Source organism: Malus domestica, chromosome 06 (genome assembly GCF_042453785.1).
Source record: "Malus domestica chromosome 06, GDT2T_hap1".
NCBI classification, from domain to species: Eukaryota; Viridiplantae; Streptophyta; class Magnoliopsida; order Rosales; family Rosaceae; genus Malus; species Malus domestica.
Window position 1 is genome coordinate 14277914 of NC_091666.1, and position 144179 is coordinate 14422092.

A 144179-nucleotide genomic window follows, 5' to 3' on the forward strand; every position below is an offset into this window, starting at 1 on the left:
TAAGTATAGAAGCCAGGCTATAGCCATAACCCAACCAGGCAAAGTGTCTTGATTGAATGTAAGCTTGTAAATCTTGAAATGAGTTTGAAGTAAGCCAGCAAGAGCAGGACCACATGCCATTCCAAGGGCACTAGCACTAACAAAAGCTGCTGACGCCTGCATGCGGATTTTCAGAGGTACACAATCACTAATATAACGCCTGTTAACAGCTCTTGCAGAACCCAGCCTGAAACAAAATAGCACAAATTTATCAATTGATTTGATGAAAGACATCAATATTCGTCCAAGTTTCCAAGAAGCCAGAGGAGAAAAGTTAAAGAACCAAAGCCTGTGTGTCAAGAGCAGACCTACAGTACTCAAATGTTATAAAGCACAGTATAGTACAATTGTCATTTGTTACTGAGGCAGCTAGTGTTCATTTCTACATTTGGAAACCAGTAGAGTTGCAAGTATAGCTCTATAGGTTTTAATCAAAGCCAAGAAATTCCAAAACTCCCTAAACCACTACTTTCAACAAAATATTATTGCAATATCCAAAAGAAGAATCAGAGGAACAAGTACAAGAATTATTTACCCACAGAAAAGACGACCAATCAACAGTACCCATATCGAATTAAGATCATAAGCCAGAGCATACAGGGTGTTTCCCACAAAAAGAACAATACTGCTAAATACAAGAGGCTTGAAGTATGACCGATTTGACCATGCACTAAAATACACTGAAGAAAACACCTGTGCAACAGCCATTGCTCCAATCACAACACCACAAACTGTCGCTGCAGCACCAAGGCTCATGGAGTAGTCATCTGCTGTAGGAACAATAATATATGTATTGACCATGTAAAGGAACGTGTTCACTAAGTTCAAGACAAGTGACATAAAGTGGTATCTCTGATCATCAACTTGTTCAGGCAGCATATCTTCTTGCAGAATAAGTGCATGTTGCCCCAAAAAGTTCAGAAAGTTTGTTGAATTGGTTAACCTGTCCACAGCTGCTTTTACTGAATCAATAACAGGATCCTGCACATGAACCCTAGTAAGCATTATTATATACAACCAACATTTTTGAATGCTTCCAGCTTGAAGAGTAACATCACAGTTTATGGAAGAAAATACAGAAACAATGAAAATTAAGGCATCAAATTACGAAAGAAACCTGGAGGGGAAGAGCAGGCTGATCATATATTGATAAGTAGCTTCCTTGTCGGTCCTGAAGTTCATGAAGATTGCGAGATACAGCTCCTACAACAGCCCCTATGCCCTGGAAGATTATTTGTCCAAGATAGGTCATTTACATTGAAATTATGAGTTTGCAGTTTCTAATAATATGCCAAGTTATGTAACGGCTACTTTATGTTTTCTGTCATGCTTGCCCCAATATTTTAGAACAGCACCTAATAATATACAACAATGGAAATGTTCTAAATGTTTGAAGGGACAAAGGGTGGAAGGGCCTCTGATCAAACATATTACCACATGCTTAAACACTTGCTGGAGCTGTGAGTAAGGATGATTCGCACGAGTTTTGACATAGTAGTCGGTGAATCTATATCCAAAGCGTTTATCGAACTTCTTCAATATCTTACGCAGACCAATGGCATTCACCTCAACAAAAAAGAGAAGCTTCAGAAGATCACGGCCCACTTGTCTATAAGCTTCTCGTAGTTCAAATATTTTGGATATATCAGGTTGCTGCAGAAGAGCATCATGTTGTTCTCCAAGTTTGGCTATCCTGCTTGCAAGTAGTCCTTGTTGTTCCAACAGGAAAAGGACAATAGTCTCAATCTGATATTGAAATAAAAAACAAGAAGGGAAATACATGCATTATCCACCTCTCATGAGTCATGAATAACAGCAAAAGTCAGATAAACCAGAATAAAGACTCAACAGAACCATAATATGCTACGATCTTCCTGGTGATACATACTACTTACACTTATGTAGGTATATATATGTATACACACACCCAAATGAAGGGGCATCGGTATATGTGAAAGCATATAGAATATGCAGGTGGACGATACACACAAATATTACTATACAAAAGAAAAGTGATGCAGACATTTAATATAAGTGGGAATTTGAGTTCTTGAGTGCATAAATATATAGGTTGAAAAGTATATACGCACAAGCCACAGCAACTTTATCTCAATTCACTTATGATATGCCTCCAGGAGGCTAAAAATAGATTTTCCCACACCTTCCCCAAAGAGAATACTAAAGGGAAAAGTGAAAGAACTAAACATATTTATCTTTAATAAATGAATTAATCAGACTTTCCTACAAACTGCCCAAAAGTTAACAGTTCCTTGACATCTTGGAAAATGCATCTATGCCAAGGTTCACAAGTTTCTCATAAAAATTCTCCTATGGTATTCGTGAACGAGCGTGGATGAACTGCATACCTGATTATCCAGCATCCTTGAAAAGTCCTTTAGGACATGCCTCCGGTCTATTGCTCCAACTTTAATTTGTTGAGAATAGTGTCTTACTTTTTTCTTCATAAGTTTATAATTGATGTAATACCTGAATGAAAACAAGGTGTGAGCATGCAAACATTGCAATAAAAATATTGAAGTAGATTAGTAGAACTAAGGAAATTTTATCAACGGCATTGACATGATATGTATAGTTACCAACTGCACAGATGCATGTTTAATATCATGCATAGATTGCAGGCATATCATGTATCAACAATAATTTAACACCACCACATAATTTCCCAATAAGATTCAGGGTTAAACACAACATGTTTGTCATCAAAGAATGTCATCTTCAGACCCGTTCTTTTATTCTATTACCCTTCTACAAGAGAAAAGGTTCAAAATCTCAGCCACAATGTACCAACTATTGATGATGCATAGTTGAATAAGTGAGATCAATCAAGCATACCCCTTCCATTCTTGAACTTGTCTTTCCTTTAGCTTTTTCCCAAAGGCAACCATTTCTCACTACAAATTAAAAGACACTTGCATTAGCAAAAGAAGAAGATGAAGTGAAAACTACCACAAAGTAGATTCCATTGTGAAAAAAACAAGAAATGCAAAACCACTAACAATTATAGTTGTTATTGTCTGCCAGAGAAGCTGCTGATATAGCCAGCATTCTTTCCGAGCCTGAGTAATGTTGATTGAGATTGCACATTTTCAGGCCAATCGATTATATACATAATTTAAAAACAAGATTCACCAATATTTTATTGTACATTTTCAGTTCATATCAATATTTACACACACACAGATGAGTCAAGAAAAGGTTTTTTTATGTGCAACTAAAGATCGACCGTGCAACATTTGCCACATGATTTCACCTCTTTCAACCACAAATCACTGAAACCAATAGTTGGCGTACGCCTTTGAACAACGTAATTAGAGATTTTTAAGAAAATTGCATTGATTCCACATTTCGCCATCCTAATGCTCACTGAATTATCATAAACCGCCCAATTTGACCGAGTCTACAGTCCACACAAACAAAGGCTGTCAACTTGCAGTACACAAAGACAAGCTTATACGTCTATCACATAATAAAATCATCATATCACAATTAATTAATAAATTTAAAACATAATTAATTCTCACAAACATTTATGATTAATATTTAATCATTTATAACAACACTCCTAGCAGAAAAGAAAAAATAAGCTGATGAGGAAGAACACAAAGAAAAAGTATTCCACCAATCAACTGAACAGAAAGATAAAAAGTTCAAAAAGCTTCCAATAATCCTCTGTTTGGTTGATCAGAAAAAATAAACTCAGAAAAGAAAATTCAAGCTCAACTCCAACAATCTCAGGCTCCGAATAAAATTCGAGCGAATCTACATCATCAAGCAACGTGCAACGCATGATTTCGAAACTCATTTTCTCGGCAACACAAATCGATCAGTGAAATAATCCATAGAGATTCACGGCTGCATATACATATAAATATATATATATATATATACGCATCCACGCATTCAAGCAAAACAAATGGCGAGAAAATTGAGTTACATTGGCGAATTCGGAACGCTGGAGCTTTATGAAGAAACTTATTAGATGACCATCAACGAACACCGCACTCGAGCACAGCAATTCTATCACTGCATGCTTTCTTCACGCGCAAATCGAAAATTTTCGACTTTTCAAATCGAGGAAAACGTTTCAAATCAGAAACGTATATGCGCGAATAACGAAGGCCGAAGAAGATGGTGAAAGCTCGGAACAAGAAGCTCAGAGACAGAGGGAGGAGAGAGAAAGAGAGAGAGAGAGAGTCGTATGTATGGTGTACACAGAAAGATCGGATTTTGATGACACTCGGGGAACGGAATGGGAATTTATTGAGTAAGCGATATATTTTACACTATTGAGAGAGAGTTCTGCTAAAAACTTAATTTAGTATCTGTTCGTCGCAGGAATCTCCTGGCGGACGAGCACATAGCTCCTCTGAGAGAATGGCGTCGGTTGAGGGTATCTGTCGTACTTCTGCTTTCTTCTCGGACTCACTCGGGCAACCCTTTGTCGGGCAGATCTTGGTCGGGCAAGACACACTTCGGGCAAGGCTCGTCGGGCAGTTCTGAAAGAGAAGGACAGAGTTAATTTGAAAGGGTGCCTTTGTGGGGCCTTAGGTGTAGGCCTTAAGGCTCACAATCAAGATTAACTTTGTCGTGCTCAGGCGTGCCACTGCCATCTTTAGTATGGCAGATGTTGAATGGGTGTTAAGCTTTGATTGAATATGTATACGCCCGAGAAACCAAGTTAGATATAACAGGTGCCTTTGTGGGGCCTTAGGTATAGGCCTTGAGGCTTCCTGTCAACCTAAACCAACGCTTGGATGTATCATATTTGGTCTTTTATGGTTGCCAGAGTCTTATCACTATTATACCTTTGATTATCTGAATCCAAGAGGTAGGACGAACCCAAATGAGTGCCTTTGTAGGGCCTTAGGTATAGGCCTTGAGGCTTCCCATCAGAGTTAATCCTTATACTCGGACCAACTAGACCGCAACATGAAATGAAGCTAAATAGATGCCTTCGTGGGGCCTTAGGTGTAGGCCTTGAGGCTTTCTATCAGAATTCACTCCGTGCTTAAGCCTTTTCTACGAATCAAGATATAATAGCAACAAAACGGAGAAATAGATTGATTACTTGCGCCCCAAGTAACTTCGGACTTCTCGCTTATCAAGGATTGTCGTGGATGGGTTGAGTCCACATAGAGTTCTTTTTTATGCCTTGAGGCCAAGGACTTTACTGATCTTTAAATTACATGCCCGCGGGCTTAAGACTTAGATCTGATTTGAACTCTGACGCGATTCAGATCGGATTCAAGCGCTGAAGACTCATTTTCATTATGACTTTGCTAGAAATAACTTGTATATAACTGGGAATATATAACATGTTATTGTGCTTTTAAAAGAAAGAAAAGACAAAGACAGAGCAAAGATAGTCGGGTAAGTTTGAACCTTATCGGCCAAGGCTGAACTTCTTACAAAATCTATCTTTGTGGCTCTGTCAGAGGTCTGAAAGCTTTTAGAGGGGTTGACGGGGGAGAAGAGGATACAAAATGAATCGATACCACCATGAACAAGGTAGCAGAGCTATTACAGGGGTTTGGGAAGGTTTATCCCGAATGGGATGAAGGCTTGTGCTGACTACAGCTTTGTTGAAGGCAAATCTGGCTTAAGCAGAGTTTTGGCTTTTGTTTGTTTGTTTGAGTGTCCTTAATTCTGTCTTCTCTTCCTCCTTTTATAGACGACTTCAGCTTGGGTTCCTGTAGCAATAGCGGTGCCCGAATGCGGTTTGGTGATGACTCACTAGCTTTTTTACATGAATGCCACCAATAAAGTACTTTATTGGGCTGTGTAGTGACTGAATAGCCTACCCCCTGTGGTCTTTGAGCAGGTAAGCAGGTGGCCTTTGTAACTTGTGCCCAGCCGAAAGCCTCTTTCCTGCCTCCTAAGTTTTCCTCTGGGCCTTGGGTTTGGGCCGACTTTCTCTCTGGCCCAAAGTTCAGATTTTATCCCAAACAGTGCCCCCTTCAATTGATGTTAAGGTTGGGATCCCAGGCGCCAATATTAATTGAAAGAGACCCCTGCTTTAAACCCTTAGAACTCTTAGAACCCTTGTGAGTGAACTTCTCTGTTCTCTGTGTTTCGTAAAAAGAAAACCTTCTCTGATACAACAAAACTTCCCAATTCTTCCATCATTTCTTTCTCGTTGTCCGACGAGGTTGCATCTTTACCGTTCTCCTTGTTTTTCTTCCCCACGGCCTTCATTAAATGGCCTCAGGATCCGGCCAAACCCTACCATCCTACGAGTCTGGTGAAGGAATTGCCACTCTACGCCGTCTGCTCAACGGGCTGCATCGTCCGCGGGCAGGTCTGCATTATGAACTCTTCTTTGAGATGCATGGGGTTCAATCTTTGGGTCCTGCCTGGATTTCTCGGGTTCCCTCAGTAGTAGAAAGTAATATGCCTAGGGGAAACTGGTTTACCCCAAATCCTTATTTGGCCGACTCGGGCATTTCTTCTTCTAAGTGGTCTTTTCATCGTCGAGGCTTTCCCTTGATGAATGATCTTGCCTGGGCCCAGTGGATTGACGAATTGGAACCTTCCTTCAAGCAGAAATGGATGAGTAACGGCATCTACGAACTGATTATGCTTTCGAAGATTTCAATTACCCCTAAGCCCGAATTGCTTGCTTCTGCCCTCCTCTTTTGGAATACGGGCACAAACACCTTCGATTTCCGTATGGGTCCCATGTCTCCCACCATTCTTGATATGGCCCAAGTCTTCGGGTTGAGGCCATCAGGCAGGGTGATAGATGTTACTCAAGATTGGATTCCATCCTCTACCACCGGGGGCTCAAGTTCTTCCACCTACTTCCTTCCTCTTAGCTATAACTCAGTTACTTTCAAAAGTTATGGGACCTCCTTTAAAGGATTCATCCCTTTTGTCAAGAAGAACTTCGGGGCAGGTTCTCCTCAAGCCGACAAAGATCAAGAGCATATGTACTTTCTTCTTTACTGGCTTAACAAGCACGTCTTCCCCAACAAATCCAAGGGGGTACGGGTAGAATGGATCCCCTTGGTAGAGGTTCTTCACAATTTTGATGACGTTGCCACAGGTCCATTCCTTTTCTCCCATCTCTATCACCTTCTTTTTGACATGACCCGGGATGAGCCCTTTGAGACCAATTTGAACGGCCCCATCTAGATGATACAGATTTGGCTACAATGGTATTTTCTAGAATTTCGGGCTATCAGTCTAGAGTTTCCAGAGGGTGTGGCTCCTGCCCGAATCCTGGCTGAAGCTCCTCCTGTAGATCATTCCACCTTTGCATGCTTCTACTTTTTCCGAGTCTGCAGGACTCGGTCAGACTTGGAATGGGGTGCATCGGTCTTGAGGAGATATCCTTGGTTTTCTGACCAAGCCTTCCAAGATGCCCCTGGTGAGGATGCTGCTCCCTTCTGCAGGGAAAAGTTTATCAGCTGTATTCAGCCAAGAGACTTGGCCTGGGGGGTCCGGGGAAATCGGTATGATCGAGGCTTGGAGGTGTATCATCCTAACTTCTGCAGCAGGCAGTTAGGATTTAGGCAATCCATACCTGTCCCATTCTTCGACTCCATCCATTGTGGCACTTCATTTCGGTTACAGACTCCTTCTGAAGCAATATTTCGAGCTGTCCGCCGTAGTTTGGACGTGATGAGCCAAACAGCCCGACATTCCGTTGTTCTTAATTTCGAATGTACCTCGCTGTTTTCTTCTTAGTGGGAGGAAAGGTGGACTAGAAAATACGGAAGAGATTTGAAAGTGAACCACGATCGTATTTTCAGCCAGCTTTCTCTTAAATCATATCCTAGCTCGGGCGAGCTTGCAAATTGGAAAGATATGATCCAAGAGAAAAACCGATTACTCCTAATAGGTGACTTTCTTCCCATCCGATTTTGCTTTCCTTGTTGTTTACTTTCCTCACTCTTACCTGTTTCTGCAGCTTCAGTTGATACTGAATCCGAAGCCATCGAATCAGAGAATGATTCTGCTGATGCCGCAGTTCTTCATGGTGCTGTAGCAGAAGCTGAAAGGCGGGAAGCCGGGGAAGGGACAGACGTCTCAGAATCTCTTGGGGATTCAGGAGCTGAAGAAACAATTAAAGGAATAGCCAAAGATACGACCAAAGCATCTAAACAAAAGAGGGTGGCCATAACTAAAACCACAATCTCTGATCCGGCACTTCCTTCAGCAACCACACGACCAATTCTTACCCGAAAGAGTAAGCGGGCAAGAGTCACCGTGCCTCCTAAACTAGCAGCCCCATCTGCTCCCGTTTCTGAAGCGGGTAAAGACACAGAACAATCTTTCAGTGAGTCTCTCCTCTTCTGGATCAAATGGCTACCTTTCTCCCTTATCTGATTATCCCTTTATCACTCAACAGGACCTCAAGCTTCTAAAAGGTTAACCCTTGCTTCTAAGAAGGAATCACGAAGGGCTGCTACGCTTAAAGAGGTATGATTTCTATCTTTATCCTTTCTTATTTTCAAACCTTTCTGAATTTTGAATAATTTGGCTTTAGGCTACAAGGAAAGAAAGTCTTTCTCCGCAACCTGCCCTAGATGCAACCCCTTCTTCTCAATTTGATCCTTCCACAGGAATCATGTTGCATTTTGTGGATGAGGATGATACTTTGGTGAGTTACTCTTTCTTTTCATTTCAACTTTGCACATTGCTACCCAAGTAACTCCTATCCATGTTCTTTGCAGCCATCTTCGGGATATGAACCCCTTTCCCCGTCAGTGGCCTTGGATAAAGAACCCATAGTTCCTGAGATCCCTGTAGCTTTAGACACAACTATTTCGCAAGCGCTTACTCGCCAGACGGTCGATGAACCTCCTTCTCCTCAAGATCAACCTCAGGTGCTGGAATATTTTCTTCTTGTTTCTTCCTCTGGTGACCTTTTGCTGATCATCACTACTTTCTTTGGATACAACTAGGATGTAGGCACAGGTTCAGGCACAACTTTCCCATCTGTCGCTGGTGGTGAAAAATCTTCACCTCGACAAGGAGTTAGTGCATTCTCTGGTGAAACCCCGGGGTTAAGTCAGGTAACTTTCTTCTCTCCAAAGCCTCTTTTGTTTTGACTTGTGTATAGTTCATCTTGTCCTGATCCTGAAGTTTTGTAGCGAGCTTCCCCAAAAGAAACTTCCCCTCCTCCAATGGCCCGTAACCCAAGGTGCTTTCAACCTCATTCTTCCTCTGGAGATGTTGACACCTCCCTGTCTAGAGATGAACCGATTGAACAAACAGAAATTGCCCCTTCCATAGGCATTATCTCACCAGAAGAAACTGTTATGCCGGACCCTTCTCCTTCCTCCTCTGATCCTGCCAAGTTGCCCAAACTCTTCGAAGCACTCGGGCGACTTGAGACGCGGTTGAAGTCTTCAAAGCAGGCTTCAACAAAATCTATGTCTTCGGAGCAGCAACAAATCTTTCAAACATGGGCAAAGAAAGAATTCACTGCATCATTTAGCCTCAAGCCTCTCTGTGACCTCGAGAGAGTCATTACTGAGTTCTTTAAAAACGATCGCTTATCTAAGCCTCAGTATGATTCTTTCCTTTCTTTCTTTGAAAACTTGAGGGCCCTCAGGGAGCAACATCAGAGAGCAGACCGGCTGGCTAACCGGGCAAAATGCTTCATAGAGAGAGAATCGAGCTCCTCTACCCAAGTTAGTCGGCTGATGGAAGAGAGTATGCAGACCAAAGAACGGATTGAAGTTGTTTCTTCTGAAATTCAGAAGTTGGAGAGACAACTGATGATCCTTAAGGCGGAGCAAACAACTCTTCTGGATAACCTTGAGCAACAGATCGAAGGGGTGGAAAAAGCGACTTCAGAGTTAGAGCAAACCAAGTCTGAACTTGTAAACAGCCATACTGTCTTGGCTGAACCAAATAGAATTTTTACCATCATGCGAACATACCATTCTAGAATAATCACCTTATGTGAAGATGTAAAGTTTTTGGAATAGAATTACTTTGTAATCTCTTTTTGTTTTAGAATGGATATGTAACATTCCTCCTGTTCTGCTCCATTTGGATAGGCCTCAGGCAACTCTATGCCCCCTTGCCTACCTGCTTTTCTCCTCCATCTTTATTGTTGGCAATCTTAGCCCCTGCTCCCGGGTCCTTTCAATGGCATTTTACTCTGTTGATAACCCCGACTCCTTGAAAACGAGGTCGATCATGCTAATAGGAGCTTCGGGGAAAGGGTTAGTATCCACCAACATACTAGCCTGAGGTGAATCGAGTAGTAACTTCCCCTTCACTATAAGATCCTGTACCTAGTCCCTAAACTGGACACAATTGACTATAGAGTGGTTGAAGGTATAATGCAACTTACAATACTTCTTCCCCCTGAGTTCCTCGGGCTTGGGCATCTTTTTGGTGTTGTCGGGCAAAATGACTCTTGCCCGCACAAGTTCTTCATAGATTTCTGGCGCCTTGGTTAGATCGAAAGAATAACTTTGATACTTTGGGGGTTTCATGGGTACGAACCCACCATCATTCATCACGATCTTCTGGTCCTTGACTGGTTGGACTAACCCTTTGATCGTCAATGGCTTGAAGGGTGTGGTCATCTCAGCAGCACACACATCTATACTCTTCTCCTCATGATCATCTTTGCATTCGGGTCCGGCTTCCCCTACCTCTACATGGTGAATAGTAGCTTTATTTTTGTAGAACGGAGGAGTTTTGGAAGTATGTTTTACCTGCTGTTCCTCCTGTAACAGCCTCTCATACTTAGTAGCAGCAATCACCAACTCTTGTAGCTCATTAAACTGTGCATCATAGAACCTCTTTCTCAAAGGTAATTTTAAAGCCCTTTGAGCAATGGATATGAGCTGTGCCTGGTTGACAGGGAACTGACATCTCATCCTTGTCCTCCTGAACCTCATCATAAAATCTTCGGTGGACTCATGATCATATTGTTTCACTTCTACCAGATCATTAATGGTAAGCTCTGGCTCTATCCTGTAGAACTGTTCATGGAAAGCCATCTCCATTTGCCCCCAGTTAGCAATGGAATTGGGGGGTAATAGAGAATACCATTGAGATGCCAATCCTGCTAGTGAATTTCCAAACAACCTCAATTTGTAGTTTGGATTGTCCTCATACGCCACACAGTGATTAGAAAATTTGAAAATATGATCTCTGGAGGACACACTGCTATCTTCCCCTGTGAAAGTCGGGAATGCAGGCATCTTGAAATTAAGAGGGAATGGATTTAACTCATCGATATATTCAGGATATGGCTTCTGGTAGGTAACCCTGAATACTGGACGAACTCGAGGCTGGGCGTTTTGAATCACCGTTCTTCTTAACTCAGCCAATTCTTCTCTTAGTTGCTGAGTAGCTAAATTATCATTCTGGCCATGGATAGCTGACTCAATCTTCGGACTTCGGTCATTGCCCGCGTTTGCTTCCTTCCTGGTTTCAGATTTTCTCCAGTTAGATCCTCCACCTTTGTTGACCATCGGGGGTGGCCTATAAGGTAGAGGTTTATCTGACGTAGTAGTGGTTGTTTCTTTCCCGCTAGTTTCTCCAGCCGTGGCTGGCAGTCCAAACTTCATTCTTTCTTGTTCGCTCTGCCTCCTATTATTAAATGATAATAATGGGAAGCTGGGAAACTCCTTTTCTGAAGCTGACTCCATCACTGCTTGACTTCCTTCAGGTATCACCTTCTTCTTTCCCCTATCCTTTTCTTCTTCTAGTAGTGGAAACAAAGAAATGATTGGCTCACTTCTTATAACAACTGGACTCATTCCACTTCCTTGAGCACCCTTTGGAGTAGAGAACTCCAAATCCAGCCTCCTTTGTAGATTTCCTGTAAGCATGCAGAGTCTGCTTACTTCTCCCTTAGTCTCCAAGGAAATTCTTTCCATGCTTTTCAACACTTGGATCATTGTAGCTTGCAGTTCTTCATTAATCCCTTCCCCCTGTGATTTCTCAGATGCAGTCGAACTACCTGAGACCACCTGTCCAGATGGGGATAAAGGATTTTCTGATTGTTCTGTCATCTGGAAAAGATCCTTCTTGGCTTCTTTTTTGGCAAGTTTATAGCTTCTCTTTTTTGGACATGTAAGATCTTAGAAGTGTAGCTGTTTCTTGTCCCACTGGGCGTGCCAAAACTATGTTCGTCGCAGGAATCTCCTGGCGGACGAGCACACAGCTCCCCTGGGAGAATGGCGTCGGTTGAGGGTATCTGTCGTACTTCTGCTTTCTTCTCGGACTCGCTCGGGCAAGCCTTTGTCGGGCAGATCTTGGTCGGGCAAGACACACTTCGGGCAAGGCTCGTCGGGCAGTTCTGAAAGAGAAGGACAGAGTTAATTTGAAAGGGTGCCTTTGTGGGGCCTTAGGTGTAGGCCTTAAGGCTCACAATCAAGATTAACTTTGTCGTGCTCAGGCGTGCCACTGCCATCTTTAGTATGGCAGATGTTGAATGGGTGTTAAGCTTTGATTGAATATGTATACGCCCGAGAAACCAAGTTAGATATAACAGGTGCCTTTGTGGGGCCTTAGGTATAGGCCTTGAGGCTTCCTGTCAACCTAAACCAGCGCTTGGATGTATCATATTTGGTCTTTTATGGTTGCCAGAGTCTTATCACTATTATACCTTTGATTATCTGAATCCAAGAGGTAGGACGAACCCAAATGAGTGCCTTTGTAGGGCCTTAGGTATAGGCCTTGAGGCTTCCCATCAGAGTTAATCCTTATACTCGGACCAACTAGACCGCAACATGAAATGAAGCTAAATAGATGCCTTCGTGGGGCCTTAGGTGTAGGCCTTGAGGCTTTCTATCAGAATTCACTCCGTGCTTAAGCCTTTTCTACGAACCAAGATATAATAGCAACAAAACGGAGAAATAGATTGATTACTTGCGCCCCAAGTAACTTCGGACTTCTCGCTTATCAAGGATTGTCGTGGATGGGTTGAGTCCACATAGAGTTCTTTTTTATGCCTTGAGGCCAAGGACTTTACTGATCTTTAAATTACATGCCCGCGGGCTTAAGACTTAGATCTGATTTGAACTCTGACGCGATTCAGATCGGATTCAAGCGCTGAAGACTCATTTTCATTATGACTTTGCTAGAAATAACTTGTATATAACTGGGAATATATAACATGTTATTGTGCTTTTAAAAGAAAGAAAAGACAAAGACAGAGTAAAGATAGTCGGGTAAGTTTGAACCTTATCGGCCAAGGCTGAACTTCTTACAAAATCTATCTTTGTGGCTCTGTCAGAGGTCTGAAAGCTTTTAGAGGGGTTGACGGGGGAGAAGAGGATACAAAATGAATCGATACCACCATGAACAAGGTAGCAGAGCTATTACAGGGGTTTGGGAAGGTTTATCCCGAATGGGATGAAGGCTTGTGCTGACTACAGCTTCGTTGAAGGCAAATCTGGCTTGAGCAGAGTTTTGGCTTTTGTTTGTTTGTTTGAGTGTCCTTAATTCTGTCTTCTCTTCCTCCTTTTATAGACGACTTCAGCTTGGGTTCCTGTAGCAATAGCGGTGCCCGAATGCGGTTTGGTGATGACTCACTAGCTTTTTTACATGAATGCCACCAATAAAGTACTTTATTGGGCTGTGTAGTGACTGAATAGCCTACCCCCTGTGGTCTTTGAGCAGGTAAGCAGGTGGCCTTTGTAACTTGTGCCCAGCCGAAAGCCTCTTTCCTGCCTCCTAAGTTTTCCTCTGGGCCTTGGGTTTGGGCCGACTTTCTCTCTGGCCCAAAGTTCAGATTTTATCCCAAACAGTATCGAAATTCGAAAGATTTCTTACTTCTAACTAAAGGGAAATACCATTACACTATAGTACTGAGTAGTAAAGTATCAAATTTACCATATACGAGATTCAAACCTAAAACTTCTTATTTACAAGTAAAAAAAATATCATCAAACTATAACATTGGGTTGTGGGGACGAAATGGGAATTGAGAGAAGATAAATGCATAGTGGCAAATGCGGAAGAAGGGAAGTGATTTAAGTGGCTGCACAGTGCCGCAGGGTGGTATTGGTTGGGAATGGGTGTACGTTTTGGAATCCGGATCCAAAAAACCTAAGCCTAAAGATTAAATAATCGTTGAAATTTGATCCAACGGCTACAATTATTATAATTTTTAGAGAGATTTCCTATTTGTAATCATTAGATCAAATTTCAACAGTCCGATTCATTTAATCATTGGACTCAGTTTTTTAAGATCTAGAAAAGATCTGGAATACTTTTTGTATACTTTTTTGGGGTGAAGTAATTTAGAAGAGGGCAAATCATTTGCTAGTAACTTTTTCCTATTTTATTCCAATTATTGGAGAGAGAGTCGTCCGGATTTGTTTTATAGTTTTAAATTAGCCTTTTCGTCTCCAACAAAAAAATAAATAAAATCTGTTTTGTTTTAATAAAATTAAAACCATGTTCTAAACTAATGACATGTTTAAAAAGGAAAATTTTATTTAAACTCATATAACTTATTTCTACACCTAATTTATTTTTTGCACCCATTTGATTTTTAACTAAACTATTAATATCTCTTTAAACCCAAATTTAATACCTAATATATTCCCATAAACCCAATTCAATATGTGGATTTATTTTTACACGCATTTCTTCAACAATTGCTTCATAAGTTAATATCTAAATAAGCTTGATCCTAAAGATGGGTATTCAGTGGACCCATCATTCATGTGATTCTGTGGTGATGAGTAGTGAAATTAACTTATCGATCACAAAGCATACAACTGATTCTGCCATTTTTGTATCCTGACTTTTTTGGCAGGCGTATTACATGCACAAAATATCTGCTTTACATGAAATTATGAACATTTTAGAATTATGTGTGCAATATTTCTGGTTAGGTTGCAGACGACTTTCTGGATTGCAAGGAGATCGAAAATATGAAAGTGATTTGATAAGGCAGCGGTTGGCTCATCCATTGACTTTGGTAATCCATCATATCATATTGCAATTGCAGCCTTGTTCTGATTCAAATTTCAATAATTTAAGGAGTGTTGCTATATTATAGACCATAGACTTGGGGTGATATATGAGCGGATTAATTCGCTCTTATCAGTACGGTGAGAAAGGAAAACTCGAATTAGAGAGGTGGGTAACAATGCGATCGGAGAGAAAAAAAAATCATAAATTGAGTTATACCTTGGTTGGAGGATTCAAAATTTCAAAATCACAATCCATCAATAGAAAAACTTATTTTTCTCTATGAGAGTTATTAGGGTTTTAGCCAGAATGAACGTAGGATAAACAAAGAGTGACTGTATGGTTTAATTATAGTGTTTGGGTTTATTGATAAATTTGAGTTTTATTATTAATTTCATTTTGTACTCAATAGTAATTATGCAATAGGGTAAAATAGATAATTAACATTTAAAATTTAAGTTGGGTGTAAAAAGAGTTTAAATGGGTTTAAATAAAATTTCCCTTTACAAAATCAGAATGGATGTTTACAAAAATTAAACGAAGGTAGAAGAAAGGGAATCAAATTCTTTTCTAAGTGACTTCAGTGTTTACTAAATTTTTAATAATGAAAATATTATTGGGCTCTACCCAATTTCAATAATCAAATTCTTAATATTTTCGGAATCCAAATATTAACTTGGAGGAGGGATTTGAATTCCGAAAGAAAGCCAACATCTAGGATCAAACTTCTCTACCAAGGTTGCGGCAACAGAGTGGAGAGAAATAAGGCGTATGAAAATTAGAGGATGTTATTTCTCTTATGCCAGTGCATTCACCCTAGAGTTACATTCAAATGCCACCTCAAGTCAACAAACCCATTCAACCTTCTCCTAAATTCTTCCACGTCAATTTATATAGCTAACAATAAGCAACACTTTATGGTGTAAAAAATTATTAAACTAAACAAGAAAGAAGTTTTCTTACTCCAAGTGGCTTAAACATAGTTTCTATAGGGTGAATTCACTGCCAAGATAAAAACGTTTCTACAAACTAATTTATGCAAAAACGAAATTAATAAAAGTAAAAGTAAGAGAAGTCTAAAAATATATTCATATAAGCATGTCTCATGTATATATATTATATAATAAAATTTAGGAATCATAAGACTTCAGAGAGAGAGAGAGGGTGGGGAAAGAAATAATGCAGTGGAGAATTGTAGGATATTATTCCCCTTCTGTCAGTGTTTTTATTTATAGTAAATTATGGGGAGAGAAAAATTTGTTCTTCAGGTAATACACAGCATAATAGGAAAGAATCACTAGAATAATGAGTAATCATAAACCCAATTTACTTATGACACACCCCCGACCCAAACTGTCAACTAGGACTTCGAATCGAGCCGTGTAGGCCGACCAGGAAGGTGACGAACAAATAAAGTGTACTGATGTGAAAAATATGAATAAATTTAAACCTAAAAGTGCCTAAATACAAGAGTGCACTGTGAGAGGAAATGAACCCAATTCACTGTGAGAATTATACCATCTGACACACCCTAACCCGAAGACTAGGACATGCTGGCCGTCACGTGAGCGTGACGTAACCATAACGCAAGCGGAAACGATTTAATAATAAAATACGAGTCAACGAAAACCACTAATTGCAGTTATTTACAACCTAGCATTCTATGTGCATAAGAGTGTACTAAACACACATAAACAGAGCATAAGCGTCTAGGTGCAGTCAAGTAGGACCATAACTATTTTACAACACCCTCGGGTGAATCCTACATTTATTTAGTCTGTCAGAACGCCGAAGCAGTCCTCGTAGGCCACCAACGCCTCAACTATCAACTAGAACCTGGAGGGGCGAAAAACAGAAAACGTGAGTGGGCGAAAATAAAGCTTTTCCAAAACATTTCATAAATCCACATTTATAACCCCTTTTTGGAAAACCTGTATACTTTCCCAGAAAAATAGTATATAGCATATATATCTCAACTGTCTCGATCAACAATCTTATAACAGATTCAATAAAGAATGTACCATGCCAAATTCAGCAGTTTAGTATGAATGCATTGACATAATATAAATCAGGTAAAAGAAATAATCAATCGGAGGCCCTCTAATAGCCCTGAACGATTGAACCTAGAGCTCAACATCTATCAATCTCACTCTCTGCCGGAGTCACTCCGCGTGACCTGTCCGGCCTTCTGCACATAAGTCGGAACCACCTAATGTAGTCTGAACGACTCATGGTAATATTCGCTCTAGTGCTTCTCTCATCAATCATCTGTATACAATAACCTAAGGTCACCCACCAGTCATAATCTCACTAACACTCTACGACTGGCCCGTCGTACCCACTCCGCGTGGACTGTACGACCAGCATCTACTTGGATCCAAGGCGAGCGTGCGATGCGGTGAATACTATAAGCACTAAACCATGGTGCAGGATATGAGCTCAATATATCATCATCCTCAACATAACAGTAATTAAATACTTACCTGTGCGTCCACAGCACCATCATACATATATGCATCATACGACAGTTCATAATATCCATAACATTCTATGCATGGCAATCACATCATATTTCATTTCATTTCAATATATTTTTCATTTAAATTTGATTTCTGGGGAAATCGAGTATATAGGTATATATATAGAAAGCAATGCCCACTCACTGGTATGTCGCCGGGTCGTAACCCCCTTGACGCCCCTGGATGTGCTCGTCCTCGTTATAAGTTCCACCTAGAAGTGAAATAACTTAAAACAATCATTTAACGCACATTTAACGCACCTAAACCAACTAGGTAATAAATTCTTCATACGATGCTCAAATTGGGTATATGAATATACCACAGTGACCTACACAACCTCAGGATCATCCCCATATTTTTAAAATAATTTTTTGGATGCTCCACGCGCCCCCACGCGCCTGACGTGGCACGGACCTACGCGCGGCCCACGCGCAGCCACGTGCCAGGCACACTGACGGTACAGTGAACGGCGTTAGGAATATTCTCGGAATATTCCGTTAAAAACTAACGGTTTCCGTTAAAGTTAACTAACGGCGTCGGAATATTCCGTCAAACTTGACGGAAGATTCCCTGTCTTCTCCGGCGAGTCGCCGGTCGCCGGCGGCTGTTCGCCGGTTTCTGGAAAATTTTCAAATCCACTATTCTCCTTCGTTTTTCGTCCAATTTCTTCGAATTTTACACCAAAATGAAGCATTTAACATGTACTATCACGTTGGAAGGGTTTTAGGGCCTAAAAACAACTAGATCATACCTTCCAAAATTCCTCAAATTCGGCCAAACTCGAACCCAACGATCCCAACGTCCAAACTTTCCAAACTTCACACCCCGAGCTTCGTGGGAACCTCCTAGAGCTCCCTATGATCTTAGTTTGGCCTAAAAATCAACAAACACAAAGTTCATGAATAGTGTCATTTCACGGGCTTGAGTTTTCTACGTGAAATCGTGGGAAATCTTACCTGAAAACAATACCAATGTGTTCGTATGGTCCTCACAAACATGATGGTACTTTCCTCATCCTGAAACTGTGAAGTTTTCAAGGTCTTGGGTGTTTGTCCGAGAGTTTGAGAGAGAATGAGAGTAAGAGAGAGAGTGACTGAGGGAAAGATGAGGAAGAGAGAGAGAATGAGACATGGATCCAGAATTGAGGGAATGATTTAGGGGGTAGGGTCCCACCTAAAGTCCAACACAGATAATTTAACACATACTAATAACAATTCTAACCCTAGTTTAGGATCTTAGTGTAAAACAAACACCAAAATTACGTACCTTAATCCCGTTTAAGGGCGTTTTCGTAATTTCACGTCGTCGGAAATTGAAATTCCGGGACGGGCTGTGACAATCTCCCCTCCTTATAGAATTTCGTCCCCGAAATTCCAGTCACCAACCAGAACATCAAAACTCATAGAATAATCTCGGATACATATCTCTCATCCGTTCTTCTGTCTCCCAAGTAGCTTCTTCCGCTGAATGGTTCCTCCACAATACTTTTACCAAGCTCACGGTCTTATTCCTCAAGGTCTTATCTTTCCAATCCAGTATAGTCACTGGTTCCTCATCGTACGTCAAGTCCGGATTAATTTCCAATGGTTGAGGAGGAATCACATGTGAAGGATCTGAAACATAATGTCGAAGCATCGAAACATGGAACACATTATGTACCTTAGACAACTCTGGAGGTAGCTCCAATCTGTAAGCAACTTCACCAATCCTCTCAGTGATCTCATAAGGTCCAATGTACCTGGGGCTTAGCTTTCCTTTCTTCCCAAAGCGAACCACACCTCTCCAAGGTGATAATTTCAGAAAAACATAGTCGCCCACATTATACATTCTGTCCGTGGTATGTCGATCTGCTAGGCTCTTTTGTCTATCCTGGGCCGTTTTCAGGTTAGATTTAATTACCTGAATATTCTGAGTAGTCTCATCCACAATCTCTGGCCCTTCAAGTATTCTTTCACCAACCTCTGACCAACATAATGGCGTACGGCAAGCTTTACCATAAAGTGCTTCAAATGGAGACATTCCAATACTCGAATGAAAACTATTATTATAGGCAAACTCCATCAAATCCAAACGATCATGCCAAGAATCACCAAATTGCATCACAGAGGATCTCAACATATCCTCGAGTGTCTGAATAGTTCTCTCCGACTGACCATCTGTCTGTGGATGATAAGCTGTACTGTAAAGCAATCTAGTACCCAAAGCTTCTTGAAAAGCTATCCAAAACTTAGAAGTAAATCTTGGATCTCGATCAGAAATAATATTCACTGGGACACCATGATACTTTACAATCTTCGATATGAATAACTGAGCCAACTTATTTAAAGGATACTTCTCCCTTACTGGAATAAAATGTGCTGATTTGGTAAGTCGATCTACAACCACCCAAATGCCATCAAAACCATTTTGTGTACGTGGCAGCTTATACACAAAATCCATTGTTATATTCTCCCATTTCCACTGGGGAACAGGAAGTGGTTGCAATCTCCCAAACGGCTTCTTTCTTTCAGCCTTAACCTGCTGGCAGACAATACACCTACTAACATACTCCGCAATCTCCCTCTTCATACCCGGCCAATAGTAGAATGGTCGAATGGTATGATACATTTTAGTTCCTCCTGGGTGCATAGCATAAGCCGAACAATGTGCTTCATCCAAGATTTCTTTCTTCAGTTCCTCATTATTAGGCACATACATCCTGTTCTCTTGCATAAGCATACCATCTGATCCTCGGATCTTGAGATCTTTCTTCTTCCCTTCCTTTCTTAAACTGATCAATTCTTGAATTTCTTCATCCAACGATTGAGCTGTAAGCACCCGATCAATTAAAATTGGCTTGACTTGAAAATTGGCAAGAAAAGCTTCACTTTGCTCTTCCCATTCTAATTCTACTCCAGTAGATCTCAACTCTGCCAGAAGAGGAACACGACTGGCATACAAAGCATTAAGTCGCCCTTGAGGTTTTCTACTCAGAGCATCAGCTACCACATTTGCACGACCCGGATGGTACTCAATCGTGCAATCATAATCACTTAACAATTCCAACCATCTTCTCTGACGAAGATTAAGATCATGCTGAGTGAAAAGGTACTTAAGGCTTTTATGATCTGTAAAGATCTTACATTTCTCGCCATAGAGATAATGTCTCCAGATCTTCAAAGCAAACACAATAGCTGCTAACTCAAGATCGTGAGTCGGATAGTTTCTTTCATGAGTCTTCAACTGCCTAGAAGCATAGGCAATCACTCTACTATGCTGCATCAAAACACAACCCAAACCATTCAAAGAAGCATCACTATAGATCTCGAAGTTACCATCATCATCAGGAAGTACTAACACAGGTGCATGAGTAAGGCAATACTTCAACTGCTGGAAACTTTGCTCACAACTTTCATCCCATTCAAACTTAACATCCTTCCTGGTTAACTTCGTTAATGGCAAGGCAATCATAGAAAAGTCTTGAACAAACCGTCTATAATAACCCATAATCAAGTCTGGATGGTTCTGAGCATCTTGTAGCGATATGTGGTTAACACGTCCCTGAGCTGACTGTCGTCCTCCACGACCTCTGCCACTCTGGTTACCTCGTCCCTGATGAGTACGTCCTTGACCTGTCTGGGTAGGCGGCCTAAACGACCCTGTACTACTAACAGCAACTCCGCTCTGTTGGGGCTGACCCCCCTGATACCACTGAGATCCGCTAGCTGGCATAGACGGATATGAAGTATAACCTCCTTGATCCTGAGAATATCCACTCTGAAAATAAGGATCCTGGGAATAGTGATACTGTCCCGGAGCATAAGGAGCAGCATCACCCTGATAGTGATAAGCACCACCACGACCACCCTGGCCATAACTGCCTGAATTAAAGTTCTGTTGAGTCGGTGCTGGTGTTGGCCTAACAGGCTGCTGGGGCCTCTGCTGATTCTGGGGACAATACATAGCTCTATGTCCTGTCTGACCACATGTAAAGCATGCACCACTGCTTCTCCTACATTCCCCATGATGTCGGAAATTACAACGGCGACATAACGGAGAACCCGAACTACCAGTACCACCAAAACCTCTCTGACCAGAAAATCTAGGTCCATTACCAAACCTACCACCTCCTCTCCTCGGACCTGTGGCACTAAATCCACCACTGGAAGAACTAGAACTCATTCCACTCTTCTTAAAATTCTGCATCTGACGAGGTCCTGGAATGGAAACACCTTTACCTTTCTCATTTTTCTTCTGACCATTACCCTTATCCTCTTCATCCTCACTGTCCGGAAGATTATCAGAGTCTTCCATCCGGACCAGAATCTCAAAATACTCATGATAATCGGCACAGGGAAGTGCATTGGCAAACGTTCTGTACTTCTTCTTAGATCCTAACTTGAAACGACGAAGCATTTCTGCTTGATTACCCGCTAAATCAGAATCATAACGGGATAAATCAGTAAACTTCCTGTAGTACTCATGTGCAGACATATTTCTCTGCTTCAGACTGGTGAATTCCTGTTTCTTGCGATCTATATATTCCGGAGGAACAAATCTCTTCATAAAATTTTCCTTAAATACCTCCCATTCGGCTGCCCTTTCAGGTGCCATGTGCCTCGACTGATTTATCCACCACGCCGCTGGCTCACGGCCCAAAAACCAGGTGGTGGTCTCCACCCATCTATTAGCTGGCAGGTTTCCTTGACTTTGCAACACTTGAAAGGTCTGCTCAATCCGATCCAACCACTTTTCTGCCCCTTCATAACCTTCATTTCCCTCAAAAGTTTCCAGTTTCAGATTATACATCGTCTCTACAGGTGTTCTCTGAGGAGGACGGATATTAGCCTGAAAAGCTTGAGCCATTGCTGCCCCTAGCTGAGTTATATCGGGGAAATTAGGCTCAGCAGCACGGCGAGGATCTCTACGAGGCGGCATAATTCTGACAGAAAACATAACAAAATCAATAGAAGAACTCATTAGTTATACAGGACTGCAACCTATGCTCTGATACCAAACTGACACACCCTAACCCGAAGACTAGGACATGCTGGCCGTCACGTGAGCGTGACGTAACCATAACGCAAGCGGAAACGATTTAATAATAAAATACGAGTCAACGAAAACCACTAATTGCAGTTATTTACAACCTAGCATTCTATGTGCATAAGAGTGTACTAAACACACATAAACAGAGCATAAGCGTCTAGGTGCAGTCAAGTAGGACCATAACTATTTTACAACACCCTCGGGTGAATCCTACATTTATTTAGTCTGTCAGAACGCCGAAGCAGTCCTCGTAGGCCACCAACGCCTCAACTATCAACTAGAACCTGGAGGGGCGAAAAACAGAAAACGTGAGTGGGCGAAAATAAAGCTTTTCCAAAACATTTCATAAATCCACATTTATAACCCCTTTTTGGAAAACCTGTATACTTTCCCAGAAAAATAGTATATAGCATATATATCTCAACTGTCTCGATCAACAATCTTATAACAGATTCAATAAAGAATGTACCATGCCAAATTCAGCAGTTTAGTATGAATGCATTGACATAATATAAATCAGGTAAAAGAAATAATCAATCGGAGGCCCTCTAATAGCCCTGAACGATTGAACCTAGAGCTCAACATCTATCAATCTCACTCTCTGCCGGAGTCACTCCGCGTGACCTGTCCGGCCTTCTGCACATAAGTCGGAACCACCTAATGTAGTCTGAACGACTCATGGTAATATTCGCTCTAGTGCTTCTCTCATCAATCATCTGTATACAATAACCTAAGGTCACCCACCAGTCATAATCTCACTAACACTCTACGACTGGCCCGTCGTACCCACTCCGCGTGGACTGTACGACCAGCATCTACTTGGATCCAAGGCGAGCGTGCGATGCGGTGAATACTATAAGCACTAAACCATGGTGCAGGATATGAGCTCAATATATCATCATCCTCAACATAACAGTAATTAAATACTTACCTGTGCGTCCACAGCACCATCATACATATATGCATCATACGACAGTTCATAATATCCATAACATTCTATGCATGGCAATCACATCATATTTCATTTCATTTCAATATATTTTTCATTTAAATTTGATTTCTGGGGAAATCGAGTATATAGGTATATATATAGAAAGCAATGCCCACTCACTGGTATGTCGCCGGGTCGTAACCCCCTTGACGCCCCTGGATGTGCTCGTCCTCGTTATAAGTTCCACCTAGAAGTGAAATAACTTAAAACAATCATTTAACGCACATTTAACGCACCTAAACCAACTAGGTAATAAATTCTTCATACGATGCTCAAATTGGGTATATGAATATACCACAGTGACCTACACAACCTCAGGATCATCCCCATATTTTTAAAATAATTTTTTGGATGCTCCACGCGCCCCCACGCGCCTGACGTGGCACGGACCTACGCGCGGCCCACGCGCAGCCACGTGCCAGGCACACTGACGGTACAGTGAACGGCGTTAGGAATATTCTCGGAATATTCCGTTAAAAACTAACGGTTTCCGTTAAAGTTAACTAACGGCGTCGGAATATTCCGTCAAACTTGACGGAAGATTCCCTGTCTTCTCCGGCGAGTCGCCGGTCGCCGGCGGCTGTTCGCCGGTTTCTGGAAAATTTTCAAATCCACTATTCTCCTTCGTTTTTCGTCCAATTTCTTCGAATTTTACACCAAAATGAAGCATTTAACATGTACTATCACGTTGGAAGGGTTTTAGGGCCTAAAAACAACTAGATCATACCTTCCAAAATTCCTCAAATTCGGCCAAACTCGAACCCAACGATCCCAACGTCCAAACTTTCCAAACTTCACACCCCGAGCTTCGTGGGAACCTCCTAGAGCTCCCTATGATCTTAGTTTGGCCTAAAAATCAACAAACACAAAGTTCATGAATAGTGTCATTTCACGGGCTTGAGTTTTCTACGTGAAATCGTGGGAAATCTTACCTGAAAACAATACCAATGTGTTCGTATGGTCCTCACAAACATGATGGTACTTTCCTCATCCTGAAACTGTGAAGTTTTCAAGGTCTTGGGTGTTTGTCCGAGAGTTTGAGAGAGAATGAGAGTAAGAGAGAGAGTGACTGAGGGAAAGATGAGGAAGAGAGAGAGAATGAGACATGGATCCAGAATTGAGGGAATGATTTAGGGGGTAGGGTCCCACCTAAAGTCCAACACAGATAATTTAACACATACTAATAACAATTCTAACCCTAGTTTAGGATCTTAGTGTAAAACAAACACCAAAATTACGTACCTTAATCCCGTTTAAGGGCGTTTTAGTAATTTCACGTCGTCGGAAATTGAAATTCCGGGACGGGCTGTGACACCATCGATGATAATCGCCTACACCAAGATTTGCCAATAATCCTCATCGGTACAAAAACTCTACTACTAACACCTGGATGGGCGAAAAATAAGGGTGAGTGGGCCAAAAACTAAAGTTTTAAATAAAAACCTTATGAAAGCGTTATAACCCCTCGCCGTAAAACCCGTATAGTTTCCAAAAAATAATACTACTATGTAGGTATAAAAACCAATGCCCAAGAACAGCAAAAACTGAAGTATGCCATGTCATAATATCTTAGCAATAATAAATGTAAACCAGGTGTGAAACCAATATAAAATAGTATGTCAATCAGAGTCACCTAACTTGACCTGTACGACTGGACATATAGCTCATCAATCTAGGCTAGCTCACGAGTCGAAGTCACCTAGTGTGACCTGTACGACAAGCTGGGTATAAATATGTATGCTCAAGTGCTACAATCACGTGAAGGCTGTGTGATAATTCGCAGGTCACCTACGAGTCAAAACCACCTATTGTGGTATGTACGACATGCTAGCACCAGACTTGGATCTAAGGTGAGCGTGCGGTGCGGAAGGTGAACTATCACGTGAAGGTTGGCCCTAGCCCAGGGCGAAAGCACTAATACCGGGGTGCATCCATGATGAGCTCTAAATAAATGTGTGCATACCAATGCAATACAACCCATTCAATCACATTATACTCACCTGAAGCTTACCTAAGTCTCCGCAGCACCACACAATACAATTCACAAGTGTAACAATGCAATATTTAAAATGTAACTTATTTACGACATGGCAAGCAAAGCATAATTCCATATAGAAAAACGGTTCCGAACACCGTAAAGTTTACACACACACACACACAATAAAAAGGAAAAAGACCCACTCACCTGAGGTCCGCGCTACAACTCCCTAGCACAAATATCGAGGCGTCATGAATGATCGGCGCCTAGAACAATTATCAAATCACGTCTCAGAATTCTTATCAATAGAACACGTAACTTACATATCCTATTTGGGAAGATCCATATGTCAGATTCCCGATCCATAAGTTTCTATATCCTCAAATATTACATACTATAATGTATCAAAGTTTGGTGACGATCCAACGGTCGGATCGTCGATTGCTATAATAATCAAGTGGCGGACCTTAATGGAATTAGGTTCAAACGATGGAAATTCGTCAATCGGACTTCACGTACGGAATTAGAGAATCAAATTTAGCCTAGAAAGGTCAAGGATGCCTTGACCCACGCGCCGCCGTACACGACAGTCAACCGCCCCGACTTGCCAGAAAAATCAACTATTTCTAAAAATTCTCAAACTTCACAGAAATGAAGATCTCAGTGGGAGGAATAACTTTCTTACCTATGACTAAGGCCAATTTGGCTGGGAAAAGCCTCAATGTCATCCAAACCCTATAAAGGGTGTTTCTTGATTCGTCCTCAAATAAACTCCGACCCTCCAACCATTGATTAGGCATTGTTCCTGAGCTCAAGGTAAGGCTAACGATGGTAGTGGTCGAAAGGTCTACCTTAGAAATGTCAGATTTCAGCCGATCTTCCCCCACGGTGCCGCCGGCGCCATCCCCATGAAAACAAGATAAAAAACCATCGGGTTTGGGGTGGAACTTGAAGAAGAAGGGTCGTGGAGTCATGCGTAAGTGGTGGCGACGGTTAATTCACCAGGAAAACACCAGAATTGGCGTCGGGGTGTGTAGAAATCAGGTCGGGTCGGCGGGGAGGAACCGGGTCAAAGGTGATCCGATGCTCCTTTACTCTCTCATTTCCCCTCCTTTCTTCTCTCCCCCATTGGTCACTTTCTTCTCTCTCCTATTTCTGATTGGGCGTCCCGCCCCTCCTTTCTCTCCTTTATCTCTTCTCCTAACCGCCCGTTTCTTCTTTCATTCAATCTGGGCCATACACGTGGCTTTCTAGATTTTTCTCCAAAAATCTGGAGCATTCCATAAAATAATAAATTGACAATTTTACCCTCGATTTCATCATTAATAACTTCTTTGTTATAACTCCAAATTGCATTCTGTTTGCGCCCATGCGTTCATTGCAACGAGTACTACGATAATACGCCAAGAAAACAAACCTTACATGACAAGACAAGACAGTAAAAAAAAGTCAACGTCTTTGCCTCGAAGGTCATTTTCGTAAATTCACATTTAAAAATTATAAAGATTGTAATTTTTTGGGACGGGTCCTTACAACTTAGGATTTACATAATCACACGTGTGCTAAATATATATTACATTAAAATCATAATTATTTGCATTCTTAAGTTCTTTGCATTTACTAAAATACGGGTATAAGAATCCCTTCACTCCTTAACATCCTTCTATGTTTACTTACACGTAGGAATCGAAAAAATGTAAGTTTTCTCCTGAAATACGTAATCAAACATCTAAATCAAGATTTAAATGGACAAGGGAGGACTAGTTAATGTGATTTTTTTTTTTCCTTATTTCTCCTACTTTTAAGCTTTCCAATTCCTTTATTTACACTATGTTAAGAAACATTCATTGAGCAGGAAAAATTATGGTTTAAATGTGGCATGCAATGGATTGAGGAGAAATGCTCTAACCATGACAATCCACCACTTGTAAAAAATAATTTCTTGTTAATTAACTTTAAAATCGTTAAAATATTGAATAATACTTGTATTCTCATGGTGGAGTGCACAATCGTACGAATAACGATAATTTTATAATAGAAATTGTTCAATTTATTAGTCTTAATTTGAAGATCTTCTCAATAAAATATTGTTTGAATTGAAAATCGTTTATACTTCTAAAGGAACAAATTGACTATGTGAGTACAAAATAACATAAATCTTCATGATAAACCGTTCATTTATTTGATACATTTAGATGATTATACCACCTCTAATTCAAATGATTTTTTTTTGTGGAGTGATCTGCAAATAAAAATTAAGATATTAAACAGTTTTGATTATAAAATTCATAAGGTAAATATGCGTTATTCGCAATGGATGAAATATGTGCATGTGAGTATCATGCTCAATCAAACTTATAGTGCAATATTCAAGACCATATAAAGAAAGAAGAGAATTCAAACTCAAATAGAATGAGATAAACCCAGTACCATGTTGGCATACCCCACATCTTATACATCATAAACCAAGGAGAAGAGATCCCCTCCGGATCTCTTCCACCAAAGCCATCGGATCAAGTGATCCGGGCCTTTCAAATTTCATCCAATGGCCCAAAATTATTATAACTTTTAAAGGGTCAAAACAGGTGGGCCGTTGGACGAAATTTGAAAAGCCCAGATTACTTGATCTGGTGGCCTTGGTGGAAGAGATCCGGAGTCTAAACCAAGAACCAGGAACCAAGGTTTGGAATTCCTTGTTATATGTATGATATACCAGTGGTCATCTATCTTCTTTTGATGAAATTCAGTAACTCCTCAAAAAAGATAAAAAAATAAAAGTAAAAGCGGTGACAATTTTTCTGTCAATGTCAACATTTTTGGATTGAAAAACACAAGCTAAGCTAGTATCACAAAAGGAATAATAAACATGTGACATGTCCAAGATGTGAACCAAACTCATTCCTCTACCCCCCGACGCAGATCCTCTCTGGAGCAATTATTTTTAGAGCCATCCGAGCAAAAGAAACATGTCGCTGCAAATCACTCCCTCTATTGCTTTCTCCTTCTCCTCTCACAACAATCCTAAATGCGCCGCTACAAATCTGTCGCTGCAAACGTTGCCTCCTTTTTGCCACTGCAATCATCGATTTTCTAGCAATTTTAAGACATATCTAAGCCAAACTCCAGCACTTCCAGGTGATTCCAATCACTCATGCTCTGGCTTTTGCTCCCTGAATGCAAATTGGCACCAAATTGAAGCTCCCGTGCTTCATTGATGAGTGCAGTGGAGGATGAAAGGAAAAGACGAATTGAAGAGAGTGGACCCGTTGATCTTTCCCAACAACTTCCACCTAAGAGTAATTCGTTATTAACGATACAAGTCGAAACAGGATCTGCTCGACTCAAAACGATCGACTTGGAAAAAAGAGAAGGATCAAGCAGTAAATTAGATGGATCCGACCAGATAGCAGAAATAGCATCCGTAGATATGATCGAGGTCCAAAGAATGATCGATTCGGCCTTGAAAAATGGGCCGAAGTTCCCAAAATTCATCCATCCATCCATACCCAGCTTATGTAGAAAAGTTTGAATATCCTAAAGGCTTTAAGATCCCAGATTTCAACATTTTTGTGGGAGAATCATCCCTATCCTTGTTAGAACATGTAGCTCGGTTCACTGCGCAATGCGGAGATGTTAATAGTGACTTCCATAAACTGCAACTATTTAACTTCTCATTGATAGGCTCGACATTCGTGTGGTACATCAACCTCTCACCTAACTCCATCCAAAGTTGGGAGGAACTGGTCGAAAATTTCCATAAGCAATTCTATCTGCTGGGGATGGAAATGTCAGTTTCTTCATTGGCCAGGATGGCTTAGGCATCTGATGAGTCACCAATGGATTATCTTACAAGGTTTAAATTGGCCATAAATTGGTGTCGAGTACCTCTTATTAGGCTCTCTTTGAATGGTCTGGACGTGGAGTACAAAAAGAAATTCTTGGGGGAAAACTTCCATGACATGTACAAACTAGTTCAACATCTCGAGCAATACGACTATTTACTCTGAGAAAAGAAGGCTTCGAAGTCCCCGTCCAGAGGAACAATTTACAAAAACACCGTGGTTAGTTATGCATCGCCGAAGCTAAAGAGTATGCCAGTATAGACGCGGCCGATAATCGACAAACCATATATATGCAAGGCGTTGGCTCATGGCAATCCCAAATATGCCAAGACTCGCTCGGCCCTTGAAGAGCCTCCCATCAAAACAACGAACGTTTATACTTTTGACATTACTAAGGCCGACGCCATCTTTGATCAACTGTTACTTGCCAAAATTATCAATCTTCGGCCTGGGCATAATATCCCCAAGGCCGAATAATTGAAAGGAAAAACGTATTGCAAGTACCATAACTTGAACAAGTACACGACAAACAACTGCGTCGCATTTCAAGACGTCATCTAAAGATGGATTGACAATGGTAAACTCAAGTTTCCAGAAAAGAAAATGGGCGTCAATACCGACCTATTTCCTACAGCGACAAGAAACATGGTAAATGCTGAGTTCGGTCCAATGCAACACGTCTCAAAGCAGAACTCTCGACCATAGCTCAAAATTGATTTATTTTCAAACGAGCCGCCTAAAGATTTTTCAAGACCAGCTGTCGTCGAGCCCATGTTAGACTCCAGCGCAGAGGAAGTAGATGGGCCGGTGATTTTATGTAGTCAATGTACGGCAAATGTCATCTTCACCGAGCCAAAGGAGAAACCACCTCAGGCCATAATGTCACATCCTACGGCTGCAACGACACCTCAAAAGGTGCTTGACATAGGCCAAAGTTAAAGAGTTTTCAATAGGCTCGGTCCTCAAACACAGATTGATGAGCCACCTCCAGCCAGACGACACCTTGATTTCGGCACATTGTTCTATAACGAAGACTATTATGCCCGCAACTCTAACAGCTCGAGTTTTTCCGTGAGCCAAAAGAGCTTCAAGCCACCTGAGTGACGAGACCAACTGTGGTATAGTTATAATTCTCCAACCGGCATGTATACCACACTCTCTAAATCGTAGAAACGCCGACTCCAACGAATAAACTGCATGGCTCATCAATAAGCGGCTCAGGTTACCTTGGCTACTAAATGGCAGTAGAAAGAAATACTAGATAACAAAGATGACCGATAGCCCCCAGCAATCATGGATGAATTACTTCAGGGAAAGAAAGCGATCAATCACGATTTTGAGACCATAATAGAAGAGTCTGAGAAGCGCATCAAACTTCTTCTTCGGCTTGGAAAGATAAAGGCTTGTTTCGAACACTTCTGGAATGAAGCAGAAAGCAAACTTCCTTCATTGCCTTAACAACAGCCATTAATAAAAGTCCGACGAAATCTACACCCCCCATTTCTCGGCAAAGCCTTAGAGTACATGCCAGAGTTTCACAAGAAATATTCCGCTAATGACCTGTATGGCCTACCAAAGGCAAGTCAAGAGGCTCTCGACCTGGCACTAACTTGCCCTGATGCCGAGTAGATTATTCAAAAGACCATTGATCTGGGGATAAAGGGCAGGTTCCAGCATATACGTGAAGCTTGAGTTCTCGGCTTCAAAGTTGATCCATATACTGATATAGATACCACCGAGCTTCCTTTCTCCGTCGATGACTTCTAATATTTACAATACCATTTTGAAGTCTTTTCAACCGTGTCTCTTTTCAGCTTGACGACTGATGAGAAAGAATGCGTGGCACAGTTAGATGCTTACCTAGACACGAGGGATGCCCGAATTGCCTATCAGGAGCGTGTCTATAAGGCGTTGCAAGAACAGGACCAGGCTCCAATGTCGAGCGAGCTCGGGAATAGTAATCAGAATGAAATAGATTTGGTGGATGCGTCACAAGAACAATTACTTGAAAAGAAAAATGATCAGGTCGAGGACATGCCAAAACAGGATATTCAGCTCGATAATCTGGAAAACGACAACCATGACCCAATAGGCCCGTCGGTTCTCGACAACATAGAAAATTGGCATGGTCCACGTTTTACCGACTGAATTTCATCTAACCACGACCTAACCAAACTTCTTAGATGGTGATGTGGTTTCCGAAGAAGTAACGCAAATTGACTTCGTCATCATGGACGAAGACGAGCAAGTAAACAAAGAAGACAAACTCAAAGCGGGTCTTGCCGAGCTATTTCCTCGCTCTTCCTCAGCCAATCTCCATCATTTAAAGCCGTTATATGTTACAGCTCACATCAAAGGATATCCAGTCTCCAAAATCTTCGTCAACTGTGGAGCAACAGTCAATATCATGCATGTCTCCATCATGAAAGCAGTACGTCACTCTAACGACGAAATTATTCCATCAAGGGTCACTATGAGTAGCTTCGTCGAAGAAAAATCCCAAACGAAAGAGGTACTTCCATTAGAAGTGAATATTGCAGGTCCCAATCACATGACCACATTCTTCATAGTCGACTCAAAAACCAAATATAACGCATTGCTCGGTCGAGATTGGATCCATTAAACAGGTTGTATCCCTTCATCGTTATATAAAGTCCTCATATTCTGGGATGACAAATCAGTCGTGGTTCATTCGGTCGACAATCAGACGTTCGAAGCTAACATGATCCAAGCGCGTTACTACGACGACCACGTCCGTTACAATGCTTTGCAAGGTTTCAACGACGAAAGACGGCCGACTCGAATTTCTATTAAAAAAGCCAACGAGGTTAGCGCTGAGACTGTTCACCAGGATTCGGCGAGACTCGAGTTGGCTGACCACATTACCGATCCAGATGTCTGACACTAAACACGCCGAACGCCAGGCCGTGGTTTCATCTACTATGGAACGATTGCTGGCCCACTGGTATACTATTGCCAAACAACTGAATTCGGGCGTAAAACTCATGGAGTTTCTCGCCGAAAGAGATAATAATTCCGTCCTTTTCGTTGATCAAGCCCAAGCTACCCCAGCAGAGCTCGAAGACAGTCGGTCCCAAGTCAAAGACCCATTAGAAGAAATCAATATTGGAATGGCCGATGACCCTCAGCCATTATTTATTAGTGCTTTGTTACCCCAACCCATGAAAGCTGAACTTTGTAAGTTACTAAACGAATTTAAAGATTGTTTTGCTTAGAGTTACCATGAGATGCTTGGTCTGGATCGAACCCTCGTTGAGCATGAATCACGCATCAAAGTTGGTTGTAAGCCTTTTCACCAACCCCCCAGCGATTCTCAACCGAAGTGTAACTCGGCATAAAAGATGAACTAGTTCGACTTTTAAAGGCTGGGTTTATTCGTACTGCTTGATGCGTCGAATGTTTGGTGAATATCGTACCAGTACTAAAGAAAAGCGGCACTCTACGCATCTGCATCGATTTTCGTAATTTAAATTTGGCAACCCCCAAGAATGAATATCCGATGCCAATTTTAGATTTGTTAATTGACACCGTGGCTAACCATGAAATGTTATCCTTCATGGACGGACATGCTGGCTACAACCAGATCTTTATCGCCTAAGCTGATGTTCACAAAACTACCTTTCATTGCCTAGGGGCACTCGGGACTTACGAATGGGTAGTCATGCCATTCGGCCTTAAAAACGCTGGTGCCACATACCAACGTGCCATGAATACCATCTTCCATGACTTGATTAGTAAAATTATAGAGGTATATATCAATGACGTAGTCGTCAAATCAAAAAGCCACAGAAACCATTTAGATGACCTTCGGCAAGCTTTCCTTCTTATGTGCTAGTAGCCAAAAAATGAACCAAGCCAAATGCGCCTTCGACGTATTAGCAGGCAATTTCTTAGATTTCCTTGTGCATCATCGTGGCATTGAGGTGGACGAAAATAAGGCACGAGCAATCATCGACACTTCACCCTTGACGACCAAGAAGCAACCACAATCCTTACTCAGCATGATTAATTTCCTTCACCGCTTCATTACTAATTCGGCGGGAAAGATGAAGGCATTCTTCACACATTTGAAACTCAAGGATTATGACGCATTCGAATGGCACGAAGAACACCAAGATGCTTTTACGCAAATCAAGGTTTCCCTCACAACCCCGCCCGTACTTGTGCCTCCTCGACACAGCAAGCCTCTCAAGTTGTATATTTTGGCAGCTAAAGAATCTCTTGGTTGTCTTCTCGTGCAAGACAATGACACCGGGCGTGAGCATGCTATCTTTTATCTTAGCAAAAATTTGAATTTACCTGAGATCAATTATTCACCTGTCGAGAATATTTGCTTAGCTTTGTTTTTCGTTGCTTCAAAACTTCAACATTACTTGCTCCCATCAGTTACGCAGGTCATCGCCCAAACAGATGTCATTCGTTATGCTTACTTGGCCTATAGTAAAAGGCCGAATTGGGAAATGAACAATGGCATTGTTCGAGTTCAGTTTGCAATACATGCCCCAAAAAGCCTTTAAAGGGCAAGCACTTGCCCATTTTTTGGCCCAACAACCCTCTCCATATGGTTTCTGGGGCAATGAAGACGAAATCGGTATGGTCGAAACACATGATAATTATTGGACAATGTACTTTGATGGCTCTAGTACCTCAGCCTCGGCTAGTGTTGGCATCGTCATCCAATCCCCAAATCACTACCATTGGTATTTCTCTCTCAAGCTAGATTTCAATTGTACGAATAATCAGGCCGAGATGAAGCTCTCATCATCGACCTTAACGTCTTTCATGAATTAAGAGCCATCCGCGTCTTCATCCTTGATGATTCAGAACTTGTGATTAACCAACTTAATGGCACTTTTCGTTGCATGAATTGTACTTTGGCACCTTATCACATGGTTGCCAACTATTTGGCTGAGTCATTTGACGGAATCACATTTGAGCACATCCCGCGTGTTCGAAACACTGATGTAGACGAACTAGCACAAATAGCATCCGAAGCACAACTCCTGGGGGGCAAACTAGGCAGGACAATACAAGTAAAACAACGACCATACCCGGCCCTGGTTAATCACCAAGTTCTCAAACACGATCGCATGATCCATACACGAGACATGTCCCTACCTTCATTGTTGGAACGAGAGGTTTCTATAGATGTTTGCGCTGTCGAGACATTGCCAGACAATTGGAGAAGGTCAATTATGCGATATCTCAATAACCCTAGTGACAAACATGATCGGAGGACAAGGGTCCATGCCATAAACTGAAGGATTATTTTGTGAAAACATGTTCATTTGAATAACATCTATAGCATGCAATTAACAATTAAAGGCGGAGTCATGCTTGCATGCACTCAAAAACAAAACATTACCCATGAAATTCAAAGCCTAGTAGATTGGTGAACCAAGACTCAACTCAAATCAAAGTGAGTTGAGAAATTATACCTTTGTAGATTCCTCTTTGCATAAGCAAAGGCTAATCACCCAAAGAGAGGGCCTTTATTCCTTGCTTCTTAGATCCATGGATTTGGATGGAAGAATATGGTTCTCCAAGTTCCCAAAATTGAGAACCTCTAAGTTTCCACACCAAGGTTAGATTTAAGTAGAAATGAGTGACCTTGGAGGAGTGGGATTGCTAGATACACCCTCCAAGGGGGCCGGCCTCCTAGAGAGAAAAGGAGAGACATGTTCTCTCCAATTTTCTCCAAAAGAACCCTTAATGAATTTTAGGCTATAAAGTTCTTTATATAGTCACTTCTTTAAATGACTTAAGAACCAAAAACCCTAATTCAACACACATGGCCGGCCACATAAGGGATTTGGGCTTTTGGGCCTTTGTGAATCTTTATTCATTAAATTGTCATACAACTTAAGTCAATGGGCTTGACGTTCGAAGCCCATTGGGCCTTAAGGTCCAAAACTATCCCGAGGTCTTTAACAAACTTATTCGTTTGATTAATTAACATATTAATTAATCCTTGCCATAAATAATTAAACCATTTAATTATTCTTACTCATCTCCATTGTTTCTTCAATCTCCACCTTACACGGTGTACGATCCATTACGTTCCTTTTAGCGAGGCAGTGGGCGATTAGAACTCTTTCAAATCGATTGTGAATTGAAACTTACTTTCAATTCTCCCTTTAGTGTTTATACACGTTTAGGGCTTCCACAAACCAAGAGTGACACCTAGCAGCATATCATGGTTACCCAAGCTAATCAGAAGAGGTAGAGAACCTATTCAGTTTAGGATTACAAATGCAATACGGTCTTTCTCTAATACAATACTCTTGACCACATTGTTTGGTTTGATAGTTTATTCATGTCTACTATCCAATGTGATTCGTGTGCTTATATGATTACCTTGAATGTGATTTGGAACGACTTTCCTAAATCTCATTCATACTCTGGCCAGAGATTCTAAATCATATCATAGAGTATTCTCCCCCAAACGGTTTGAAGGTTAGAGATCCCTTGTTGCGCATTCACTTGCCTCCATAGCTAAGTGACTTAACCCCAACGATGCCGTGGACACCCGCGGATGGGGTGACTTTGACATAATCAAAGATCAAGGACTTAACCACAAGACAGCTGTGATGCCTCAGGTCAAAGGACTACTTTGCATTATCCCAACCATGAGTTCTCATGTGACATGAATATGAGAACTCTTCATTGATCGTGTTTAGTGAACTCATTCTTTATTGAGCACCTACGTACTTGCCTTGATGTCACACACACCAATGACTCGAGACTAGTCATTCTCCCTAAGAGAAGACACAGCATGTACTGATCTTAACGGACTGTCAATGCCCAATTGGCAATCTTATGATCAGGAACGTTTAGGATGTGTCTACGAAAGAATGGTCTCATGAATCTAACTTCTTTAGATCGGATTCTCCCAATCACATATTCCTTGGACTTATCGTTTAAGCATATAACATTTATATGAGACGGCTCAAACAATAATCTTTGCCCTTGATATTAAACTAGATTAGTTTAACATGTGAAATGTCCGTAAAGTATCATCATATGATTGGTTTTAGGGCACATTTCCAACATAAACTACGTGTCATACCAAAATGAGTTTTATCGGAAAGGTGAGGATGGTATATTTTTACTGTGCCTCGGCCTGTAAGAGGCTGCTCAAGAAATTACAGAAGTACACGAAGGAATTTGCGGAGCTCATCAATCTGGATGCAAGATGCATTGACTACTTCGTCGACATGGCTATTTTTGGCCAAGTATATTGAAGGATTGTATCGAGTATGCACAAGGATATGTAGAGTGTCAAATTCATAGGCCTATATAAAGAGTCCCGGCCAAATTACTGCACTCGATCCCCAAGCCCTGGCCGTTCAGAGGATGGGCCATAGATGTAATCGAAAAAATTACGCCGTCTTCCGGGTCAGCTAAACATGCGTGGATACTTGTTGCAATTGATTATTTCACCAAATGGGTCAAGGTAAAGTCATACGCCGAGCTAACCTCAAGAGAGGTTTGTAGTTTTATGGAGGAAAATATTATGACGAGATTTGGCGTACCAAAAATGATCATAACTGACAACGGCACAATCTTCACAGCCGATAGGTTCAAAGAATATACGGTGAACCTGAAAATCCGACTTGAACAGTCCACGCCATATTACCCACAAGAAAATGGACAGGCCGAAGCAAGTAATAAACATTTGATCGGCATTCTCAAAAAAACGATAAAAGAAAAGCCTAGCATGTGGCATTTGAAGTTAAACGAGGCTTTATGGGCATATCGGACTTCACTCCGATCAGCAATGAGGACGACCCCGTATGCGTTAACTTATGGGCACAACGCGATGTTACCAATCAAGTTAAGTATAAATTCAATACGAATAATTGAGCAAAGTAGTTTGTTCAGTGCCGAATACAATCAGTCCATGAGACAAGAATTGGAAGACTTGGAGGAAGCTCAACTCGATGCTTATAACTTATTGGTGGCGTAGAAAAAGATTACCGAGTGAGCCTATAATTAGCGAGTCAGACAAAAAACGTTCGGCGAGGGAGAGTTGGTTTGGCAAATCATGTTGCCCGTAGGAATCAAAGATCCTAGGTTGGGGAAATGGTCGCCGAATTAGGAAGGACCGTTCGTCATCCATAAAATTCTTGGCAAGGGGGCATACTACCTTAAAGATCGAACCGGTCTAATTCATAAACTGCCAATCAATGGAAAAATTTTTAAAAATATTATCCAGTCACGTGGGAGATGCGAGAATAAGAGTTCATTTCATTAAGTTCGTGAAAAATGTGTACAAGTAGAGCTGGTCGACCAGTTTACAACTAAACAGTTCTAGGGTGGTGAAGGAAGAAAAGCTTCAAAGACGGCTTTCAACTCCAACCACCTCACTTCGCCCTTAGCTTGCTGATTTCTCTTATCCATCTTCAGATGCTCGATCCGCTTAGTGCTAGCCGTATATTCAATCAAACAAAGTTTGCGCGACTCGAAATCTACAAGCTCAAAAGCAATTGCCGACCTTCGATTTTGGAGTTCGGCAATTTGACGGTCAAGGTCAGCCAATTGTTCTTTCTTCGCCTTTAGCACCTCGACCTTTGGACGAAGAGTTTCTTGAATGATCGTTGCACCTTTCAAGTCCCCTTTGGCCTGAAGAGATTTCTCGAAGATACCAAAATATTCTTAAGTTCGTTCTAGGATTGAAAACACTTGGGTGACGGCATCATTGCTCAGACGGTTACCAGCTGCAAGGTCGTTCAAACATTCTTCTACGAAATCGAGGCCTTTACGCTCGAGGATTTAAGAGGCTAAGAAGGATAAGAACGCCTGTAACTTGGCAATGGCATTCATTTCGACCGAACATGTTAGGACGGCGAAATGACTGGCTATCCCTGAAGAGCTGGCAAAAAGAGCGTCAAATTCAACTTCCCACAAAGGCTGCATTAAGGATATATGTATGTTTAGAAAAATCAAGCCATAGGAATGACAAAAAAAGGAAAGTTTGCTTTAAGACCTACCGAGAGAAGACTTTGGCCGTATATGCTGGTTCATTGCCCGAACCTAGAGAACTTAGTGGCCTAGCCCAATGTTTAAGGGAGCCTCTTAATTCACGCAGCCAATAGAGGTCATCCACTTTCGATGGCCACTAAGGTGGCCAAAAAATATAGATAACACCATTCAGTGCATAGAATTTTTGGTGAAATGAATAATCGGGCACCTGACATTTAATATTTTTCTCGGATTATACTTGTTATAGTAAAATTAATGAGAGAAAGTGATCGAGCCTTACAAAAGCTGAAGTAACTTTTTGAGGAGGAATGCAAGATTTTGATCCTAAATATGAACCAGAGTCTCTGTTATTGCTTCTAGTTCAACCACCGATGCCTCTGCAGGATCGGGACTAGCTTTGACCGAGGGAGGTTTGACTTGACTAGCCCCTTCAACCACTGGTTGGGGATTAATAGTGGTTTTCTCGGCCGGCTGAGGCCTCCTCACCAGCTGGGGACTTTCATTCTCATCATCCTAGACAAAAAAGGTCAATCATTAGACAAAGAGTTTTAGATAGAAAAACATTATAAATTTTATACCTCTTCTTTCAGGATGACTACTGCAGTTTTCTTTAGGTTGGGAAGGGAGTTCTTCTCGGCCGAGGGAGTCGCCTCATCTAGGGTGGCAGCCACCGAGCTGGCTTTGGTGTGAACAGTTGTTGGTGCTGAAGTTGCAAACCGCTCAACAACTCGATTGATGGTTGGCTCAATCGTCGGGTCTCGCTATACCGTGGTTGAAACCTCAACGACAATAAGAGGGAAAGAAACAATAAGACCAGTTGCCCCCGTAGTTTGACTAAAGATAACGTGAACCTCCCGTTCCCCTTTCTTAGAAAATTTCTTGATGCATTTTTTGGGCCAAAGAGCGTCTCCTGCCGTTTTGACTTCCGGGCAGGGATATTTGCTCGGCGAAGTCGGCACAGTAGCTGCCACCTTTTTTGGAGAAGAGGCAAGTTTCTTCTTTGCTGTGACCATCACCACCACCTCGGCCCTCTTCATGGTACGGCTACCTGGAACCATTGAACTCGAGTTAAATTAAAGCTCGAAGGAAAATAAATGAACAAGGAAAGTAGAAGGTATATACCTTGGGCTGTTTCTATGGATTTTGGAGCAAGGACTTTCTTCGGGCGACCGTCAAAAAGTTTTTTAAAAATTTCTTCGATTGGAGTGTGACAGAAGTCCTTGGTGTAAGCATCCCACCACTCAACGAAGGTGCTATCACACCGAGATTCTAGGTTTCTCGACCGAAGATGAAATTTGGTGCACCGATTGGTAAACTCCTTCTCAACTGTCTTGCATTCCTTTTCCGAGGAACCAAAAAAGTGTTCTCGGCTTAAAAGGAAGCTAGATGAAAGGAATGGCAAGGGGCACCCTTAGAGATAGCCCACTTAGCAAGCCAGGAAATTAGGGTGGTAGACTTCCCAACTACCTCGCCCAACTTCGCAACCATAAGGTAGGTCGCGAGTCATGATGAATAACCCCCAAGACTCCTGAAGATCAGCATCCTTGACCGTTTCCCATATGAATTGTGTAAGAATGATGGAAGATAGGTATGGCTAGTGATAGCAGATTTGGAATTCGTCGTCGAACAAATCTTCTAGGCCGAAGAAATATTTGAAAATTTCTTCGGCCGAGTAAGTAGGGATGGGGTACGAAGCTAACTCCATACCCATAACTGTGGAGGAACTAAAGCTTGGGATTTCAGGCCGCAAGGTCGAAAAGTAGACTTGCAGCCAGAGCTGGAAGACCCATAGTGGGCCATTTTGATGGGGGTCGATTTTCTCAAGGGTTGCTTTGGCCAAACATCAGGTAAGGTTGGCAAAGACAGTTAGGTTAAAAGCCAGAATGTGACAACTAGCCGAGGCATCGGCGACATGCATGTTCTCGACCAAGCACTTATTCGACTTGGCACAAAAGAAATATTTGTTGTACTAGTAGAATAAGAAAGTCCCATGTTCTCCTTTCTTGAGGTTTTCCCCTTCTGAGCCGACGAAGTAGGTGATCAAGGTGTTGTAATTGAAAAAGTTTTGGTACAATTTATGTACTTCCACTTTTGACGGCCTTTGATCTCCCTTCGTCAGAACTTTGACGGCGCGTTCTTCAAAGACCGTCTTCAAGTCCGAGTCGAATTTGTAGCCGACGAGAGAAGTATCGACCGAGAGGCCAGTTGGAGAGGTGCCGAATATGGCAGTCATGTCTAGAACCGTTGGGCCAAGGAGGCCAAGAAGAATAACCATCGTGTTGCTAGCCGAGCACCAAAAGCTTAACGCGGCCATCACGAGCTCTCGATCCAAGCTCATCTCGATGGTCGAGAGTTTGATGGCATCAAAAATGCTAAGAACCCCCCACTCACCGTAAAAATATGGCTTCATCAGAGTAACCCAAGCAGCCCAGGCCGCAGTGGTCGAGGGCCAAACGCCCTAGGGTCTGGCCGATTCCCATTTCAACCAGTCGTACCCTTGGAATAAGGGTTTTAGGCAATGCTCCTTAAGCATTTCGATGATTGCTTCTGGAACATTGTCCTTGAACAATGGGCCTAGGGTCTGGTGGGAGGTGTTTGGCTCATCTTCAAACCGGATGGTTTTGATCGTGTTTCGGTTAGTGATGTTTTGACATTTGCTGTACTCCTCGATAAACTTGTTGATGAAAGCATTGGCAGCCATTAGAGAATAAGGTTTTCTGGGTATTGGAGGCTGGTTTTCAAGAGAAAATGGCATAGGAATTTGACAGTTCTGAAAACGCAAAAGGTTGAATGAAGAGAGGTGAGTATTTATAGGCGTTTTCAGAGTTGAAGGTGTTGGGAAATTGGGAGTGAATCTGATTCATTATAGAGTTTGGTTCAAAAACCTATTGGAGCTAGGATTGGCTGAATCCTAATCAGATTAGATTTGGGAGTTTTAGTTCGGATACTTCTCTAGTTCGGCCAGGAGTAGGTTCGCTGCTATATATATATATAAGGGAGTGCATCATTCAAGGCCTCTCCAATTTCAACACACAAACTGCCCTATCCAAACTCTCGCTCTACGCAAAACCTCTCAACAACCTTGAGATTTTTATTTTCTTTTTCTCGCTGACACATCTTTAGTTTGGATAAACAACACTGTGAAGGCAACCAGCGACATCTTTAGTTTGGATAAACAGCACTGGAGCCGTAGAATTAGCCGATCAAGGAGCACCTTCAGTTTGGATAAACAGCACTACTTCTCAGCCGACTGATTACCTATCCAAGTCTCGGTTGAGAAGGATTTTCGAATCCTTTTTCGCAGAGGTCATCTCACTAGCCTTCTCAACGAAGTGAGGTGTTACAGATTACTGGGCTCAACGCATTGAATGCCGAGTTGTTTTATGATTGGATATTCACATGTAAGTTTTAGAGTTCGGCATTCTAACGGCCGAAACACATTCGCCATCAAGACATACATCTCTTTTGAGTACTTGTGTCCGTATAGTTTGGTGCCAGTTCGACGTGCTTATACTCTTACGAATATAATCACCGTGACCGAACCCGGCACCGACGATCCGTGAACTTCGCAAGATTAGCATCCTTGTCTTCAGGCTCTAGAACTCGAAGGCTGAGACGTCTTCCTTCCTCGGCCGCAGTCGCAAGATCAAGAACTCAGCAACGCGCTCAATGCAACATCAACACATTTTACTCCCCGGCCGAGCTCAGCCATGAGTTGGCATGCCCCGCACATAACCGAAGGACGTAGTTAGTTCATTAGTTACTCGGCCTACGCGCCACGTAGGCTTGGTAGTTTTTAGGATCAACAATAATTAGTCTAGATAAGATCTTAATTCATCCGCCCCAACAAAAGAAAGATTTTTGAATGTGATCCGTACATCACATGTCACTATAAAAAAAATCACGCAACAAAAACCCCTAATTATTAATTTTCTTTCACGGGTCCGAAGGTCATGCAAACAACAAGGACGTCTAAGAAAAGATACTACAAATAACTCAGTAGGCTATAATAACAGTAAACTTGTAATACTCAAATCCGTGTGCATGATATACGACCGTGTAATAGCCTGCTTATTCACGTGCTCTGCAATGCTAAATATATAACAAATTAAGAAATTGAAAGTGACATAATGTGGCCTACTCCTACACCTCATAAAAACAGTATATGTCTTACCAAATAAATGACAAATAAAATAAGGAAATTAAAAAAGACGTACGACGACGGAATATCGCTCTATTTCTATATTGTGAACTGTCATGGTCACTACATGAGAATGTTTGACTTCTATTTACTTATTATTTCTTGCATTAGTGTATTAAAATTCCACAATTTTATATATGTGTGTGTGTGTGTGTGCGTGTATTAAGTAACCTACAATATGTGTCAAGTTATTTGTAAATAGGATTTAGTCTATAAAACTCCTTAACATTTTAGTATCGTTTCTAATTGGTCTCAACATTTTTAAATATTGCAAATAAGTATGCAACCTATTGAAAATGTCACATTTGTTAAGCCCCAGTTAAATTTCTGTTAAATTAATTAGGCTTTACTTTGTTTCCAAAATCAGTAGAATATCATGGAAGCTTGGCCTCCAACAACTATTGATCACCACTACCTCCATCGGGCCATCACCTCCAAAGTAAACGCACAACACTAACTCCACCCTAAAACTTAAGCTGCCAACATCAAGAAGAAGGTCATGGAGGTTGTTAAAATGATATGGACTGCTATGATACTGCCAGCATCATCTTTACCGCCCACAAAGAAGAATTGGAAGCTTTAAAAGCCGAACATTGGTAAATGAAAAAATTACATGAGCAGAAACAAACTCCTTCAAACCAACCTGAATTCTTAACCCTCTTCTTTGTTAGGAGATTGCACTCTTTATGTAATTTCAATTTGGGTCCATATTTTATTCAATTCAATACCGTTTAATCATTGGATTCCATGTTATATAATCTATATTTGAAATTTAGATTTTGAGGCAACTAATATTAATGTTAACCATGATATACCCAATTGGTGGTTTTGAATATATAAAGTTCGGGATGGGGTTTTAGTGACACACCCCGACCCGGAATGTCCATTAAGACTCCGAATCGAGTTGCGTTGGCCGACAACTGGAAGGTGACGAAGCCATAAAGTGTGATGATGTGGGAAAATGTGAATAAATTTAAACCTAAGAGTGCCTAAATACCAAAGTGCGTTGGTGAGCATAAGTAAGTATAGTAGAATGAATTAAGAATTGTACCCTCAAAAGAATCTCCAATACTAAGAATTGCTACGAATCTTCAACGATAAGAAAGCTCAGCTAATAAAACTTGGAGAGTGAAAACAAAATAAGGGTGAGTGGCCCTAGAAATAAAATTTTAATAGAAACCATATAAAACATTATAACCCCTCGCTACAACACCTGTATAATTTCCAGAAAAATCATACCATGTATCAATGTGAAATCAAAAGTATATCAATAGTAAATCCCTAAATATACCACAACACCGCATCTCATCAGTAATATCAATAATCATGTGATTAATAATCCATACTAGCATGCAAGTCGGAGTCACCTATAGTGACTTGTACGACTTATCCATATCTCATCAATCAACGCTAGCATATAAGTCGGAGTCACCTATAGTGACCTGTACGAATTATCTATATCTCATCAATCAACGCTAGCATATAAGTCGAAGTCATCTATAGTGACCTGTACGACTTATCCATACCTCATCAATCAATGCTAGCTCATAAGTCAGAGTCACCTATAGTGACCTGTACGACTTATCCATATCTCATCAATCAACACTAGCATATAAGTCGGAGTCACTTATAGTGACATGTACAACTTATCCATATCTCATCAATCAACGCTAGCATATAAGTCAGAGTCACCTATAGTGACCTGTACGACTTATCCATATCTCATCACATATGCTAGCTCATAAGTCGGAGTCACCTATAGTGACCTGTACAACTTATCCATATCACAACACATATGCTAGCTCATAAGTATACCTGCACACAAGTCAGAACCACCTAAAGTGGTCTGTATGACAGGACTGGGTGTAAATAAATATGCTCGAGTGCTACGATCACATGAAGACTGTGCGAATAAACGCGGGTCACCTACAAGTCGGAACCACCTATAATGGTCTATAGGACATGACTGTGCACCTACCTTGGATCCAAGGTGAGCATAAGGTGAGGGAGGTGAACATCACGTGAAGGACTGTGCCTTGGCCACGGGCGGGAGCACTAACACCAGGGTGCAGGTTTATGAGCTCTAACTGCATCTATTGTAACATATACAACTCATGGGCAACCTGTAAGACAGTGTCAGAGTTGTCTGCCATTGCAACCTGAATGACAAGGTCGGAGTTGCCTAAAACATGCATGTAGTCCTGCCATAACTCTATCATTTCAACTAATACCATAAACTCACCTGAACTTACCTAGGTGTCATACGTTCACCTTTGCACTTCAAGCGTTCACAATAATTATGTGTAGGTAATATATATATATATATATATATATATATATATATATATATATATATAATATGGCATAAAATGCATAAGCTATAACGCCCTACTCTTGAACTATTTATTTTCGGGAATAATTATCGGTGATAAGCCCAACTAGACACTAGTTTAATTAACTATCATTACTTACGTTTCCTTGCTTCAAATTCTTGATTCTCCACACATTGATTTATGACCAACAATAATCATCAAGTAGTAAGGTTAACTCTCACATTTCCCACCTGTGTCCCTCACATTACTCAATTCCCTAAACAAGACTATTGTCTCAATTCTTGTATGGCTGCATCTAACGTCTCGTTAGACTGCCTACGCATCCTAAACAAGGATCAAGCCATTCATAGTTCACAATAGTAATTCAAAGCATTCACAGTAATCATAAGCAATAATCAAATTATAAACGTTTATCGAATTGTCAATCATATATATATATATATACATATATATATATAATATACGATAGAAGGGAAAAGACCCACTCACCTAAGGTCCACGTTACGACTCCCTAGCATGCATATTGAGACATCACGAACCATCGTCGCTTGCGGCCAATTATCAAATCACATCTCAGAGTTCTGACCGCTAAAATACATAATCTACATAAAACACATCCCTACGTAATTCACTTCAGGAGATCTGCATCACGGATTTCCGATCCGTTACTTCCCAAGATTCACATTATGTTCCTATAACCACGTCCTAATGTTTCATTATGATCCAACGGTCGGATCTCCGCCAATTGCCAAAATCAAGTGGCGGTCCACATTTTATTTTATGAATTTGCAAATCTAATTTGGGAAGATCCGTACGTCATATTCCTGATCCATAAGTTTCTATGGTTCTCAAATATTACATACTATAACATATTAAAGTTTGGTGACGATCCAACGGTCGGATCGTCGATTCATATAATGACCTATTAACATAACGTAGAGAATTTAGATTCTAACAATCAACCTACATCTTAAAATTACCAAAATTAAACTCAAAGCATCTAATTAGCCTAGGAATAACATCGACGGCCCCTTGGCCAAGCGCCACCGCGGGTAGCGGTCGGCCACCTCGACCCGCCGGAAAATCCAACTATTTCCAAAAATTACCAAAATTTACAAAAATGAAGATCTCAATGAGTAGAGTAACTTTCATACCTGTGGCCAAGGCCAATTTAGCCTGGAAGAGCCCCAATTTGGCTAAAACTTGTCGGAAACCCTAGTTTTGGGTGTTCTCAATTCGGCTCCATAGCAACTCTAACGCCCCTAAACTTGTTTGGGCTTTGTTCCTGAGCTTCAAGGGAGTATTTTGGTGGTGGTAATTTGATGAAATCATTTCAAAATTTGGTGAATCTCTGTCAAGAACCGTCGCACCCACCGGTGTGATTTTTTCCTAAAATTACCACCAAATTCCTTCTAATTTTGGATCGAAAAGGAAGAGGGAAGGTTATGGAGTAGGTTGCAAGTAGTGGGAAGGTTTGAATCGCCAGAAAAATGGTCGAATTTGGCCATGGTACTTGTCGGGTCAAGCGGGTCAAGGGGGAAACCCGATTTCCCTTTTCATTTTCTTCTCCCTCCTTTCCTTACTTTTCCCCTTCTCTGGTTGGTCACCTTCTCCTTTCTCCTCTCCCCATTCGTTTACCCTCTCTCTCACTCTCTGATTGGGCAGTAGCCCCTCCTTCTTTCTCCTCTCTCCTCTCCCTATTCGTCTACTCTCCTCTTTAAAAAATATAACTAAATAATAAATAATTGTAAGCATTATAAAAATTAACAAAAATGTAAAATTTGGGACGGGATGTCACATTTAGTGGATGTAGGTTGAGTTTGGAAGTGGTGTAGGCTTGATATTTCCCGATCTTCATTTTTTTTTTCCATTTTATTTGTAAATTTGTGTATTCATTTTCATCTTCATGTCTTTTGTGAAGTTATTTTTATAATTATTATAGTGTCCAAGCAAGTTAAAGATTGGAATTGATTGCTGCCACGTGTATATTTTACGGAAAAATTAACTAGGGCTTAATGAATGTGACATTTTCAATAGATTGTGTACTTATTTGAAACATTTAAAAGATTGAGACCCATTTGGAATGACATTAAAAGGTTGGGTTTTAGGTACTTAATTAATCCTTATAAGTACAGCCATGAATTAGCTTTTTAGAAGTTTAGTAGTATTTCTCTAACTAAATCCGCAAATGTGTATGTCTAGAATGTAGAGATTTCGTTGAGAATTTTTGTTGCCTTTTGGAAGAGGGTTCAAGTTTGAATCTCCTCATCTTTAATGTATAGTTTTAACTAGTGAAAGTACCCCCGCACGATGCTATGGGTTTTAGAACCATATAAAACATGTAAAAAGTTATAAATATATATACATCTAACTCCTAACTGAAATATGCACGCAATATTAAGAAAGTTTGAAATTAATATTATTTGTATTCTTGTCAATCTTCTCATAGTAAACCTTCATTCTGAACACATAAATTATTAGGAAGTACAACCCAAGAATGGTCAGTGGATTTAAGTTTATGTGTATTCTTGTCAATCTTCACATAGTAAACCTTTAGGACAAAATCAGCTATAATTATATAAGTTAGAGTTTCTATGTGAGTTAGGAATATGCTGGTGTGTAGAAGATGAAGGCAAACCACAATCCATTTAACATCAAAACAAAGGAAATTAATATTTAAAAAGTGGAACCAACAGCTGATTAAAAACTTTTGAATTTGCAATGTTATGGCAGGTGAGTGAAAACTTGTGCAGCAACTCTACATGGTTGGAGGGTAGTGAAAACTTGATCTAAAATGCTGCTAAGGACGAGGACTCTTCGAAACTGAAAAATACGATGAGTGGTTCGGAGGAAGAGAGAGATGGGACTTTTAGAGAGAGGGAGTGGGCATTTGAGAAAGATAAGAAGAGAAACCAGAGTGCATTGAGAAGGAAGAGAAAAAAGAAAAGAAAAAATAAATAAAAATATTCAGCAAGGACACAACCGGGATTATCGTGAAAGTGTGAGGGTAAAATTGGAACAATACTGTGCTTATGAATAGTATTTCAGTTATTTTTGGGTTTTAGTATATATTAAATTATAACTCATTTCCTCGCATGCATTCCTTCCATTGAGGCCACTTAGAGAAAAATGAAAGCAAATTAGGGGCTGGCTATTGGCTGAGATGAGAATGGAACAATTAGCAAGGGTGAAAAGAGAGGAGGCAAGTGATTAATGTAAGGGAACTTTAACAAAAAAATTCCGGTACTATTCACTTTAACAAAAAAATCATATTTTTACACTAAAAAGTCAATTTTGGTATTATTCACTTTACCCTTTATTTTGTTCTTATCGTTAAAACTCAAAGTTTTCAAGTCTTTTTCATTAGTTTTCCTTTAATGTAAAGGTAATGTCATTAGCATTACCATCACTTTCAAATCTTTAGATGAGTTAACATACTTGCAAAGGTACTTTCATTTCATCACCCTTTTGTTCTTGGACCATATAATGCATTACAAAGGTGTTTTTTTTTTTCTTCAGATTTTACGTACACAAGTGATTGAAAGAGGAGAATGGAACTTTAGATGCAAAGGATAAATCATTTTAACTAACCGAGTTACAAATTATAAAATTAAATTGGATAAGGTCTTTAGAAGAATCTTTTTTTACATGACAATGTAAGAGTATACTTTGCCTATATGGATGAAGATTGTCAACTGCAAGGAAGCACATCAATATTGACTTAACTTATGTATTTACAAAATACAACCGATAATTATAGGAAACTACTATTTAATTTGGACTCAGGCAACCAACAATCTAATAGAATGATAATAAATAATGCTGCAATATCAAGAACGTATGCAAGTACAACTAGGTAGGGTTAGGGATGGGCAACGGTTATGTCAGGCTAGTAACCGCAGTTATTTACCCATAACCGTTTATGCTCATACCTGCATAACCGTTTATCCGTTGGGTAATTGCCTAAACGGTTATACCCATACCCATAGCCGTTTATAAACAGTTAACCATACCCATTTAACCGTAACTGTTTAATACCCGGGTACCCATTTACCCTTTTTAATCTGTTTATTTTTTTTTTTTTACCATTACCCTTTTTTCACCCGTCTATATGTTTTTTAACAACTTGAAAATTAAAAAAAAAATGTCATAATTTTCTTTTTTTTTTTGACAATTAAACACCGTTATAAGTACATTCATCATACATTTCCGTATTTTAATTTTTTAAGTTCTTATACCATTCCAATAATTGAAATAATAGTTTACTAATGATATTTTTAACTGTTAACAATGAAGGTAAATATAATATTTGCTAATTATTATTGGGTTACAAAAATTGTTTAGAAGACATTTCTGTCAAAGCATTTATGTCAATTTCATGGTTACCCGCAAGGAATTTAAATTAATTTGGCGAATTCCTTGATGATGAGAATCATCATTCCTGTAGCAGTGTTATTGAGAGAAGGACTGATGAATTCCTTGCTAATTTATTGGGTGCTAAGTATTATTGGATCGAGAACATGGTTTGTGTTAGTTTTACATATATAAAATAAATGGGTAAACGGTTACCCGTTTATAACCACGGTTAATACCCATAACCGCCCATTTAAATTTCACGGGTAAACGGTTATACTCATAACTGTTTATTTATCTAAACAGTTACCCATAACCGTAACCGTTTAATTTAAATGGGCGGGTAACCGCGTCTACCCATAACCAATGGGTATTTGCCCATCCCTAGGTAGGGCCATCGTTGTCCACTCCGCTCCAACAAATGTACGTAAATAAGTAGGGGTGGAAAAAATTCCCAAAAATCCTGAATCAAACCGAAAAAATACCGATCCCAAACCGATTTTCCTAAATTTTTCAGTATGTTATCCCGAAAAAATACCGAAATTTCGGTATGGGAATCGGGATTGTCTTCCCAATATTTTAGTATTCCCATACCGAACCAAAATATATTTTTTTAATTATTTTATATATATATATTGACACACCCCGTCCCGAAGGAGGGCATGCTGGCCGTCACGTGAGAGTGACGTAACCATTTGCACAGTACGGAAGCTTTAAGATACAATTTATAAGTTGATACACCCGAAGGTGAGTCCTAATTTTGTCCAATCTGTCAGAACACCGTTAAATTCCTCGTAGTCACCACACCTTTGTGATTCCTGAACCTGGAGGGGCGCAAAACCAAAATTGAGTGGGTCAGTAAAACAATTCTTTTCCAAATCCAAACATTTCTCAAAACGTTGTAACCCCTCTCCGTAAAACCTGTATACTTTCCCAGAAATATAAAATATAAATATACATATATATATTCTCAATACTTCAAGTCATTAACTCAACATTTTCATCATAATTATGCCATGCCACATCATCTCAACATTTCTCATATTAATTATGCCATGCCACATCATCTCAACAGTAATAAGGTATGAATGCATCAACATAAATCATATCAGGTGCAATAAAGTAATCAACCAGAGGCCCTCTATTAGCCCGGTTGAACCTAGAGCTCAAAATCTATCACTCTCACACTCTGCCGGAGTCACTCCGCGTGACCTGTACGGCCTTCTGCACACAAGTTACGCTCTAGTGCTTTCTCATCAATCATCTGTGCACATAATCTAAGGTCACCCACCAGTCGGAATCTCACTAACACTCTCGCGACTGGCCTGTCGTACCCACTCCGCGTGGACTGTACGACTAGCATCTACTTGGATCCAAGACGAGCGTGCGATGCGGTGAATACTATAAGCACTAAACTATGGTGCAGGATTTGAGCTCAATATACATCAACATCATCATAACAGAAATAACTACTCACCTGTGCGTCCACCGCACCATTTCATACATATGCATCATAAATCAATTCTTACATGTGCGTCCACCGCACCAATTCATACATATGCATCATAAATCAATTCTTACCTGTGCGTCCACCGCACCAATTCATACATATGCATCATATATCAATTCATACCTGTGCGTCCACCGCACCAATTCATACATATGCATCATATATTAATTCATGCATGGCATTTCAACTCACATTTCTATATACTTTTCATATTAATTCTATGCATGGTATTTCACTTCCCGTTTTTCCACATAACTCATATGCATTTCATTTTAAACATATTTTCATTTCAATTCAATTTCTGGGAAACGTCAAGTATATATATATACGGAAAATAAAACTGCCCACTCACCTGGAGTTCGTCCAACAACTCCCTAGCACCACACATCAAGGCGTCACGACGATCGCCGCCTAGAATAGTAATCAAATCCAACCTCAGAATTCATATCGATAGAATATATAACTTATATAAAATACGTCACTACGTAGTTCGATCTGGAAGATCTGCCACTCAGATTTTAAATCCATAACTTCCAGAGGTCCACATTATACCTCTAGGACAACATCCTAAAATTTCATTACCATCCAACGGTCGGATCTCCGTCAATTTCCAAAACTAAGTGACGGTTAACATTTTATATTATGGACTTACAATTCCAATTCCGGAAGATCCGTAACTCGGATTCCCAATCCGTAAGTTCCAATAATCCTCAAATATTACGTATTACAACGTATCAAAGTTTGGTGGCGATCCAACGGTCGGATCATCAATTCACATTTTCACCTAAATGTGAAAACTATAAAACGTTATTTGAACACCTAACCAACAATCCTCAATAACTTTCTCATACGGTGTTCAATTTAGGTATATGAATATACCACAGTGATCTACTCGACGTCACGGACGTCGACATATTTTTAAAATAATTTTATTTTTATTTTTTATTTTTACTGTAGCACCTTCTTCTTCCTTGGGTCGCCGGACTGGTTTTTCCGGCGGCCGTTTTCTGGGCAGTTTTTCAAATTGCCATAACTTTGTCATTTCTCAACGAAATCAAGTGATTCAAAAATGAAAGTTGTAGCCCTTAAAGAGACAAAGAGAATGATACCTTGCACAACACCTAGTTCGCCGTGGTTTGGCTGGAAACTGCCTCGAAAGCCTCGGAGGTCGCCGGAAACTGGGTATTTTTCAAATGCGTATAACTTCTTCAATACTCAACGAAATTGAGTGAAACAAAAAGGAAAGTTGTAGTACTTGACGAGACGAAGAGATTGATACCTACCTCGACTCCTAACTCGCCGGGTATTCGCCAGAAAACGCCTCGAAAGCTCCGGCCAAACTTTGAACTTGTCGATCTCCGTGTTCTTACGTCCAAAAACTTCCAACGAAGCACTCCGAGCTTCCTTGGGACTTTCTTAAGCTCACTGTGAGCTTGGTTTGGCCTAAAACAAAGCCAATTTGAAGTTCGTGAACAGTGCAATATTACGGTGACACTGAAACTAGGGTTTTCCGAAGTGAAACTCACCTGAGTTTGGTATCCCCGAGCTCGTGAAGTCCTCAGGATCACGATGGTGGTCTTAAATGGAACGTTCGTGGAGGTTTGATTGAGGTTGGGTATGAGTCCGTATGTTCGAGAGTAAGAGAGAGAGTGAGAGAGTTTTCTGAGATGAAAGAAGAAAAAGAGAGAGAAGGAAAGGTTACGGGTTTTAGGGAATGTTTTGAGGGTAGGAGGCCCTACCTAAGTCCAAACACAACTTTAAACATACTAATGTAAATCCAATTGTTAAATTTTCGCCCTTTAGTCCCGCTTAAGGGCATTTTGGTCTTTTCACGTCCTCGGAATTAAAATTCCGGGACGGGCTGTGACAATCTTCCCTCCTTATAGAATTTCGTCCCCGAAATTCCAACAACCAACTAAATCAACCATACTCCAACAAAAGCTTCGGTTAAAAATCTCTCATCCGATTCTTTTCCTCCCACATAATTTTCCACTCAATGATTTCCTTCACAAAGCTTTTACCACTTACTCTGTCTTAATTCTCAGGACCTTCTTTTTCCAATCCAAAGTCATCCTTGGTTCCTTATCAAGTCGAATCCAATTTAACTCTCAATAGTTGCATCAGGATCTCATGTGACGAATTTGCCACCTAGTGACAACGTATCGAACCCAAAATACATTAAGTACCTTAGCCAACTCTGAAGACATCACCACTTGTATGCAACTTCATCGATTCCTTTAGTGATCAAATCGATCTGATGTGTCTAAGACTTATCTTGTCTTCCTTTCCAAATCTTGCTATTTCTTTTCATGGTGAAATTTCCAAAAATATAAAATCATCTACGTTATACACTCGATTAGTGGTATATTCATCTGTTGACCAAATAAAACTGTCGAATGGTATGATAAATCTTATTACTTTTGGAATATTGCAGAAGTTGAATAGTGAACTTCGTCCAATATTTGCTTGCTTCAAATCCTCAGCATTAGGCACATACTTTTTGTTTTCTTGTATCCACATACCATTTGATTCACGAATCATGTACTCATTCTTTTTCCTTTCTTTCCTTGCCTTGGTTAATTCTTAAATTCCTCGTCAAACATTTAAGTTTCGAGTACGACCTTACCAAACAGGCCTAACTTGAAAATTAACAAGTATAACTTCTTCTCGATCTTTCATTCTTAACTTTACTTTAATTGATTTTCAATCCACGAGAAGATAATCTTGGCAAGCGTACCAAGCATTAATTCTTACTGGAGTCTTCTCATCAAGTGCTTCAGCTACAACAATTCATGATCACACTGATCGTACAATCATAATCACTAAGTAATTCAATCCACCTTTGTTGCCTCATATCAAAATCCTTCCGAGTAAACAAATATTGGAGACTCTTTTGATTTGTAAAATCTTGCATTCTTATCAACATATAATGTCTCCATAACTTCACAGCAAGGATGATAATCGTGACTTCCAAATCACCAGTAGGGTAATTCATCTCATGAGGTTCCATTTGTCGTGAAACATATACAATCACCCTAACATTTGCATCAACATGCCTCCAATACCATTCAAGAAACATCACTAAAAATTTATGATTACCACTATCTTCTAGGATTACTAAAATACGTGTATGAGTGAGGAAATACTTTAGTTGTTGAATCCCTTACTCACAATTTCCTTCCCACTCATGCATAACTCTTTTTCTCAACAGTCTCGTCAATGACAAAGCAATGACTGAAAAATCTTTCACAACCATCCAAGATAGCCTGGTAACCTAAGAAATTCCGAATCTCAATTACAGCTCGTGGTTGTTCCAATTCCTCAATTTCTGCTATCTTTTAAGGATTCACTTGAATACCTTAAGAATATATAACAAATCTCAGAATGCCACCTGATTCATCTAACTTTAGCATTTGCTACTTAGCATACAACCAACGTTCTCTCAATCTTTGCTTCACCGACTTAATACGTTTACATGCTCTGCTCTGGCTCAGAATATGCCAGAATATCTTCAATAAAAATGATATCAATTTATCAAGGCATTATTGGAATACTTCATCCATCAACTCATAAAACCGCATGAGTATCCACATAGCATCACCAAACTTCATAAGGACCATAACAAGTCCAGAAAACCATCTTATGATCAACGTCACTTATAATATTCAATTGGTAGTAACCAGATCTCAATTCAATCTTTGAATCTTCGCAATTACTTCTGAGCTGGTTAAATAAACATCAGTACATCACCATGGATAACGGTTCTCAATCGTTACCCGACTCCATTGTCTATAATCAATGAACAGTCTTAAAATCCATTTTCTTCCTCACCAACAAACTGGGGTTCCCCCAAAGCATTGTACTAGGTTGAATAAAACTTTTATCAACCAATTCTTTCAACTGAATTTCCAATTCCCTTAACTCATCCTGAACCAATCTCCAATATAAATTTATACCTGGCAACAATTCAATAGTGAACCTCATATCTCTGCCTGAAGGCAATCCAGGTATACTTTCAAGGAAGACATCAAGAAAAGTCTAACCCCTTTCGACATTATTCACACTACTCCAAACAACATCATTTAGCACCACATGAACTAAGTATTTTTGGGCAGCCTTTCAAAACAATATCTTTGCTTTCACAGCATAAATAATGGCTGAACTCATTTCACTTTGTATGCCCACCAAAGTAACCTCTAATTAATCAACTCGATGGAAAGTAACTGGTTTCCCGTAACATTCCATCTAGTCACAACTATAAACAATCAATCTAATGGAATAAAATTAACTGACCCAATATATATTTTATTATACTAACATAAAATAATCTACTGGTTTGCTTGCTTAACGAATCCACGAATGAGTTATTAATATTACGGTCTGCAGCCCGCAATACTAATAAATCATCGTTGTCTCGATAAGTAGGCAACCACTCTCAAAGATATAACATACATAATAAGAAATATATCAGCCGAAGTCAACTAGAATGATCAATACGGCTGATTCAACTCTTATCTCAATAATACGTCGGCCAGATCCACTCCGCGTGGTCGGTACGGCCGAACCTATACCTCACCAATTTCTCATGTGTCAGTCGAATCCATTTCTCATGGTCTGTACGGCTGAACATATAACTCATCAAATCTCTCTGTACTCACGGTCAATCCGACCAAACTACTAAGTCCATAACTCTGCTGAATCGACACTATGATATCATGGAAAATTGTTGAGTACAACTGATTCTAGGGACGATTCACAATTCTGTGTCCCCTCTGTTCACATAAACACATTCATTAATTTCACACTTCCCAAAGTGTTAATTTTGTACCTGCTGCACAAGGTACATTTCCTTTACTCGAGACACCTTGTCTCAAATATCGGGGATTACCAGTATATCCATCACTTTTATTCTGACCAGCGACATTAAAACCTCAGCTGGAAGAATTAACTCTAGCTTCACTTCTTTCGAAGCTCTGAATCTTTCTATATCCTTGATATGACGAATCATTAACTTTATCGTCTTCATTTGATTCCCATTCATTTCTTATTCTTCTTTATTCTCGTTGCTCATGTTCTCAGAGTCCTCAAGACTCAACAGCATCTCGTATATTCCTGGTAAGAAGTACAATGGATAGTGGTCACCCAAAATACCACTTCCCTTTTGCCACCCAGCTTAAAACAACATAACACCTCCACCAAATTAACAACAATATCTGGATGGAACGAGGCAAGTCTGAAAACTTTCTATAATATCCCTTGATCATCACTTTCCTTGTCTCATATTTGTAAACTCTTGTTTACTACCATCGATAAATGCCGGAGGGATAAACTTTTCCTTTAAACAAGTCCTTAAACAATTCTCAATCGACTGATTCCTCTGGTGACAACAATTCATACTCCTGTTTCCACCAGGATACAAATTCATAACCAAAACCAGGTAGTCGTCTCGACCCCTTGTCAGAAGGAAATTTCCTTTAACTTGCATAATCCGAAACATCTTTTCCAATTGGTTAAACCGTTACTTCGCTCCCTCAGGTTCATCATTTCATGAGGTGATTCAAATTCGACTCATAATCCGTCTTAAAATGTCCCTTTTTATAATAGACTGAATCACCATAATAATAGTTTCCCCTAAACCGCTATATTAGGGAGACTAAATTCCTCTAACTAAGTGGCTTACTACGAGGCGGTGTAGTTCTGACAAAATTCACTAGAAACTTCTCAAGATGTCCAAGATTGCAACCATGCTCTGATACCAACTGACACACCCCGTCCCGAAGGAGGGCATGCTGGCCGTCACGTGAGAGTGACGTAACCATTTGCACAGTACGGAAGCTTTAAGATACAATTTATAAGTTGATACACCCGAAGGTGAGTCCTAATTTTGTCCAATCTGTCAGAACACCGTTAAATTCCTCGTAGTCACCACACCTTTGTGATTCCTGAACCTGGAGGGGCGCAAAACCAAAATTGAGTGGGTCAGTAAAACAATTCTTTTCCAAATCCAAACATTTCTCAAAACGTTGTAACCCCTCTCCGTAAAACCTGTATACTTTCCCAGAAATATAAAATATAAATATACATATATATATTCTCAATACTTCAAGTCATTAACTCAACATTTTCATCATAATTATGCCATGCCACATCATCTCAACATTTCTCATATTAATTATGCCATGCCACATCATCTCAACAGTAATAAGGTATGAATGCATCAACATAAATCATATCAGGTGCAATAAAGTAATCAACCGGAGGCCCTCTATTAGCCCGGTTGAACCTAGAGCTCAAAATCTATCACTCTCACACTCTGCCGGAGTCACTCCGCGTGACCTGTACGGCCTTCTGCACACAAGTTACGCTCTAGTGCTTTCTCATCAATCATCTGTGCACATAATCTAAGGTCACCCACCAGTCGGAATCTCACTAACACTCTCGCGACTGGCCTGTCGTACCCACTCCGCGTGGACTGTACGACTAGCATCTACTTGGATCCAAGACGAGCGTGCGATGCGGTGAATACTATAAGCACTAAACTATGGTGCAGGATTTGAGCTCAATATACATCAACATCATCATAACAGAAATAACTACTCACCTGTGCGTCCACCGCACCATTTCATACATATGCATCATAAATCAATTCTTACATGTGCGTCCACCGCACCAATTCATACATATGCATCATAAATCAATTCTTACCTGTGCGTCCACCGCACCAATTCATACATATGCATCATATATTAATTCATACCTGTGCGTCCACCGCACCAATTCATACATATGCATCATATATTAATTCATGCATGGCATTTCAACTCACATTTCTATATACTTTTCATATTAATTCTATGCATGGTATTTCACTTCCCGTTTTTTCACATAACTCATATGCATTTCATTTTAAACATATTTTCATTTCAATTCAATTTCTGGGAAACGTCAAGTATATATATATACGGAAAATAAAACTGCCCACTCACCTGGAGTTCGTCCAACAACTCCCTAGCACCACACATCAAGGCGTCACGACGATCGCCGCCTAGAATAGTAATCAAATCCAACCTCAGAATTCATATCGATAGAATATATAACTTATATAAAATACGTCACTACGTAGTTCGATCTGGAAGATCTGCCACTCAGATTTTAAATCCATAACTTCCAGAGGTCCACATTATACCTCTAGGACAACATCCTAAAATTTCATTACCATCCAACGGTCGGATCTCCGTCAATTTCCAAAACTAAGTGACGGTTAACATTTTATATTATGGACTTACAATTCCAATTCCGGAAGATCCGTAACTCGGATTCCCAATCCGTAAGTTCCAATAATCCTCAAATATTACGTATTACAACGTATCAAAGTTTGGTGGCGATCCAACGGTCGGATCATCAATTCACATTTTCACCTAAATGTGAAAACTATAAAACGTTATTTGAACACCTAACCAACAATCCTCAATAACTTTCTCATACGGTGTTCAATTTAGGTATATGAATATACCACAGTGATCTACTCGACGTCACGGACGTCGACATATTTTTAAAATAATTTTATTTTTATTTTTTATTTTTACTGTAGCACCTTCTTCTTCCTTGGGTCGCCGGACTGGTTTTTCCGGCGGCCGGTTTCTGGGCAGTTTTTCAAATTGCCATAACTTTTTCATTTCTCAACGAAATCAAGTGATTCAAAAACGAAAGTTGTAGCCCTTAAAGAGACAAAGAGAATGATACCTTGCACAACACCTAGTTCGCCGTGGTTTGGCTGGAAACTGCCTCGAAAGCCTCGGAGGTCGCCGGAAACTGGGTATTTTTCAAATGCGTATAACTTCTTCAATACTCAACGAAATTGAGTGAAACAAAAAGGAAAGTTGTAGTACTTGACGAGACGAAGAGATTGATACCTACCTCGACTCCTAACTCGCCGGGTATTCGCCGGAAAACGCCTCGAAAGCTCCGGCCAAACTTTGAACTTGTCGATCTCCGTGTTCTTACGTCCAAAAACTTCCAACGAAGCACTCCGAGCTTCCTTGGGACTTTCTTAAGCTCACTGTGAGCTTGGTTTGGCCTAAAACAAAGCCAATTTGAAGTTCGTGAACAGTGCAATATTACGGTGACACTGAAACTAGGGTTTTCCGAAGTGAAACTCACCTGAGTTTGGTATCCCCGAGCTCGTGAAGTCCTCAGGATCACGATGGTGGTCTTAAATGGAACGTTCGTGGAGGTTTGATTGAGGTTGGGTGTGAGTCCGTATGTTCGAGAGTAAGAGAGAGAGTGAGAGAGTTTTCTGAGATGAAAGAAGAAAAAGAGAGAGAAGGAAAGGTTACGGGTTTTAGGGAATGTTTTGAGGGTAGGAGGCCCTACCTAAGTCCAAACACAACTTTAAACATACTAATGTAAATCCAATTGTTAAATTTTCGCCCCTTAGTCCCGCTTAAGGGCATTTTGGTCTTTTCACGTCCTCGGAATTAAAATTCCGGGACGGGCTGTGACATATATACACACACACACACATATAATAACATATATAAATCATGTTGGCACAATAATGAAAAAATCATGTTACTTTATTTTTCAGCCCTGCAACATAAAGATATGAAGGATTATGATATGTGTTATGTGTCATTCTATTTCATTGATAGGAGTCACCTTTACTGGAAGTAACACAAACACCAATGTCAAAGTTGTTGAAGAAAGTAGAGAACATAAACACCAGAAGTGTAATGAGTATTCCACAGAATCACAAAAAGGTATATAGCTTATGTAATAGGTTTGCCTTCTAGTGTATTATTAAATGGTAAAACAACTCTGTTTTATAGGTTATAAACTTATAAATGCATCTCAGTACTAAAAAAGAAGATATCATATAAAACTTATCCGTGGTTGCACGGGTGGTTGTTTAAGAGTTTAATGTTGCCTACCGATATCGTTTGATCAGTTCAAGCATTATTCCTTCTACCTCCTCAACTTCATGCCAGGTAACTCATCGGGAGTATGAAGTTGAAACTAGTAATGGAAGAACAATCACGAAACGAAGGAAAATAAGAAGCACAATAATGTTTGAAGTATGTACCTGATTATTTCAATGAAAATATAACAGCTATGGGAATTGGGAATACAAAATCACCAAAAGCCCAAAAATATTTCGGGATTCCCGATTGTCCCAAAATACCGAAACTATTTCGGGATTCCCGAAATTTTGGTTTGGGATTGATCTTAAAATTGGGAATACCAAAAATTTCGGTTTGGAAATCGGGACTAAGGTTTTGGTTCAGTATCCCATACCAAACCACCCTTATAAATAAGTTTATAATTATAAGGAAAGCCACCATAAGCAGCCTATATAACCCTTGTACTTTTACTTTTCCTTCATTTTTGGGCTCTTATAGTACTTTTATTTTTGGATAAATTATTAAGTCAGTACTTAAGGACTCATGAAAGCGTTTTTGATAAAAGTACTTAGCGCTTCAAACAAGAAGCACATAATTAAAATTCAAAAATATTTTCGCCACAAACGTTTTCAGTCATTTTAAAAACACTTGTAAATGAATCCTTAGTGGATGACTTTCATGGAGTCATTCAATTTTGTAAATGTTCATCAACGCATTAAATTTCGACATGCAAGAGCTTACGTGGCATGCAAGGGCTTACGTGGCATATCAAAATCGGACGAGTAATCAAAGACACATGTCAACATTCGGCAGAAAGTAATATTTGATTTTAATTTAAATTAAACAAATTAATTAATTTAAATTCAAACAAATAAAAATGTCAAATCGGAGAAGATTGATTTATTTGATTTTATTTAAATCAAATATTGATTTATTGATGGAAGCAAATTACAAACAAAGCCACAAATTAAGTCTTGGTTCTTCCGTTAATTAATCAAACCCACACTCAAAGCCAAATCCACACGTAGGCAAGACTTGGAGAGCCTATAGAAATAAGTCTCCAAGACAAAGGAAGGGGAATGGAAAATCATTCAAACACCCAAACGCTCAAACTCAAACTCTCCAACCCTAAACACTCCCAAACACTTAGAAGATTCAGAAACATTTCTGCATTCTTCACCACACTTGTGAAGAACCACCAAGCACCCCTACACATGTCAAATCCTCCATTTTCAAGAGCCAAAATCTCGCATCATCTATTCATCTAAGATCAAGTCATTGCGACCCTTGAACCGCCTACACACACTTTACATTTCAAAGACTAAATCAAAGGATTCAAGTTATAATCAGAGATTATAACCCTAAACTCATTAACACAAATTATTACTTTATACACGTGTTCTCTTATTGTTATTATAAAAAAAAATTCGTGTTTACAAATGTACTATAGAATTTTTCGTCATTCACGTACAAAGAAAAAATTCTTAAATGAGATTGTCCCTCACCCGAATGTGGGTCACTGGGTCCTGCTCGATTGTTCATAGTCTTCTTACACAAGAATTCTTTCCAGCTCAAGGTGCTCGTCGTAGTTGTTTTGGAAATAATTTTCTTAAAAGAGTTGGAAAGCAAAACAATATAACATTTTGTTCCAGTGACATTTGGTTCCGTTTTGTAACAAGTTTTATGTTTGAAAATTGAGTAGTGTTATTCACACGTCTATTTTTATTTTTCACACACATCTCTCTCAACTTTCGGGCATCGGATCAAATAAATTGTAGAAGATCAATGACAAAAAATTACAAAGGTGTATAAGAAGTAAAAATAGGTGTATGAATAGCATTTTCCTTGAAAATTATTGTTTGTACCATACTTGACCAATCCCGAAACTATTGAGCACCGGTCAACGTTATACCGTCATGGACCCAGAAGAGTTTCCCTCCAACCAGGAGGCCAATCACAGCGCGACATGTGTCGACATCAAAAGCCAATCATAGCGCGACACATGTAAACACCAGAAGCCAATCACAACACGACACATGTCAATGTCAGAATGAAACTAGAAACTATCTTCTATAAATAGAGATCATTCTCTCACAATATTTCTGATTGTCATTTGTACTAAATCATTCACTAGTACTCACAAAAGGAAAGCTTGAACCTATGTACTTGTGTAAACCCTGCACAATTAATAAGAACTCCTCTACTCCGTGGACGTAGCCAATCTGGGTGAACCACGTACATCTTGTGTTTGCTTCCCTGTCTCTATCCATTTACATACTTATCCACACTAGTGACCGGAGCAATCTAGCGAAGGTCACAAACTTAACACTTTCTGTTGTACCAAAGTCCTCACTGATTTTGTGCATCAACATTTGGTGCCGTTTGTGGGAACGACACTTATTCCCACTCTCTTCAGCTTTGTCAAGTTGGTTTCCACCATTCGTACACTCTCTTTTGACCAGACATCCCTCTCTAACATGGGGAACGAAGGAAGCCACAACACACAGAATGACACCCATCTTGTACCTAGTGCAAAGCAACAAAAGAAGGAAGGAAAGAGGGTTGCTCTTCAGGCTAAAGTCTATGAGCTAGAAGCTCAGAACAACAAGATAGCAATGAAGAATGAGGTCCTCCAGGAGCAATATGAGAAGCACTTTGGAACGCTCCACGAAACTAGGCGTACTCAAACACGCGAGCTTATTGCCTATGTAGACATCAACCATTATCTGGGTGCCCCCCAACACGGAAGGTCACTTTCTTTCGACATAGGTATCCCTGATAAGGAGCGAGCTAATCATCAAAATATTGATCAACATGAGACTTCCCTCAACCCAACTCTTTCGACCCAAAGCAAGAGAAGTGGAGGAAGACACCTCCTTACATAAGGGTTGGAAGGATCGAAAGCCGTTTATCGTGACTGCCGAGACTTCCTAAAGCAACGTCGAGAGAATCCCTTCCACATATGCTCAAAGATCAATGACCCAAGGGTTTCTAAAAGACTCGGTCGCCTCCCACGACCTAGGCCAGCTGCCAATCTAGGGAAAGAACGACAGGTCCCAGAGAAACATGAAGGTACAAAGGACATTGAGGTATTCCGACAGACTAGCCATAGAAGTCAATACGGCGAGTCCAAGGAAAAATCACACGCCCTTGCTCAAATTTTCCTACTTCCAAGAGGCGATGGAGACTTACGAAAGAAAATTCCAGTGGCACATGACTCCACTCAAGACCCCCTTGTCCTACAGCTCATTGAGGAAGTAAACAAGTTGAAGGTCGAATGTCAAGGCGAGATACCTGACTGGAACCAACCCAGGCCTGGCCCTCTCATAAGAAGGATCCTCAACACCCTCCTTCAAGAGAAGACAAAACAAAAGCTTGGTTTACAACTCTATACTGGAAGGGAGGACCCAATTGAACACTTTAACCTCTTTGAGTCCACCATGGCATATCGGATGCACACCGACAAAGAGCTATGTCTTCTCTTCCCCTCCACCCTCTCTGGCGGAGCTCTAAACTGGTATTGTCGTCTTCCACCTGAGACAATAGACTCATTTGAGGAATTGAGGAAACTGTTTGTCTCTCAACACATCTTCCAGACCGATCACTTGCATTCTGTAGATGACTTGTACACTATTCGCCAGAAGCCGGATGAGTCACTACGAGAGTATGCCGGTCACTTCACCATGAGTATTCTCGTTGCGCTGAGGCAGATGACAAGACCGCCCTCAAGGCTTTCACAGCGGGCCTACGTGATTGTTTCTTCAAATACATGATCAATGCCAACACTTGGAATACTTACTCTGAAGTGATGGCACATGCTTACAACCATGCCTCCGCCGAAGCAAGGACATACCAAGGGAACCCCCATATGGTTAACCCCTATCAACAAATGGGAAGTCGAAGTCAAGTTCTACCAAGTGATGAGATATTGGCCATTCAGACACCTATTGCATCATCTCCTGCCTCATTTAGCTACTCACTAAGTCACCAAACGTATCTGTCTCTTGGTAAGCGGAAGGATTTTTACTCTCAGCAAGCCCATTACAATAAGAGGGATAAAAGTTCATATCAAGACAACCAGGGGTGAATGTACCGTCGACTATTATGACTATGGGGCCAAGCCTCACTCTTTCAAAGTGGAGGACTAAGTACTGTAGGAAATGCTATTATAAGAAGGAATACACATTACAAATGTTTTGACTCTCAACCGCTTGAGATCTTTTGTCACACAAGCCATTCGACAAATATTTAAAGAAGAGGGAATTTAGACAACTTCTTCTGAGTCTTTTGCGTTCCTAGCACTGGAACACTTGGTCTACGCTAACCTACCCTAATACTCCAACTCAGAGCTTCAACATGCGTACTTTGAGATAAAGTATGTGATACTAAGTGTTACAACCAACATGGTTCACATATCAAAAGCATGGATCCCTTCATGCATAGCAAAACATTCATAAGCGTCACTCATATCAATCAACATAAACATTATACATTCCAACACATTCATACATAAACATCATACATTCCAACACATTCATACATAAACATTATACATTCCAACACATCCATACATAAGCCAACTGTGCTTCGAAAAGGTTCAACATACTTTGTGTCTTCGACACTTGCTACAATGTGCCTCAACACCTTGCCCTTATTCTCACCAACCAGGTGATAAAATGTACAACCCGTACTCTCCTTCATGCCACCAACCAGGTGATGAAATGTACAACCTGTACTCTAATATCATTGGCAACTTGCCACTCATGCCACCAACCAGGGAAAGAAGGAACTCATCTTCATGCCACTAACTAGGTGATGAAATGTATAACCCGTACTCTAATATCATTTGGCAACTTGCCGCTCATGCCACCAACCAGGTAAAGAAAGAACTCATCTTCGTGCCACCAACCAGGTGATGAAATATACAACCCGTACTCTCCTTCATGCCACCAACCAGGTGATGAAATGTATAACCTGTACTCTAATATCATTTGGCAACTTACCACTCATGCCACCAACCAAGTGAAGAAATAACTCATCTTCATGCCACAAACCAGGTGATGAAATGTACAACCCGTACTCTTCTTCATGCCACCAACCAGGTGATGAAATGTATAACCAGTACTCTAATATCATTTGGCAACTTGCCACTCATGCCACCAACCAGGTGAAGAAAGAACTTATCTTTATACCACCAACCAGGTGATGAAATGTACAACCCGTACTCTCCTTCATACCACCAACCAGGTGATGAAATGTACAACCCGTACTCTAATATCATTTGGCAACTTGCCATTCATGCCACCAACCAGGTGAAGACGGAACTCATCCTCGTGCCACCAACCAGGTGATGAAATGTGATGAAAGGTGATGAAGGAACTCATATTCGTACCACCAACCAAGTGATGAAATCAACTCACCATTCATTCCACCTACCAGAGGACGAGTGGTACAACTTGTACATGTGAACTCCTAGCATTCACAAATAATCAAAAACCTTCAAGCTTGACAACTTAACTAGGGGAGCACTTATGCCCAACAAGAGTTATAGTCACCAACAAAGTCTTATTACAAGCCAACAACAACTTCAGTGCATGGCATACGAAGATCAAGCTATTCAGCCCTCTTGCATCTACTTCAGAAATTTCCCCTCTGTAACAATACAAACACTACAACTCGTAGAAAGCTTCACACACTCTTGATCAAGACAGTGTGAAGCAAAACCAATTTATGATGCCAACAAGAGCTTCATCAAAGAGTTCAACCACAATTCTCAAAAGCTTCACACACTCTTGATCAAGACAGTGTGAAGCAAAACCAATTTATGGTGCCAACAAGAGCCTCATCAATGGAGGGCAACCACAATTCTCAAAAGCTTCACACACTTTTGATCAAGACAGTGTGAAGCAAAACCAATTTATGGTGCCAACAAGAGCTTCATCAATGGAGGGTAATCACAATTCTCAAAAGCTTCACACAATCTTGATCAAGACAGTGTGAAGCAAAACCAATTTATGGTGCTAACAAGAGCTTCATCAAAGGAGGGCAACCACAATTCTCAAAAGCTTCACACACTCTTGATCAAGACAGTGTGAAGCAAAACCAATTTATGATGCCAACAAGAGCTTCATCAATGGAGGGCAACCACAATTCTCAAAAGCTTCACACATTCTTGATCAAGACAGTGTGAAGCAAAACCAATTTACGGTGCCAACAAAAGCCTCATCAAATGAGTTCAACCACAATTCTCAAAAGCTTCACACACTCTTGATCAAGACAATGTGAAGCAAAACCAATTTATGGTGTCAACAAAAGCTTCATCAATGAAGGGCAATTACAACTTGTAGAAAGCTTCACACACTCTTGATCAAGACTGTTCGAAGCAAATTCAATTTATATGGTTCATCCAAACCTTCAACTACTACAAGGTGTGGCTTGCATCACAATCTCTTGCTCAACAGTGTGGAAGCAAAATTTGTATATGTTGTCTCTCCCACGTTTTCAAATTTCTAATTTTCCAAAAAAAGAAATTGGGAAATTCAACAAATTTCTAGTTTTCCCCAAAAAAAAAAAAAAGAAATTACGAAATTCAACAAAGCTTCAACACAAAAGCTTCACCCACCAAAGCTTCACCTACAAAGCTTCAACTCCAAAGCTTCAACTACAAAAGCTTCAACACAAAAGCTTCACCCACAAAAGCTTCAACACAAAAGCTTCATCAATGGAGGACAACTACAAATTCTCAAAAGCTTCACACTATCTTGATCAAGATAGTGTGAAGCAAAATCAATTCATGGTACCCAACAAAAGCTTCAACTCCAAAGCTTCACCTACAAAGCTTCAACTCCAAAGCTTCACCTACAAAAGCTTCAACACAAAAGCTTGACCCACAAAAGCTTCAACACAAAAGCTTCACCCACAAAAGCTTCACCCACAAAAGCTTGACCCACAAAATCTTCACCTACAAAAGCTTGACCCACAAAAGCTTGACCCATAAAAGCTTCACCTACAAAAGCTTGACCCATAAAAGCTTCACCTACAAAAGCTTCACCCACAAAAGCTTGACCCATAAAAGTTTCAACACAAAAGCTGCACCTACAAAAGCTTCACACTATCTTGATCAAGATAGTGTGAAGCAAAATCAATTCATGGTGCCCAACAAAACTTCAACCTCAAAGCTTCACCTACAAAGTTTCAACACCAAAGCTTCACCTACAAAGCTTTAAATATATATATATATATATATATATATATATTTATATATATTTTCGAAAATTCAAAAATTCAAAAATTCGAAAATTCGAAAAAACAAAATTGCCTAGGCCTCATCATCTTTGGGCCTAACAACTTTCATAACAAATATATATGAAGGATGAGTTTTGGGCTACCACTTAGAAAGGAAATGCCTCATTCATTAACTCCATCGACCGGAGACTTGGGGGACTCCTACCATATGCTACTGCACCTTGATACTTAGAAGTCTCACAACCACTCAGTGACTTGGATTTTTCAAGTTTCCAATCGAGCAATTTTCCTCACTCGGGAAATTAAGGGAACACTACCTCAACATACATGCTTCACTCTCAAAGCTTCAACATACTTCGATAAGTTACAAATATGTACATATACATGAACAAAATAAACAAACAAGAGGGAGCCTTCACAAAGGTTGCTCATGAGAAGTCTTAGCAATCGGCAGAGCCCCAGAAAGAGTAGGCACCGGAGATTGATCATTCGGAGCCTCAGTACTGGGCAGAACCCCAGAAGGAGGAGGCACCAAAGGTTGATCATTTGGAGCTTAATTACGCCGTACAACCCAAGAAGACGAAGGCAATAAATGCCTTTGGAACAAACCCACAAACCTCTGATGATCAAGTAAAATCTGACCATCAGATTCCTGCAGCTGGTCAAGCTTCCTCTTCATGTTTGTAGCATAGCCATGTGCGAGCCTATGCAACTGTTTATTCTCATGCTTGTGTTGGAAATGTGCCCTAAAACAAATCATATGATGATACTTTACGGACATTTCACATGTTACACTAATCTAGTTTAATATCAAGGGCAAAGATTATTGTTTTAAGCCGTCTTATATAAATGTTATATCCTTAAACGATAAGTCCAAGGAATATGTAATTAGGAGAATGTAATTTAAACAAGTTAGATTCATGAGATCATTCTCTTTCGTATACATATCCTAAACGTTCCTGATCATAGGATTGCCAATTGGGCATTAACAGTCCGTTAAGATCAGTACGTGCTGTGTCTTCTCTCAGGAAGAGTGACTGGTCTCGAGTTATTGGTGTGATTGACACCAAGACAAGCATGTAGGTGCTCAATAGAGAATGAGTCCACAGAACACGATCAATGATGAGTTCTCATACTCATGTCACATGAGAACTCATGGTTGGGATAATGCAAAGTAGTCCTTTGACCTGAGGCATCATAGTTGTCTTGTGGTTAGGTCCTTGATCTTTGACTATGTCAAAGTCACTCCATCAGAGGGTGTCCACAACATAGTTGGGGTTAAGCCACTTAGCCATGGAGGTAAGTAAATGCGTAACAAGGGATCTCTAACCTTCAAACCGTTTGAGGGAGAATACTCTATGATATGATTAAGAATCTCTGGCCAGAGTATGAATGAGATTTAGGAATCGTTCCAAATCACATTCAAGGTAATCATATAAGTAAGAAAATCACATTGGATAGTAGACATGAATAAACTATCAAACCAAACAATGTGGTCAAGAGTATTGTATTAGAGAAAGACCGTATTGCATTGTAATCCTAAACTGAATAGGTTTTCCACCTCTTCTTATTAGCTTGGGTAACCATGACATACTGCTAGGTGTCACTTATGGTTTGTGGAAGCCCTAAACGTGTATAATCACTAAATGGAGAATTGAAAGTAAGTTTCAATTCACAATCGATTTGAAAGAGTTCTAATCGCCCACTGCCTCGCTAAAAGGAACCTAATGGATTGTACACCGTGTAAAGTAGAGATTGAATAAACAACGGAGATGAGTAAGGATAATTAAATGGTTTAATTATTTATGGCAATGATTAATTAATATGTTAATTGATCAAATGAATAAAGTTCGTTAAAGACCTCAGGTTAGTTTTGGGCCTCAAGGCCCAATGGGCTTCGAATGTCAAGCCCATTGACTTAAGTTGTATGACAACTTAATGACTAAATATTCACAAAGGCCCAAACAGCCCAATAACACCCTATGGCCGGCCATATTGATAAAGGAGTGGGTTTTGGACTTATACAAGTTTGCCACTCCAATAAAGATAGGTATAAATATGACTTTATAGCCTTTTCTTCATTAGGGTTTCTTTTGGAGAAAATTGGTGAGAACATGTCTCTCCCTTTTCTCTCTAAGAGACCGGCCCCCTTGGAGGAGATTAGCTAGCAATCTCTTATCCTCCAAGGTCACTCCTCTCTTCTTCAAGTCTCTCCTTAGTGTGGAAAAATTAGAGGTTCTCTAGTTTGAGAACTTGGAGATTCCTTTCTACCATCCTCCTCCAAGAAATCGATGGAACTAAGAAGCAAGGAATGAAGGCCCTCTCCTTGGGTGATTAGCCTTTGCTTATGCAAAGAGGAATCTTCAAAGGTATAAAGTTTCTCAACTTACTTTGTTTTGAGTTGAGTCTTGGTTCACCCTTCTACTAGGCTTTGAATTTCATAGGTAATGTTTTGTTTTGAGTGCATACAAGCATGATTCCGCCTTTAATTTGTTAATTGCATGCTATAGATGTTGCTCAAATGAACATGTTTTTCACAAAATTTCCTTCAGTTTGAGCCCTCTGATCTCCTGTTTGAGACTTATCACTTCAGTCGCCAATGATTCAACTTGGCGGGTTCGAGCAAATAGGCGTTGGGCCATTTAGACATAGAGCCTACACACTAAACACTGAGAGCCAGAGAATCCTTAACAGCTAACTCATCAGACCGTTTGGAAAGTCGTCTGTTATCTTTAGGAGTGAGAAGGTTCCTGGCTACCACCGCAGCGGTCATATCATTCTTCATCACAGAGTCCCCAATGGTAAGAGGACCAGTAAGGTGAAGGAAATTTTGTGAAAAACATGTTCATTTGAGCAATATCTATAGTATGCAATTAACAAATTAAAGGCGGAATCATGCTTGCATGCACTCAAAACAAAACATTACCCATGAAATTCAAAGCCTAGTAGTTAGGTGAACCAAGACTCAACTCAAAACAAAATGAGTTGAGAAATTTATACCTTTGTTGATTCCCCTTTGCATAAGCAAAGGATAATCACCCAAGAGATAGGGCCTTCATTCCTTGCTTCTTAGCTCCATGGATTTGGATGGAAGAATTGGTTTCTCCAAGTTCTCAAAGTTGAGAACCTCTAAGTCTCCACACCAAGGAAGGATTGATGAAGAAATGAGTGACCTAGAGGAAGTAGGATTGCTAGCTATGTTCCTCTAGGGTGGCCGGCCTCTTAGAGAGCAAAGAGAGCTTTTGTTCTCATCTTTTCTCCCAAAAGAAACCCTAATGAAGAAAAGGCTATAAAGTCATATTTATACCTACCTTCATTGGAGTGGCAAACTTGTAATAAGTCCAAAACCCACTCCATTATCAATATGGCCGGCCATAGGGTGTTATTGGGTTGTTTGGGCCTTTGTGAATATTTAGTCATTAAGTTGCCATACAACTTAAGTCAATGGGCTTGACGTTCGAAGCCCATTGGGCCTTAAGGCCCAAAACTAACCATAGGTCTTTTAACGAACTTTATTCGTTTGATTAATTAACATATTAATTAATCTTTGCCATTAATAATTAAACCATTTAATTATTCTTACTCATATCTGTTGTTTCTTCAATTTTTACCTTACACGGTGTACGATACATTAGGTTCCTTTTAGCGAGGTAGTGGGCGATTAGAACTCTTTCAAATTAATTGTGAATTGAAACTTACTTTCAATTCTCCCTTTAGTGATTATACACGTTTAGGGCTTCCACAAACCATGAGTGACACCTAGCAGTATGTCATGGTTACCCAAGCTAATCAGAAGAGGTGGAGAACCTATTCAGTTTAGGATTACAATGCAATACGCTCTTTCTCTAATACAATACTCTTGACCACATTGTTTGGATTGATAGTTTATTCATATCTACTATCCAATGTGATTCATTTACTTATATGATTACCTTGAATGTGATTTGGAATGACTTCCTAAATCTCATTCATACTCTGGCTAGAGATTCTTAATCATATCATAGAGTATTCTCCCTCAATCGGTTTGAAGGTTAGAGATCCTTTGTTGCGCATTCACTTGCCTCCATGGCTAAGTGGCTTAACCCCAACTATGCCGTGGACTGATAGGAGCATATTTATGCGACTTAGTTGGCTTGTTCTTGTGCATTTATGTCGTGTTTCCTTAGTTATTTTAATGTTTAAAGTCATTTTCGTGTGTTTTCAGACTCTAAGTACAAAGTATGCAAGAAGATGCATTTTGGAGGCCTTTGGAGCATGTTTCGGGCTTGGAATGGATAGCAAATGCATGGGCCAAGTGGATGGACGAATTTGAGAACTAAAGAGGCCAAGAATATGAAGAATTATGGTCCAAAAGATGAAGAAAATAGCCCAAAAATCTGTCACCCCAACTTGCATTCCTTGCCATGCAAACCACATAGAATTCCCTTTGGATTCCATGCCATGCTTGATCACTCTTGTCCCCTACATAATTTCTAATTTCATGCTTCAATTCATTTAATTATTACACTCAATTGCTTGATACCTCTTGTTCCCTTCACTTATTAGATTTTAGACAACATTTACATCCATTACATGCACCAATTGATGCTCCATCATTCACATTTGGAATCCCATGCCTTGTGTACCACATGTTGCTGCACCTTTGACCCATTTATTGACACATTTTCACCTCCATTTCCATCTCTATGCAATGTACACAATCATTCATGCTCCCTAGCTTCAAGACCACTCCATTTTACCCTTCACACTTTGCATCATCACTTCATTTTCACCCTTGGACCATTGCACACCACACACACAAATTACCATGCATTTCATCCTTAACCTAACCTGATTTTCTAAGGTTTTTGGGGCCTATAAATACATGTTTACACCCCTTGGCCAAAGAACAATCCCCCATATTCATCATTTTATCACAGAAATTCGTCCATACACACCCTAGGAAGCAAAACACCCCAAAAACACCATTCTAGTGCCTAGAAAACATAACAACCACTCCACCTTCTTCCACCCTCTTTGCCTAGTTTTCCACCACCTTCCAACCATCAAACACTCTTCCACACTCACCCTAAACCCCTCCATATCATTCCCCATCCATTCTACACCATAAATCCACCCAAAAATCTGTCCACAAGCTTCATGCCGCAACAAGGAGGAAGGGAGATCCATTGATGCACTTGCTTTCCAAGTTGGAGCATTTTAGGTGTTTTCTTTCCTTTGATTTTAATGTCTAATTTTATGTATCTTTGTATTGCAAGAATGAGGAACTAAACCCCCTTAGTTGGGGGGTGATTTGAAACCATGTACATGCTTGCAATATGATTTGATTACATTCAGTTGTTATTTCATAAGTTGCGGATTCAATTCGTTCATCTACTTGATTGATAACTTATTTGTGTATGTTGATTGAGAGTGCACGCTTAGTTTTCATGCATGAATATGATGCTAGATTATGAGGGAGTTTCACCTAATAGTTACAATCTTATAATTACAAGTAGTGAAGGTCGCTTGAAAACGATCGCGTTGAATGAATTCTTGGCACTAGTTTCATGCTCATCATAGTAACGAATGCCTCGTCAACACTTATAGTTCTCATTGTGCTTCATGATTCTTGATTGTATCTTTATTGTGCTCATCACGTAAGGAACCTTTGAGGAATGCTTTGAATTGTTGTATGCGCTTTTCCATCCAATTCATTAACTTAAGGAGAACTTGAAGGTTAATTTAAGCGTATCTAATTAACTTGGGGTGTTGAGTTTCATAATTTATTGAAAGAACAATTGAAAATCATTTTGTTTGCAAGTGTGTCATGTGTGGAGAAGAACCTCCTAACTAGCCTTTTATCCATCCTTCTCATCCAAAAACGTTTTACAATCTGTTTTGTTTTAAAGTTTCTGTTTTGTTTTCAATTTTCGTCCAAAACAAATCCCCCTTTATTTTGAAGTCTTAGATTAGTTAGAAAGTGTTTTGATTTGTGTTTCTAAGTGTTTTGATTCAAGTTTTCATCCAACTTCGTCCAAGTTCTTGTTAGGTTCTCAAAACTGCCCAGAAAGTGGTTTTTAGGCAGTTTTGAGTCATTAGGTTGCTGTTTTGAGTTTTATGTTTGTTTAAGTATTTTAAAGTATAGTTTTGCATTCTTTGAGTCTAGTTTAGTGTTTTAAATTTTGTTTTTATGTTTTTAAGTCAGTTTTCAAGTGTTTAGCAATCCCTCCTAATCCCCGGCCTAGAACGATCCCTACTTACATACTTTACTACATTTGATAAAAAGAGGGTTTAATTTTGTGTGTTAACTTATTTTACGCATCAAATTTTGGCGCCGTTGCCGGGGATTAGCAACTTTGCTAATCTCTTGGATTGTTTTCTTTCGAATTATTGTATTTTGTTTAAGTTTCTGTTTAAGTTGCTGATTTGTTTTGTTTTCTTTGTTTTTAGGTACTAGTTTATGACCCGTAGCTCACAACCTGTTCGTGAGCATATCTCCGACTTTGACGGTGATTTTGAGAGGACTTTGAGAAGGAAAAAGAAATTGCAAGAGTCTAATCCTCCTAGTCCCGAGCCTGAATTAGAAGAGCAAGAAGTTCAGGTTGAAGAGAAGGCTACGGCACAAGTGGGTGGAGAAGAGCAAGGTATAGCCATGGACAACCGTACGCTCAAGGAGCTTGCCGCCTCGGGTTTGGATAATGCCGCACCATTGTGTATCCAATATCCCATGGCTACTCAAGGTAAAACCGAAGAGTTCGAATTAAAGTCAAGTTTGCTCCACCACATTCCAAAGTTCCATGGGCTGTCCATGGAGGATCCGAACAAACATTTGAAAGAATTTGAAGTGGTGTGCTCAAGTATGACTCCGGTTACCGTTGACGGAAGTATTTTAAAGATGAAGGCTTTTCCATTCTCTTTAATGGACAAAGCCAAGGATTGGTTATACGAGTTGGCTCCCGGTACAGTTACATCTTGGGAGAGTATGAAGAGGGCGTTTCTGGAGAAGTTTTTCCCAACTTCTCGCATCATTCTTCTTCGTAAAAAAATAAGTGGAATTCAGCAAAGCCAAGGTGAATCTTTCCCATCTTATTATGAACGATTTAAATCACTTGTTGCTTCTTGTCCACAGCATCAGATGAAGGAGGAGCTACTTCTTCAATACTTTTACGAAGGTCTTTTACCACTTGAACGGCAAATGTTGGATGCTTCCGCGGGAGGAGCTCTAGTGGATAAGACACCTAGGGATGCCAAAACTCTCATTGCGAATCGAGCACTCAATGCACAACAATATGAAGGTGTTGGGCAAAGAGACACCCCACGACCACATCATGTCAATGAGGTAAGTTCTATTTTTGAGTTACAGTCCCAAATGGCTAACCTTACGTCTATGTTATCGCAGTTGGTTGAAGGCCCCAAAACGCAAGGAACTACAATCTGTGGTGTATGCTCCATTCAAGGACACCAATCTGATCAATGCCCTCAATTAATTGAGAATGGAGGATGGGAATCGGCCAATGCTGTGGGTTATGGGAATCAAAACCAACCAAGGAATGATCCTTTCTCCAATACATACAACCCGGGATGGCGTGACCACCCCAATTTCAGATGGAGAGATGCACCACAATATGGCCAACAAAGTGGATTCCGACAACCCCCGGGTTTCTTTCCAAGGCCAATGGAACCACAACCACCTCCTCAGGCACAATCTTCCCAAACTAACCCAGGTACGTCTATGAATGATGATAAAACATATCAGTTACTAACCACCATGGCGCAGGGAATGCAGAACCAAGCAAAAGAGGTTAATGAGCTGAAGAAGCAAATGGGCCAAATGGCCGAATTTTTGGGGCAATTCCGTGAAAATGGTAAGTTACCAAGCACTACGGTGGTCAATCCAAAGGGTGGCTTCGAATCTGCAAAGGCTATCACATTACGAAGTGGAAAAGAGGTGAGAAACAAGGAAGATGAGAAGATACAACTCGAAGAAGATGAGAACACCTACCCCACGGCAAGGGTACCATCACCCATGCCGCAGCCATCTAAGACATCCCATCCGTCCACCTCAGGTAAGAATGTTCCAAATGTTGTGATTTCGAATACTAATCTGCCCAATGTCCCCTTTCCTAGCAGATTTTTGCAATCAAAGAACGAAGAGGAGGAAAAAGATGTTCTAGAGACATTTAGAAAGGTGCATGTCAACATTCCCCTCCTTGATGCCATAAAGCAAATCCCGAAGTATGCCAAGTGTTTAAAGAAGCTTTGTACAACAAAGAAACGTGTCCGGGAGAAAGAAGTGGTACATGTAAGTGAGAATGTCTCCGCCATCTTGCAACATAAACTACCCCCCAAATGCAAAGACCCGGGAAGTTTTACAATTCCATGTGTCATTGGTAATACCCGTTTCAAATCTGCCATGCTAGATTTAGGAGCATCTATTAATGTTATGCCATATTCTGTGTATGCATCTATGAATCTAGGAGCACTTAAACATGATGGTGTAATCATACAATTGGCCGATAGATCTAACGCTTATCCAAAGGGAGTTTTGGAAGACGTTTTAGTGCAGGTTGATCATTTAGTCTTCCCAGCGGATTTCTATGTCCTCGAAATGGATGAATCGGACCATGCCCCTTCATTGCCCATCCTCCTTGGAAGGCCATTCATGAAAACGGCTCAAACGAAGATTGACGTGGCGAAAGGATTAGTCACTATGGCATTTGGTGGTGACATGATTAGTTTTAAAATTTCTGAATCCATTGAGACTCCTAATATTGTTCATTCTTGTTGTGCCATTGGTAAAATTGAAAAGATAAGACCGGACCATTCAGCACCAAGCACGAAGGATGCATCAAGAACCATGCAAGACGAGGGAATTGGAGTGGAGTACAAGGACCATACGGCCACTGCCGTCAAAATGCTCAAAGTGGCCGAAAGCACCATGGGGAAGAATGTTCACATTGCTGCCACTTCATCACATCACATAGGTAAGCCACCTAATCCAAATCCAATGCCATTTAAAGTTGATAGGTGGTTCCCTTCTTTGGTGCAGGTACCTAAGCAAATCCCCGATGGTGGGCGTATGAACATGAACCTTAGACAACACAACATCAACAAACATCACTATCCATTTCCGTTCAAGGATGTAATCTACGAGAACTTTGTGGAGCATGTTGTGGAGGATATCCCACTGCATGCCGTGGGTTCCAAAGAGAAGTGAAGGTGTTCATCGTCCGGCTGGAAGACGTTAAAGCAAGCGCTTTAAGGGAGGCAACCCATTTATTCTGCTTGATTGTCAATTTTATTACTTGTTTAATTATTTTTGGTTATGATTTTCTATTTTGAAATATTAACAAATATGCAAGGGATTTTTGACATTAAACTTCATGAAATGAACAGGAATCTGGGAAATAAAGAAACATAACATAATACAAGAGGAAGAGCCTTCACAAAGGTTGATTGGGAGAGGTCGCAGTAGTCGGCGGAGTTGCAGTAGTCGGCGGAGTCTCAGTAGTCGGTGGGGCCACGGAAGGAGGAGGTATCAGAGGTTGATCAGTTGGAGCTTCACTACGCGGTGCCGCCCCAGAAGACGAAGGCAGATGCGGTTGGAACAAACCCACAAACCTCCGGTGATCAAGTAAAATCTGACCATCATTTTCCTGCAGTTGGTCAATTTTCCTCTTCATGTTTGTGGCATAACTGTGTGCAAGCTTATGCAATTGTTTATTTTCATGCTTGAGTCCTCTAATCTCCTCTTTGAGACTCTGTATTTCAGCCACCAACGATTCAACATGAAGGGTTCGAGCAAATAGGCGTTGGGCCATGTTGGACACAGAACCCGCACACTGCACGCTAAGAGCCAGAGACTCCTTAACCGCCAATTCATCAGACCGTCTAGCGAGCAGTCTGTTATCTCTTGGGGTGACAAGGTTCCGGGCCACCACCGCAGCGGTCATGTCATTTTTCATCACCGAATCCCCAACGGTGAGAGGACCAGTAGGGGATATGAAAGATGGGCGCCATATGTTGTCTGGTGAAGGCGGAGCTGCCTCTTCACCAATGTTCAAGTCAAAACGACGATCGGAAGGGCCAGACATTTTCTGAAGGTGGTGAAGAAAGAAGAGAGTCGGACTGATTAAGATTTTGGAAGTTTACAGGAGGGAGCTCAAGTGTGTTGTGGAACAAAATTAACGCCTCTATAAAAAGAAGAAATCAAAGAGGCGCTCCTCAGAGAAGCGTCCTCTCGCAAATCGAAGAGTCGGGGCTCCTTTCTCAAAAGTCGGATTCTTTTCTCAAAAGAGGCATTTCATTTCTTAAAGGCTGGGCTTGCTCAGAAACCACGAGCCGAACACCGAATTTCAAAAGATCAAATTGTCCAGACGTGTCGTCACCCGTCACATGCAACTGGCAGCTTTGCGGAAATTACGGGCAGCTTTGTCAGAAAGCGCGTAATTTTTACTATTCATCCATCCACCGGCTGCCGACAATGAGTGAGGGAATAGTTCCGGTTGTGAAGAAAAGTCCTATAAGTATCTACCTTCGCCTTCCACAGCAAAGGCACACCCTCTCAGCACTTCTTCATCTTCGAGAATGTATTTCCAACACACCCTCTCAAGTCACTATGTATTTCTCATTCCCTGGGATACCCCTGCAAACAACCCATCCAGAGCAAAAGTATTTCATATCATAAAGGTTGAAAGCAAGAGTATCTCATATCATGCATTCTCCATGTCCTTTTCCTTGTCTTTGTTCTAACCTGCAGGACATGGAGAAATTGCTCTCGAGTACTCGTCTTCCACTGCTGATGTACTTCCAAAGAAGCTGCCACATCTACCTGAAGAACAGATAAGGCAAGCGAAAATGATACCAGCAGCATGTGGAGACAACGTACAGAAGAAACAAGCAGAGAAGAATGCAGCTCGTACAATCAACCCAGCACAAGGAGTCCGAGCTGAAGAACTAGAGAAGCTGCCACATCTGCTTGGAGAACAAATAAGGAACTGCAACATCACCCCGTTCAAGATCAAAGCTGTGGAAAGTCAACAAGATCAACTATCTCCAAAACCAGATTTGCGTTCTTAAACTCTACTCTGTCTGGTTTTTACTTTGCCATATTTGTCATGTTTATTTGTCGTTTATTATTTGCTTGTTTTTGGTGTGAGTATATGCTTGAAACATTGAGGACAATGTTTGATTTAAGTGTGGGGGGGTAACCATTGTTTTGCATGAAATTCGTAGAAATTTATCACCCATTACTTCTAGTGTTGTTCCTTGTTGTTTTAAGTATTTTTTTAAGCTGTTTTGGAGTGTTTCAGTGTGTTTTGACATAAAAAATCCGAAAATTCATAAAAATTTGAAAAATTGTTTTTGAAAATCCAAAAAAAGAGTTGTTTTTGTGCGCTTATTTGTGTCTTAGGGTACCTTCCAACACAATGATGAGGATTCGGTTTGTAATTGCATGACTGTTAAAGAGAGTTATAAACATGGATGAAAGTTTGATTTACTCTTTATTTATGCGTGGTTGTGGTTATAACTTATGAAATCACATGTAATCATAAAAGAAAAAAATTAGTTTTTGTAACATGCTTGAAGGAAAGAACTCAAACTAACGCTACAACCTTGTGAGACTTGAGCTTAAACGTTTATTTGGAGAGTTAAAATCTGTGCATTCTTGTTTTCTAAAGTCATTGCATGATCTCATTATTCTTTGCTTGGCTATTACTTAGAAGGCGTTTCATCATTTAGTTCCAAATGCTAGAACTCATGCCTATTTCATTCAAAGCATGCTATTGATTTGCATAAAACATATTCAAGATGAAGTTGTGTAGTTACCACCACCAAAGCCAAACTGCCATGTATCCCATATCGTTATATGTTTAAGTTAACCCCATTGAGCCTTGATAGCCTACATTCTTTGTTAAACCACATTATCCTTACCTAGCCTAGTTTAGGACCATCCATACCCTTGTTCTTGAAGCATAGTAAAACACGATTCAAATTGAATTTCTTTTGATTAATGTATGGCAGAAAACAAGTGTGGGGAAGTGTGAGTTATTATGCTTGTTGAAAAGAAAAGAAGAGTTGAAAAAAAAAAAAAAGGGAGTTGAAAAATATGCGAAAAAGAGTTTGAAAGTGCTGCTTGTTGAAGAAAGGGTCCAAAACATAGAATTCGGCCCTAATTATTGCTTGAATTTTCCCTTCGTGTCTAAAAGCTGATTTCTGCAATCTAAGTGAATTCTAAGTTTCAATTTCATTACTTTACTTGCTATTGCTTTAAGAACGATTGTTATCCTTATCCTTCATTTGTTAGCCATCACCCCAAGCCCCGTTACAACCCTTAACTTCATCTTGAGTGTCATGCGTTTCAATATGTGGAGTTTGAATTTGGTATGAGCATATGGTGTCACTGGTTCTCGCATCTAAGTAGTAGCATTCCATTCATGAGATCATATCTAAACATGCTTATTAACTCCAGAAATTGCTTTCTTTGTGATACATATATGTGAGCGTTCGTTTTCATATCTACATCAATCTTCTCACATATAACTAGTATAGGGTGTGTAGTTAGAAAATCTGAGTGAAAATTGAGTTCATATCTTGTAAGGAATTGAGTGATTTCTCTAAGGCATGTTACTACATCAAAAACATTGTTTTAATTGATTAATTGTGAACTAGTAAGTGGTGACTATGATTAAGTATGTGCTTAAGTGTAAAGATGACTCAAATCTGTGGGGATAATGATTTTTAACATGTCATGTGCATTGGAAATCCCTGAGGCAAATGTTGGAAGGTTTAGGTTGTGTTTTATTTGTTTTGTTTCGTTTTATCTCTTTGTTTTGCTCGAGGACTAGCAAAAGCTAAGTGTGGGGGAATTTGATAGGAGCATATTTATGCGACTTAGTTGGCTTGTTCTTGTGCATTTATGTCGTGTTTCCTTAGTTATTTTAATGTTTAAAGTCATTTTCGTGTGTTTTCAGACTCTAAGTACAAAGTATGCAAGAAGATGCATTTTGGAGGCCTTTGGAGCATGTTTCGGGCTTGGAATGGATAGCAAATGCATGGGCCAAGTGGATGGACGAATTTGAGAACTAAAGAGGCCAAGAATATGAAGAATTATGGTCCAAAAGATGAAGAAAATAGCCCAAAAATCTGTCACCCCAACTTGCATTCCTTGCCATGCAAACCACATAGAATTCCCTTTGGATTCCATGCCATGCTTGATCACTCTTGTCCCCTACATAATTTCTAATTTCATGCTTCAATTCATTTAATTATTACACTCAATTGCTTGATACCTCTTGTTCCCTTCACTTATTAGATTTTAGACAACATTTACATCCATTACATGCACCAATTGATGCTCCATCATTCACATTTGGAATCCCATGCCTTGTGTACCACATGTTGCTGCACCTTTGACCCATTTATTGACACATTTTCACCTCCATTTCCATCTCTATGCAATGTACACAATCATTCATGCTCCCTAGCTTCAAGACCACTCCATTTTACCCTTCACACTTTGCATCATCACTTCATTTTCACCCTTGGACCATTGCACACCACACACACAAATTACCATGCATTTCATCCTTAACCTAACCTGATTTTCTAAGGTTTTTGGGGCCTATAAATACATGTTTACACCCCTTGGCCAAAGAACAATCCCCCATATTCATCATTTTATCACAGAAATTCGTCCATACACACCCTAGGAAGCAAAACACCCCAAAAACACCATTCTAGTGCCTAGAAAACATAACAACCACTCCACCTTCTTCCACCCTCTTTGCCTAGTTTTCCACCACCTTCCAACCATCAAACACTCTTCCACACTCACCCTAAACCCCTCCATATCATTCCCCATCCATTCTACACCATAAATCCACCCAAAAATCTGTCCACAAGCTTCATGCCGCAACAAGGAGGAAGGGAGATCCATTGATGCACTTGCTTTCCAAGTTGGAGCATTTTAGGTGTTTTCTTTCCTTTGATTTTAATGTCTAATTTTATGTATCTTTGTATTGCAAGAATGAGGAACTAAACCCCCTTAGTTGGGGGGTGATTTGAAACCATGTACATGCTTGCAATATGATTTGATTACATTCAGTTGTTATTTCATAAGTTGCGGATTCAATTCGTTCATCTACTTGATTGATAACTTATTTGTGTATGTTGATTGAGAGTGCACGCTTAGTTTTCATGCATGAATATGATGCTAGATTATGAGGGAGTTTCACCTAATAGTTACAATCTTATAATTACAAGTAGTGAAGGTCGCTTGAAAACGATCGCGTTGAATGAATTCTTGGCACTAGTTTCATGCTCATCATAGTAACGAATGCCTCGTCAACACTTATAGTTCTCATTGTGCTTCATGATTCTTGATTGTATCTTTATTGTGCTCATCACGTAAGGAACCTTTGAGGAATGCTTTGAATTGTTGTATGCGCTTTTCCATCCAATTCATTAACTTAAGGAGAACTTGAAGGTTAATTTAAGCGTATCTAATTAACTTGGGGTGTTGAGTTTCATAATTTATTGAAAGAACAATTGAAAATCATTTTGTTTGCAAGTGTGTCATGTGTGGAGAAGAACCTCCTAACTAGCCTTTTATCCATCCTTCTCATCCAAAAACGTTTTACAATCTGTTTTGTTTTAAAGTTTCTGTTTTGTTTTCAATTTTCGTCCAAAACAAATCCCCCTTTATTTTGAAGTCTTAGATTAGTTAGAAAGTGTTTTGATTTGTGTTTCTAAGTGTTTTGATTCAAGTTTTCATCCAACTTCGTCCAAGTTCTTGTTAGGTTCTCAAAACTGCCCAGAAAGTGGTTTTTAGGCAGTTTTGAGTCATTAGGTTGCTGTTTTGAGTTTTATGTTTGTTTAAGTATTTTAAAGTATAGTTTTGCATTCTTTGAGTCTAGTTTAGTGTTTTAAATTTTGTTTTTATGTTTTTAAGTCAGTTTTCAAGTGTTTAGCAATCCCTCCTAATCCCCGGCCTAGAACGATCCCTACTTACATACTTTACTACATTTGATAAAAAGAGGGTTTAATTTTGTGTGTTAACTTATTTTACGCATCAAATTTTGGCGCCGTTGCCGGGGATTAGCAACTTTGCTAATCTCTTGGATTGTTTTCTTTCGAATTATTGTATTTTGTTTAAGTTTCTGTTTAAGTTGCTGATTTGTTTTGTTTTCTTTGTTTTTAGGTACTAGTTTATGACCCGTAGCTCACAACCTGTTCGTGAGCATATCTCCGACTTTGACGGTGATTTTGAGAGGACTTTGAGAAGGAAAAAGAAATTGCAAGAGTCTAATCCTCCTAGTCCCGAGCCTGAATTAGAAGAGCAAGAAGTTCAGGTTGAAGAGAAGGCTACGGCACAAGTGGGTGGAGAAGAGCAAGGTATAGCCATGGACAACCGTACGCTCAAGGAGCTTGCCGCCTCGGGTTTGGATAATGCCGCACCATTGTGTATCCAATATCCCATGGCTACTCAAGGTAAAACCGAAGAGTTCGAATTAAAGTCAAGTTTGCTCCACCACATTCCAAAGTTCCATGGGCTGTCCATGGAGGATCCGAACAAACATTTGAAAGAATTTGAAGTGGTGTGCTCAAGTATGACTCCGGTTACCGTTGACGGAAGTATTTTAAAGATGAAGGCTTTTCCATTCTCTTTAATGGACAAAGCCAAGGATTGGTTATACGAGTTGGCTCCCGGTACAGTTACATCTTGGGAGAGTATGAAGAGGGCGTTTCTGGAGAAGTTTTTCCCAACTTCTCGCATCATTCTTCTTCGTAAAAAAATAAGTGGAATTCAGCAAAGCCAAGGTGAATCTTTCCCATCTTATTATGAACGATTTAAATCACTTGTTGCTTCTTGTCCACAGCATCAGATGAAGGAGGAGCTACTTCTTCAATACTTTTACGAAGGTCTTTTACCACTTGAACGGCAAATGTTGGATGCTTCCGCGGGAGGAGCTCTAGTGGATAAGACACCTAGGGATGCCAAAACTCTCATTGCGAATCGAGCACTCAATGCACAACAATATGAAGGTGTTGGGCAAAGAGACACCCCACGACCACATCATGTCAATGAGGTAAGTTCTATTTTTGAGTTACAGTCCCAAATGGCTAACCTTACGTCTATGTTATCGCAGTTGGTTGAAGGCCCCAAAACGCAAGGAACTACAATCTGTGGTGTATGCTCCATTCAAGGACACCAATCTGATCAATGCCCTCAATTAATTGAGAATGGAGGATGGGAATCGGCCAATGCTGTGGGTTATGGGAATCAAAACCAACCAAGGAATGATCCTTTCTCCAATACATACAACCCGGGATGGCGTGACCACCCCAATTTCAGATGGAGAGATGCACCACAATATGGCCAACAAAGTGGATTCCGACAACCCCCGGGTTTCTTTCCAAGGCCAATGGAACCACAACCACCTCCTCAGGCACAATCTTCCCAAACTAACCCAGGTACGTCTATGAATGATGATAAAACATATCAGTTACTAACCACCATGGCGCAGGGAATGCAGAACCAAGCAAAGGAGGTTAATGAGCTGAAGAAGCAAATGGGCCAAATGGCCGAATTTTTGGGGCAATTCCGTGAAAATGGTAAGTTACCAAGCACTACGGTGGTCAATCCAAAGGGTGGCTTCGAATCTGCAAAGGCTATCACATTACGAAGTGGAAAAGAGGTGAGAAACAAGGAAGATGAGAAGATACAACTCGAAGAAGATGAGAACACCTACCCCACGGCAAGGGTACCATCACCCATGCCGCAGCCATCTAAGACATCCCATCCGTCCACCTCAGGTAAGAATGTTCCAAATGTTGTGATTTCGAATACTAATCTGCCCAATGTCCCCTTTCCTAGCAGATTTTTACAATCAAAGAACGAAGAGGAGGAAAAAGATGTTCTAGAGACATTTAGAAAGGTGCATGTCAACATTCCCCTCCTTGATGCCATAAAGCAAATCCCGAAGTATGCCAAGTGTTTAAAGAAGCTTTGTACAACAAAGAAACGTGTCCGGGAGAAAGAAGTGGTACATGTAAGTGAGAATGTCTCCGCCATCTTGCAACATAAACTACCCCCCAAATGCAAAGACCCGGGAAGTTTTACAATTCCATGTGTCATTGGTAATACCCGTTTCAAATCTGCCATGCTAGATTTAGGAGCATCTATTAATGTTATGCCATATTCTGTGTATGCATCTATGAATCTAGGAGCACTTAAACATGATGGTGTAATCATACAATTGGCCGATAGATCTAACGCTTATCCAAAGGGAGTTTTGGAAGACGTTTTAGTGCAGGTTGATCATTTAGTCTTCCCAGCGGATTTCTATGTCCTCGAAATGGATGAATCGGACCATGCCCCTTCATTGCCCATCCTCCTTGGAAGGCCATTCATGAAAACGGCTCAAACGAAGATTGACGTGGCGAAAGGATTAGTCACTATGGCATTTGGTGGTGACATGATTAGTTTTAAAATTTCTGAATCCATTGAGACTCCTAATATTGTTCATTCTTGTTGTGCCATTGGTAAAATTGAAAAGATAAGACCGGACCATTCAGCACCAAGCACGAAGGATGCATCAAGAACCATGCAAGACGAGGGAATTGGAGTGGAGTACAAGGACCATACGGCCACTGCCGTCAAAATGCTCAAAGTGGCCGAAAGCACCATGGGGAAGAATGTTCACATTGCTGCCACTTCATCACATCACATAGGTAAGCCACCTAATCCAAATCCAATGCCATTTAAAGTTGATAGGTGGTTCCCTTCTTTGGTGCAGGTACCTAAGCAAATCCCCGATGGTGGGCGTATGAACATGAACCTTAGACAACACAACATCAACAAACATCACTATCCATTTCCGTTCAAGGATGTAATCTACGAGAACTTTGTGGAGCATGTTGTGGAGGATATCCCACTGCATGCCGTGGGTTCCAAAGAGAAGTGAAGGTGTTCATCGTCCGGCTGGAAGACGTTAAAGCAAGCGCTTTAAGGGAGGCAACCCATTTATTCTGCTTGATTGTCAATTTTATTACTTGTTTAATTATTTTTGGTTATGATTTTCTATTTTGAAATATTAACAAATATGCAAGGGATTTTTGACATTAAACTTCATGAAATGAACAGGAATCTGGGAAATAAAGAAACATAACATAATACAAGAGGAAGAGCCTTCACAAAGGTTGATTGGGAGAGGTCGCAGTAGTCGGCGGAGTTGCAGTAGTCGGCGGAGTCTCAGTAGTCGGTGGGGCCACGGAAGGAGGAGGTATCAGAGGTTGATCAGTTGGAGCTTCACTACGCGGTGCCGCCCCAGAAGACGAAGGCAGATGCGGTTGGAACAAACCCACAAACCTCCGGTGATCAAGTAAAATCTGACCATCATTTTCCTGCAGTTGGTCAATTTTCCTCTTCATGTTTGTGGCATAACTGTGTGCAAGCTTATGCAATTGTTTATTTTCATGCTTGAGTCCTCTAATCTCCTCTTTGAGACTCTGTATTTCAGCCACCAACGATTCAACATGACGGGTTCGAGCAAATAGGCGTTGGGCCATGTTGGACACAGAACCCGCACACTGCACGCTAAGAGCCAGAGACTCCTTAACCGCCAATTCATCAGACCGTCTAGCGAGCAGTCTGTTATCTCTTGGGGTGACAAGGTTCCGGGCCACCACCGCAGCGGTCATGTCATTTTTCATCACCGAATCCCCAACGGTGAGAGGACCAGTAGGGGATATGAAAGATGGGCGCCATATGTTGTCTGGTGAAGGCGGAGCTGCCTCTTCACCAATGTTCAAGTCAAAACGACGATCGGAAGGGCCAGACATTTTCTGAAGGTGGTGAAGAAAGAAGAGAGTCGGACTGATTAAGATTTTGGAAGTTTACAGGAGGGAGCTCAAGTGTGTTGTGGAACAAAATTAACGCCTCTATAAAAAGAAGAAATCAAAGAGGCGCTCCTCAGAGAAGCGTCCTCTCGCAAATCGAAGAGTCGGGGCTCCTTTCTCAAAAGTCGGATTCTTTTCTCAAAAGAGGCATTTCATTTCTTAAAGGCTGGGCTTGCTCAGAAACCACGAGCCGAACACCGAATTTCAAAAGATCAAATTGTCCAGACGTGTCGTCACCCGTCACATGCAACTGGCAGCTTTGCGGAAATTACGGGCAGCTTTGTCAGAAAGCGCGTAATTTTTACTATTCATCCATCCACCGGCTGCCGACAATGAGTGAGGGAATAGTTCCGGTTGTGAAGAAAAGTCCTATAAGTATCTACCTTCGCCTTCCACAGCAAAGGCACACCCTCTCAGCACTTCTTCATCTTCGAGAATGTATTTCCAACACACCCTCTCAAGTCACTATGTATTTCTCATTCCCTGGGATACCCCTGCAAACAACCCATCCAGAGCAAAAGTATTTCATATCATAAAGGTTGAAAGCAAGAGTATCTCATATCATGCATTCTCCATGTCCTTTTCCTTGTCTTTGTTCTAACCTGCAGGACATGGAGAAATTGCTCTCGAGTACTCGTCTTCCACTGCTGATGTACTTCCAAAGAAGCTGCCACATCTACCTGAAGAACAGATAAGGCAAGCGAAAATGATACCAGCAGCATGTGGAGACAACGTACAGAAGAAACAAGCAGAGAAGAATGCAGCTCGTACAATCAACCCAGCACAAGGAGTCCGAGCTGAAGAACTAGAGAAGCTGCCACATCTGCTTGGAGAACAAATAAGGAACTGCAACATCACCCCGTTCAAGATCAAAGCTGTGGAAAGTCAACAAGATCAACTATCTCCAAAACCAGATTTGCGTTCTTAAACTCTACTCTGTCTGGTTTTTACTTTGCCATATTTGTCATGTTTATTTGTCGTTTATTATTTGCTTGTTTTTGGTGTGAGTATATGCTTGAAACATTGAGGACAATGTTTGATTTAAGTGTGGGGGGTAACCATTGTTTTGCATGAAATTCGTAGAAATTTATCACCCATTACTTCTAGTGTTGTTCCTTGTTGTTTTAAGTATTTTTTTTAAGCTGTTTTGGAGTGTTTCAGTGTGTTTTGACATAAAAAATCCGAAAATTCATAAAAATTTGAAAAATTGTTTTTGAAAATCCAAAAAAAGAGTTGTTTTTGTGCGCTTATTTGTGTCTTAGGGTACCTTCCAACACAATGATGAGGATTCGGTTTGTAATTGCATGACTGTTAAAGAGAGTTATAAACATGGATGAAAGTTTGATTTACTCTTTATTTATGCGTGGTTGTGGTTATAACTTATGAAATCACATGTAATCATAAAAGAAAAAAATTAGTTTTTGTAACATGCTTGAAGGAAAGAACTCAAACTAACGCTACAACCTTGTGAGACTTGAGCTTAAACGTTTATTTGGAGAGTTAAAATCTGTGCATTCTTGTTTTCTAAAGTCATTGCATGATCTCATTATTCTTTGCTTGGCTATTACTTAGAAGGCGTTTCATCATTTAGTTCCAAATGCTAGAACTCATGCCTATTTCATTCAAAGCATGCTATTGATTTGCATAAAACATATTCAAGATGAAGTTGTGTAGTTACCACCACCAAAGCCAAACTGCCATGTATCCCATATCGTTATATGTTTAAGTTAACCCCATTGAGCCTTGATAGCCTACATTCTTTGTTAAACCACATTATCCTTACCTAGCCTAGTTTAGGACCATCCATACCCTTGTTCTTGAAGCATAGTAAAACACGATTCAAATTGAATTTCTTTTGATTAATGTATGGCAGAAAACAAGTGTGGGGGAAGTGTGAGTTATTATGCTTGTTGAAAAGAAAAGAAGAGTTGAAAAAAAAAAAAAAGGGAGTTGAAAAATATGCGAAAAAGAGTTTGAAAGTGCTGCTTGTTGAAGAAAGGGTCCAAAACATAGAATTCGGCCCTAATTATTGCTTGAATTTTCCCTTCGTGTCTAAAAGCTGATTTCTGCAATCTAAGTGAATTCTAAGTTTCAATTTCATTACTTTACTTGCTATTGCTTTAAGAACGATTGTTATCCTTATCCTTCATTTGTTAGCCATCACCCCAAGCCCCGTTACAACCCTTAACTTCATCTTGAGTGTCATGCGTTTCAATATGTGGAGTTTGAATTTGGTATGAGCATATGGTGTCACTGGTTCTCGCATCTAAGTAGTAGCATTCCATTCATGAGATCATATCTAAACATGCTTATTAACTCCAGAAATTGCTTTCTTTGTGATACATATATGTGAGCGTTCGTTTTCATATCTACATCAATCTTCTCACATATAACTAGTATAGGGTGTGTAGTTAGAAAATCTGAGTGAAAATTGAGTTCATATCTTGTAAGGAATTGAGTGATTTCTCTAAGGCATGTTACTACATCAAAAACATTGTTTTAATTGATTAATTGTGAACTAGTAAGTGGTGACTATGATTAAGTATGTGCTTAAGTGTAAAGATGACTCAAATCTGTGGGGATAATGATTTTTAACATGTCATGTGCATTGGAAATCCCTGAGGCAAATGTTGGAAGGTTTAGGTTGTGTTTTATTTGTTTTGTTTCGTTTTATCTCTTTGTTTTGCTCGAGGACTAGCAAAAGCTAAGTGTGGGGGAATTTGATAGGAGCATATTTATGCGACTTAGTTGGCTTGTTCTTGTGCATTTATGTCGTGTTTCCTTAGTTATTTTAATGTTTAAAGTCATTTTCGTGTGTTTTCAGACTCTAAGTACAAAGTATGCAAGAAGATGCATTTTGGAGGCCTTTGGAGCATGTTTCGGGCTTGGAATGGATAGCAAATGCATGGGCCAAGTGGATGGACGAATTTGAGAACTAAAGAGGCCAAGAATATGAAGAATTATGGTCCAAAAGATGAAGAAAATAGCCCAAAAATCTGTCACCCCAACTTGCATTCCTTGCCATGCAAACCACATAGAATTCCCTTTGGATTCCATGCCATGCTTGATCACTCTTGTCCCCTACATAATTTCTAATTTCATGCTTCAATTCATTTAATTATTACACTCAATTGCTTGATACCTCTTGTTCCCTTCACTTATTAGATTTTAGACAACATTTACATCCATTACATGCACCAATTGATGCTCCATCATTCACATTTGGAATCCCATGCCTTGTGTACCACATGTTGCTGCACCTTTGACCCATTTATTGACACATTTTCACCTCCATTTCCATCTCTATGCAATGTACACAATCATTCATGCTCCCTAGCTTCAAGACCACTCCATTTTACCCTTCACACTTTGCATCATCACTTCATTTTCACCCTTGGACCATTGCACACCACACACACAAATTACCATGCATTTCATCCTTAACCTAACCTGATTTTCTAAGGTTTTTGGGGCCTATAAATACATGTTTACACCCCTTGGCCAAAGAACAATCCCCCATATTCATCATTTTATCACAGAAATTCGTCCATACACACCCTAGGAAGCAAAACACCCCAAAAACACCATTCTAGTGCCTAGAAAACATAACAACCACTCCACCTTCTTCCACCCTCTTTGCCTAGTTTTCCACCACCTTCCAACCATCAAACACTCTTCCACACTCACCCTAAACCCCTCCATATCATTCCCCATCCATTCTACACCATAAATCCACCCAAAAATCTGTCCACAAGCTTCATGCCGCAACAAGGAGGAAGGGAGATCCATTGATGCACTTGCTTTCCAAGTTGGAGCATTTTAGGTGTTTTCTTTCCTTTGATTTTAATGTCTAATTTTATGTATCTTTGTATTGCAAGAATGAGGAACTAAACCCCCTTAGTTGGGGGGTGATTTGAAACCATGTACATGCTTGCAATATGATTTGATTACATTCAGTTGTTATTTCATAAGTTGCGGATTCAATTCGTTCATCTACTTGATTGATAACTTATTTGTGTATGTTGATTGAGAGTGCACGCTTAGTTTTCATGCATGAATATGATGCTAGATTATGAGGGAGTTTCACCTAATAGTTACAATCTTATAATTACAAGTAGTGAAGGTCGCTTGAAAACGATCGCGTTGAATGAATTCTTGGCACTAGTTTCATGCTCATCATAGTAACGAATGCCTCGTCAACACTTATAGTTCTCATTGTGCTTCATGATTCTTGATTGTATCTTTATTGTGCTCATCACGTAAGGAACCTTTGAGGAATGCTTTGAATTGTTGTATGCGCTTTTCCATCCAATTCATTAACTTAAGGAGAACTTGAAGGTTAATTTAAGCGTATCTAATTAACTTGGGGTGTTGAGTTTCATAATTTATTGAAAGAACAATTGAAAATCATTTTGTTTGCAAGTGTGTCATGTGTGGAGAAGAACCTCCTAACTAGCCTTTTATCCATCCTTCTCATCCAAAAACGTTTTACAATCTGTTTTGTTTTAAAGTTTCTGTTTTGTTTTCAATTTTCGTCCAAAACAAATCCCCCTTTATTTTGAAGTCTTAGATTAGTTAGAAAGTGTTTTGATTTGTGTTTCTAAGTGTTTTGATTCAAGTTTTCATCCAACTTCGTCCAAGTTCTTGTTAGGTTCTCAAAACTGCCCAGAAAGTGGTTTTTAGGCAGTTTTGAGTCATTAGGTTGCTGTTTTGAGTTTTATGTTTGTTTAAGTATTTTAAAGTATAGTTTTGCATTCTTTGAGTCTAGTTTAGTGTTTTAAATTTTGTTTTTATGTTTTTAAGTCAGTTTTCAAGTGTTTAGCAATCCCTCCTAATCCCCGGCCTAGAACGATCCCTACTTACATACTTTACTACATTTGATAAAAAGAGGGTTTAATTTTGTGTGTTAACTTATTTTACGCATCATGGACACCCTCTGATGGAGTGACTTTGACATAGTCAAAGATCAAGGACTTAACCACAAGACAACTATGATGCCTCAAATCAAAGGACTATTTTGCATTATCCCAACCATGAGTTCTCATGTGACATGAGTATGAGAACTCCTCGTTGATCGTGTTCAGTGGACTCATTCACTATTGAGCACCTACATGCTTATCTTGGTGTCAATCACACCAATGACTCGAGACCAATCACTCTCCATGAGAGAAGACATAGCATATATTGATCTTAACGGACTGTCAATGCCCAATTGGCAATCTTATAATCAGGAACGTTTACGATATGTATACGAAAGAGAATGGTCTCATAAATCTAACTTGTTTAAATTACATTCTCCTAATTACATATTCCTTGGACTTATCGTTTAAGCATATAACATTTATATGAGACGGCTTAAAACAATAATCTTTGCCTTTGATATTAAACTAGATTAATTTAACATGTGAAATGTCCGTAAAGTATCATCACATGATTGGTTTTAGGGCACATTTACAACATAAGGGATAAGAAGGATGGGCGCCATATGTTGTCTTGAGAAGGCATGGCTGCCTCTTCACCAAAGTTCAAGTCAAAACGACGATCGGATAGGCCAAACATTCTCAGAAATGATGAAGGAGAAATGAGGTGCAATAAATCTCTTAAGTACAAAAATAAGGGGAAAATTCCTACAAGCAATAACTCTCTAAATGTACTTCTTGCACACAATTGATGCCCTTATAAAAGAAAAGGTAACAGGGTCGTTGGTTCAAAAATCGAAGAGGCACCACTCTTTGGATTTCGAAGAGGCACCCTCTCCACACGCAACATCAGCTCCTCAGCTACCACATATAACTTTGCCAAAGATCTCTGACAAAGTTTAGACACATAAATTTTGAAGGTCCAGCTACCCTACTATTACCCACAAGGGTAAAGGAACATCACCACTACTTGATAACTGAAAAGTCCATATGTGTGTTAACCTCCGTGCTCCGTGGCAAGGTAGACTAGCAAAAATGCCCAACCTTTACTCACATTCGAGAAAACACTCCCAACAAGATTGCTTGCTCAAAAATCAAAGAGGCACCGCTCTCCGAATCTCGAGAGCTAAACTCCCAATATGATTACTTGCTCAAAAATCGAAGAGGCACCGCCCTCCGAATCTCGAGAGCCAGACTCCCAACAGGATTACTTTCTCAAAAATCGAAGAGGCACCGCTTTCCGAATCTCAAGAGCCAGACTCCCAACAAGATTGCTTTCTCAAAAATCAAAGAGGCACCATTCTCCGAATCTCGAGAGCCAGATCCCTGACAGGATTGCTTGTTCGAAAACCGAAAAGGCATCACTCTCCGAACTTCGAGAGCCAGATTTCCTTGGATAAAGCTTGTCTACAATCTTCACACATAACATCAGCTTTCCAGATACCACATACCACTTTTTCAAAGTGCTCTTACAAAGTTAAAACACGTGAAGCTTGCAGCTCCCACTACATTGCTATGACCAAGAAGGGTAAAGGAATAACATTACTACTTGTTGTTAAGAAGACTCCTATATATGTCGACCTCCATCCTCCACGGACAGGTAGACCTGCGAAAATGCTCAACCCTTCCTCATATCTGAGAGGGCACTCCTAACGAAGCCTCTCGATATTCTCAGCTTTCTTCTCCCCACAATAATACCTATGCAAACCAGCCACACCAGAGCAAGAGTATCTCATATCATCAGGGTCAAAAACAAGAGTATCCCATATCATACTTTTTCCCTGTCTTTTCCTTTACCCTTGTTCTTACCCGCAAGACAAGGAGAAAGAGAGCAATCAGTCAGCACTTGGAATCAAGCTTCCAGTCAGGAACTGACTGCCTATAACCCCTTGCCTGATTACTTACCTGGCATTGCTCTCGAGTACTCATCTTCAACATCTTATGCTTCCAGAAAAGATACCATATCTGCCTGAGGAACAGATAGGGCAAGTGAGAAGGATACAAGGAAGCATGTGGAGACAAGCGCAACAGAACACGTGTCGATTCATCTATTACTTCGTCAACAGCAAAAGTATCTCATATCATCAAGGTCGAACACACTCTTGATTTGATGGACTTGTTTTGACCCTCAAATTCTTGGGTCGGCCTTATACTCTGGAGGAAACCAGAAAACCCTCCAACCCAGTTCAAGAATAAGCCTGTGGAAAGTTTCTTTTTCAAAAGCAAAAGTATCTTATATCATCTCTTCTCCATTTGCTTCTCCTTATCCTTGTTGCTGTTTACGACACAAGGAGAAGAAGAACAATCAACCGGAAGCCGAAGTCAAACCTCCGATTCAAGTTGCTTGCTTGGAAGTCTGATTGCTTACCTTGTCTGTTACCTCTTTTGGCAAATCTCCTAGCTCGGCGACTTGGGGGACTCCTACTATAGGGTTTTGTATTGCACTTGACCAACCTGAAACTACAAGTAAGCTTCAAGTGAAATTGATACATTATCTTGTGCATCTTTATCGGTTAAAGATACCACCCCTGGATGGAGGAAAAGTACTTCCAGAGAAGATGCCACATCTACGTATGAGACAGATAAGGCAAGTGAAAATGATACCACACTTCGGTACTTAGAAGTTTCATGATTACTCAATGGCTTGGATCTTACAAGTCCCCAACCGAGGAGTTTTCCTCACTCGGGAACTTAGGGGAGCACTGTTTGTAACATACTTGACCAATCCTGAAACTATTGACCACCGGTCAAGGTTATACCGTCAAGGACCCAGAAGAGTTTCCCTTCAACCAGGAGGCCAATCACAGCGCGACACGTGTCAACATCAGAAGCCAATCATAACGCGACACGTGTCAACACCAGAAGCCAATCACAACACGACACGTGTCAATGTCAAAATGAAACTAGAAACTCTCTTCTATAAATAGAGATCATTCTCTCACAATATTTTCGAATGTCATTTGTACTAAATCATTCACTAGTACTCACAAAATGAGAGCTTGAACCTATGTACTTGTGTAAACCCTTCACAATTAATGAGAACTCCTCTACTCCATAGACGTAGCCAATCTGGGTGAACCACATACATCTTGTGTTTGCTTCCCTATCTCTATCCATTTACATACTTATCCACACTAATGACTGAAGCAATCTAGCGAATGTCACAAACTTAACACTTTCTGTTGTACCAAAGTCCTCACTGATTTTGTGCATCAACAATTATAAACGCGATTTTGATATATGTTTATCTTTTCTAATTACAAGCAATATTTTACACTAATTTATACTAAGAGAAAATAGTTGATTTAAACTCGAAACACAATGAATTAACAAAAAGACTAGGTAACAACTAATAGCCCGTTTGGATGTGCTTTTAAAATGACTAAAAGCGTTTTTGATGAAAATGTTTTTAGAACCAAGCTTTAGTAAATATGGAAGTAAACTCTGGAAAACACTTAAAGTGTTTCCTGGAAGAAGCACATAACTGGTGCTTCTTGCAAAAAGCATTTTAAGAGCTTTTGGAACCCAAAAATATTTTTTCCAAAAGCGCTTTTAGTTATTATAAAAGCATATCCAAACTAGTCCTAAGACAATTAACTACTTACAAATTTCGATACAAGTAACATTATGAGTGGTAATATTTGTTTGTTTTGATGTGTTGACTCTCATGGATGATGGATCCCCCGGGGAGCAGTTGGCAAATCATACACTCTGCACAAATCATGCCACCCACAACACGTTTGACTTGTTAGTAAGAAATCAATAAATTCAAGACATGGTGACCCACAAATTAGAAGAGCACGGCAAATTGTTCATGTCATGGACTCGTGTGCTGAAGCTTTGCTCATCATGTGTCGTCATTAGTTGTTTGGCATTCAACTTTGATATTTGATGGCTCCATGTAGAGTCCGTCCTGAAATTTCAAGTGCCCTAATCGAGCTATTGAAAGGGAATCTTGGGTTATAAACCCTCTAATATGTTGCACATTCATAGAATTATTTTTTGAACTCTAGGCGGTCGCTCCTTTTCCAACTCTCCTCAGGTCCGGCTCTGCAGCTCCGTATACTCGTTTAATAATCTTCCAACTCTCGAGTAGAACTGCCCCATTGCCATCCCTAGCTCCATGGGAGGAAAGACATTCATTTTAAGTAGTGAAAGTGTTTTCAGTTTTTGCTTCTCAAACACTAATGACAATCAGAGCCACAAGTTGACGAGCAAAGCTTAAATGAAACACTTCTCTGTCCCTCTCATCTCTCGTCATCACACAATTGTATAATAGTCATGTGAATATGGCCTATTTCTAATCAATTTTATTTAATATTGTAATTTATGTTACTAATTTGATTTCAATCGCTTCAGACTTTAAAGTCTCTCTCCCCAAACATAGCCTAAAAGTTGTTGACGGCCTATTTTCGAACTATTTCTTTTGGGTCATAATGCATATAACTGAATTGTAAAAGATTGATGCAATTAAGAATTACAAATTTAAGAACTCTCTTGTATGATTTAGAGTTGTTTACCTTTCGATAGTAGGAATCAGGGTTTAAAATTAACTTGACGATAATGTTAGTCATGACTCATATCTAAGATATAAAATATCGATGATATCGGAAATATCGATGATATCGGAAATATCGATGATATCGGAAATATCGATAGTCCAAAAACACGGAAATTTCGATGGAAATATCGGGATATTATTGATATCGATAAAAATTGAATAAAAACCACGGAAATTGTAAGAAAAACTTGGAAATTTTTATTGAAACTTTGCAAGATGTTTATTTAGTCAATTATCTATTAGTTTATCACAAAAAATTGGAAGGAAATGCATTGCATGATAGATATAACTGATTTAAGTTGATTATATAGTGAGCTGGCAAATATTGTGAGTATAGAAAATATGTAATAATTATTGAAAGAAGTTTAAACACACCATAATCATTTATATATAATGAATTAGTACAATATTTTACACTTTATACATTGCATGGTAAGATACATGTGTGACTTAGCAAGGTCTAAAATATCGATGATATCGGAAATATCGGTAGTTCAAAAACACGAAAATTTCGATGGAAATATCGAGATATTATGGATATTTTAGACCATACTCATATCACATTTATGTATCATGTGCATGCCAAGTTAATAATTGAGTAAGCTGCCAATTTTCCTCTTGAAGTTTTACTTAGCTTTTGATTTTCCCTCTAAACTTTTCAATTAGAAAATTAAGGATTGAAACTAGTTTTTTTGGATGATTTCCTCCTTGCTGTTAGTTTTTTATTCATTTCATCCAAATTTATGTTAAATGGAAGTATGTGCACAACATGTGAAGATAGTTCGGACGTTTTGTTTTTTTTTTTTTTTAATAATTGAAAACCCTAAATTTTTTAAAATGTTGACCTATGCAAATCTGTGTGATTCTATAACTTTTGTTTTTGAAGGTCTAGCAAAGTTACATTTTTGTCCTCAAAAGAGTCACGTTGTGTGCACGTGATAAGAGTTTACGTTAATTTTGATAGAATCTATGTAAAACTAACGGTAGGGGTGAAATCGGACAAATAAAATAGTTTAAGTCATTGATTTTCCAATTAAAAAGTTTAGGGAGTAAATCGAAAGTTAAGTGAAAGTTCAAGGGGAAATCGGCGATTTACCCTTAAAATTTTATCTCATTGAATAATAACTATGTACAACATTGGCGCATCATGCAGTATCAAAATGTAGTACAAAAATATAACCACAGTGAATTATAATTAAAACTCAAAAAACAAATACATATAAAAACACGATTGATTAAGTTGTCACAACATTTTTCTGTTTTATCAAATTATTACAACAATAAAAAGGGGGCTTAAATCCAGTGCCAGCTTCCCCTTGCTACTTCCACTAGATCTCTTCTGCCTGTTTCTAAATGTACGGCAAACAAGTTCCAGTAGAAGTAGCAAAAGGAAGCATAGAGCATTGGAGCCACAGAGACCTGAAAACAAAAGCAAAAAGAGAAAAATGGCCGACTTCGCCAACCCCTCTTCAAGCTCGAAATATTCTGTTTCCCTTACAAGTTACACTGGGACGGAGCAATGAACCGATCTGAGATGGCTCATTTCGTACCTGAGAAGCCTGTGTATGAACAAGGATTGCAGCTTTGATAAAGGTATCGGAACTTCAAAACACCGTCTCCTTGAGATGAGTCGCTGCCCTTTGTATAGTTAGACTAGCAAAATTCATGTATACTAACTTTATCCGCCGGTGCTGCCCAGGCAGTAACTTTTGATCCAAATTCTTGGGGGCTTCGGATTCTGAAACATCCACAGCTAAATAAGGTGAAGGGTCCATTTTGAAGATCTTATATCTCTAATCTACACCTACTGTACATGCTTGGACACCGGGAAATATACATGATATGGACCGGTTTATTCAGGTCCATGGTCAAACCATTTTGACTGGTAGCTCTTTACCCTCTGAGGTGCTACAATCTCAAGAGCACCCATCACGCACTTGTGGTACGAAAAATCTTCAACTGTTCCATCTGTTCGTACTACCATAAAGCAGCGTGCGCCCTCATGTTTAGGGTGAGAACCGACCTATAAAAGATAGGAAAGAAAATCATCATGAAACTATATAGCAGCTAAAGGATGGAATAATCAATTTTATCTAATGTAGAATGGATGCTAAATTGGCAATGTATTTAGCAAATTAATGCCCACTGAAATTGCATTCTTTTAAGTCTTTGTTGATTGGCACTTAAGGTGCATTGCCTGGAAAATGTCATTGCTAAGCATCTTTACGCTTAAACCAGCAACAGCTAAATGTATTTATCGAGCACTTTTTGTATTGTCAAGTGATTAATATGCATAAAACTGCTGAACACAAAAACGTACATCTAAATCAAGATAATGTACCTTTATGTCTTGAACTCCAGATCCCATCTTATGCATTCTATGGGGATGAAAATATAAAGCTGTCATCAGTTTTGACTTGTCCTCATCATTTAGCGTTTCATTGACGGGATACCTACATTCACACGAGTTAAGTACATGTGAGTAAATCAATTGCTTTCTTTTTTCATTTGAAACCACTGGATTCAATATAATTCAGCATTTAATACAAGGAGTGCTCCTAAAAATTGTATGTTGGGAAAAGACTGTTTGCAAGAGAATATCAGCATCCCTAAATGTCTTGACAACGAAGTGCTCAATGTCTCATTACAACTTTCAAACAACTCGAGCATTATGGAATAACTGTGCAAAAATGCTATCATTACGTTTGAACTTTGTACCCCATAAAAAAGGCAGTTAAAAAACAAAAATTTGAAAAAAAACCAAATCCGACGAAAGAAGGTGGCCAAAATGGAGCTTTGAGGATACTACTTTATGTCACTAACAGCAGATGTGGCATAAAACTCCTTCAGAGAAGTATAATTCGAAGTGATATAAAAGGCGGAAGAAGTATATATTCGCTGATTTTGGTCTAACAAATGAACAGGTGGGTGATGATAAATTGATAATACTACCTAGAAATTGCAACATGACACAAAAGCTCAAGATATGATCAACCTTGTACGGGGAAGTCAAAGCAGTATCATGCAATGAAAGAGACAAAATGGACAGGAACATCCTAGGGGGTTAACTTACGTGCGTAATATGTGCCTCCATGTCTGAGACCACTTCAGAATATCGTTGAACTTTAGATACTTTTTAATGACTGATCTAGAGATGCTCTCAAACTTATCAAGGCCAATAGGTTTTGCATTTTGGAGCAGATATGGAGAACCGCATTTGTTGAGTGAATTGTTCCAAGCATCAGGCACTTTAACTTCATTTTCCTTAATGGAACCAACTTGGCAGCCGAGCATGTCGTAAACATAGAGTGGCTTGGATAAGTTGAGCCCCTGATGATAAAAGAAGGGAATAAGAATTATAAAAACTAGGTGTCCAATGTTCATTGAAGTGATAAGAAGCCGAACCTATTTAAAAAAATTAGATTGATATAGCAATGTACGAAATATAGTGCTAAATTTGATTGTACGTTGCTTTATTATTTTGAGATATCTACTTATAATTAACTGCTTTAAATATAAATTTAGATCAAACTAAATTGCTCAAGATATCTACCCATAGTTAAAACTCTGGAAGTTTTGATAAGTTCACAGATCCGAAAAAACAACTTAAAAGTCATCACTATAATGTGAAGGGACTTGATAATAAAGCTACATGTTACTTTAAAAAAAAAAAAAACCATTAATGGTTCAGATTAGATTTATAGACAACCTCGTCATTGAAATCCAGCATAATTTCAGCAAAGAACAGCTCAAGATGTAACTTGTATGGAACAAATGCCTCGAAATTGAACCCCATAATCCTCTGTTTTTCTTGAACCGAGGCGAGGAATACTAAATCTCTTTTTAGCCAAAAGCCTACTCTTGGGTCCCTCAAAACACCTTAGTTGGCAGATTAACTTGATTTACCGCAATTAATTAGAGCATAAAAATGAGCAAGAACAGTCTAAACTCTACCTTCTGAGAAAATAAAACTTCAAATTGCCAACCAGTCCCCGAAGGAGGAGGCTTTCCCCATGCCAAGGCTTCCAAACTCCCCGGAAGTTCATCCAGAGCTCCAGCCTTGGCTACTTTCACAAAGCAAGCACCGGGAGTCTACACGACGTTCCAGAATATGCATAGATAAAATAAATAAACCAAAAACTAAGTACGGCTCTTACTGAGAAACACGCTTGCATGAATGGCGATGACACAGATGCGTGTTCTTGTTGTTGGGCAGTGCCTTTTGCATTTAAAACCACAAATTCTCCTGTGGATGATAGGCAATCTGCTGCAAGGATCAAATGTTCGGGAAGTATTTTCTTTCCGATGTCATTACATGTACTCTCTAAACTCTGCAATTAAAAATGCATTGAATTCGTTAACATTTGAAACAAATCTCATTAAACTTTTGTGAAGGATAAAAAATAAAAAAATAAAAAAAAACCAGAGGAATCGCACATTTAGGAAATACTTCCATCCAGCATCAATTCCATAGGCGAGGCAATACTCATGAACATTATCGGGATGACTTCATGACCAATCAATCACATTCATAATCCGGATACAACTATCCGTAAGCATACTCCAAAGTCTTTTCTTGTTGCTCTTTCCTGCCATAGAAACCTTCAAGTAGAGTTCACCGGACAAACCATCAGCTACTTTTAATAGTTTGGGTTGGTCATTCCACAAAATATCCACCTTTTTCACCTCCGGTAACCCTAAGAAAAAAATAGAATGAGCACGACAAAAAGGACAGCATGACTACATAATATGTGTAGGAAATTCTAGACTATCCTAGTATATTTCTAGAAATCTTAACTATATACGTAGGATACAAAATATTCATAAATAACAAAAAAGGACTAAAGTTGTGTTTCTACGACAATTTTACTGAATATTTATGATTTTAACGTATTTTCTTTATCCAAATGCTCAATCTAAAACTTTTCTTCAAAATTAAGGGTAAACAATGAAAAAGACGTAGCATCCATTTCATGATCTTATCATACTTTTTGGTTAAACTATTCATCCACCTGCACCCTACATTCCTACTTCAAGGTGAACCCCATTCCCCACCCCTGCCACACGCTAGTTTCTTATCCCATCCCGACCCCATATAGCCTAACTATAAGCCAGGGTGCACAACCAACCTTTAACCACTGTTTCAAGCAGGAAAGGTATCACCAAGTCTCGAGCTTTATCCAGCTGTTCAGAAGAACTTTTGTTGTTTTCAGCCATAGTGACAGTGATGCAAAATGTACCATTATCTCCGTTGCAAGTGTAAGCTGCAGAACAGTCCCTGCCATTTATCAGCCAAGTTAAATGGGGCAGTAAAGATCCACGAGATGGATTCAGTTTTAAGACAGAAATGATTGATGTTGTAGCAAATAGTGTGGCTGAGAGTAACTGCGGCCTGTCCCTGCCTAAGGTAAAGCAAGATGGAGAAGGCCGATTGCTCACGGGTAATGGATCGTGATGGGACAGCATAGTAAAACAGAAGGAATTCATGAGGAAACTGTAAATGACTCCTAGATCCAGTTGTAAAAGCAAGTAAAAGACCAAGAAAGCTAACAGCTTACTTGCTTGTAATCAGCAAACTGTGAAGAATAGCTTTTAGTTCCAGTCTGACAGAGTTGCACCTCGCATAAAGGGAGTTGACAATGGAACGCATCTTCAGTCTTCTCCTCCTCACAATTTCCTGAATGAAGTAAAATTATACCAGAGAATAGAGCTTGTATAAACCAAAAAATGTTACATGTGACATCTTCTACTACCTTGCTATGTGAAAGTGAGTAACCCATGGGCTGAAACGCTTTTTGCTCTCTTTGTGGGAGGAGAAGCTGATACCAACATAATAAAGAAATTAAAAAACGTAAATTAAACAAAACAGAAAAGAAAATTAAATTATAAGAAGATAAAACAATGAGCAGTGTCTGACATTATCATAAAAGTAGAAACAATGTCGGAAAATTTCAGCCCCTCCAAATAATTCTTAACTTCCAAGGCTGCATACTTGAAGCTGTGCCTCTGTCTTCCAAGCTTCTTAGACAAATATAGAGACATGGTTTGCTTGGCACTGCTTTTCTTTGAGCCACATTCCAATATGTTCTGTACAATTAAACCAGTTCAGAAAACTGACACGTATTTCCAGAATAGTATAGTTGAATCTGTGTTAATAAATCGTCAATTTATAAGCATGGTTGTTGTATCTAACTAAAAGTGATATATTCAGAACCAAATAGAGAGAGAAGAGAGTACCTTCAAATTTAGCAGCGGGGAAGTTTCAAGAAGACTAACTGCCTGATCTAGAGCACTGTATGCAGCCTCAGATATCGCACAAGCAGACAACAAGCTAACAGGTTCGCCACCTACACCATCACAAGCAGCAGCACTCTTATCATGTGCGGTACTGGTGCTATCTGGCAAGGATATGTCATAGGAGAACTGAACAACCTTGTTCCCATATGCATTTCTCACTGTTCCATCATAAGCAGTGCACAAATCCCGCATGAAAAACATAAGCTTTCTTGTCAAAGTCCCAGGAAGATCAGCATTTCCACTAAAAGAACTATCTCGACTTGTTACTGAATGAATAAAACATTCTAACGGATTTAAGCCTGTCAAGAAAGAGCTTTCAACCACAGCAGATGGGATGTAGGACTCAACGCATTCAGCACTTCCCTCAACCTTCTGATCTGAACTGATTACTTTTTGATTATTCCACGCAGCACACGACAGCTGGTTCGGAATTCTGAAAGATAATGGATCTAGTGAGTTTTGCAAACCAAGGCACATACTGTGCAGCACTAATTTCTGCATGTTACCCTTACTTCCAGCCTTAAGCATAGTCATCAAAGAGTTGTCCATACCCACATATTTGTACGCTAAATTTTGAATATCCCGAAAAACGTGCTTGAAAGCATCATGAACAACCTGACTAAGGGCAGCAGACTTCTGCTTCTCGTGACAGAAGTAGTCGACATCCGAAGTCACGAGACTTTGATTCTCTTCAGCACATCCCATAAGAAGTTCCCGACTACTATCCACCAACAACTGTCTAAATATACATACCTGCTCCGCTTCTCTCAACCCACAGAAAATTTCCTCCATCAAGTTATTCCTTGAGCATGAGTCAGAAGCGAGGTATAAGTCCGAGAGAGAGACAGTCAAACCCATCATTGACAACCACTCACAAAAAACTTCCTGAGCAGCATGTAGGAAGTCAAGTACCTGACACTGGCAATGTTTAACGAGACTCTGATAAAGATTTCCACTCATATCTCGCAACCACGAAGAACCTTCAGAGGATAGCAGCTCCCCATTTCGAATACAAACTCCATCTGGAGCAAAATCATAATCAAAACCTGAAGGTAGGAGCATGCTGAATACTTGCTTTCCAGTCCAAGCAGGGCTATTAAGTGAAGGAGCTTTAATTATTGCCATTGACGGCAGTTCATTGCAACTGTTGCATTTGAGAACAATTCAAGAGAACACCATCCTCCAGGATCAAATGGGCAGCAGTTAAGAAATAGGTTGGTACCGCTCTGCACATTAATCAATTGCTTATCTAAAGCAACAAGTTCGCTAAGCTCAACTTTGGCCTCAGCTGATTGAGGAACATAGCCATGAAGGCAATCACCATCAAAGTCACCACGAAATGGAGAGCAACAGAGTGGGTTTATAGATACAACAGGTGCTGCAAGAAGTATCTTGACGAATAAAGCAATGAGGGAGTGTTGATGTATTGATGGAGGCCTATTAATCAACAAAATGTCTCCTTCACTCAGAGGCCTGTAAATAGTATCTCCCATCAGCAATTCGTCTGTCTGGCGTACGAGAATGATGCTACCTTTTCTACGAACATGCATCACTTGTTTGTACATTAGGCGTAGATTGCAGATGGCACCCAACCTTTCTAAGTTCCATCTGTTCAGATTCTCAGCTATCTGCATCCTCTCTGCAATATGAGAGGGTATACCAATTTCACTGAGCTTGATGTTTGCATCACCAACAACCACCGTGCGGAAACAGTGATCAGTTCTCTTCCCAAGAAAAACATCTTTGATCCATCTCAAACCAGATGATTTTGAACGATCATTTTTATTAGCTGAGCAGCAATCAAATCATTGCCCGGTTTCTCTGAGTTCAACTGCATGTAAGAAGGATGAACATAAGCAAGAACTGTATTGTCTTATCTACACAAACACAGGGAAAAAACAAATAAACTGACTAGCTTGCCTTGGAAATTTTCAGGCATTCCAAAACATGAGAACCCAGCTCATTAGCTACACCTTTGAAATTGAAAAGTTTCCTTTAAGCCCTGGTCCGATGGTCCTACAATCATTCATACAAGCAGGCATAAAAGACAAGAAAAAACAAAAGTCATGAATTATGTGGTAATTTTCCAACCAAATCAATCCAGACAATCAAAGTAGTGAAAAAACTTACAAACATCAACCGCTGCCCATTAGCAAAAGCATGCATTAACTCTGTCACGCAATGACTATTTGGAGTTACAAGGAATAAATCCATAGAAAGTGAATCTGTCATTGGGACAAACTTCGCAATGAAATTTGGATCAATATCCTTCAACAAATGATGAACCTGAAAGCCAGAAAGAAGGCGTCATGTTTATGAGTGATCTGCGTAAGAACTAGAAAGTGCGGCATTAATGTTACAAAATTACGAATCAATCAGAGAAACAACAATTATTTCTTGAATTTATAATCCAGAGAAAGATTGTATGTCTACTTTGACGGTTCATATGGTAACAATTTGTTGTAATGGTTAGTTAAGACACAAACCTCCCATCAATTTATTTCTTATCCTGCATTCCATATGCAATAAGGAGAAAATGAATGCTAACTATTTTAGTGTAAAAGTGGGTACAAACAACCTTGGTTTTTGTTTTCTTACACAGAGTAATGGCTCAAGGAGGAGAACATCACATTAAAAAAACAATTTCATAAATTTCATAATTCCATCTCCTAATGGTAATACCCAAATGCTCTAAAATGTACTCCACTCCACACAAGCAAATATGTAGGCATACATGCATTCATAATTTCATACATACAGTTATGTAAGCGTGCATCACTACACGTCCATGCATAAGCATGCATCTGACTGATTTATCAGTTTAATGAATTTATGAAGAAGGAAAGTAATTATGAGTTTGAAGAAATTGTCTCATTAAAAACACATTAAAAAATGCACATCAATGTTAATTCTATAACATTGTCCAATTAAGACAAGCATATATAAGAACTACAGTTACCTGCACATGAGATAGAATTCTTTTGTTTGGTTTAGTGCAACTCTCATCTTGCTGGGCATCTTTTGGAATAAAATCCCAATAGTCAGAAGGCAATATTCCGCTTGCTTCCATGATAATACAACTTCTTTTAAAGAGTTCTCTCGTAGAAACTCTGAACTTCATTCTTGGGTAGCTTAACGAACTTCCCTATTAATTGAAAAGTTCGATGAAGTTACAAAGGTGCAGACAGAATGAAACTACACTCAAAGAGACAAACAAACTCACCGTACAATATTTGCAGCCCTTGCGCTCCTGGTGCTTTCTCTTAACAGTTACAGAGTCAGCACCCTGATGCATGCGTAATAGGAGATGGTAAGTAACTACTTCTTTCGATAACACACACGAGAGTTATAGTTTAAAGTGGACAACTAGAACTCTCACATATAGCTTAAAAAAGTAATATAATTTCATACTACAACAGTATATCTGGAATCTGAAACCATGTGTCACCTCTGAATGCTGCTTTCAAGCGTATCATGCTACACTTTCCAATAATTTACGTAAGAAATCTCCTTTAACAGTCAGAATTACAACAAATTCTACAACAATTTTCAGAACGAACATACGTATCACCCTTCAACCATTAAGGAAAATAAATGGCAACAAATGTTCAATAGTGCCAAACTGTAAGTCACATCTCAGTGATCAGCACAAAAAGTGTGGTAGCTGACCTAGGCCTTAAAATCCTGCTTAACGGATTTACATCCTACACAAATCTTGTTTAAGATTTGAACAACTTCCACAAGATAATAACGATGAACTACTGAGCATGGAAACTGGATACGCCCATAATGACCTAGAAATTAAAACAATTGATCAAAACCAATTCCAAAATTGAAGACAACCACATCAAGAACAATGTTAAATGTTCATCCACACCTTCACAGTTCTGTAACTTGTTTACGGCACCACAAGTAGAGCACTGGCCGGATGGATTTGGAAGTCCGAACCTAGGATCAGTGACCTCACTGGCTGTATTGATTGGTGTTTCTTCAGATATCCTCAGCTGTTACAGTGTTATAAAGTATTAATAAATTCTTATCTGATATAGCAAACGCATCATGCTAAATATAAACCATGAAACCAATAACCCCTTCACACGTTTACCCATACTAAAATGTTCAAACACATTCCAGAAGTAGATTTCATACATTAAAAATGCCTATGAATATAAATAACACTGGACAAACAAATGTGAAGGTGGAAGGTATCGTGTAATAAAAGTGCCAATACAGCTTAATGAGATGATAAAAGAACATAGTTCAGAGAGACCTATTCACAGTAGCATATATGGAAGGAATATGGTTCCCACTCCAGGGAGAAAAAAAAAACAAGTGTTTAATCTTCAAACAAAATACGAAATGTCTAAAGAAAAAATCATATACAAGATGGTCTGAGTTGTATAAATTCAAATGCCACACCAATAGCAAACATCATGTTTTATTGTCACGTGCTAGTCAAACTAAAGTTCAAAATACATGCATATACACAAAAGCAGCACTATTACATTGCATGATTACTATGAAACTGGAAGGCATTTAAATGGAGTATGAATACAACTTATTGAGATGACAAAATAACTTAACTTGGACACCTAATTGATACATATGCGGATAAAATGGTTCGAGTCTAATAATAAAAACTCACTAACAAAACTGAAAGAGTACCAACTAGACACAAGAAAATATGTATAAGGAAGCACATAAGAAAGGGAAAAAAATACTTACAACATCTTCCCCAGTTGTAACATTTAGACGTATGGCAGTTATGATACCAGATCGCACTGGCTCTTCTTCATACAATTCACTGTCCATGGGGTGTGATTAACCCCTTCTACTTACAAAAAATAACGCAACCTGTAATGATAGCCAGAGCGTTAAACAATGAAGAGTAGATAACCGCAAAAGCTTACTATATAACGAAAAAAGGGCTTCCTGTGGAAATTCATAGTGAACAGCCTCCAAATATTTGTACACATAGTTTAGGTACTAACGGTGAGTTCAATCACAAGTTTAAGGTCAGCAGGGGGAAAAGTAACATACATCTACGTATGCCTTTAACTGTGTGCTACATATATACAATGCCAAAAGATGACCTTTTGGAGAAAGCTGATATCAGTAACAAATGGTGTTGATCCAATATGAAATTATCCTGTAAGAAACCTATATATGGGAAAATTATACCAATCCTTGAAACAGGTAACAAGTCAACGTCAATAAATAACTTGATTTGCGTTGCAGACACGTTTACAGACACATCCTGAAGCATCCATATCAAACACGAAACTGAATGGAATTGCATATAACAGCTGTGACGCATAGATATTATGTCCACACCAGTATAGCAATCGCTATGCTTATGAGTTACAAGTTCATGGCTAACAATTTCATTTAGCATTTAGCATTGCTAAGTTAAAACATTGAGCTGGAAGCTCTAACTCCTACCAGTACAGAATGTGTGGTGGCACACTCAAACAATGAAATATACATGGAAATTAGTCACAAACAGGGATTGTCCATTGAATTACCAAATGGCCAACAACCGCACCCCATAAACCGACAATACACACTTCCTGCTTTAGTGATCAAACCTTAATCAATAAACTACCGTTCAGCTACAAAAAGAAAGGTAATACATGATTTCTTTTAATATATTCAAATCAATTAATTACAAAAAACCATGACAATACCATGGGAACAATCATTGTAACCTGAAAACCTAACGAAACAAAATATTTATTTGAAAATTGACCACATACCATCATTGTTAATCAATCTCATTAACCACTAAGCAATAGGAAAACAGCATACCTTGCTTTCACCAGCTTATATGTTCATATATAAAACAAAATTACATCAGATACACCAGAAACCATTACAATTGTCTCCGACACGCTAAAATTTAAGCATTTCAATCAACAAATCTTACAAATAACACAATATTTCAATCCACATTGTACAAAGGTCCATTCTTTTCACCCTCCCCAAATGATCAAACCAAACATGCAGAACACCAGAACCAAATTTTACCATGCACATTGCCAAAACCATCAAATTCCAACAAACCCACAAACCAGGATGTTAAAAAACACAAGAAAACAATCTGATCACCCCAAAGAATCAAACTTTCACAGAAAAATTCAATGAAAGCACATAAACAAAACAAGACCTCGAAGAAACAACATGATCATACATGTAGCAGCAATCCCATCAAACCAAAACACCAAAGTTCTAAAAAGATACAAAATTTCAGACAGGTTTCTGAAAAAGCATGTGCCCTTTTTTCCAGAAACAGAAAGCCTTGCTGTAAAACTCATAAAAAAAGCTGACCCAACAGAGGAAAATAGCAAAAGAAAGCAGGACTGGGAGACAGAGAGAGAGAGAGGTTTTTCTTACTGTAATGAGTAAAACGACGCGCCGGTTCGCTGCAGTCAACCAAAAGACGACGCCAAGTTCAAGAAGGGGACTTGGAAGAAGACCGAGACCGAGGCCGAGGAAGAGCTTCGTCTCTTTCTTACTTGGGTTTGGGTTTGTGTCAGATAAGAAAGAAGCCCCCAAGGTTTCGGTGGGAATTACCCCTACTGACCATTGCTATTTTATATCCCACTCTACTCGTTATCTGACAACTTGGACTGACAGCAAATTACCATTTTAGCCTATTTGCTTTGGATTTTCTGGATTTTCTGGATTTTGAAGCTTTTAATTCAGAGTTTATGACAAATTTCAGAGTTTTTTTTCTTCTAGCAAATAATTAAGGGGTATGATATCCACACACCTCTTTTTATTTCTCACACACCCTTCTAATTTTCGATCGTCGGATCAGATGAATTGAAGAAGATCAACGGACAGAAATTAACAAATAGTATGTGAGAAGTAAAAAAAAATGTGTGAATGACACATCCCATAATTAATTATTCTAAAATAAATAGCGGATTTTCATCATAAGTTTTTCTTTTTTGTTCTTGGCATTCCAGTTTTTGGTTGGGTTTCTCTTTCCAAAGTAGAGCAAGTTTTCAAACAAGTTTCAATTTTTCTGGCGGTTATATTCTTTGACAACGTAAGATTATGGAACGTGTTTGTCGTGCGTAGTCAAATACGGTATGTGTTTTAAAACAAGTACGTTCTCTTGTCAAAGATTGGTCAATGTGTTTCATTTACTATGTCAGACATCAACAGGCAAACATGTGAAACTAACATTCATTGAGACTGACATTCCAAAAATTAAAGGAAACAAACATTTGAAAAATAATGGACCAAATTGTTGTTAATAAAAGCATAGATAACTAACAACAATTTTGTGAATTGCCCTTGTGTATAAGGTTTTCATTTTCATCTCACTACATCCCGAATTCGAATGCCCCCCAATTTAGTCTAGTTCAGAGAAAAGATTTTAGTTGTAATACAAAATTAATTTTAGATAATTCAAATTGTAAAAATTTATAATATCTTTTGGGCTTATCTTAAGAAAATTACTTATGCATAATAATATATAAAATGTAAGGGGGAATGTTAGGAAAACCATCAATTTAAACTATATTTAAGTGGTGATTAACATGCTTATTTGTTACTAGTGACACATTACATGGTTTGTAAATATGATCTTAAAACTGATCTACCTAACATTACTCAATTATAAATAAGTTCAAAAATATATAATATTGTTTACATAAACAAATTTATATGCTTTAGTTGTGTCGTATGCAATTATTTTCTTGAAAATAGAAGTTTTAAAGAGAACATTAAAGGCACTAGCTTTTAAGAGATTAGGTGTCTATCTTTGAAATTAACATGCTCCAATACTAATGTTTTTCTTTGTATCCATACAACTTAGAGGTGTGTTCGGTTTCATTCGGTTCGATTTTCTTTCGGGTTTTTTTCGGTTCGGTTCCTTTTTTGGTTTGGTTTTGTTAGGTTGGGTTAAGGTACGGTATCAGTTTTTTTTTTAATTTTATAAAACTTGATCTTTTTTTTAATATGGAATTTAGAATAGAGGCTTGCATTGGTAGACTAATAATAAGAAAAATGGGGAAAGTGGGAAGACAGTTGTACATATACAAAATCATATAAATCAATCTTATTCTATCAACAACCTCAATTGCAAAGAAAAATGATCAACGTATCCTTTCAAAAAGCAAACAAATAGAGAAACTCTTCAAAGTTTCAAAGTCTTCCAAAACTTTTCTCTGTAACCAATGAAATATCCTCCCTAGTTGAACCAAGTATGCTTCTTGAAAAAGCCTTAGGCTTAGTTTCGAACTTGGCAACAAAATTTCACAAAAGAAACAACTTGGGCATACATTCATAAAGTTTAAAAGGATTTGGTTTGCTTTGGTTCGGTTCAATTTCCAAACCTCCGGTTTAGTTCAATTTTTCCTTTTTCGGTTCAATTTTTTTTCGGCTTTCGGTTTTTCGGTTTCGGTTAGGTGTTTGGTTTAATTTTCTTCGGTTTTCGGTTTCTTGAACCCACTCCTAATACAACTTCCATTAAGAATAATTAAGTAAAAAGATATTCATACAACGTTTATTAAAGATAATTAATTAAAATAATTTTTAACTACACCTCTTTTTTTTAGTACAAACTTATTGAGTAATAGCCTCCTTTGTAATAATAATTAATTTGATCCAAAAAATCTATTACCTGCATAAACAGATTATTTGTTAAACACATATATATTTGTCAACCTAAATTTTGCTCCCTTTTTTTAATAAAAAATTTATTTCATGTTTGATTAAGCTGATATTATCGGATTTGTCTACAAAACCTACATATATTTAGTACAAATTATCATTTAAATGATAAGATAATAATTAGCTGCTCCTGTTAACTACATTGCAATGGTTGGAAATTGAGAGGAAAATAAAGAAGAACGGATGAATGGAAGGATGAACACAGAGATCTTAGAGAGAGAAAGTTTAGACAGAGAAATAGGATTTGTATTAACTGAAAAATGAAGATTACACACTTTGTTTTTATACTAGTAAGTCTAACAATTCTAACCAAATACTAACAAACTTGCTAACTATATTTCTAACTGTATTTCTAACTTGCACCCTTAATAGCTCTGACTCAAAACAGCACAACTAAGTGAAATTAACTCAAAACAAGAACTAAAGACTAATTTGGACGAAAATTAAACTAAACTTGACTCAAAATACTAAAGGGGGTTGTTTTGACGAATTTAGACTTAAACAAATAACTTGCAAAAACAAAGTAAGTAAAAACGAAATTAGGGTGAATTCAAGGGTGAAAAACTAGCTAGAGAGTCCTTCTCCACACATGAAACATATGCATATTGATTTCCAGTATTATTTTTTTAAACCACGAATGACAATGCCCCAAATTAATTGTGAATGCACTAATTAACTTTCAGATTTTCCTAAATTCATTGAATTGGATGGATAGCGCATCGCAACCCAATTATTCTTCTCAAGTTCCCTATATGAACAACATAATAGAGATATATATCAAAAATCATTAAGTTCTATGAAAATTATAAGCATTGACAAGGCCTTCGTAACTATGAACTGCATGATACTCCTGCCAAGAATTTACTTAACACGATTGTGACTAGCAATCTCCACTACTCATAAATATAAGTTCATAACAATTAGGTGAAATTCCCATATATTTTAGCATCAAATCCCTACATGCAAACTAAATATGCATCCTTAATAAACACATAAGAATAAGTTATCAATAACGTATATAAGTAAATCACATTCATGCTTTACGAAACAATAACTGAAGGTAATAATTCATATAAAACATATGTCCATGGCTTCAAATTCACCTCTAACTAAAAAAGAATTAGTTACATGTTCATAATAATTGAAAAGCAAAGTAAAATAAACATGGAAACGAAACGAGGGAAGAAAGAACTCTAAAAGTCTCCAATGGTTGCAGGTGGCGTGTGGCACAACCCTCCTCTTCTCCAATGGAAGCCACGGCAAAGTCTTCTCTCCTTCAAGGCTACGGCAAAAGGTATGAATTTCTATCTGTGGTGGTTCTCTGCAGCACACCCCTCTCTTGCAGCAAAAATAAGTGTATATATATATGTGTAGCACGGCAAACCCTAGAGATTAGGGCTTGAGTTGTGCGACATCATTCATAAATCCATCAGGACATGGGTTTGGACCAATTAATTTATGAGAAGGATTTTTGCAATCCAAATCCACAAGGAAAAAGCTACCTAAATCAGAATCGAAGAGGGAAAAGGGAAATAAGGGTGCGGTAGAATCTTGGAGGAAAGGGAAAGGGAGTGCACGGCAAGGCAAGGCCTTCTAGAAGGAGGGAAAATGCGGCATATGTGTAAGGCTTCTAGAAGGACAAAGGGGAAGGGTGCAACACCATTTTAGGAGCAGATAAGACTTCTAGAAATCAGGTGTGAACACGGAAATTCCTGAAACAAACGAGACAAAAACATGTGTACAAAATAATATTTTGTATTAATGATTTTAGGGTTACAATCTCTCTCAAATTTGATCCTCTGATTTGATCTCCGTAAGGTGTTGATTTGTGGATGTGCGATTGATCCAAGGGCCATCAAGGCTTGATCTTAGATGAATGTTTGGAAGTTTCTTCAATGGCCATTAGGGCTTGATCTTGAAAGTCGAGGGAACGGATCTTCAAGGGGCTTTTGGGCTTGATCTTGAAGGTTGATGGATGAACGAGTCTTTAAGGGCTTTTGGGCTTGATCTTGAAGAACAGTGATGAACAGATCTTCAAGGGGCTTTTAGGCTTGATCTTGGAGAACAGTTGGATTTGTGGATTTGTTGATGTTGTTGATCCAAAGGGTCGTTGGGGCTTGATCTTAGGATGAACAGATGATGAACGATGAACACTTTCTTTAAGGGCCGTCGGGGCTTGATCTTGAATTGGTGAAAGTTCTTCAAGGGCTGTCAGGGCTTGATCTTGAAGGAGGATTTGATGAAGAACGAAGAGAGTTTTCTTGATCCTTCGGGATTTGCTTGGGAGCTTTAGAGTTTCAAAGCTTCAAGGTTTTTGTGTAGTATGAATTGGTTATCAATTGGTTCTTAAAATGAATGAAATGGCTTCTATTTATAGAATTTTCCAAAGCCTAATTTTGAATATATTATTCAGATGAAATAAATCGTTTCTGCCAAGTGTTGACACGTGTCCTGTTTGATGACTTTTCTGATGATTCTCAATTTTTCGTTAAGTCATCTGCTACGTGTAAAATTTATGTGACACGTGAACATTGAAATTTTAATTATTGATCAACATTTATTTCACCGAAATTTCGATGTCTACAAATGCCCCCACTTCAAGGTGTGCCGTATACATGTGCTTAACACGTGTAGAAGATGCGTTTTGAAGTCCCTTAATGTAGATGTCGATCCAAGAGCCGTAGAGGGTTGATCTTGAATTGGGCTGAAGATTTCTTCAAGGGCCGTTGAGGCTTGTTCTTGAACTTTGTTTGAAATTTCTTCAAGGGTCATCGAGGCTTGATCTTGAAGGTTGAAATTGGACCACAGGAAGCTTCATGTGGTAGATGATCCTTGGCTTTGGTAGTGGATGAATCGACATGTATTTTGTTGCACTTGTTGACTTTCCACAGCGTTGGTCTTGAACTGGGTTGGAGGATTTTCTAGATTCCTCCAATTGTTGACTTTCCACAGGCTTATTCTTGAACTAGGTTGGAGAATTTTCTAGTTTCCTCCAATTGTCAACTTTCCACAGCTTATTCTTGAACTGGGTTGGAGGACCTTTTGGCTTCCTCCGATTGTTGACTTTCCACAGCTTATTCTTGATTTGATTCAAGGGTGGTAGACATTTGATCTTGAATCGGACTTATGATTTCCTTAAGGACCGTCAATGCTTGATCTTGAATTTGGCTAGAAGCTTCTTTAAAGGCCGTTGAGGCTTGATTCTTGAAGGTTGACTCGAACACATGGCAAGCAGGCACGAGGTGAAGGTGACGACTTGTTGCTTTGTTCAATCTTTCTAATTCACACATGAGCAGTTTGGTCAACGGTATGATCTTCAAGATTGATGGGCTCTTCTTTCAGTTGGTGACTTAATCTTTAAGGATTTGATTCAAGGGTGGTGAATCGGCACGTGCAGCCCACAACGCCTAGCAAGTCGACCCAAGAATTTGAGGGTCAAAACGAGTCCACTACCCAGAGTGATTGCAACCCTGATGATATAAGATACTTTTGATTTTGAAGAAGTAGCGGATGAATCGGCACGTGCTTTGTTGTGCTTGTCTCCACATGCTTCAATGTATCATTTTACCTTGCCTTATCTGTTCTTCGGGCAGATGTGGTATCTTCTCTGGAAGCATAAGATGTTGAGATAATGGGTACTTCGATAGTAGTGCTAGGTAAGTAATCAGGGAAGAGTTCCAGGCAGTCGGTTCCTAACTAGGAGTTTGAATTTCAAGTTCTGACTGATGGCTCTCCTTCTTCTTGTCTTGCAGGTAAGAACAAGGACATAGAGAAAGCATGATATGAAATACTCTTGCTTTCAAAGAGGTGGTGGCAATTTTGACAGCATTGCACAGCGAGGCTTTGCTCTTCGATGATGGTGTTGTCAATATGTTATTGAAGCTTCTCGAGCTCTTAGATTCAACTCAGACTCCTTCTGCTGGGTTGGTTGATTGTGCACGGAAGGGGAGACTTGTTCTTGAAGGAAATCAGCACGTTGTCTCCACATGCTTCAAGGTATCATTTTCACTTGCCTTATCTGTTCTCCAGGAAAATGTGGCATTTTCTTCGGAAGTACATCAGCAGCTGAAGACGAGTACTCGAGAGCAAAGCCAGGTAAGCAACCAGACAAAGGTTCCAGGTAGTCGGTTCCTTACCCAAAGTTTGAGTGGTGGTTCCGACATATTGCTTTCTTTATCCTTGTCTTTGCAGGTAAGAACAAGGACAAAGGAAAGGACAGGGAGAAAGCATGATATGAGATACTCTTGCTTTCTACCCTGATGATATGAGATACTTTTACTTTGGTGTCATTTGTTTGCAAGGGTATTTCCAAAGAGGAAGAAACTTGAGTATTTCGAGAGGTTCTGCTGGGAGTGCACTCTCGGAAGTGAGGAAGGGTTGGGCATTTTTTTTGCAGGTCTGCCTTGATATGGAGGATAAAGGTCGTCATATATAGGAATTTCCCAATAGCCAGTAGTGGCACTATTCCTTTACTCTTGTCGGCAACCGTTGGGTAATTGAAACAGTAAGATTCACGTGTTTTCAACTTTGTCAGAAATCTTTGACAAAGTTGCGCGTGATTTCCACAAAGTTGAGGTTGCGTGTGAAGGATGGTGACAAATCCTGAAAAGCCGGTCTTTTTGAAATTCGGAAAGTGGTGCCTCTTCGATCTTTGAACCGGTGGCCTTGTTGCCTCTTCGATTTCTGAACAAACGGCCCAGCTTTTGAAATTCGTGGAAAGGTGCCTCTTTGGTTTCTGAGCAACCACATTGCCTATTCGATTTTTGAACAGGCCCTGTTGCCTCTTCTTTTTATAGAGGCATGAATCGTGTTCAAAAACACATTTAGAGAGTTACTACCTGTTAGGAATTTCCCTCATTTTGTATTTTATAAGAATTCGACTTACACGACCTCTTCTTCTTTCATCATTTTTGCAAATGGCTTGCCCATCTGATCGTCGTCTTGATTTGAATGTTAGGGAAGATGTTGATATGCCTTCTCCAGACAACATATGGCGCATGTCCTTCTTATCCGCCACCGGTCCTCTTACAGTTGGGGACTCTATGCTGAAGAATGACATAACCGTTATTGTGGTAGTTAGAAATCTTCTCACCCCTAAGGACAATATGATCCTTTCAAAGCGGTCTGATGAGCTGGCTGTTCAGGACTCTCTGGCTTTCAATGTTCAATGTGTGGGCTCTGTATCAAATATGGGCCAACGCCTTCTTACTCGAACTCGTCAAGTCGAGTCACTGATGGCTGAGGTGGCGAGTTTTAAGCAAGAGATTATAGGGCTTAAGCATGAAAACAGAGAGTTGCATATGCTTGCCAATAGTTACTCAACGAGCATGAAAAGAAAACTCGACCAGCTGTAGGAATCTGAAGGTCAGATTCAGAGTGACCATTGGACATTTGTGGCTTTACTCCAAATGCATCTACTGCCTTCGTCCTCCGGAGCTCTACCAAGTGTTAAGGCTCCAAACAATCAACCTCCGACGCCTCTTCTTCCTGGAGTTCCGCCGAGTTATGAGGCGCCATCTAATCAATGAAGGCTCCTTTATATTTGTTGTTTGCACATTTGTAAATTTTTTTGTTTGCATGTAGAATGCAATTTTATGTAATCTTTCTAGAGAAATAAATAAAATGGACTTTATTTCTCTCAATGCATTTTTTTTCTTTTTGTTTTTTTTTTTTGGTTTTATTTTTTCTTTCTTTCTCCCGTCTCTTCCCTTCACCAAAAGACAACTCTTTTTTTTTATTATTCCAACCATCTTTTGCTTTTGTGTAAGACATCCCTATTTTCATTATTGTCGTGTGTTGCCTTCAGCCAAAGGCAAATCTTTGACAACTTGCACACACATACCACATCAAAAATTTATACTTTCTTATTTGCTTTCGGTGCCACTACCTTTCTTTACAATTTTTTTTTCTGCACATGGTGCTCATGCACCACTTTGCTCCACCATCCATTTTTTTATTATATATATTTTTTTCTATAAATATTTTGATGATGGGTGAGGAATTTGCAGGGAAGGACGAAGACGGACGGAGAGCTGCAGTCGAGGCTTCATGACCGGCTAGTCATTTGATGGCGGTTATTGAAGCTCTTCGCCATTGCTGTTTGTCACGGACGAAGAGCTACAGTCGAGGCTTCATGACCAGCTAGTCGTTTGACGGTGGTCATTGAAGTTCTTTGCTGTTGCTGTTTGCCACTGCCACTACACAACCATAGCTGCCAGAGCTGTTCAAGCTGCACACCAGAAGAAGAAGAAGACCATAAATCATGTTTCCTACAAATGGAGCAGACTGCGAAGCAGTCTTAATCCAAAGTCTGATATTTATGAATATAACGGGAATACCTGCATCATTGGATGCATTGAGCTAGAGATTTGCCCTAGCAAGGGTGTCCTTCAAGTCATTGTAGCGAGAAGCAGATCGATTTGAAACCTATCTTGAAGCTTAGACCTTGTTAGTGCACTCACCACCCACGAGTTCCTTTGAGCTTAGATCTCGAAGCAATCGGCTTCCGTCCAATCACGGAAGAGATAGAGAAAATGGTGGTTGCGGCGTGTGCATCATCACTGCTGTTGCTGGTTCTCAGCTTGCAGGTCCAGGTGGGTATGAGGCGTGGAAGCCATGGATGCCTTCGATGATAAGAGAGAGAAGATAAAGTAAAGCAAAACGAGAGAAGAAGATAGGCGCGAAGAATCAACAGGAGGAGGTACGGGACTCGCAAGTGATAATGATGATGAATTGGACGGCACGGCAACAGCAGAGGCGGCGAAGGTGCTCCGAGAAAGTGCAGGAGACACGAATGGTGACGGAGCGAACACCAAGGCCGTGAGTGGTGGAGATGTTGTGTGCGGTGAGATCCAGATGAAGACGACGAGGACGAATACGATGAGTACTCAGACAACGATGAGGCCATGCCACCATGTCTCAGAGAGAGAGAAGGTTGGAAGATCCAAGCAACAGTCTGAGACCAGCTCATCCTTCAGCTTCGAGGCTGCTGCTGTATATCCTAGTGTTTCTGGGTGGAGACCAAGTTCGAAGCAATTGCGATGGTGCCAATCATGACATTGAGGATGAGGAAGACAGCATGGATGTTGGTCATTGGCCAAAGAGGAGTCTCGGTGCTGGATCAAGGTTTGCAACTGTTTTTTTTTTTAATTTATTTCGGCGTGGAGGTGGATTGGTGGTGAAGACTTGAGAACAGCGAATTTGGCGGAGAGGTCGTTAGCGATGACTGCCTTTATTTCCTCGTCCACATGAGTGGAAATGGTCCGATTATATTTGGAATTGGAGGCGGAAGCATCAGCAGAGAAACATGGCGCTGCCCTGGCCCCTTTCGACTCTGCAACTTCTAACTACTGATGGTGATGGGTTCATAGCCCAAGAAATTTGGTTCCAAAACTCAACTGGGCCAGCAAAGCACCAAACTGTTGCACTCTGGGTTGGGGCAGATTCGATAGCACTTGGGCTTTATTTTGGATGGGCTGCTTTGAGCAATGCTGCAAGAAATTGGAGATGGGCCTAATTTGTAACTGAAGTCTGAGCAAGCATTGGACTTGACCGCGGATTGTACTTGTGGCTTGTGGCTTGAGCCTTTTGTTGTTGCTGGGCCGAGACACTCATACATATATTATTTCTTTTTCTTTTCTTTTATTTTTTTTGTTTTTTTGTTTTTGCTTTTTTTTGTTTTGTTTTGTTTTGTAAATACATAATAACATATGTATTCATTTTTTTTCTTTTGTAATAAAATTGACTTTCTTTAATAAAACATTTATTTTTTTATTTTGATATGACCGAACTCGAAAATAAATGTTCGAGCCGCCTACGTACCCTTCCAAAGAAGAGATCAAGTCATAACGTAGTTCAAATACTTTTTTTTTTGTGCCATATGCAGTTTATGCTCTTGCGGGCTAGGAGTTTTGTGCCATTTGCAGTTTCAGCTCATGCAAGCAAGGAGCTTTGGTGTCGCCTTTTATGCTCGTGCGGACCAGGAGCGTTGTGCCATGCAGTTTAGACTCTTGCGGACAATGAGCATTTTGGTGTTGTTTGCAGTTTCAGCTCATGCAGGCAAGAAGCTTTTGGTTGTCGCCTCTTATGCTCGTGCGGACAAGGAGCTTTGGTGTCGCCTTTTATGCTCGTGCGGACCAGGAGTGTTGGTTCGTGTAGTTTAGGCTCGTGAGAACAAGGAGCTTTGGTGCCATGTACAGTTTAGGCTCATGCAGGCAATGAGCTTTTGGTTGTCGCCTTTTATGCTCATGCGGACAAGGAGCGTTGGTTCATGCAGTTTAGGCTCGTGAGAACAAGGAGCTTTGGTGTCGCCTTTTATGCTTGTGCGGACCAGGAGCGTTGGTTCGTACGAACAAGGAACTTTGGTGGTTGATAACCCCTTGGCATTTTCAGGGCATCAATCTTCTTGGAGTATGACTTCGAGTAGAACAATAAGGTATGTAAGCTTCCTTCGTACTGCACCTTGATGGTGTTAGTGATCATCTCTTGCAGCTGCTGGATAGAAAGAGATCCCATGAGTGCCGCTGCTTGGTCTGGCTCCAGCTTCACATCGATTTTCTCCATCGGAAGCTCATTTTCTTCGCCAGCTCCTCTCTTTAGTGGATCATCCTTTGGGTCGGGGTTCTTGCCGTTTTATGGCTCTAGTCGGCTGACAAGTGCAGCGATTTGCATGTCTTTTTCTTCCACAATCCGTGTTAACCTTACGATCGCTTCATTCATTTGAGCCAGTTGTTCTTCAATAGAGGTAACGTCGATGGTCATGACTTATGCAACAAATATACGTGACTTTCCTTTAGACATCCAGGATGCTGACGAAAAACGTCATTGGCTGCTTTGGGATGTCATCTTGTGTGCCTCAGTAGCATGCTTCGGTGCCTTCAGCGAGGTCAGGTTGATGATTGACTCGCGCCTTTGATGCTCCTCTTGCTCCTTTAGTGGCACCAACTTTGAAGCAGCATGTTGAGGAGTGGTTGTGGGGCCAATGGATTGTCCGTTCGCGGCAGAAATGCTTAGGATCCTTCCCTCAGTGGTTGCGAGAACGGCTTGTCCCTTGCTTGATGTCATTGACCTTGAGGTGTGTTTGGATTCCTTGAACGAAGAAAGAGATGAGAGGTAGAGATAATCCCACCGGGCGTGCCAAATTTGTGAACACGGAAGTTCTTGAAACAAACGAAACAAGAACACGTGTACAAAATAATATTTTGTATTAATGATTTTAGGGTTACAATCTCTCTCAAATTTGATCCTCTAATTCGATCTCCGTAAGGTGTTGATTTGTTGATGTGCGATCGATCCAAGGGCCATCGAGGCTTGATTTTGGATGAATGTTTGGAAGTTTCTTCAATGGCCGTTGGGGCTTGATCTTGAAGGTCGAGGGAACGGATCTTCAAGGGGCTTTTGGGCTTGATCTTGAAGAACAGTTGTGCGGATTTCTTCAAGAGCTTTTGGGCTTGATCTTGAAGGTTGATGGATGAACGAGTTTTCAAGGGCTTTTGGGCTTGATCTTGAAGAACAATGATGAACAGATCTTCAAGGGCATTTGGGCTTGATTTTGGAGAACAGTTGGATGTGTGGATTTGTTGATGTTGTTGATCCAAAAGGCCGTTGGGGCTTGATCTTAGGATGAACATATGATGAACGATGAACACTTTCTTCAAGGGTCGTCGGGGCTTGATCTTGAATTGGTGAAAGTTCTTCAAGGGCCGTCGGGGCTTGATCTTGAATGAGGATTTGATGAAGAACGAAGAGAGCTTTCTTGATTCTTCGGGATTTGCTTGGGAGCTTTAGAGTTTCAAAGCTTCAAGGTTTTGGTGTAATGTGAATTGGTTATCAATTGGTTCTTAAAATGAATGAAATGGCTTCTATTTATAGAATTTTCCAAAGCCTAATTTTGACTATATTATTCAAATGAAATAAATTGTTTTAGCCATGTGTTGACACGTGTCCTGTTTGATGACTTTTCTGATGATTCTCGATTTTTCGTTGAGTCACATGTTATGTGTAAAATTTATGTGACACATGAACGTTGAAATTTTAATTATTGATCAACATTTATTTCACCGAAATTTCGATATCTACATCAGGTATTTAGGTCCCCTTGCAGCTGGATTTAAGGTAAAAATAGGATAAGGTTAGTTTGGATAAGGTTGGTTAAGATAAGGTCCCTTCCTTTTAGCTACTCCTTGACTTTAGCTGATTCTTTATCTTTCAAGTCTTGAATTAATTTCTCCATTTCTTGAACATATTCCTAGCACCTTTTAAGCACCAAAAACGTTCATTCCTTATGCTCCACATGCATGCAATCCAATCCAGCCCAAAATTGCTCTAAAATGCTCCAAAATGCACTTTCTTACCAACTTTGCCAATTAGACCTACAAACACACGAAAATAACTTAAAACACTATAATAAGCAGAAGCTAAGTAAGTAAATGGGAAGAAACAAGCTAACTAAGTCACATAAATATGCTCCTATCAAGCTCCTAGGGTGCTTCTACTTCTTCTAGATTAGTGACATATTTTGACCTTTTCGACAAGTTTGGGGATCAGTAAAAGCTTTGCTTTGCAACTTCTTATATGCAGAAAAAAGGTTGTCCAAGAATAGGTTGTTCTATTATCGATTGTTCGATCCCTTGTAGTCTCTCTCCTCTATAGTCAATAATCATGGAAAATGCCAACAAATAAAGGGTTATGGGCGAAAGCTCGATCCAGCAATGCAACATGAATAAGAGGCAATTTAATTGAGAGTTGCTTACATACATATATTCACATAAATTTGATTGTATGTATTGTAGACAATTTCAATATTTATCATCCAAATTATGCATTTTAACGTGATTAACTTCACTTCTCAATTACTTGCAAATATTGAACAAAAAAAAAGGGTAAATCTCAGTTTACTATCCTCAAGTTTCGTGGTGTTCAACATTTAGTACATGAAGTTTTTTTTGTCCTAGAGTCATACCTAAAATGTTAATTTTAGGACAGTCTCATACATCTGTTAGTCTACTAGTTAAGTCTCCCATTAATTGATGACGTGGCGCCCATGTGGATAATGACTGGACGCTACGTGTCATCAAAACCCCATGAGTGAGCAGCAACCTTTCCAGACAAGTGCAACAGTTATTTATCTGTTTTATGAAAGAGAGATTTGGGCTTACGAATCTGTCGAGCCTTTTTGGGTATGTTGGTCACTTCAGTTTCCCGAAAATAACATTATATTATATGGCCATGAAAGCGGTGTTTTGGATGTCGATTATTTTTTAGGAAAATCATTTTACCATCTATTATATAGCATTATTATACCTATAAAGAGAAGGAAGGTTTGAGCTTGAAAGCATGAAAGAGGAATAATTACATTCCGATCGTGACAAAATGACATTCTCTGTTATGCTACCGCTCTAGCTTGATTTCCTCTTTCCATGTATGTATATATATATTTTTCTTATCTTCTGGAGTACATTACGTTTAGCTAATGATTTCAAATTTCGGGGACGAAATTTTTTAAGGAAGGTAGATTGTAACAACCCGTCCCTAAAAAATTATGGTTTTTATGATTTTAATACATGAAAAGACGGAAATGCCCTATGGGCAAAGCGTGATTTTTCGAGGACGTGTGTGATTCTCATATATTTTGTCATGTTTATTGACATATTCGGATAGAGCTCGATCTTACAGATGCGTAGGCACAGGTAGAAGTGAGTTTGGAGTTACGGTTAAAGTTTTATTGAGTTACGAACCTGAGGGTATTTGGAATGAAATATTATTTTAATTTTTTTTACACTATGTTTTTATTATTATTAAAACAAAGTGAAATATATGTATTGGGTGTGTGGGTATGGCTGGCGGAGAAAGAAGCAGGAAAAGAAATCAGGGAAAAGGGAAAGAGGGCCACTGCCTAATTAGAGGAGAGGAAGGAGATGAGACTAACCAACCAAAGAGGAGAGAAATGAGGGAAAGGAGGGAAAGGGAGAAAGAGGGGAAAACCGGTCCCTTCCCTTCCACCTGTTCATCTTTCGTGACCCGATTAGGATCCGACCTCTCCTTGTGATTTTCCAACTGAATTACACCATTTTCTCCTGCAAGTTGAAGCCTCCCATCATCCCTAAACATCACCATATTGTGCTAGCATCCAATTATAGCCAATAATCAACGAAATTTCTTCATGATTCTATGAAGAACAACCCATGGGTCCGAAGACCCTTCGTGAGAGATCCACCCCCTTTTTTGAAATGTTTACCTTCGATCCACACCATCAAAAAACTTCCCTTGAGGCCTAAAACAATACCCAATCAGTGGTTAAAGCGTCGGAGTTTAATTGAGGATGAATCAAGGCACACCTTTTATAGGGTTTTCGGTGGATTTTCATGTAATTAGGTGTTTCCCGGCCAAATTGGATTTGGCCACAAGTATAAAGTTTACTCTACTCATTGAGATCTTCATTCTTGTAAATTTTTGATAATTTTTGGAAATAGTTGGATTTTTTCGGTGAGTCAAGGCGGCCGACCGCCACCCACGGCGGTGCGTGCGGCGGCGCATGGCCAGGGAACCGTCGATGTTATCCTTAGGCTAAATTAGATGTCTGGAGTTCAATTTTGGCAATTTTATATCGTAGATTGATCATTTGGACCTAAACTCATTAGGATACGTTACTTGGTAAAGATATAAATTGACGATCCGACGGTTGGATCGTCACGAAATTTTAGTATGTTATAGTATATAATATTTAAGGAACATAGAAACTTATGGATCGAGAATCCGACACACGGATCTTCTTGAATTGGATTTGTAATTTCATAAAATAAAATGTTGACCGCCACTTGGTTTTTGGCAATTGGCAGAGATCCGACCATTGGATCATAATGAAATTTTAGAATGTTGTTCTAGAAGCATAATGTGCATCTTTGGAAGTAACAGATCAAAAATCTAAAATGCGGATCTTCCGGATCAAATCTTAGGGGTGTGTTTTATGTAAATTATGTATTTTTATCGGTCAGAACTCTAAGATGTGGTTTGATAATTGGTCATAGGCGACAATGGTTCGTGATGTCTCGATATGCGTGCTAGAAAGTCATAACGCGGACCTTAGGTTAGTGGGTTTTTTCTTTTCCATCGTGTGTATATATATATATATATAATTGATAATTCCATAAACATTTATAAATTGATTATGGCCTACAATTACTGTGAATGCTTTGAAGTAATTATTGTGAACTAAGAATGGCTTGATCCCTATATAGGGTACATAGGCAGTCTAACAAGACGTTAGATGCAGCCATACAATAAATGAGACTAAATAATTGAGACAATAGCCTTGTTTTGGGAATTTGGTAATGTGAGGGACATTGGTGGAAAATATAAGATTTAACCTTATGATTTGGTGGTTAAATTTTGGTCATAAATCAATGTATGAAGAATTAGGAATTTGAAGTAAGGAAACGTAAGTAATGAAAGTTAATTAAACTAGTATCTAGTTGGGCTTATCATCAATAATTATTTTCGAAAATAAGTAGTTTGGGAGTAGGGCTTTACGGATTATGCATTTTATGCCATATTATATATATATATATATATATATATATATAGTAATACTATGTTATGGTCGAATTTTGATTGCATCATGGCATATTCATATGTATATTACCTGCACATAATCATTGTAAATGCTTGGAAGCGCGAAGGTGAACTCAGGACACCCAGGTAAGTTCAGGTGAGTTTATGGTATTAGTTGACATGATGGGGTTATGGCATGACTATATTATGTCTTAAGCAAACCCGACACTGTCATACGGGTTGCTCATGAATCGTACATGTTATGTTTAGATGCATTGAGATCTCATAAACCTGCACCCCAATGTTAGTGCTCCCGCCCGTGGCTAGGGCACAATCCTTCACGTAATGTTCACCTCCCGCACCTTACGCTCACCTTAGATCCAAGGTAGGTGCACAATCCTGTCGTACAGACCACTATAGGTGGTTTCAACTCGTAGGTGACCCGCGATTATTCGCACAGTCTTCATGTGATCATAGCACTTGAGCGTATTTATTTACATCCAGTCCTGTCGTATAAACCACTTTAGGTGGTTCCAACTCGTGTGCAGGTATACTTATTGAGTTATGGATAAGTCATACAGGTCACTAGAGGTGACTTCGACTTATGAGCTAGCATATGTGATGAATATGTGATAAGCTAGCATATGTGATGAATATGTGATGAGCTAGCATATATGATGAAATATGTGATGAGCTAGTATATATATGATAAGCTAGCATATATGATGAATATGTGATGAGTAGCATATGTGATGAATATGTGATGAGCTAGCATATGTTATGAATATGTGATGAGCTAGCATATATGATGAAATATGTGATAACCTAGCATATGTGATGAATATGTGATGAGCTACCATATATGTGATGAGATATGCGATAAGCTAGCATATGTGATGAAATATGTGATGAACTAGTATATGTGATGAGATATGGGTAAGTCGTACAAGTCACCATAGGTGACTCCGACTTGCGTACTAGTATAAGTTATTAATCACATGATTATTTGATATTACTAACGAGATGTTGTGTTGTGGTATATTTATGATTTTTCTGGAAATTATACAGGTGTTGTAGCGAGAGGTTATAATGTTTTATATGGTTTCTATTAAAATTTTATTTATAGGGTCACTCACCCTTGTCTTGTCTTCACGCTCTACATTTTATTAGCTGAGTTTTCTTATCGTCAAAGATTTGTAGCGATTCTTAGTATTGGAGATTATTTCAAGGGTACGATTCTTAATTCACTCTTCTATACTTGCTTATGCTCTAACGTCACATGTGAAGTGGATCCATTCTCGCTCACCGGTGCACTCTGGTATGTAGGCACTCTTAGGTTTAAATTTATTCACATTTTTCCACATCATCGCACTTTATGGCTTCGTCACATTTCAGGTGTCGGCCAGCACAGTTTGATTCAGAATCCTAGTGGACATTCCTGGTCGGGATGTGCCATCAGAAGAAGGAGCAAAATTTAAAAAAAAATACAAAAACCCCATAAAAGACAAATATATATATATATATATATATAATATTATATAGTCCGTGCAGCAATCAGTGTGAGACCAAATCCTTTCATTGCATTGGGGCCTAAATTTATGAAAGCAAGGCAGAAGGCAATGCACGGCAAAGCAAAAAGTCACGGTCAGCGGCAAGCAGTACGCTGCAAACAGCGAGCGGCATTACACAACAGGCAATGTGCAGTACAACAGCAAGCAGTGGCAGATCCACAGTGGGGTCGTCGGGGTCGCACGACCCCTTGGAAACCATGGAAACAACCTTGAAGCTCCCATATGCGACCTCTTGGAGCTGGGGTCGTCGGGGTCGGACTCGCACGCCAACTGTTCGACAAAAAGCCTGAATGAAGACTCAACAGGAAGAGGAAGAAGAAGCAGCGCTCGCGCGCGCTTCTTTTTTTTCAAAACAGACGGGCAAAACGGCGTCGTTTTGGCCCAGGAAATTTTTTTAAATGACCTGGCCAAAACGGCGTCGTTTTGGGCCAGGCCGAACAAAAAAAAGAAAAAAGAAATTCCCACCGTGTCCCCCCCCAGTCCCAGCCTTCCTACCCGACTCCTATACAATCAAAAGCCCCAATTTCTTTTGTTTTCTCATCCTCCAACCCTAACTCAATCCCCCCAAACCCTCAACTCCTCTCCTCCCTTGCTGCTGCTGCCCCCAAACCCTCAACTCCATCTCCTCCCTTGCTGCTCCCCTGCTGGCGGCTCCAACTCCATCTCCTCCCTTTGTTTATATTGTGAGTATTTATTTTGAATATTTTGTATATGTAGAATATATTTAATTAATTGAAATTCAATTCATATTTATTTTGTGAGTTTTTATTGTGAGTTTTTATTGATGGTTTGTTTATATTGATGGTTTATTTATATTGTGAGTTTTTATTGGTTTGTTTTTATTGATGGTTTGTTTATATTGATGGTTTGTTTATATTGTGATTTTTTATTTTCATTATTTTGTATATGTAGAATGCAAGATGAGATATTTAATTTAATTGAAATCCAATTCATATTTATTTTGATTATGTTTATGGTTTGTTTATATTGTGAGTATTTATTTTGAATATTTTGTATATGTAGAATATATTTAATTTAATTGAAATTCAATTCATATTTATTTTGATTATATTGATGGTTTGTTTATATTGTGAGTTTTTATTTTCATTATTTTGTATATGTAGAATGCAAGATGAGATATTTAATTTAATTGAAATCCAATTCATATTTATTTTGATTATGTTTATGGTTTGTTTATATTGTGAGTATTTATTTTGAATATTTTGTGTATGTAGCATTATTATGGAACGGTTTTTTAAGAGAAAGTCATCATCGAGTTCGGGTAGTTCGAATAATGTTGATAGTTCAAATACTGTTGGTAGTTCAAGAACTCCAAGTTCAAGACAAAGTCAGTTAGATGATGTTTTGGGTAATTTTCAAGCGGATCCTGGATTAAGAACTCGAATAATAGATTATGACGCTAATATGAGAGATGAGGTCCGAAAATTATATCTACAAAAAGGACCTTGTCAACCTAGAGGTCATAATTTCCCAATAACTAATATGTCGGGAATTAATCGACGCTTCATTCCCCAATGGTTTGATGAGTTTGATTGGTTGGAGTATAGTGTATCTAAAGATGCGGCATTTTGTCTCTATTGCTATCTCTTTAAAACCAATTTTGAACAAGTGGGTAGTGAAGCTTTCACTGGAGATGGATTTAAGAATTGGAAGAAAGGGAGAGAAAGATTTAAGATGCATGTTGGACCGGTTGGGAGTGTTCATAATAAGGCTAGAGAAGCTGCTACAAATTTGATGAATCAAGCTACACATATTGAAACGGCAGTGAGCAAACACTCTGACCAAACTCGTAAGGCTTATCGCACATGCTTGATTGCTTCAATCAAGTGCACTAAGTTTTTATTGCGACAAGGTCTTCCTTTTCGTGGCCATGATGAAAGTGCCACTTCAAGCAATAGGGGAAATTACTTGGAGTTATTGCAATTCCTTGCAGATAATAATGATAAAGTTAGAGAAGTTGTGATGGAAAATACTCCGGGGAATCTCAAATTACTAGCTCCTTCCATTCAAAAAGAAATTGTGAATTCATGTGCCCTTGAAACACTTGATGCTATCATGGATGGTCTAAAAGATAGATTCTTTTCAATATTGGTGGATGAAGCACGTGATGTGTCTGTGAAAGAGCAAATGGCTATGGTGTTGCGTTATGTGGATGACAACGGGCATGTAATTGAAAGATTTGTGGGTATCCAACATGTTACCGACACTACTTCAAGTTCACTAAAGGATGCTATTGACACATTGTTTTCTCACAACGGTTTGAGCATTTCCAAGCTACGAGAACAAGTTTATGATGGTGCTAGCAATATGAGAGGTGAGTTGAATGGCCTTAAAACAAAGATATTGAGAGAACAACCTTGTGCATATTATGTTCATTGCTTTGCTCATCAACTTCAACTAGCTCTTGTTGCCGTAGCAAAGAAGAATATAGACATTGCCTCTTTTTTTGCAACGGCTAATAGTGTGGTTAATCATGTTGGAGCATCTTGTAAGCGGCGTGATTCACTTAGAGGGCAACTTCAAGAAGAGCTTGTGATAGCTTTTGAAAATGATTGTCTTATAACGGGGCGAGGCTTAAATCAATAAACAAGTCTCAAACGTGCCGATGACACACGATGGAACTCACACTATGGTACCTTGATTAGCATCATTTCTATGTTTTCATCCGTGGTTCATGTGCTTCAAATGGTTATTGATGATAATCCCAATGAAAGTGCGGGTGAAGCAAATAAGTTAATGAGAGAGATACTTACTTTTGAGTTTGTGTTTCACCTTTTCTTGATGAAAGTCATATTGGGACTCACAAATGATTTGTCACAAGCATTGCAAAGGAAAGATCAAGAAATTGTGAATGCAATGGCTTTAGTGAAATCATGCAAGGAAAAACTATATTGGATGAGGAATAATGGGTTCGATGCATTGGTTGATGAAGTATCTTCTTTTTGTGAAAAACATCATATTGATGTTCCTAACATGGAAGAGGCATTTATACTTCCAGGGAGGTCAAGGCGTTATGCTCCAATAAAGACAAATCGTCATCATTATCGTGTGGAGCTCTTTATTTATGTCATTGATGAGCAAATTACGGAGTTAGAGGATCGCTTTAATGAGGTAAATACCGAGTTGCTTATTTGTATGGCATGTTTGAGTCCGAAAGATTCATTTGTAGCTTTTGATAAACCAAAGTTACTTCGTCTTGCTCAATTTTATCCTCAAGACTTTTCGGATGAAGATCGTTTGGCACTTGAAGATCAACTTGAGATTTATATTCATTATGTGTGTTCCAGTAGTGATTTCTCTCAATTGGAAGGGATTGGTGATCTTGCAAAAAAAATGGTGGAGACAAGGATACATCAAGTATTCAATTATGTATATTTGCTCATTACATTGTCTTTAGTTTTACCAGTTGCAACTGCTTCAGTGGAGAGAGCATTTTCTGTCATGAATATTGTTAAGGGTCCACTTAGGAACAAAATGGGAGATCAATGGTTGAGTGATAGAGAGATATTTTTGCTTGTATTGAAAATGAAGCTATAATGCTTCGTTTTCAAAATATGAAACCTCGTCGTGGACAATTATAGTTTGTAATATTGTTTCCATTTGAGCAACATCATATAGCATGCAATTAACAATTAAAGGCGGAATCATGCTTGTATGCACTCAAAAACAAAACATTACCATGAAATTCAAAGCCTAGTAGATTGGTGAACCAATAATCAACTCAAAACAAAGTGAGTTGAAATTAATACCTTTGTAGATTCCTCTTTGCATAAGCAAAGGCTAATCACCCAAAGAGATAGGGCCTTCATTCCTTGCTTCTTAGATCCATGGATTTGGATGGAAGAATAGGTTCTCCAAGTTCCCAAAATTGAGAACCTCTAAGTCTCTTCACCAAGGTTAGATTGTAGAAGAAATGAGTGACCTTGGAGTAGTAGGATTGCTAGATGTACCCTCCAAGGTGTTGGCCTCTTTAGAGAGAAAAATGGAGAGACAATTCTCACCAATTTTCCCCAAAATAAACCCTTTTAATCCTTAATGAATATTTGGCTATAAAGTCATTTATATAGTCACTTCTTTAAGTGACCTAAATAACCAAAACCCTAATTCATTCCATATGGCCGGCCATTTAGGGATTTTTGGGCTTTTGGGCTTTAATGAATCTTTATTCATTAAATTGTCATACAACTTAAGTTAATGGGCTTGACGTTCGAAGCCCATTGGGCCTTAAGGTCCAAAACTATCCCGAAGTCATTTAACGAACTTATTCGTTTGATTAATTAACATATTAATTAATCATTGCCATAAATAAATGATTAAACCATTTAATCATTCTTACTCATTTCCGTTTAATCTCCAATCTCTACCTTTTATGGTGTGCGATCCATTAGGTTCCTTTTAGCGAGGTAGTGGGCGATTAAAACCATTTTACATCGATTGTGAATTGAAACTATTTTCAATTCTCCCTTTAGTGATTACACACGTTTAGGGCTTCCACAAACCATGAGTGACACCTAGCAGCATATCATGGTTACCCAAGCTCATCAGAAGAGGTTAGAGAACCTATTCAGTTCGGGATTACAAATGCAATACGGTCTTTCTCTAATCTAATACTCTTGACCACATTGTTTGGTTTGATAGTTTATTTTCTCATGTCTACTATCCAATGTGTGTCTTGTGCTTATATGATTACCTTGAATGTGATTAGGAACGCATTCCCAAATCTCATTCATACTCTGGCCAGAGATTCAAATCATATCATAGAGTATTCTCCCTCAAACGGTTTGAAGGTTAGAGATCCCTTGTTGCGCATTCACTTGTCTCCATAGCTAAGTGGCTTGACCCCAACGATGCCGTGGACACCCTCCTGATGGAGTGACTTTGACATAATTAAAGATCAAGGACTTAACCACAAGACAACTATGATGCCTCAGGTCAAAGGACTACTTTGCATTATCCCAACCATGAGTTCTCACGTGACATGGAATATGAGAACTCTTCGTTAATCGCGTTCAGTGAACTCATTCTCTATTGAGCACCTACCGTACTTGTCTTGATGTCACACACACCAATGACTCGAGACTAATCACTCTCCCTGAGAGAAGACATAGTACGTACTGATCTTAACGGACTGTCAATGCCCAATTGGCAATCCTATGATCAGGAACATTTAGGATGTGTCTACGAAAGAATGGTCTCATGAATCTAACTTCATTAGATTACATTCTCCCAATCACATATTCCTTGGACTTTATCGTTTAAGCATATAACATTTATATGAGACGGCTCAAACAATAATCTTTGCCCTTTATATGTAAAACTAGATTAGTTTAACATGTGAAATGTCCGTAAAGTATCATCACATGATTGGCTTTAGGGCACATTTCCAACAGAATCAACAAGCACAATCCACTACCAAAACTGAAGATCACCAACCACACGAAAAATGCTCGTGGTCCCGTTTCATTCTAGATCAAGTCTCTACGGCCCTTGAAGAAATTGACAGCCCAATTCAGGACCAAGCCTTAACGACCCTTGAATAAACTTTCAGCCCAATTCAAGACCAAGCCCCGACAACCCTAAAAGAAATTTCCAGCCCAATTCAAGATCAAGCCTCAACGGGCCTTGAATTGACATCTACATTGAAGGACTTCAAAGCACAGTGGTCAAAGTACATTCACTATGCGGAGGGACTTCAAAACACATATTTTACACGTGACAAGCACATGTATATGACAAGCTTTGAAGTGGCCTAATTTTTAGACATCGAGATTTAAGTGAAATAAATGTTCACCAATGCATTATAGTTTTGACAGGCCAAGGCATACGCCATGTGTCTCACAAATCATACACATGGATGTGACTCATCAAAATTGGACTAGTCATCAAATATTAATTGATAGAGTCAAATTATGAACATGCCCATTAGGGGTGGGTTCGGTTTTTTGCCAAAACCGAAACCAAATTGAAATTTCGGTTCGGTTCGGTTCAAATTTTTTTGGGTTTTTTTTGGTTCGGTTTCGGTTTTTTTTTTAAATGAAAAAAATTGAAATCTTAAATTTTAACATATCCAACACAATCATAACATAAATATTCTGACTAGACATAAAGATAATGAAAATAAACATTTAAAGTTCAACTAGAATTATAACATAAAGGTTTTTTTAAAATATTTTGGGTTTAAAATTTAACTATAAATAGATTTCTTTTTAGACGATAATAATGGAGTACGACCTTATTCATTCCTCTCTCTCTCAATCTCTCTCTCTCTCTCTCTCTCTCTCTCTCTCTCTCTCTCTCTATACATGTATTCTTCACTAGCAATAAGATAAACATTCTATAATATACTATTTATTTTGATTATTGTCTAGGTAACAATTTTTGATATTTTCTTTATCTTTATGGTCCGACTTTTTTTTATCCATATATGTGGTTACATAATATAATTTCTACATTTCTACATTCTGTGTTCAGCTTCTACCACCAGCAAATTTTGAAGAGGTGTTCATCAATATTTTTGAATATATTGATATACTTTTCAAAATTGTTAGGCCACGGAAGCTACTATACTTGGCCATAGGTGAGAAAGTTTGAATTTTGTTTTTGATCTCGTAGTGTTTAATAAACTCATGAGAATTTTATACGCTGTTTGCTTTCCCTAATCAACTGCAGTGCAGTTGAGATATGTGTTCTTATATATGTGTTGCACTTAATGATATAAACTAGAAATATTGCATGTAATGGTATAAGTTCTAATTTTTGTTGTAGATGGAGAAGCTGAGAAGACAATTTGAATTGGAAAGCAAACAAGTCCTACGAAAGCAGCAGTCTGAAGTATCATATTCTAATATAATAAAATCAAATAATTAAATAAATAAAATTAAAAAAATATTAATTTAATTATTTCGGTTTAGTTCGGTTTCTAGACCACCAAAACCGAACCGAACCAAAAGAGTTCGGTTCGGTTCGATTTTTTCAATTCGGTTTGGTTTTTTTGGTTTCGGTTCGGTTCGGTTTTCAGTTTTTTTCGATTTTCGATTTTTTGAACCCACCCCTAATGCCCATAAATAGAGTCCTGGTTCTTTCGTCAATTAATCAAGCCCACAATCAAGGCCAAATCCATATGTGGGCAAGGCTTGGAGAGTCTATAAATAGGAGGCTCCAAGACAAATAAAAAGGTTCAGAAATCATTTCACTCCTAGACGCTGAAGCTTTGAAACCCTGAAACTCTCAAGCACTCAAACACTTAAACACTCAAGAAGACTTAGAAAACCCTTCATGTTCTTTGTTAAATCCTGTGAAGAACCACCAAGCACCTCTACACGTGCCGGTTTCTCCATTGCCAAGAGCCAAAACCTTGCAACATTCGTTCATCAAAGATCAAGTCATAGCGACATTTGGATCAACAACACTACACATCTACACATTTTGAAGATTAAATCAGAGGATCAAGTTGTAAAGAGATTGTAACCCTACAAATTCATTAATACAAACAATTATTTTATATACATGTTCTCTTGTCATTTGTGGTAGTATATTCGTGTTTACAACCATAATACTAAATAGTAAGAAATGAACTATTGGGGTTGTTCGGCCCGTTGGTTACCAAGCAAAGCCTGGCCCGACCAACCTAAAACCGAAAAAAAAAAATATGAAGAAGTCAGATCTCAATAGTATCTGACACGTGGCAGTAGAATCCATAAGGTCTTGGGTTCTCTAACGCTAGCAGAAGTGAGTTCGGGGGAAGCCGTGAAATTGTCGGTTACAACTACCAAGTACTTTTCGAAAACTAGGGCTCCTTCGAGGAGGAAGATTACACCACACTTCACGGCAACACACACACACTCCTCCTGTACTCTTTTCACTCCTCTTCCCCCCCCCCTCCCCAACTCTCTCTCCTCAACTTCTTCATCTCCGTCTCTCTCTTAAAAGGTATGAGTGCTTCTGCTTCTGCTTCTGTTGATGTTTTGCTTGAATGGGTATACTGTTCTGACCTTGTTAGCTCCTGTTTTGTGCCTTTCGCAATGGAGGGAAATTTGATTTAAGTTAATTCATTGAGCTTTTGTATTGGGTTGGGGTAATTTTGTTTGAGTTCATCCGTAACTGAGTTAATCTTTATTTTTTGTATTTTTATTGATTTTTGAGAGAAATGTTGGAAGTAAATGAAGAAAATTATTTTTCCATATCTTTTCTTTTACAATTGTTATGTATCTGTGTATGATTGGAACGAGTTCAGATAAAAATTGTGCTGGAAGTTAATTTAATTTATTTAATTTGTATTAATTTAGTTTTGTGAACTGACTAATTGTTGAGGTTTAGTGATCTTAGAGAATGTTTTGAATCATTGCTTGGGCTGTCTTAAAATAGGGTTTAATAGACATATTTGAATGTTAGATGTTAATTTGAATTGCGGGATGTGGTAAACAAAATTGATGAGCTAATACAAATTAGTGTTAGTACAAACTGAAATGTTAGAATTTCCCTCGTCTATTGGTTGTGCTTTAGAATTTGGTTTCAGTTTCGGTAATTGACAATGACAGTTTGAAATGTGAGTTTTGTTGGAAGCCGTCTTTTTCATTTCTGGAATGTTATCGAAGAAAAACACTACTATGAAGTTGTGGAGCATGCCTCATCTATAGATAGTTGAGAGGATTAGATTATGCTTTTAATCGGTTCTTAGAACTTATCTAAACTATAAACAAGCTAATTTTTCTGTTTATGAGAAATACTAAAAATATAGTTAAGGACTACCTGTATTTGATCAGTTTGGACGTCTTATGGTGGAGTGTACACCTTTATAGTACATACAAATAAGAAACACGGTGCATGTTAGGTGCTGCAAGTGCTAATGAGGTTTTTATTTTTACGGTTTATTGGTTGCTACGTCACTATTTATTTATGCTACAGAGAACTAGTAGCAGATTTCTTGTTTAATTGCACGTTGAAATCCCTCTACCATATTTTTCTTTAGTCTTGCCTATGTGGCTATTTGTACTTATTTTTTGTTCTTGGCTATTCAGAATGAATGAAAATTATACTTTTTTCAGTAGGCTCTGTTTATTTTAGTGAGAAGAAGTTACAAACAACAACAAACAACAACAAAGCCTTTTCCCACTAAGTGGGGTCGGCTATATGAATCCTAGAACGCCATTGCGCTCCGTTTTGTGTCATGTCCTCTGTTAGATCCAAGTACTCTAAGTCTTTTCTTAGGGTCTCTTCTAAAGTTTTCCTAGGTCTTCCTCTACCCCTTCGGCCCTGAACCTCTATCCCGTAGTCACATCTTTGAACCGGAGCGTCAGTAGGCCTTCTTTACACATGTCCAAACCACCGTAACCGATTTTCTCTCATCTTTCCTTCAATTTCGGCTACTCCTACTTTATCTCGGATATCCTCATTCCTAATCTTATCCTATCTCGTGTGCCCACACATCCAACGAAGCATCCTCATCTCCGCTACACCCATTTTGTGTACGTGTTAATGCTTCATCGCCCAACATTATGTGCCATACAGCATCGCTGGCTTTATTGCCGTCCTATAAAATTTTCCCTTGAGCTTCAGTGGTATACGACGGTCACACAACACGCCGGATGCACTCTTCCACTTCATCCATTCAACTTGTATTCTATGGTTGAGGTCTTCATCTAATTCTCTGTTCTTTTGCAAGATAGATCCTAAGTAGTGAAAACGGTCGCTCTTTGGTATTTCCTGATCTTCAATCCTCACCCTAACTCATTTTGGCCTCCATTTGCACTGAACTTGCACTCCATATATTCTGTCTTTAATCGGCTTAGGCGAAGACCTTTAGATTCCAACACTTCTCTCCAAAGGTTGAGCTTCGCATTTACCCCTTCCTGAGTTTCATCTATCAACACTGTATCGTTTGCGAAAAGCATACACCAAGGAATATCATCTTGAATATGTCCTGTTAACTCATCCGTTACCAACGCAAAAAGGTAAGGACTTAAGGATTGTTGATGCACAAAATCAGTGAGGACTTTGGTATAACAGAAAGTATTAAGTTTGTGATCTTCGCTAGATTGCTCCGGTCATTAGTGTGGATAAGTATGTAAATGGATAGAGACAGGAAAGCAAACACAAGATGTACGTGGTTCACCCAGATTGGCTACGTCCACGGAGTAGAGAAGTTCTCATTAACTGTGAAGGGTTTACACAAGTACATAGGTTCAAGCTCTTCTTTAGCGAGTACAAGTGAATGATTTAGTACAAATGACATTAGGAAATATTGTGGGAGAATGATCTCCTTTTATAGAAGAGAGTTTCTAGCCTTGTTCTGACATTGACACGTATCGTGTTGTGATTGGCTTCCGATGTTGGCATGTGTCGCGCTATGATTGGTTTCTGATGTCGACACGTGTCGCTCTGTGATTGGCCTCCTGGTTGGAGGGAAACTTTTCTGGGTCCTTGACGGTATAACGTTGATTGGTGCTCGGTAGTTTCGGTATTGGTCAAGTATGATACAAACAATGCTCCCCTAAGTTCCCGAGTGAGGGAAACTCCTCGGTTGGGGACTTGCAAGATCCAAGCGGTTGAGTAATCACAAAACTTCTAAGTACTGAAGTGTGGTATCGTCTTCATTTGCCTTATCTGTCTCATAGGTAGATGTGGCATCTTCTCTGGAAGTACTCTTCCTCCATCCAGGAGTGGTATCTTTAACTGGTGGAGATGCACAAGGTAATGTATCAATTTCACTTGAAGCTTACTTGTAGTTTCAGGCTTGGTCAAGCGCGATACAAACCATGTAGTAGGAGTCCCCCAAGTCGCTGAGCTAGGGGATCTGCTGAAAGAGGTGACAGACAAGGTACGCAATCAGAGCTCCAAGCAATCAGTCCCAGATCAGAAGTTTGATTTCGAGTTCCGGCTGATTGTTCTCATTCTCTCTATCTTGCAGGCAGCATGAAGGATAAAGAGAAGAAAATGAGAAGAGATGATATGAGATACTTTTGCTTTTGAAGAAGTAACTTTCCACAGGCTTATTCTTGAACTGGGCTGGAGGGGTTTTTGGTTTCCTCCAGAGTATAAGGTCGACTGAAGAATTTGAGGGTCAAAACAAGTCCATCAAATCTAGAGTACGTTCAACCCTGCTGATATGGGATACTTTTGCTGTTGACAAAGTAGTGGATGTATCGGCACGTGTTCTGTTACGCTTGTCACCACATGCTTACTTGTATCCTTCTCACTTGCCCTATCTGTTCCTCAGACAGATGTGGTATCTTCTCTGGAAGCAGAAGATGTTGAAGATGAATACTCGAGAGCAATGCCAGGTAGGTAATCAGGTAAGGAGTTCTAGGCAGTCAGTTACTGACTGGAAGCTCGATTCCAAGTGCTGACTGATTGCTCTTTCTCCTTGTCTTGCAGGTAAGAACAAGGCCAAAGGAAAAGACAAGGAAAAAGCATGATATGGGATACTCTTGCTTTTAACCCTGATGATATGAGATATTCTTGCTCTGGTGTAGCTTGTTTGCAGAGGTATTATCGGTGGGAAAGAAAGCTGAGTATTTCGAGAGGCTTCGTTGGGAGTGCCCTCTCAGATATGAGGAAGGGTTGAGCATTTTTGCAGGTCTGCCTGTTCGTTGAGGATGGAGGTCGACATATATAGGAGTCTCCCTAACAACAAGTAGTAATGCTATTCATTTACCCTGCTTGGTCATAACACTGTAGTGAGAGCTGCCAGCTTCACGTGTTTTAACTCTGTCAGAGCACTTTGAAAAAGTGGTCTGTGGTATCTGGAAAACTGATGTTGCGTGTGAAGATTACAGACAAGCTTTATCCAAGGAGATCTGGCTCTCGAAGTTGAGAAAGCGGTGCCTCTTCGGTTTTCGAACAAGCAATCCTGTCGGGGATCTGGCTCTTGAGATTCGGAGAATGGTGCCTCTTTGGTTTTTGAGGAAGCAATCCTGCTAGTGGCTCTCGAGATTCGGAGAGTGGTGTCTTTTCGATTTTTGAGAAAGTAATCATGTTGGGAGTCTAGCTCTCGAGATTCGAAGGGCGGTGCCTCTTTGATTTTGGAGCAAGCAATCTTGTTGAGAGTGTTTTCTCGAATGTGAGTAAAAGTTGGACATGTTTGCTAGTCTACCTTGCCATGGAGCACAGAGGTTGACACACAGGGACTTTCCAATTATCCAGCAGTGGTGCTGTTCCTTTACCCTTGTGGGTAATAATATGGTAGCTAGACCTTCAAAATTTATGTGTCTAAACTTTGTTAGTGCTGTTTCTTTGCTATTCTTTTACCTTTCTTGGTCATAGCGATGTAGTGGGAGCTGCAAGCTTCATATGTCTAAACTTTGTCAGAGATCTTGGGCAAAGTTATCTGTGGTACCCATGAGCTGATGTTGCATGTGGAAAGTAGATGATTGAACAGTAAGATTCACGTGCTTTATACTTCACCAGAAATCTTCGACAGAATGCTCGTAATTTCCGCAAAGCTGATTGTGCATGTGACAGGTGCTGACAAGGCTGAAAAAGCAGTTGCCTCTTCGATTTCTGAGATCGGCCCTCGTGGTCTCTGAGCAGCCCAGCTTGTGAGAAAGCAAGCGCCTCTTCGATTTTTGAGATCGGCCTTCGTGGTCTTTGAGCAGCCCAGCTTTTGAGAAAGCAAACGCCTCTTCGATTTCTGAGATCGGCCCTCGTGGTCTCTGAGCAGCCCAGCTTTTGAGAAAGCAAACGCCTCTTCGATTTTTGAGCAAGCGCCTCTTCGAGTTCTGAAGCTCCGTCAAGTGCAGATTTTTATAGAGGCTGACATTAAGTTCCAAAGCACACTTGAATCTCCAGCAGTAGAAGCTCCCTTCTTGCACTTCTAAGATCTTGACTTGTCCGACCTCTTCTCTCTTCAACACCTTTGAAAATGTTTGGCCCCTCCGACCGTCGTTTTGACTTGAACCTTGTTGAAGAGGCAGCCACGCCTTCTCCAGACAACATATGGCGCCCATCCTTCTTATCCCCTACTGGTCCTCTTACCGTTGGGGATTCCATGATGAAGAATGATATGACCGCTGCGGTGGTGGCCAGGAACCTTCTCACTCCCAAAGATAACAAACTACTTTCCAAACGGTCTGATGAGTTGGCTGTTAAGGATTCTCTGGCTCTCAGTGTTCAGTGTGCAGGTTCTGTGTCTAATATGGCCCAACGCCTATTTGCTCGAACCTGCCAAGTTGAATCATTGGCGGCTGAAGTGATAAGAATTATGGAAATGGTTTTTAAGATACAGGAGCATTCCGTCAGTTCTTCTTGTGAAATGATTTTTTTTATTTTATTTTATTGAAAGTGTGGAAATGCCTTCTGAGCAAAAAAGAAAGGATAAGTTTTACCATTCCTTATGTTGAGTTGAAGCCGTGACCAAAAGACAATAATGATGCATTTGTGATACTACGAAGGAAATTCTTGCTAATGAGAAAATGAAAAGAAAATAATTGTTAAAAAAGTCGTAGTTTCTGCTTAAACAAATGGATTTAGTTTATTTGTTTTCTTTAGTAAAGTTATTCATTGAGGATTTAGTTTATTTGGTTTCTTTGTAAAGTTATTCATTGAATTTTATTTGATCTTACCATTTGAACGCCATAGAGTTAGTTTGTGCTTACATTTCACCTGGTTTATGACAAATTAGGCTGATACGGATATGTCGTGTGATACTACGAAGGAAAATGCATCTGTAGTCGATTCATCTGTTACTGACTGGAAACAAGACATAGGCAATTCAGATGATCCAGGTAACAAGAGTGCGAGTTCGTTTTTTTTTTTTATCATTTAACTTGATAAAATTTACCTTGTTTGATATAGAGTAGCTGTTTCAAATGAATTTAATTTATGCGTACTGTATCTGGTATTGTGGCTGTAACCCATGTTCAAAGAGTTAGTTGAAGTAATAGTCGTTGGCCTAATGCTACCTTGGAGATGGATGATGAGTATGGAAATTATCATTTCCATGTATCTTCGTTTTGCATACTGAAAAGCTCTTAGTTCTTCTCTTTGTACTTGAACATGTTTCCCAGTGTGTATCAAAAACATTTCAAACTTCAATTGCATATGTTCTCCATTGCTCTGTGGTGGGTGGCAGTAAATATCTGGCTTTTGCATTTCTCTGTCATTGGACATTCATATACGATAATAATGTCTTCAGTAAGACAGTAACTTAGTTCTGTTTGGAATAGAGAATCCCACGTCTTGCCTGGGAATTGTCGTAAAACGTTTATGGCATTGCCGTTATAATCTCTAGTGTGATGTTTTTATATGTTTATACTTTATACCATATAGTTTCACATCAGTGGGTAAGTTTCCTCTCTTGAGGTTCTCATTGTTGCTCTGTAGTCATTGTTGGTGTTGAAAAAATTGGACATCTTCTTAATGAAATTTTGTTTCCTATAAACTAGAAAATGCGGGCATCTTCCCTCTTGCCTGATAGGTAATAGAGTTTTTGTGTTTTCCTTGTTTTGACAGGGTTGCCAAGTTGTGGGGTGGTAATGGAAGTGTCTAATGCTGTTAACCCAAGTAGTGAGAGAATTGACCAACTCCTCGTGCAATTTTATTTCATTTATAAGCCATTTGAAGCTTTAGGGAAAATATGTAGTGGGTAGAAGCCCCACTTGCTTTGCATCTCAGGAACTTCTCAAATTGTGAACGAAGAATTTTGTTCAAGAACAGTTTGAAGCATGCCTTTTATATTTGTAATTACTGAAAATTTGTCTCTTTGTTGACAATGCTTTGCCCTAACCAATGTTTTGATGAGTGCATGCATAATCAAAGTAATTGCAGATTGTTTTTACAAAAAAAAAAAAAAAAAAATTATATATTTATTGCGGACCATAAGGATTTGGTTGACTGGCGATATGGAAAGCAATGTATAGTTTGGAAGTGATAAATTAAAGTGCTATAATTGTGGTTAGTGTCTTTTCAGAGCTAGTCCATTAGAGCAGTTTGATTTATAATTGTTGAACCTACCATCCCTCACTTCGGTGCTTTTTTGCCTTCCCTAATCCTCGTTAAGTGCTGTCTTTTCTCAGAATTTTTTAAAATCAGATTTTTACTTTATTCATTTGCATCTCGTTAACTGTAAACTGACCCATTTTTTCTCACAAGCAAGTATACGATTATCGATGTGATGGATGCAAAGTGATTCAAGCTTTGTAGCTACAACTGAATTTTCAGATCTCTGTTGTGAAACTGTTGCTTTCGAAGTTCTTTGGTGGAATGTACAAAATATATGTTGCGCATCTACACTGCTTTAACATTTGTGCATGTGTAGTAGATATACTCGGATAATCATATGTTTGTGTTTAATGCGTTCAGGATATTTCCAGTTTATGACCTGATGTTGGAAGTTGCACCTAATGATTTTCATGCTGGACCTCTTTGTAGATGTTTGGCACTGATATATAATATGTAATATGTTGCTCTTGGAAGACGTGAATTTGTAGTAGTATATAGGTTGGTAGTTTGAATTGTTATATCAGGTTTAGCTGAACTCTAGGAGTTTAATTTTAGTCTCCAAATATCATCATTCTAACCAAAAAATGACATTTTCCAATTACTTAGATAGGCATTTTCAGTTTTCGTCTCTAACTTTGATGCGTGAATAATATGATGTTTTGTTGTCAGAGAGTTCAAGTCACAAAGTTAATGAGGGGGTTGATCCACCTAAATCAGAAGAAGTAGAGCATTCTCGTGATCAGGTCGGGAATTCCACCTCACAAAAAAAGAGTACAGTGCATGATACTAGATATTTCATCATTAAGAGTTTGAATCATCAAAATATCCAACTATCAATTGAGAAAGGAATTTGGGCTACTCAAGTCATGAATGAACCAATTTTGGAAGAAGCCTTTCATGTAAGATCGTCTATGTTTTAATATCGTGTTTTTCCTTTCCAATCTAGATACTTTATAGGGTAGCATATGGTTGTGTTGCAGAACTCTGGTAAAGTAATTTTAATATTCAGTGTCAACATGAGTGGTGCCTTCCAAGGGTATGCTCAAATGATATCTTCTGTTGGATGGAGACGAGACAATGTATGGAGTCAAGGAAGTAGTAGAAGTAATCCATGGGGACGAAGTTTTAAGGTCAAATGGCTTCGGCTAAATGATCTTCCTTTCCAAAAGACTCTTCATCTCAAAAATCCATTGAATGAGTACAAACCCGTTAAAATTAGCAGAGACTGCCAGGTTTTTTTAATTATTATATCAAGTGCTTTCTGATTCCCTTTTGTTGCATTACCTTCTTGGAAGAATGATTTAAAATTTAACTTGATATTCTGTCTTATTTCAGGAGTTGTCTCCAGATGTTGGAGAAGTTCTTTGTGAGCTTCTTGATGGGACGGATGATGTGCACGGCTTACCGAACGGGTAATAATTTCTGAACACTGGCAGATGCATGTATTTATTTATTTATAAATCTGGTCATGAGCGTTTAGTTTCGATTTTATTGTGGAGCAGTATTCCCATGGATGATTTTCCTTCAAAAAGGCCTTGTATAGAGCCTCCATGTTCATTAGGGGAGGAAGAGTATAATGTGGGTCCCATGCATCTATCGTGGTCCCAGACACCCATGATGTATCCTTCGTTTCTTTACCAGCAGCAGGCTGAAGCAAATAGATATCATTTAGCAAATCAGAGATCTACTGGTATTATTCTTCCTGAAATTTGTCTGTTATTTTGTTGCATCTTGCATTAATGGATACGATTCTTATATATACGAGTGGACAGGAATTTGTCATCTCAATTTGTTGTTTGGGGTTTGTCTGCAGAAAGTCGTCTAGCTAGCTTTCTTCTGACTGAAGATGATTTTTTGGAAATGGTATTATTTCCAATTTTCTTTTCTCGACTTATCTTCTTTGTTTCACATTTCTTCATTTTATACCGAAGGGCTGTTTGAAATCTTCCTTGCAGATGTAGAGCTCTACATGAAAGGTTATTGATGACTCTTGTTGAAAATAATTTGAATCTAAACTTATGACTTTGTTGTTGTAGACTTGTCGTATATGTTAGAATTTACGGCTTTTTGCATCATCTTTGTTTTTTTCTTGGTCAAAGGCTTTTGTAGACATCTTAGGAAAGATGTTGAGGGTAAAAGATCTAACCAACATAACTTTGTCTTGATTTATTTCGGTTTAAATTGTCTGATAGTTCCCAATCGTGTTTTCTACTCTCTCTCTCTCTCTCTCTCTCTCAAGAAAAGCTGAACTAATTTACTGTATCTTTGGTAAGAGTGATGTTGTTTGGCATGCTGAATGCTCTGTCAAGGAAAGTTCACATTGTACATTACTTTTTAAGCTTATTACTGATATTATAAAATAATTCTGTTTCTTATGCAACGAAATTTCCGCTCTGATAATTTTCCTTTTCTTCTTAACCAGTCTTATGAAGAATACCTGGAGGCCCAAAGCAGAAGTTGCAAGGAATTATGTCTGCCTGTCAGTATACTATCTAAACTTGTAGTATATCATATTTAAAATTTATTACCAGTTGATGCATATCTTGCTCACGATTTATGATTTTGGAAAAGCTCTCGTAGCCAAAGTTGTATATTTCTTTTTTCTTGTTTTCAAGTTTACGTATTAAAGAGCAAATTTTTCATGGGAGTTACCGGTAATAGCTCCATATGTGTTTAATTTTTTATTTGAAACCTAGAAATCTATGAAACCCTATCAATTCTTCATAGGAATTAACCTTATGTGTGGAGGGTTAGAGAGCAATCCTCTTGGGGCCATGAACGGTGTCGGGATCAAAGATATTTGTCTTACCTCAAGGGTGGGATGGGTTTTTCCTTTTATTCCTTTTTTTTTGGGGGGGGGGGGGGGCGGACATTTGAGGTGTCACCATTTGTAGGGCACTGTTGAGCTGTCACCTTTTTCCAGGTCCAACTGGACTGCGTGGCATCGGTCAAACATTATGCTGCTTTGGGCTAATGCAAGTTAAAGTGGAATTAATGAGGGGTTAAAAGATTACCAAGCCTGAATGCATGCTTGTTCTCTGCTCTCATTGATATAAATGCTAGTTTATACCGGCAATTCCATAATCCATAATAAAATATCGTAAAATAAAATCTCAAACGACAAAATATTTGACCTTAAATTACAACCTGTTGTGAAATATAGATACTTTGTTTTCCGTGAAACAGATCTGGGCGAACACAGTAGAACATTCCCCTGTGCTGGAATTTTGACCTTAATGTCGAGTCCTTTTATCCAGTTTAACTGCAGTCTCTCTAAAGTAACTCATATTTGGCAGGGTTCTAGATCAGAGGAATCATCAAGAAGTAGAATGCAGGAACATGATTCGTAAGTACAATTGTAATGCTTAAACGATGAACTAAAAGTTGAGTTTCAGGTTAATGCTTGTGTAGCTAGCTCATTGGCATATATCGTTCTGTGCAGAAACTTAAGCTATGCAAGCGACCGCAGCTGCTCAAGGAAAAGGCCTCATCATTCATCCCACAGGCAATCACAATACTGATGCAGCCAACCTCCCTTGGTCTTTTTGGATAATAGCTTTGTCATCTGACGGAGTTTTGCATTTCCATGGTGGCAAAACATCCAGTGAAGTCATTTCAAACTTTCGTAAACCCTTGTGTCCTGTTGTGTACATGTATACTGTTTTTTTTCCCAGATGGGACTGTTCTTGGGGCTAGTTACTAAATTGTACAGTTATTGAATCGGCAACTGAGCCCCGACCACTCCTTCATATTGACCTAGATTAGATGAATGAATGTTATGGATTCAACGGTGCAGTTTTTGACGGTCACCAATTTAGCAGCCTAGTTTGTTCTGATGTAAAATTGTTTTTATCCATCGATGTCTGTATTCTGATTCTGTATGTG

General features: G+C 39.4%; 5 protein-coding genes, 2 long non-coding RNA genes and 1 pseudogene across 12 annotated transcripts in view; 2 read left to right on the forward strand and 6 right to left on the reverse strand.

Annotated features, from left to right (window-relative positions):
• The window catches only part of LOC103409595 (SPX domain-containing membrane protein At4g22990), a 6620-nt gene extending 2283 nt beyond the window's left edge, over positions 1-4337 (reverse strand). Inside the window, exons 1-8 of one of the 3 annotated variants that reach the window (XM_029104597.2) lie at positions 3995-4223; positions 3057-3116; positions 2893-2951; positions 2406-2526; positions 1474-1785; positions 1157-1261; positions 575-1020; positions 1-226 (exon numbers count right to left, since the gene is read on the reverse strand). The exon at positions 1-226 is cut by the window's left edge and continues 76 nt beyond it. In XM_029104597.2, coding sequence (XP_028960430.2) covers positions 1-226; positions 575-1020; positions 1157-1261; positions 1474-1785; positions 2406-2526; positions 2893-2945 — 1263 coding nt within the window. In that variant the 5' untranslated portion in view covers positions 2946-2951; positions 3057-3116; positions 3995-4223. Of the gene's footprint in view, positions 227-574; positions 1021-1156; positions 1262-1473; positions 1786-2405; positions 2527-2892; positions 2952-3056; positions 3117-3310; positions 3458-3994 lie in introns of all 3 variants that reach the window. The other 2 variants (XM_070823466.1, XM_029104596.2) reach the window with 2 other exon arrangements.
• Positions 4338-22572: 18235 nt separating this feature from the next.
• LOC139196668 (uncharacterized) lies at positions 22573-23822 on the reverse strand. The gene is made up of 2 exons (XR_011581765.1): positions 23623-23822; positions 22573-22795 (listed from the first exon to the last, which is right to left on the reverse strand). It is a non-coding gene; the product is annotated as an uncharacterized lncRNA (long non-coding RNA).
• Positions 23823-49750: 25928 nt separating this feature from the next.
• LOC139197020 (uncharacterized) lies at positions 49751-51905 on the reverse strand. The gene is made up of 3 exons (XR_011581981.1): positions 51835-51905; positions 51078-51136; positions 49751-50039 (listed from the first exon to the last, which is right to left on the reverse strand). It is a non-coding gene; the product is annotated as an uncharacterized lncRNA (long non-coding RNA).
• A 4521-nt stretch (positions 51906-56426) lies between these two features.
• On the reverse strand, positions 56427-97010 carry LOC139196819 (uncharacterized). Its single transcript, XM_070823163.1, has 7 exons — positions 96909-97010; positions 96741-96794; positions 96579-96654; positions 58643-58774; positions 58469-58537; positions 57712-57770; positions 56427-56673 (listed from the first exon to the last, which is right to left on the reverse strand). Exons 1-7 carry the CDS (start codon positions 97008-97010, stop codon positions 56575-56577), a joined length of 591 nt encoding a protein of 196 aa, XP_070679264.1. The 3' UTR covers positions 56427-56574.
• Positions 96431-104827, reverse strand: LOC103400205 (DNA-directed RNA polymerase IV subunit 1-like; annotated as a pseudogene).
• LOC103400274 (DNA-directed RNA polymerase IV subunit 1-like) lies at positions 104512-108098 on the reverse strand. Of its 2 annotated transcripts, none has more exons than XM_070823467.1 (6): positions 107926-108098; positions 106258-106386; positions 105410-105536; positions 105202-105326; positions 104756-104818; positions 104512-104677 (listed from the first exon to the last, which is right to left on the reverse strand). In XM_070823467.1, exons 2-4 carry the CDS (start codon positions 106342-106344, stop codon positions 105202-105204), a joined length of 339 nt encoding a protein of 112 aa, XP_070679568.1. In that variant the 5' UTR covers positions 106345-106386; positions 107926-108098; the 3' UTR covers positions 104512-104677; positions 104756-104818. The 2 variants fall into 2 exon arrangements, with proteins under 2 accessions (XP_070679568.1, XP_070679569.1); XM_070823468.1 differs by having other exon boundaries at positions 104981-105326; positions 107926-108096.
• A 19944-nt stretch (positions 108099-128042) lies between these two features.
• On the forward strand, positions 128043-132148 carry LOC139196820 (uncharacterized). The gene is made up of 3 exons (XM_070823164.1): positions 128043-128468; positions 131829-131934; positions 132123-132148. Exons 1-3 carry the CDS (start codon positions 128043-128045, stop codon positions 132146-132148), a joined length of 558 nt encoding a protein of 185 aa, XP_070679265.1.
• Positions 132149-133072: 924 nt separating this feature from the next.
• The window catches only part of LOC103418274 (uncharacterized), an 11149-nt gene continuing 42 nt past the window's right edge, over positions 133073-144179 (forward strand). Inside the window, exons 1-11 of one of the 3 annotated variants that reach the window (XM_070823469.1) lie at positions 133085-133286; positions 138976-139078; positions 139806-139859; positions 140964-141193; positions 141275-141526; positions 141630-141706; positions 141797-141984; positions 142108-142157; positions 142717-142773; positions 143591-143640; positions 143737-144179. The exon at positions 143737-144179 is cut by the window's right edge and continues 42 nt beyond it. In XM_070823469.1, the coding sequence (XP_070679570.1) occupies positions 138988-139078; positions 139806-139859; positions 140964-141193; positions 141275-141526; positions 141630-141706; positions 141797-141984; positions 142108-142157; positions 142717-142773; positions 143591-143640; positions 143737-143815 (1128 nt within the window). In that variant the 5' untranslated portion in view covers positions 133085-133286; positions 138976-138987 and the 3' untranslated portion in view covers positions 143816-144179. Of the gene's footprint in view, positions 133287-138975; positions 139079-139805; positions 139860-140963; positions 141194-141274; positions 141527-141629; positions 141707-141796; positions 141985-142066; positions 142158-142716; positions 142774-143590; positions 143641-143736 lie in introns of all 3 variants that reach the window. The other 2 variants (XR_011581982.1, XM_029104599.2) reach the window with 2 other exon arrangements.

Bases quoted from the DNA above. Each gene is read 5' to 3' on its own strand.
- LOC139196819 (XM_070823163.1), bottom strand. From the start codon at position 97,010: ATGGACCCTTCACCTTATTTAGCTGTGGATGTTTCAGAATCCGAAGCC. The intron at 58,538-58,642 runs GTAGGTATCAAT...AAAAATACCCAG, and splicing joins CCGGCGAGTTAGGAGTCGAG to TTTCCGGCGACCTCCGAGGC. The intron at 56,674-57,711 runs GTGAGTGGGCAG...GCGCCCCTCCAG, and splicing joins AGTTGTTGGACGAACTCCAG to GTTCAGGAATCACAAAGGTG.
- LOC103400274 (XM_070823467.1), bottom strand. From the start codon at position 106,344: ATGGACAGTGAATTGTATGAAGAAGAGCCAGTGCGATCTGGTATCATA. The intron at 105,537-106,257 runs GTAAGTATTTTT...ACACTGTAACAG, and splicing joins TTACAACTGGGGAAGATGTT to CTGAGGATATCTGAAGAAAC. The intron at 105,327-105,409 runs GTGTGGATGAAC...TTTAATTTCTAG, and splicing joins CAAGTTACAGAACTGTGAAG to GTCATTATGGGCGTATCCAG.
- LOC139196820 (XM_070823164.1), top strand. From the start codon at position 128,043: ATGGTTATTGATGATAATCCCAATGAAAGTGCGGGTGAAGCAAATAAG. The intron at 128,469-131,828 runs GTAAATACCGAG...TTCTGTGTTCAG, and splicing joins TAGAGGATCGCTTTAATGAG to CTTCTACCACCAGCAAATTT. The intron at 131,935-132,122 runs GTGAGAAAGTTT...TTTTTGTTGTAG, and splicing joins GCTACTATACTTGGCCATAG to ATGGAGAAGCTGAGAAGACA.